The sequence below is a fragment of the Cavia porcellus genome, unplaced genomic scaffold, assembly GCF_034190915.1.
Source record: "Cavia porcellus strain 051 isolate PalLab524CR breed Dunkin Hartley unplaced genomic scaffold, mCavPor4.1 scaffold_15, whole genome shotgun sequence".
NCBI lineage: Eukaryota > Metazoa > Chordata > Mammalia > Rodentia > Caviidae > Cavia > Cavia porcellus.
Window position 1 is genome coordinate 12,201,567 of NW_026947498.1, and position 144,179 is coordinate 12,345,745.

General features: G+C 36.2%; 2 long non-coding RNA genes across 3 annotated transcripts; both read left to right on the top strand.

The window, feature by feature from the left end:
- The first annotated feature begins 15,167 nt into the window (after positions 1-15,167).
- On the top strand, positions 15,168-96,678 carry LOC134470551 (uncharacterized). 2 transcript variants are annotated; one of them, XR_010039496.1, is made up of 7 exons: positions 15,168-15,301; positions 16,323-16,496; positions 17,081-17,139; positions 49,746-49,848; positions 54,744-54,842; positions 95,967-96,035; positions 96,218-96,678. It is a non-coding gene; the product is annotated as an uncharacterized LOC134470551 (long non-coding RNA). The 2 variants fall into 2 exon arrangements; XR_010039495.1 differs by lacking the exon at positions 15,168-15,301 and adding an exon at positions 15,363-15,464 and having other exon boundaries at positions 96,218-96,674.
- A 707-nt stretch (positions 96,679-97,385) lies between these two features.
- On the top strand, positions 97,386-108,068 carry LOC134470552 (uncharacterized). Its single transcript, XR_010039497.1, has 3 exons — positions 97,386-97,502; positions 103,125-103,232; positions 107,988-108,068. It is a non-coding gene; the product is annotated as an uncharacterized LOC134470552 (long non-coding RNA).
- Positions 108,069-144,179: the final 36,111 nt, after the last annotated feature.

Here is a 144,179-nt window from a genome sequence, read left to right on the forward strand (position 1 = left end):
TCTATTCTTCTGAAGCTCAGAAAAATATAATTTTTATAGACATAAGAGCTACCTTGTATCATTTTGCCCCATCTTTGTCAAACAGAAATACACTTTAATCCTTTTATGTTTTAAACATTTGTGATATGCTACTCAACAGTGACATCTCTAAGTATATTTTGAATTACTTTTAAAACCAGGCTATCACAACTGAAACTTTTTGCAAACAGTGTGCAGATAAAATTGTGTTACAAATCAGCTTACCATCTTTTAGGATGAATTCCTAGTGATAACATACAGTGTTTATTATGGTTTCACATAATAAAGTTGATGTAGTCTATGTAGGCCATTACGTTTAAGATTTTTAATATTAACTAATTGAACATAAATTGGGGTGTAAAGAAGTGAAAGCAAATGTAAGTATCTTTTTTGGCCTTAAACAGAAAATAATTTTTTTCCATTCAAAAGCACATGACTATTCAGGAGATCAATTATTGTGATATTTTCACTTGTGGATTATCATATTTTCTTTATGATAAGTCGTTTTGGAAATCCCCCTCCTTGCCAGTAACTAGATTTATTTTTGTAATTTAATGAAGTGAAACCTAGTAGCATTAATTATAAGGAAATTTAGAAAGCTAAAAAAATGCTTAAAACTTAAGAGTTAAATGATGGTCAAGATAAACTATGGCATTTGTGTTTTAAAGTACTGTGTGTTGCCATAGAAAATAAAGTGAAAGCAGCCCAAGTACAAATCACTCCATATGGCGAGGATTTAATAGAGCAAAGAACTATCTCGGAGCGCATGGAAGTTTAATTTGCTTCAATATGATAAAAATAAACACATATTATAAACTAGACTACAATATTTAAAGCACATATTCAAGATTTATTAAATTGTATTCCTAAATACTCTATATTCAATATGATTTTTAAAAGCAAGAGCTTTGCATTTGAATTAGAATTTATATTCATCTTCCTTAGGATCTACTATTATTTTTGGGAAAAAAGATTTCCATACATAGTTTCAATTCTGAGTTTCTTGGGGGGGTTACTTTCTAAGATTTTAAATAATGTCTTAGTGCAGAATCATAGCCTAACTTAATTTCAAACTCTTGCTAACTTTTTTTGTATTTAATTTTGATGATAAAATATTCAGTACATTTTTTGAAAGTAAGGAGCAAAGTAGATTTGAAGTTAGAGTAAAATTTACAAATGCCTAATAATTTAAAGTATTTGCCAATTTAATTACATAATTTTTGAGCCAATTTTTAAGAAGCGTGTTGAAAAAGAAAAATAATTATGTAACTTTAGCTCTATTTTTAGATTAACTTTTACAAATTAATATAGCAATCAGTACATTAAACTAGTACTAAAATACTGTTTATTGTTAAATAATATTTAGATAAAACCATTTGAGCTAATGAAATAATCAGAACAACTATAATGAGAAATTGCCTAATTAAAATTGTTGATTATTGGCACTGAAAGAAAAATGATACTTTTGTGATCTTATATGTTTATTTGAATCAATCAAGATAAGAAATTAAAAGTTAAATTTGTAATATGTTTATACAAAATTTCCTTCTAAATAGTTGAAATAGATGAACATTTATTGCATTCTTATTTTATTTGAATGATTGGAATAGCTATTTTGAGGTGCAAAGATAAAGAACACAGGGTATTGTCATCAGAAATTACATTATCCTAATTTGCTCATATCTAAGAGGTTTTTTTTTTTCAGCTAAAAAGAAAAATGTCTATTACCAGTAATTTTTACTTCAATCCTTTTACTGGTTATTTATTTATCAGAAGCTCTCACCTCATAAGCCGACAATCTTCTTCCTGGCATTGTATTTACTCTTTATTACTTTCTGTGCAACGTGAAGGATTCTAAATCACTCTGGTACATTGTTCCCATCGTGTACTGCACTTTGATTCAGTTTGCTGTGGGACATTCACAGAGGATTAACTGGGATCAGTAGAGAGGTTCAAAAGGACCAGAGATGAAAGTGCCAATGGGTGAGGACAGGTATGTTGCAAAGAAGTTGTTATGAGCTCAGAACAAGAATCATAAGATGAACATAAAAGATTAGGGGACTGCCAGACAATGAGATAGAGAGGAGTTACAAAGAGCTGTGAGCAGTGGCGAAGGTCCAGAGGTGAATACAGAAGTTCCCAGGCTGTGCAAGGTGCCTATCTGTTAGGTAGTAATAAGTCATTTTCTAAGTCACCAGTGTTTCTTAAAAGAGCAAACTTAAAATATGATAGTTGTTCGCAATAACTCACTGTCGACCAGTCTGTCTCTCTGCCCCTTCATTCCTGACTTGGGCTCATTTCTTAGTCACTCTGCGTTCCAACTTTACAACACACTCTTAGGTTCTCTTACTTCAGAGGATACCGGATCCCCGTCCATTTCGAGAGGCACACAGAGTGGCTTTGTTTTGTGGTTTTTGCCACCTTCAGCTGCCACAAACACTACAAATCTCCAGTTCCAGACATCCAGCCCTTTTCTATTTTACTCATCCTTAGAGACGCGGGCAGAATCAAGAGGAGATAAGGGAGGGTCACATGACCAATACAGAGGAATGCATTGTGTGTAAATTTTCCTACAAGGGGTAATGAAGAGGTATGCTGGCAGTATATCTGGAAATAGGACTTAAATTTTTCATTTTTATGCCATCTTTGTCAAACAGAAATACACCTTAAACCTTTTATGTTTTTAAAGACTTGCAATATGCTATTTGATAGTGACATCTCTAAGTATATTTTAAACTATTTTTGAAACCAGACTATCACAGTTGAAAACTTTCACCAATAATTGCGGATAAGACTGTGTTACAAATCAGCTACTGTCTTTTAAGATGGGTTCCTAGTGGTGACACACAGAGGTTATTATGACAATCTAGAACATGCCTCAATAGCACTGCCCAGTGGTGACTCTTCTTTCCTTTATTAATTTTTTTCCCATTTTGAGTTATTATCCTGCACTCACTTGTGAGAAGAATCCTTAGTGAAGACAAGATGACAATTTTAATACAGTCTGGAACTTGTGCTGTGAAAGAAATTGGTGGAATCAGAAGCTCCCCTTTTCCAGTGGGGTCTGAGGAGGAAAGAATCCAGTCTTTTCCTCATGCGGTTACTCTTGGGAAGGAAAAGTTACACTGTGAAATAAGTGTGTGCATTCCTGTCACAGAAAAGACTGCTTGGTAACCGACAGGGAGGCGATGAGTCTCGGTCCCTCATCCCCTGCCCTTCATTGCACCCATTATCCCGTCACAGTAGATACGCGGTGGTGTTTTTTTTTTTTTTTTTTTTTTTTTTTTTTTAATCATGGAGGCTGCAAAATCTTCTGTATGGTGAATGCTGAACAGTCATTACTGTGACTTTGACAAGTTTTCTAAGGCATTTGACACTGGTTTTGACAAATGGTCATGATGAAGCTGATTCAAATGGATGACAAACAACTGTAATGCAGTTCCACAGATTGATTTTTTTGTCATGGAATGATTCAAAAAGGCTAAGGAAAGTGTTAATCCGCTTTGACAGCAGGAGATCCATTTGCACTGGGAATTGTGGATGACTGTTAAAGGACTAAAAAGAGTCAGTATCAGCTAAGGCTGCTGGAGAAAATGATATAATTCCCATTGTTGGCTTCCTACATAGCAAAATAGCTATCTGCAAGCCCTAGACTTCATGTTAGTGTTTAAAACTGTAAGTTATTATAGAAAAATATGGACAAATTTTGTATCATCTTGTTCATTATGTGAAATGAATTAGCTGTGCCATTAAAGTTTATGTAACTAAGATGTTAAAGTACAAAGCCTTAGTAAATTTTGGTGATGTTTCAGATAGAGAAAACAAAGATAATGAGAAATACCTTCACAAATGTATCACTTCTGACATAGCTTTGTTTTCAGAGATGAAGTTTTTAAAATTTCTCTCCATTTTTTGTAGCTGCTGAAGAAGTTGTGGCATAAAATACAGACTGTTGAATTTAGAAAATCTATGTTTAAGTCCTACTTTTCCGAGTTTACACAATTCAATTAATACTGCATTTTCAAACTCTTCTCATTCCTGTTTCTAGGAAGCCCTTTTAAATATTTTCCTCAATCACACTGAAATTTTAGTTTTACAGATATATTCTTTATCTGCTTCTGGACAGTAATCTAGCCATAATTACGTTATATAGACTGTATGTAATTTTTTCAGCCTTTCCCCAAAGAGCTGATTTTGGCGGTAATATCATTCTCAAGGAAAATGCACAATTTAATTCCTTATTGAGTAATGTAAGAATTATTTATTAAATACCTTCTCTATATCAGTCATCTTTACATGTATTGAGATGGAAAAAGTCTCATATGGCCTTTGTCTAAGAGAGATTCATTATCAGGAGGGATGTTTTCAACATTAGGAGGATGTTGAAAGGGAGTTGCTATGTTGCAAAAGCTCTAAAAAATGTGTACATATAGAAGATGGGAGAAATTAACTCTGCAAGGGTCTTAGTTAAGAGTGCTATAATCACCCCCCCCAGTACCATAGACTATGGCTGATAAGTAATAGAAATATATTTCTCATGAGTGGAAGCAAAAGTTCAAAACCAAGATGGCAGCATGGTTGGGGTCTGGTGAGGGCTATTGTCTGAGCTATGTACTATTCACCTCTTACTATACTCTCACATGGAAGAGGGCAAGGACACAAGTTTCTTGGGTCTCTGATAAGGTCATTAGTCTCATTTATGCAGACTCTGTCATCATCATGACATCAGCTCATTTTGATCACAGACCTCTTAATTTATCATATTGGCATAGGATTTGAGTGTCTGCGGTTTGGGGGTGACACAGACATTTAGTTGTTAGCAGTGTAATTAGGGATAAACTGCAAGTGAAATGGAGTAAACTGGTTTTGGATGCACAAGGAAGAATCTAGTGGGTATAAACCTTTCAGTGAGTACAGATGTCCACAAAAGAACCTTCAGCCTCCTGATACATATTCGCGTATTACCGTGAGCTCCAGACTTTTAACTGGATGTTTCAGATCCCCAGGGCTCAGATACACCTTTTGCACTCTTCCACACCTGATGGTGGTTGGCCAATCTGGTAACTTCTTACGTATCAGTGCTGGAGGCTGAAGAGTCTGCGCTGATAGCCAAGAGGTGACCTCCAAAGCAGAGGTGAGGGCTGGAGCTCCTCTGCAGAAGCAGCAGCAGGCCTTTTTTCTTTGTTTCCCTTTTCTACCATTCTGATGACAAGACTTCCTAGGGTGGGCCTTCCACAGCCAGATTTATCCTCAGACACTTTAGTTGGGTGCTTCTTATTCAAGGTGACACAATGAATCAACCATCACAAGGTGATTGCCTCACTATAAGCAAATGAGCAGAAGAATAAAGAATAGAGCCCAAGACACAGATTCTACTCCTTTTGTAACTGCATCTCTGAAGTGACAACCCTTTATTTTTGTCATATCTTACTCTTAGAAAGTTATTATTCTACCCACATTACACAAGGAAATGCATAAATATCAGGAAGCACAAATTGCTGGAGATCATTTTTGAGATTGCTTACCACATGATGTATTAATTCATTTTTCAATACAGTTGAGTTGGTTATAAGGCAAATAATATTTTTAACTATCTTAAGGAAACATTTAGTTGTAAAGTATAATTGACATATGATTATTAAACACTGGTTATTGATATCTAGTGGCATATATCTGGCTAGTAATGTAAATAGTTTCCTTCCTGCTACAATTGTATAGAAATCTCTTTGTTTTTAATTTCTCTAAACAGCATTAGATGATTGAGTCTATTAATGCATATGAGTCTATTAATTGAGTCTATTAGTGCATATGTTCACATTTATAGTTTTTAAATGTCTTTATTTTCTCATATAAACTTTAGTTCACTTTGCAAACAATTAAAATTATTTAAAATTGATCCGTTCTGTATCTAAGTAAAATACATAAATGTATGTATGTGTACATAAATAATTTTATTTTACTTTTATGTACAAACATAAGGTTGTGAGTTTATGTATATGCGTACTGTGTGGGTATTTCTTTTGTGTGTAAGCTAAGTTTTTAAAAGTGAAAACACATTTTTTTTTAAAACATTGTTCTTTTAAATTAGTATAATGATGTCTTGAGAACTGTAAAATGCTAACTATGTTCCATGGAGCTTAATTCTTTTTTAATAAATACTTTATGACAAATATATTTTTAATTATTTTTAAAAGTTCTTTGACTGATCTCTAGATACTAGAAAATCAAATGATACTGAATATCTCTGCAGCAGTACATGGCCTCCATTTCTTTTCTCAGAAATCTCAAGATCACGCCGTCGTATACTGTAATGTGCTTTTTGAAAGCACATTTATAAGAAGATGTGTGAGACTCTAGGTCAAAATACAGATGGCATGAGGTAGGAGCTGGAAAGAGATTGAATGAAAGATAATTGAGTTAAATTTCCTTTCTTCGCAGGGATTATTTTAAAGTAAAATATTCGCAGACACTGAGAATAGAACAAATCAAATACCCACAATTTCACCTTTGTCCTGTGTATTCCAGGTGAGCAAAAGAAATGTCAGGTTCTAGGGTCACACAGCATGCTGACAATGAAGGGTTACTGAACACAAATAAGTAGGCACTATGTTGCTAAAATAGCATTTTTGGTATTGCAGGGTCCCTAGAACCACAAAGGTAAGAACAATACCATAATGTGCAGGCACTCATTTATCATAAAGACCAGAAAGCTTGCCCAGAACATGGTAAGAAATGGTAAAACTGTTTGCCACCTAGTGAGTCTTTCAAAAAGGAATTCTTTGTAGAATGTTGAGATGCCGTGTCTCCTCTCCTTGTTGCTGTTTCTCTCCTCCCTGACAACATGGACAAGAGAGGTAACTAATGTCAGCTGAGGGAGAGATGAGGAAAAGTTGAAGGAGAGTTGTGTGTTCGGCATCATATAGCTTTGGGGGACCTGAGGACTGCAGGGCAATGCGTGTCCACATGCGCCAGAGGCAGAGGGATGAGCAGCAGACAGTGAGGCCCTGAGGGTGGTCTCTACTCATGATGATGCGCATGTCTATTTTTTCCTCACTCCTACAAAGAGATGGTCCCGGAGAACTACACAGAGCTGAGGCAGAAGCAGAAAACAGCTGACGTGGGGACAGCGCAGTTCCTGGACACTGCTGCTGGAGTTTCCCAGTGGACAAATGAGAAGTTACCCAGCATTTGAGAAAGAATCATCCAACATGTCTGCAAACACAGCGGTTTACTCCCATGAAGCTTCAAGGCATCAGTCCCCTAGTGGTACCCAGTCTCGGTCCTTTCCTTTCTTGGCTTGATCCTTGATGGGTCAGACTTCAAAGTGGCCAAGATGGGAAGAGAAAAATAAATTAGGAAAAGAAGAGTTTCAACTGCCTCTATTCACACAGGATCTTTTGAGCTAGAAGAAATCTCAAACCTGAAGTCTGATAAACTGAATTAAAATGGCCAGTATGCGACTAGGTTCTCTCTTTTGAAAGTATGTTGTAGTTATGCTACTTATCGAATGACAATTGGTGAAGAATATTATACATAAGCAAAGAAAAGTGATTGGGAAAATAAAACAACAGAGAGGGAGATGAAGGTCCGGGCTCCAGCATCAGAGTCAGGTTTGTGGGAATCCAGCGGATCCTGCACTCAGCTCTCCTACACATTCCTGGACAGGTAGTCTGTTAAAGACAAAGTTTCTTTATACATGAAATGGGAACAATAATAACAGACTTACCTCACAAAGCTGGAGTATGGTTCTAATTTTAAACCAGCTGTAACTGTACTTCCAAAATGTTTTAAAATCTAGAATTATTAAGGCAGGTATGGTGGTGCATGCCTATAATCCTAGCATTCGGGAGGCTGAGGCAAGAGGATCATTTCAAGTTTGAGACCAGCCTGGGCTACAAAGCGAGCCTGGGGCAAGCCTGAACTGTATAGGAAGATCCTGTCTCTAAAACCAAAAAACAGAACAAACAAATAAATGGGAAGTATTTTGCTTGGAGCAGATACAGTGTAGTTTGCTGCTTTTTCCTCTTTATAATATGAAAATTTTTGTTTGTAACATAAGTGAACTAATTTATTTCCCAGTAGTGTAGTGATTTTATCTTTTCCTTTTACATATTGACTTTTATGCTTAGAGTTTTAACTAATCTGACTCTTGTAGATAAATTTAGCATGCACTGCTCTCATTTTCATTTATGTAATTATTGTTGACACTAATTGTATCACTGTGATTTGTTTTAACTTACATTTCTCACTTTCTGTCAGTGTTTTTGCCCGTTTCTAAGTAGACGTTTTAGATGTTTCTTGTGAATTTTGTGAATTTTTTTGTAGGATAAAACAATTGATTACTGGTTAACTTTTAAATGTAATTCTTTTCTCAAAAGTAATTTCTGGTATTTTAAGAATAAGAACTTTCTAAAATATTTATAATTGAAAGCTATTTGAACTAATATATTCAGTATTGTGGATATTATTTTTTCTTTTAGCCTCACTTCTCAGAAATGATCAGTTAGATCATCTGCAGCGAGGCCTGTGATTTTTCTACAATTCTCAATTCTTAATTTTTGTTATTTTAAATTGTGATATTTTAAAATTTAGAACATCATTTTTGAGATTTTTTTTTCCAGGTGAACCTTACACAGGGCATAGTGACATGGAGTTGCTGGGCTAGACAGTTTCTGTCTACTTTTAAAATTCTTATGACATTTCAAGTCCATTTTTAACTTAAAGAAAATGAGAAATTTCCAGAACTTCAAATTCACAGTGTGCCTGAGGCAGAGATGGTACTGAATTCAGTTGGAACTGTTATTCATGGGAGACAAAGTCGAAAATCGCAGTTGTATTCTTCAAGTCGTGTATTATGTGTCTTGAAGAAAAAAGTTCATTTTATTGGGGAAAGAATTTTTCTGTTTTAGATTTTCCACTAAAGTGATTATAAAATGCAAATTATTTTTTTCAGGTTTTGAGGGAAATTTCATGTTTTATCTTTTTAAAAAGCATAAGTATCAATAGTAAAATCCATTCTGTAAACTTCCCTAGTTTTAACTTAAAATGGTATAGCACTATTTTGAAATTTTTCTAGGATAAGTGAATTTCTTAAATGTGGATTTAAATTAACTGATACGGTCAATCAAGTAGGAAACTTAAACTTTTCATTGTAAATCCAAAGCCTTAAATCTTTTGAATCATCAGGAAAAAAATAGCTTACAACTTAAAAGTTGGGTAAGTCTACAAAGAGCTGTTTACAAGAGACTGTAGCACACTGATCAGTTTATGTATTTATTTATTTTGTGCCGGGGATCGAAGATCAGTTTATTTATATCCTTCCCCAATTTCCTCCCTCTCCAACAGCGAGGCAAAGATACAGCACGTTACAGAGGGTTAACCTGTCTCTGTGGTATGGTGGTGAGCTTCCTGTCACAGAGCTGGGCTTCTAGTCCTGCAGGCTGCCAAATCCCTGCCTTCACTCTCTGTCCTACTACACATTACTCAGCAGCTGAAGTGTGCATGGCCTGGTTCACAAATACACAGTTTGTTTTGCAGGCTGGCTCTTAAGCCATGTCTTCTTTATTAGGACCACTGGTTTATTTATCAGTGAGTTCTTAGGACTCTGCCACACTTAACTTCTGTTTCTTACTGAAATCCCTTTTCTTCCCCATGAAGCTGAGTTTAATTGAGCACAGTTGACCTGGAGGTATAAAATCTTGAATCCTATCAGCAATCTTTCTTTGCCATGTAATCCACATGCAGTAGGATTTAAACCTCTGCATAAGTTTGTTCCAGTTAAGTACATTATCCCCTAGAGAGTTCACTTTTTAATGAAAGAAGTTATCTTTTGCCCTTCAGTTTCATGTTTGTAGATAAGATGTGCTTTATTTTCCTGGGCTGGTATTATATCTCTTTTGGAGAGACTGCTTTCACAATTGATTCACTCTGTACATAAGCCTGTGAAATATTATGGTATGGCTCACAAAAAGATACATGCTGCTGGAGTAAAATTCTCCAATGTCAACACTTACACGTGTATCTGTAAGAGAGAGATATTTTCATTGCAATTATTAATTAATTTAATTTATTAATTTCCACCCTCATCAAATTTTATTGAATCTGTATCAAACAATGTGCATATCAATGGACATGCAAAGATAATGAATGGATAGATACTTGTAAGAAGATTCCAAACATATTGGTATTATTGATACCTGTTCATTTCTTCAGCATTTTATTTATTTGTAAAGTAGTCAGATTAGATGAATCATAATGTTTTCTATCATTATACACTATGTAATATTTACCAAAGGATTAAAAAGTTAGGAATTGATCCATTTTATTCATTCATTCACTTATTTGTTTAATAGATAATTTCTGAGTGCCTACTAGGTGCTAGTGGAGAAGACATACAAAATTTTATTACCTGCATACCCAAACCTAGAAAACGTAGCAAGTCTAGTTAGGTGCCAGTCAGAGGTCCCTTAAAGAGGAGCATTGCTGTGTGAAGTGCAGTCAGACTACAGCTAACTTAATGCTGCCTTCAAAATCTGTATTAGCTTGGGAACAAAACAGAGGGCTCCAAGCCTGACTGGCCAGGCCTGGCCAGGACACAGTCTTCATGTCTGCCCAGCGTGAGACTCCCCTAATAGGCCGTCATTGCTCTGGAGCCGTCGTGAGAATATACACTGCAATATGAAGCTTGCACTCAAACCTTCATTTCCCTTCTCTTCCCATAAGTGTCTTACTCATATTATGGCCTGAAGGCCTTACTAAGGTGTTCTTGTTCTCTTCCTCATTAGCATTTATGGGTAAGACCCCGTCATTAAGTTCTTGTGTTTCTAATGTTGCGTTAGAGCCCTTCTTCCAAGAATTCCCGATTTGACATACACAATGATAAGCAGAATATATACTAATACTAACACTAATATTGATACTAATACTAATACGAATACTAATGCTAATGCTATTGCTAAGGCTAATGCTAATACTAAGGCTAATGCTAATGGAAAAGACAGCATGGGGAAAAGACTTTTGCACTAGGGAAAGGGAAGACAATGATATCCAGGCATAGTAAGTCTCTTAGAATTTGCCTTTTTTCCTCTGGCATACTTCACTCACTATCTGTTTATTTATTTTTTTTTGTACAAGTTACCTTTAACAAAATCTTTAAGTAAAAGGTGAGCTTATGCAAATATAGAGAGAACTGTGAGGGAAAGGGCTGTTGTATGAGACAGAGTTGTATCTGTGTCATCTCACAAAATAAGGTCAGGTCACCCTGCACAGATCTGCGAGGTTCACATTCAGTTCTAGAGTAATGGAGTAGGGCTACAAGCTCTTGCCATTAAAAACCATAATGGAGGAAGGATGGTTTCATGCAATGCTGAGGAGCCCGTAGTTCTCAAAATATGGAGTCAGGGATGAGATTCTCTCTCCTCTGCAGAGCATTAATGAAGTCATGGTTGTAGGAAAGAAAAAAGACAGAGCAAATGATTTTCCATGTATTTTTTTTTTTTTACAAGATGAATGATTGTTTTTAGGAGGAGTGAAAGTTTTTATTTATACAAATAGAAAACAAAACCTCCACATTACTTTGTGGCTCAATTATTAATATTCCCTCTTGCAATTATTCTCAAATCTTTGGAAAATAATTAAAATGGACTCCGACAACAAGCTAAAATTCATGCTTTCTTCTAGTTTTTCATATAAAATAATATGATGTGGAGAAAATATATCAAAGGAAAATGGGAAAATTTGGTAAAATAATGATTTTACATAGTTTCCAATGATTAGGTTTCCAATCTATTTAGATACTTGTGGAAAAATATTGGGCCAAGAATTTTAAGCCAACAAATGGAGAACAGTAGCAGAGTACAGAAGAGGCCAGTATACACATACAAGAGGTAGCGTAGATGGTACATGTATTTTAAAGTGAGGTGAGTATAAAATAATTAATATGTCATAATTCTGCAAAATCTGAATCCCTGTAAATGATGTTGAACTGCAAAATTAAAGCTGAATGTCTAATAAACCTTGGGCTCAATGATCTAAAATAAACCACCATGCATGTATTGTCATCAAGCTTTTCATTTCTGAAACTTCATCTTGAAGGAGGAGCCCATCAGAATGGGTTCCAGAACCCATACACCGTATCTCCTCCAATATCTGTTTCACTGAGATGATATTAATTTTACTCTCTGAAATCCAGTCCCTATCAGCGCCTTTCCCTTTCACAGAATATTTTTCAGAGACTCTAGGAATAAAACATAAGAGCAATGGATTCGTACCAGATGGAGGTATTGCCAAACTCCCAAAGCTTTGCTTGAGTCAGTGCGAAGAGGGGGAGAGAGAGGAACAGATGCCAGAAACAATCAGCTTTCAGGACAAGAAAAATAAACATTGAAGGAGAACTGTATCTTGCCAAAACAGATGATCAGGAAATTAAAGCACCTGATGATAAAATGCTATGTCCAGATGGCATTTATCTCTGGCTTCCCAAAGGAAGAAAAAATGATGGCTAGAAGCAAAATGCAGTTCCCAGATGTAACTAATTCCCCATGAAAACTTGCAATAGACAGAAGACATGGATTTTTTTTTAAAATTTAAAGAAGTGTACTAGTATAGATATATTTACTAATTGTTGCAATTGGATTAGTGTTGAAAATTTTAATGACTGGTATTTTTTAACTAGTTAGAAACCAATTATTGTTGTGGCTATTTAGTGTCTTTTCTAAAAATTTCTTCTGATATCTCCGAAAATTAGGAATGGCCATGTGAATTACTTTGGTTATTGAAATAAGTATAGAGAGATGAGTGTTGGCCACATGTGGAAGAGTTCACATCTGAGACTGATTGTATTCATACCTTTTTGAAGTCTTGGCAGTTGGGAAAGCACTGAGATGCCATGTAGGATCCTAAATATGGAATCCTAGAGGATGAATTAGAGCAAATCTACGTATGGCAAAACTGTTATAATTCTAAGTCTTTGGGTTTGGTATTGTTTAAGACCAAACACAACCTAATATTTCTTAATGGATGCAGATATTTAGTAATAAAACCAGGGAGTTTATAAGATACTGAATGGTTTCTCCATTCCTAGGTTTTGATAACATAGTCAACAGTTGTGTAGAAATCACATATTTTACATAAAGACTACATTATTTATTAAAGATGGATAATGTGATATTTCCCCTAACATATTAACATGTAGATATGATCCTTTTTGAGGGCCAAGTGGCTCTCAGGACTTGGATATCACATGCACTAGCTTAGATTCAAAGTACAATCAGGCTGGAAAATGTGGACAGAACCCGGGATTTAGCTCAGCAGAATAAGCACCTGCCTTGCAAGCACGAGGTTGTGAGTTCAATCCCTGGTGCCAAAAAAGAAAAAATGTGAAGAGAGGAGAAATTTAGATGTGAGAATCCGATATTAAACCTGTAGTATAAGAAATATTTGGAACTGATCCAAGAAAATTGATCCAGATATGAGATGAATCAAGGGGCAGAGGCAGAGGACAGTTATAAGGTAAGTCATAATTTTCAGAATTAATGAAGACAGAAAAGGTAATCTTAAACAGAATAAATGTTAAAACTAGACAAGTATCTACAAGAATGAAAACAACCACCTACACTTAGACCCATCGTGCTTAAAAAGACATAGAGAAAACAAAGACATAAAGAAAATCTTGATGACATCCTAGGTGGGTGGTTGAACATTTACACATGGAGAAAGAAATTAGGGGTGCATTAGGCATCAAAAGTTATACAAAGCAAGACTGGGGATACAGCTCAGGGGCACAGCACCTGCCTAGCAAATGTAAGATCATGTGTTTGATCCCTGGTACTGGGGAAAAAATTAAATTACCCAAGACAGGCTAGGTGTGGTGGTGTATTCCTTTAATCCCTGCAACTAGCAAGATATATATTTTTAAACATGACATTTGTTTCCCTTGCCTGAGAAACCCAAAGGGTAAATATGGACCACAATAGCAGAAATTGGGAAGTGGGAAGAAAATATTCAAATGGGAAGAGGAAGAAGGGCATGGAGAGAGGAAGGGAGGGAAGGAAGGAAACAGATAGAAAAATGAATGGAAGAAACAATAGAAACAAAGTTTCTTATTTTTATTGCTATGATAATTTAAAGTCATTAAAATTTGATTGATGAAGGTCTTTTACTTATCAGCAGACTTAACAAGAAAACAGGCACCATCATCTCTATATGCAGAAGATATGTTATAAAATATATGCATTAATGATAAAAGCTCCCAACTAAATAAGAATAGAAGGAAACTTCCTGCTTTGGCTTAGTTTTAGAATGCCCCTCCCCCAAAGGCTCATATTGTTAGAGTTGAGGCTGGCTTTGGATGGCAGTTAGAAGATGGGTGTCATCAGTGGTTTAATACATTCATGGGTTTATAAAGGCTGAATGTATTATTGGGGGGCAGGGCTTGGTTGGAGGTGAGTCAGTGTGGGCATGACCTGCAAGGTATATAATGTTTCCATCTCATCCTTTGTCTTTTATTTTTTTTTCTTTTCTTTCTTTCTTTCTTTCTTTCTTTCTTTCTTTCTTTCTTTCTTTCTTTCTTTCTTTCTTTCTTTCTTTCTTTCTGTCTGTCTTTTATGAGACAGGGCCTCACTATGTAGTTGGCTGGTCTTGAATTCACTGTGTGCCCAGGCTGGCCATGAACTCACTGCAGTCCTTCTGCCTCAGCCTCCTGAGGGCTGGGATTGCAGGCAGGAGCCACCATGCCAGGCTCTTCCTTCATTTACTTAACCAAATGTCAAGCTTTCTTGAATATTACTGTAATTATTCTGGCTTAAATCCTAATCATTCTTTCTGTTTGTCTTCTTTACTCTTTTTATTCTAAAAGCAAAAGGTAGAACTGATCCAGAATTTTTTTAAAAGTAGTAAATTAGCACTAGTTAATATATTGCATATTTTATTACTCTTAAAAGTAATATTTAACTCTTTTTAACAAACTGCAGAATTTTAAAAATTTATATCATGCAAAACCCATAATAACCTTAAAAAAAAAAACTATAGTGCAGAGCAGGGGTTAATCAAAATACACAGTGAGTTCTTGAAACATGTATTACAGTCAACAACACAGTGTCAGTAACGCCCTCTGAAGTTGTGCCCCTCACTTGGAGCACATCGCTCCCTTTACTTTAGCCACTTCTGGGAGCAGTTCTAGCAGTCCTCCTATCTGAGTGTGTTTGCAAGATGAAACCAACACAAAACAAATGTTGCTGCCGAATGCCACCCAACAGAAACCCCAGCGGCTGGCAAGAAGATGATGGTGAGTCCTCAGCCCTCTTATCAGTAGGTCCTGCCATTGCTACTTTTGGTCCCTCCCTAAAGTGAAAATGACCCTGAAAGGTAAACGCTGTGAAATGATCCAGAACACTGAGACTGCCATGACAGAGCCCCTAAAGACGCTTAGAAAAGAGGACTGAGAAATGGTGAGAACAGAGGGATCAGAATGTCTGAATCAAGCAGTAATGTTTTGAGAAATATTGATGACAATGCATCTGCCTCTCCAGTAAAAAGTTTTTACTGTAAATATTCAATGTAGTTTTTTGATCATGCCTCATGTTATTGGCCCTCTATATATTTGTTGAATGGATAAATGAACAATGACTAAATTCTAAATTATCGTAGAATAAAGCACAGTACTAATGAATCTTTTATTTGTTTTGTTTTGTTTTTGTGGGAGCAGAGAGTTGGGCGTTACTGGGGATTGAACCCAGTGTCTTTTTATTGGGTTACTGTTGTACCCCAAGCCCCATGATGTTATCTGTTGTCAAGAAGCAGGGCAAGATGTCTTTTAAAAGGAAGCGCTTTATTTAGCTGGCAGCCAGCCACACGGGGAGCAGTGGAGACTGACAACCTCTACTTGCCGACATAGGTGGGGGCACAGCTTTTATTGGCAAAAACCACAATACAGGATGGAGGTTCCCAAGACAAGGTGGGAGTCCGGGGAGTTTTACAAGGGACATTTGGGGCACAGTGATCTCAGAAAACGGGGTGTTGGGCTCCTTGGGCTGAGGGTTAGGTGCAGAATGTTTCTAGGATAAAATGGGTGGGGGAGGTACAAGGCTGGTGGTTAACTTATCTATGAGTCCAGCTAAGGAGGAACAGGGAACAGGGAGGGGGTGGGTGATACATGCAGAACAGGAACACGGCGTGGAGTGATCTGTGGAAAATTACCAGTTATAACAGTTACATCTCCACTCATGTTTTACTTTTTATTTTTGAGACGGGTTTTGCTGCGAACTTGTTGCTTGCTTGAGCTTGAACTTGTGATCTTTTCTTCTCAGCCTACCAAAGTGCCGGGGTCACCTACGGAACTGCAGAACTCCTGAATGTTAAGTTTCTGTCCTCTGGAGACTGTTATGTGGAAGAGAGTGTGCCTTTGTTCTGGGGAAAAAAAAAAAAACTAAAACACTGACAGTCTTATGGGTTTTTAAGTTACAGACCTTGGGCTGGAACTGGTAAGATTTAAATTCTTCTTTATAAGCATAAACAAAAAAGAGAAAAGGAGTTCGGCAGAGATAGTTTAGTGTTGGAACCACACAAAAGTGACTATGCTGTATGTCCTATGTCTTTCCTGCTCGGTTATTAAAGTTTATCAATAAATAGAAAACTTTAAAAGAGGGCATTTCTTTTTCCAGAGTTGTGAATTTCCTTCTTTGCTGGAAATCCCTGTGGGCAATGGAGAGCTTATAGGGTCAGGCAACAAAGAATTTAACTCTGTTCTGCACTGTAGTCAGTGAGCTAGATTTGTTTTCTAAGAATTGGCTTTTTCATATGATTTCTCTCCTTTGGAGACAGAGACAACTACATTTGCTGAAGTGACTTAAAGCGTCCTGTGCATGTCATCTTTAGGGTGTTGCTTATCACATAAAGCTTCTTGGCTTAAATTTTGCTGCAGTGAGAGCTGTGCTTGTGCACAGTGATGCCAGGTATTGTGTGAAGAGCCGCTGGTGTAGGGGTGCAGGCACAACTAGGTCAATTTTCTTTAGCTTGCCCCTTTTTTTTAAGTAAACCATATTCATGTTTCTTTTTGTTCTTTCAGGCGGTATTTCAAGCTGTTCTTATGATAAACATATTTAGCAACCCCTTGTGCTTTAAAAGGTATGAGCAAAGCATTATTTGAAATAATACTCCTTGCAGGGAAATCCTTAGAGTATAAGTTAATCTTGCTAAATATATACTTGGTGTTATACAAACATTGTACTGCTTAAGTACTTCATTTGAATGATAAAGATAATTTCTGTTTTTCTTCCCACTCAGAAAAAAAGCTGTGTGTGTGTGAGTGTGTCTATTTTTCTTCTATTGTGATACTTGTTACTATATGAATGTTATTTAGCACCCACTCAATGAAAAAGATGACATTATCTCAAACAACTTTTATTTATTTTGTTCTTTTAGGTAAAGAGTTTTGCAGGAATGAAACAAACTTTGCCTTTTCCATTTTCTGATTAGTGCATTTTCAGAGTGAGTTTCTATAGGAGAGTATTTAAATTATATTAATGAAAAGCAGAAAACTTGTTTATTACAACTCTCTGAGGAAACACTATACAGTTCTCTTTATCTCTAATTTACTATCCTGTGCATTAGCTTTCTCAATACTTGGACATAATTATTGATGTCCACAATTAAAAGATTTAAAGGAGAGATTTAATGTAACTTATGGTTTCAGGGGATTCAGTTCGTAGCTTGTTAGCTTCAAGGCAGAAATTTCAGGGTAGAACTGCATGTTGGAGAAAAACTACTTTGGTCTTGAAGGCAGGAAAAGAGAGCAGGGGTGCAGAGTCCTAGAGGAGTGGGTAAGGGGCCAAATATGGGCCCCAGGGCCACACTTCTATGAGTGTTACTGTTTGTTCATAAAATGATTCATGTGTTTAAAAGGTGACTGGATGTTATACGCATCAGTGCATTCATCTACTGATGAGTGCAGTAGCTAAATGTACTGTAGGGAAGTGAAGCCTTGTTGAAAGTGGGACCCTGGCAGCCTGACTTGGACAGTGTACACTTATCTCCAGCTCTTCCTTTCTTTCTCTGTTTTCTGGCTACCATGTAGTGAATAGCTTTCTTCCACCATGTGACTCTGCCATGTACTACCTGTGCTGGAGCTGGATGATGATGAATTGAACCCACTGAAACTGTAAACCAAAATCAATCTATCTTCTTTTAAATAATGAGTGTTGAGTATTTTGTCCAAGTGATGCAAAAGTGACTAATTCAATTACTGATTCATACACACCAAGAAAGATGCTTTACTAATTCTTTGGGTGTCTCTAAGCCAATAAAGTTGACAACTCACCTTCCCTGTCATACTATTTTTTAAGCATAGGTAATTTCCAGTAACCCTGCAATACTTTAAACATTTATTTTTTCATCCACTTTTTATAAAACTGTATGTATGGTGGAATTCTCTGGCTCTGTGAAATAAGGTATTGAGTGGTAGAATTTCTATACTTGGACTAAATCCCCAAGAGTTGGAAATGATTATAATTCATATGTTGCTCTCTCCTCTATATACTCTGTCTCTCCTATATAATTTGAAATTTATGCTATTCTCACAAAATATTTACTATAGTATTCTTTCTGCTAAGCAAGGAAAAATGTTCATTAAGTTCCGGAGATGAATCACCCGCAAATTGACTAATTTTTTGAGCACTTCTTTAATATTGGTTGAACAAAGTCACTACATATAAGACTTTTGCTTGAGTCACTTTGAATAACCATGAAATATTGAGCTTCATGAGAGTATAATGAATGTTTAATGCAGGGCAAATACGAAAAAGAAACTTGATACTTGATTTAAGACACTGGAATGAAATGCAATTTAAATATATAAATCAAAGTGTATTGTTTCAAGAAGTGTAGATTTTATGTGAATAAGGATGAATAAGGATGTTCTGTATTTTTTTCAACAGAATTAAAAGAACAAGGGATTAATTTTGGGATATATTTTTAGTCTGATGACATTTTGTGTGTCTCACCTGTCATTTATTGCAGTGATAGCTGATTGCAGTAAAATGAACATGTACTTTATAATAGTAGTATGGGAGTCTCATCGTATCAAACTTCTGTATAGGAAACTCTTAGCAAGGGACACACTACCGAGTATGAAATGAAAGTGCTACACTGCGGTTTCCACGTGAAGAGTGAGATGATACAAAGAGTGTGTGCAAGTTACCATTCCTTCTGCTCTTTGCGATTTCTCCTCGCAGTAATATTCTTCACCTTCGGACAGTGCTGAGTTCTAAACATTTGCTTTCACGCATATCATTTTGAAAAACTTCAAAGTGGTTGCCTTATCAGAAAGATGACCCCTTCCTCTATCTGCCCTGTCTTCAAATTGTATTCTAAGAGCTTTAAAGATGTGTATAATAGCGCGGATGGAAAAACACTGACTTAAAATTTTCCTTTAATTAGAAGAAAGTCATTGTTTTTCCATTAAATCACTGTCAATGTTATCTTCTGTATGTATGTATCGTGTTTAAATGCGGTAAGGCCACAGGCGAGAACTAGGGTGTGTTTGTCAGTAATTCAGTCAATCAGTCTGTCTGTCTGCCTCTCTGTGTATAGGTTTTAAGGTTCTCACTTACTGTCAAAACATTTAAAATTAACTATAGTGTCTCACTAGAGAAAATAAAAACTCCTAAGCAAAATAGCAAAAAACAACTTTTTTTAATTGAAAATGTGTTTTATCCATTTAAATGAGAGCACAGTAACACTGCTTGTCAAAAGTAGAAAGAACTGGTGGGGGAGATTTAAAGAGTAGCATATACTTAGATCATAACAATAAAAGTCAAAGATCCTTTTAAGGACTTGACTTAGTAGAAACATTTCATGCCTTTTGAGAGAACAATTGTAAAAGATCAAATTATCTTTATTTGTTCAAAAGGAAGAATTTTTTCCAAGGCATTGCTAGCCAATCACAAGACCTCTTTCATATTGGTCTGTGTTTTTCACGGATGCCGAGTACCTTTTGCTCAAGTGAAAGGAAATTTCTGAGATTCAGTTTTCTGTTAAATAAGTATCTCAGACGCTTTAAGCACAGTGTGAGGTTTCATGCAGTATGTGTGAAAATCTCAGTTGTATTGTGTTCAAAATACATCAGTTCCCTTATTCTGTCATTTGAACTGAAGAACCACAAGCTGCACTCTTGTCCCTTAGCGTATTATTTTAAATGTGTTTTGAATTAAAGATCTTCCAAACCTGGAAAAGACAGCTGCAGCTGCAAATGTTCTACAAGTGATGAAGGATCACTTTTTCTTACAGCCCAGAACAAGACAATCCTGCTCAGCACTCCTATAGTGCATTGAGCTAAATGTTCTAGGTTGGACAGTGGGTATATGTTGGGGAAAAGAAAGCTAGCATCAGAAAACAAATAAAATAATCCCCCCTTTCAGATAACATGATTTTGTACCCAGAAAATTCTTTTTTTGGACCGAGAATTGAACTTATAATCTTGTGCTTATCAAGCAGGCATTGTGCCGCTGAGCTAAATCCCCAGTCCCCTGTACACAGAAAATTCTGAAGAATTCATTAAGACTTACTAGAAAATAAACATATTTAGCAAGTTGCAGACTATTTTGTCAGGATGCAAAAATGATTATATTTCTATGTATTTGCAATGAACATTTTAAATGAAGGTAAGAAAATCTGTTGTATTTATAGCATTATCATAAAGGTTAGGAGACACATAATTTTAACAAATAAAATAGCACACGTATATCTGATAGCGAAATAGTATCATTGAAAGAAAATAAGAAAACCAAAATATGTGGAAAAGTGTTATGATCATCGATTGGAAATAATATTGTTGAGATGGTAATATTCTAAAATTGATCTCCAGAGTCACTGTAATTCTTGCAAAATCACATCTAACTCCTCTGCAAAAACAAATAACAAGCTAATTCCAGAATTTATATAGAGATGGAAAGGAACCAGTATCTTTAAAATAAGAAATAAATTTGAGAAATTTCTATTGAGATTTCTAATATATGATTAAAATTGGATTACTTGGGACATTTTCTATTGAAATGCTATAAATTCCTTTTAAATTATTGATATAATTCCTTTGTTGGATAGTTTGCAAATATTTTCTCCTATTCTTAATGTATCTCTTAGCTTTACTTTCTGTTTTCTTTACATAAAGAAAGAAAGCTCATGTAGATTTTTGCTCTCGTTGACAGGACTTTTGGTGGCATATACAAAATACTCTTGCCAAGGATAGTAGAAAAGATCAAAATTGGATGAATCATACTTTCAGACTTCAAAACTAACAGTAGCTAAGGTGGTACATAACAGTGTTGTAGATCTTAAAGTATAAATTAATACAATAGAATTGGAAATCCAGAAATGAACCTTTATATTTATGAATAAATGAGTTTTGCAATGATGTTAAACTTATTCTATGGGAGAGGGAAGAGTGTTTTTAACAAATGAATTTTAATATTTCAGATTTGATGTTTCCTATTACCTTAAAAATAGTTTGGTATATTTTAATATACTATAATGACATATAGAGGAAAAGTGAAACAATCTCTGTCTACACACGCACACACACACACACACACACACACACATTTACATCAGACAGTGGATGAATTGATGTCATTCAGTTTCTCAACCCTGTCTCTTTTACTCACACTTATATCTTCAAACAGTATAATAAACCAATCAGGACAGTGAACACAGGCGTATCTAACGAGTGCTTCTAAAATGGCACAATCCATCTTGTACTTCAGCATTTCTTCTCCTCAGGGTGAGCTGGGTTTGTGCTACTGAAAAAATGTTAAAATATTGTTTGCTCCCTCTAAAGACAATAACACCTGAGAGGAAACATAACCATTTGTATTCACAGACACATGCATGTGAGAAATTCATTTTTCCTGCTGTTATAATACAAAAATTTGACTGGATAATAAAAGATGTTAATAAAGAAAGAGTTTAAAGCTAACTGCTTGCCAATATAAAAATTAACAAGTGCCCATTGTAGGTAATTGATTTGAAAATTAGCCCCAGGTAGAGTCACTGCTAGGTAGCTAAGAGCTCAACTGTAGGCCTGGGTAAGCATTCAACTCAGCCTGTTTCCAACTGACAGGAGCACTTCCTGTGCTGGGATGGAAATGCAGGTGTTCACAGGAAACACATGGTCTGAGCAATGCCTTGGGTTAGGTTTAAATGCTCAGGTCTGAAGTTATTCCACACTGGGTTGTTTCTGATTTTTCTCACCATATCTGAGTACAGAATAGTGATATAAATATATCTCAACATAAGTATATTTCAAGTATAACTCATACAGCCTGAAAATTCACTGTGTTCTCTGTGTGTCACTAAAGCGTGACCTGTATTAGGCATACAATGCAAAATGGCAAAAGATGGCTGTTAGGTCTGAGAGAAGAGAGAGGAGGATGGGAAGAGGAAGAGGTAGAGGTCGAGGTCCGTGGAAAGAGTGGAGTGGACAGCCGTGAAAGTAGTGGGCGGTGGTGGCTTTATTTCGGGAATGCGGGGAGAGGCCCCCCCGCCGGCCCCGGGCGCAGCCTCTCCACTGCACCCGGCCTTGGTTATTCCGGGAACACGGGGAGAGTAGACTGGCGCACTGGCCGCTGGAATCTGGCGATCTCTCTCTCGGACACGTGGCATGGGGGAATATAAATAGCCTAAGCTTAGGGCAGTGCCCTAAGGCCATTAGAGATGCACTGGTATTTCATTGGCGCCAGAGTTACAGGGATGGGGGTATAGGGCTACAGGCAAGTCTATAGGGGGTGGGGGAGGCAGGAGTCTCCTAACTTGGCTGCAGCTTTTTCCTGGTTAAAGTGTCCGGTCTGGGCCAGCAACTCTTTCAATGGCTAAATCTGTTTTGCTTTTAAAGTTGCACTGATACTTTATTTTGAAAATCAAAAAAATATTTATTTTAGTTCATTTGGAGTTGTCTTTAACTCAGATAAGAATTTCTGAGCCTGTTGTCATTTTGTGTATGGCCAGAACCAAATACAGTACTTTTTTTAAAATTTTATTTTGAAAGTATACAACAAACAAGTCAGAATAAAGCCAACTAAGATCGAACAGTGAAATTGGTACAGAACTTCACAGCAGGGTACCGGGATAACAGTAGTAGGTATCACGGTATGTTTTGTTATCTTTATAATAGTTGTTCTTTTAATCATGTATATCAAAATGAGATGAAATATAGAACACTATAGAACTTACCAAAACAGAATATTGAATAGAGCAGTACCATGAATCAGAAAAGAGCAAAACAGTAATAAAAATATTTGCCTTCAAAGAAATGGTAGAAGGTAGTCCCCCTTATTTGCTATGGTCAACCTCTCAGGAGATGCTCAGATTTCTGGTTCCCATTTGCTAATGGGCAGGGAGGGGGGAGAAGGAGGATAGGGGAAGTGGGATACTTGACTCTAGGCCATGTGGCAGTAGGTTCACTATTGCTTAGCAGGGAGGCAGGATGGTCATTTGTTTTCACAGCATCCTCAGTTCCAACATGGCGTGGATTTCAGGAGACACTGCTAGTTCTCCCCCTGGAAGGGCTGCAGTCTGCCACACTGTCTCCTCTTACCAGGGAGGGGAGGTGCTGGCTTGGCTTCCCAGAGTCCTAAGTTCCAACATGGCATGGATCTTAGGAGCTGCTGCTGGTTCTCATATACAGTACTTTACTTTCTCCTCTGATTCAGTGAAACTATTCAATGATTTTAAGGAAATGATGACCTTTTGTTGTTATTTACCTGAGATCTCCTATTTTTGTTATTTACCTGAGATCCCTATTTTTCAAGAATCACTGTATCTCTCATTCCATTTAGTCTGGAAGAGGTTTTACTCTCATCTCTAAGATTTGCCAAGGTGATCTAAACCAAAGTCATTCTGTTTGGGGGTGACCACAAACTCTAACCTAAGTTTTAAGAAGGAATTTGACCTATCTTATCTATTCTATGGAAATGAGTTGGCCATCATCTTGCAAAGGAATCATTTATCTGATATTGATGAGCAAGGTAAAGGTGATCTGAGACAATGTACAAAGACAACTTTTTATGTTATTTGTATTCAACCATTAATACAAAAAAAAAACTCAAAAAAACAAAGTGGAAAATCTTTTTTTCTAGATAATTTTAGGCATTTTTTTAGATACCTTTTGCTTAAAAGAGTTTAGGAGTACTTATGTGACGTAAATCGGCTCTTTTTTTTTTTTTTTTTTTTTTGTCTTTTCGAGACAGGGTCTTGCCATGCAGTTCAGGCTGGCCTTGAGCTCATTTTGCAGCCCAGGCTGGTCTCAAACTCATCGATCCTCCTGCCTCAGCCTCCCAAGTGCTGGGAGATGCAATGTACAGGCATGAGCCACCACACCTGGCTTGGCTCATTGTTTAAAAATATCCTATTTGAATTATAGCTGAAGAATTTTCATCTTAATAGTTGCCATTTTTTCTCCCAGAAACGTTTTTCATTTTTCCCAATACAAAAGTGTTCACATATGTTTAGCAAAGCTTTGCAAATGATAGGTCAGTAGGAATAATATATGATGTTTTTGAAAATAAGGATATTGTTGCAGTTTGTGTTCTTACCATTGATATATATGTCTACAGAAAAGCAAGGCATTGAATAATGTTGATCTTTAGGGATCAATAAACTCAAAGAATGAATAGAGGCATTACAGAATTCTAGCCTTGTATGTCAGCTTATGGATGATATAGTCTTAATCAGGTCCTTACTTCAAAGTGGTAGATACAGGCTTCATCTGGGAGAGCTGCACAGGAAGAACAGGGGGAGAAAAGGAAGGAGCAGCAATGGTGACAAATGTAGCCATTTGGTCCTGTTGGTTCGGCAGCAAAGGAAGTTGGAAAGAAATGTGGTGTGAGTTGTGGAGGGAGCTGTTGCAGTCAGGGGTTGCAAGAAGAACAATTACAGGACACAGGATTTATAATATTATTTTATGATGGTCACCCAGAGTTAAATACAAGCAAGTGCAGGAAACCTGTCAACAATGTTAAAGACCTAGCAAATCCAGCCCAGGACCTGGATCCCACAGCAATGTCCTGCATGAGTCCAGCTGAAGGCCTAGAGCCCATGACAGTTCCTCACACAAGTCCAACTGGATGCCTAGGCTCATGACAATCTGTTTTAGGGATCTGCACTAGGAAGATCCAAAGGTCAGTGGTAGAGTCTCGTACCAGTGGGCTGAAGGATCTGTGCCAGTAGTTTGAGGGTTCAGCTGTGGAGCCAAGATGCAATGTTCAGAATAAGAACATTGCTCCCCTGCAAAGTACCACAATCATCCTCATTGACAATGAGCTCCTAAACTATGAGAATGGTCAAGTACATATCACAAATCCAGCCTGACAAACCTTCTGGAAATTAAACTGCACACATCTTTCCCTCAGAGTCAGAAAGGGATGTTCAAGGTAAGGGCCAGGACTCCTCCAATGTGAACCGCAGTCACTCTCAATGACAAGGTCCCGAGTGCCACCAATAATGATAGCCAGGTTCATATCAGAGGAGCCAGGATGACAAGCTCCTCCAGGAGAAGCAATGGCTCCAAGCAACAGCAGCAACTCTTAGGAAAACCCACAATGCCATGCTTTCTTTCCATGTCCCCTTTTATGCTGGCAACTTTCCTCAGGTGGAACATCAACACTCAGCAAATGCTGATTTAATTTATCTGGTGTTAAATTGGCCACCAGTTTTTATTCCATAACAGGAACCAAGGTCCCAAGCACAAATCAACAAAAATAACAGCAAGATGAGGCAATATACCTTACTGTATTCAGTAAACTGAGGAGAACTGAGGCGCTGGCTACCATATTCTTACTCAGAGGAACATTAATAATCTCGTACCTTATTTTTCTGTGTTCCTTTAATTTTGCTTTAGTCTATTTTTTTGAAAACAGTGACTCTGCTTTGCTTATCTAGATATTTAATATAAATTCAAGACATTTGAATCAACTTAGAAGATATAAGTAATGAACTATGAACAAGAAGCAAATGTCCAAATTAGCTGTTTTATAGAAATTGGCTAATATAATTTTAAGCCACTTCCTAAACAGAAGATGGTTCTATAAGTCACAAGAAGAATACAATTAGATAAGAAATGAATTATTTTGCAATAACTTTTATTTGGTAGATTTCAACCTTTTAAAGTTGGACAATGATTCTTGTCTTTCGATAGTACTACAATTGATGCAGATGAATGGGCAATATTGGAAGATGAGACAATGTTATTTATTAATTGTGACAGGAGAACCATACTCAACTTGTTTGCTCAGGAATATCAACTTCACTTTTCATGTGAAGAATTGATTGAATGCATTAAACATTTTAATTTGAAATTAAGACGAGAATTTCTTTGCATTAGTCATCTTTTTCAGTAGGAAAACTGCATGTCAAGTGTAGAAGAAGAGTTTCAGAAAAAGGAGTGAGTTGGCTTTTCCCCTACTTATAAGTTGCTTCTGCAGTTGGAAGAACTTCAGGGCATATACTGTGTAGTAAGTCATGGGTTACTAAAGTTCACTAAAGCCTTTGTTGATTCATCTGTGTATAAAATACAAAGTGTTATTCTGCTGAGACTGTTAATGTTCCAAAGCACTGCAAATTTGCCTAGTAAAGGAGAGAGTGCATTAATTTACCACTAACTTGTTAAGTATCAGTGCAATATTTTGATTTTTATACACTTTGCCAACTGAAATAGAATCTGCAAGAATTTTATGCAAAGGAGAAATGTGAAGTAGATTTGGCCTATTGACTAACATCACAGAAAGCAAGAAAGCCATAGTTTGCAGGTTAGTGAAAGCTTATTCACTGAAGATAGAGCCAGAATTCCAGACAGCAAACAAAGCACTTTCCAGTCAATATTTATTTGTGCCTGCTGTAAAGATGGTGCCCTAGAAAGCAAACAGTACAATGCCCTATTGAATAGCACCTAACATTTGTACATTTGTGCTGTCTTTTTAATAACTGAAAAAATCTGAAAAATCATTTAAACATAATAGAAATAAGAATATTAGTTGCTCTACAATTATGTTTAAAATTTCAATTGGTTTGTGCTGAAAATATTAAGAAAGTGTTTTGACAGTAAGTATAGAAATATTAGAATGATAAGAATGTTAAGGGTTGTATAAAAAACATTTCTAGAAAATATTTTAAATGAATATTACTCAAACACCAATCTGTGAAAATGTCTCTACACTTCATATTTAAAAATAAGTGAAAGTATTTCATAACTGAATTCTATGAAATTTGAACTTTCATCTCCCTTTAATGTCTGAAGATCTTGAAAATTTTGATATATTATTAAAAATCCAAGTATTTTGAAACATGCTGTCAATAAATGCCTGGTTATTGTTGGATTAAACTAGCCAATATAAAGGGGCAATTTTGCATATTAAAAGTAGGATACACTGAAAACGTTATTCATTCTTTACTTCTTGAAAGTACTCTATCTACTCCCTTTTATTAAACACACTGCTTCATTGCACAGAACTCTTTATGGAAGAGATTCCTGTAGCACTTTACTCATGTTGCATCTATACCTACTTTTATTGAAGTATGTTATTTATACAGAATAACGAGTATCATTTTTGCATATAACATACTTCAATAATTTCCGTGCACCTATTACCTACCTGCTCTTTTCCTCCCACCTTTGTTAACCATCTTTTTCTCTAATGGTTTTAATGCAGTTTATGTCTGTCTCTGTTTTTTCTCTTTTAGATTTCCACATATAAAATAAAACATGCGATATTTATCTTTCTTATTGATGCATGTTTAAAATACACAGTAATTATATTTATCCTGGAAAATGGGCTCACATGCACATCACATTTTAGTAACTTTTATCTTCCCTTCTCCTTCCAGATCTCCTCTCTCCCCTCCTCCCTATCCACTTCCACAAAGTCTACTTTCCTGTTTCTCACCATGTCTTTTATTTTGTCCTTTATTTGAGATTTTCATCTTAGAGAAATATACGCAATATTTAACCTTCTGCATCTCATTTATCCCACGTAGCATTATGGTTATCTGTTCGAGTTGGGTTTATTTCGCTAAACCTAACATTTGATTAAGACCACACTGTACAAATGTGCACAGGTGTAGATTTTACGTGACCTCATTTTTCTCCTTGTTGTTGGTCATCTCCCACACCAGCTGGCCACATCCTGAAGGGTTGCCTTCCTCCCAGAGAAAATTGTTTTATTTTGAATTTTAAAGTCTGATCCTGATGGTTAGTTCTGTCCTTCACATTGCAGTTTTGTCAGAATATGTTAAGGTTTTATTTAGTATTTTAGGTAAAGATGCAGATTTGTTATTTCACAGACTCTCAAACAACCAGAGGTGGAACTGGGAATGGCTTGCAAAATTTATTCCTTCTGTAATCTGAGCGGGGCTGAACTTCAGGAAAAACAAATCCTCCAGTGCCAAGAGCATTGTTTCTGTTGTAAATAAGCCAACTGGGGAAAGATAAAAGAGGAATGTGATTGTCTGTGATAGTGCTGCCTTATACTATTCTTTTATTTGAAAAAAACTCTAAAATGGAAAAGTGTTTATAATACTGTTTTAATATTTATAATTATTGCATATGGAACACATTCAACCACCTTAAAGAAAAATTTACTTAATCTACTTTCTTCAGGTTCCCCCAGGATAAACACTGGGGTAGAGAGAGATTTTTTCAATCCACTTAGATACCTTTTTAAACAAGTAGTTCTCTCTTTTACCTTCTATTTATCCCTCTTTTAGCATCCAGGTCGAGTGGGTATTTTCCATGAATCTTCTGTTATTTATAACTCTTTGGTATCATTAATCAGATTGTATCTCTGTAACAGCTAGGTACCACTTCACAGTGACAGGGAATAATTCTCAAAGACATAAGGGAGCATCTAGTGAACGCTAATCTTACACAAACTCCAGTTTGCTTTTGGTACTCAGGGTCAGATGAATGCCGGTGACGTCTGGTCTGAGCATGACTGTTGCTAATGAGACAAACGTCCAGGAAGCCAGCGTGCCTGGATTTGATGATGAGGTGTCCAGCTGCCTTAAAGAAACAAACATCTGCTATTGATCTTCATCATTCTGCTCAGTGCTTACTGAAACACCTCCATTCCTCTGTGAATGGCGTTAGTCACATATGAAAAACAGAACACAAACACACACACACACACACACACACACACACACATACACAGACACACACACAGACACTCACTGAACTTTGTGTTTTTAAAGTGGCCCTCTAAAATGTTATGGAAATTAGATAGAAAGATAGAAAGATATTTGGAAGTGAAGAAGTAGAAACAAGATGGGCAGACTAAACTTCAAGAAATGTGATGGCACAAAATTAGTTAAAAGATTTGAGGGAACTTTCAGGGTTGTTTTCAGGGTGGGCAGATCAGTGGTTTAGTGATCTGTGAGAAGAAAATGATTTGTAGGAAGACGGAGGGTGAGAAATGGGTGCAAAGGTATCATTTGAGAAAGTTGGAAAATAGCAGAACATTGAAGGAAACATGGAAGACAAAGCTTAATGGATTTATGATCACATAGCAGTTGTGGCATTGTGAATGGGGAAATTATGGAGAATGAGTTGTATGGAATAGGATTGTTAATGCATATGATGGAGTCATATAAAGAATTTGGCAAAAAAATATCAAGAAAGGAATATATGTTTATTTAGATAGAATTGTCTTCCCATGTTGGAAAATCAGGATAATGAAGTACAAGGCTGAAAAATACAGGGCACAATCAATGAGCCAGCGGAATGATGTTCTTAAGGTTTGTGGTCTTTAACATGTTCCAAGTTTGGTGCTACAAGATAGGGTCCAGTCGCTAAACGGTGGGGCAGACTGCCACAGCCAACGGCTGCTGGAAGGCCAGCATTAACATTAACACAAGCTTTCTTGAGCTTTGTTAAGCAGTAAGCACGCTTCTAAGCACACTGCACTGTTAATGTCTTATCTACTCATGTATGATAGGTGCTACTAATCTTTTGATGTTTCAGATTCACAGAGAGCTTAGGCAACTTACTCAGGATTTCAATGTTTGTAAATGGTGAAGTCAGGCACAGAACCACGCAAACTTCTGGCTCTACTCATGCTTTCAAGTACATCATTACTTTGTCTCCCATAATAACGCGTTAAATGATCTGCCAAGAGACAGAAGTTTGCTTTTTTGGGGGAGTTAATTTTTATTTTGTGCAATTCTGACTCAACTACAATGATTGCCTAAATTTATTGGGTAGAGTAAAATGTGGTTTTTCTTCTTTTGTCTTTTTCTGAGATAGTCTCCCTGTGTAGTTCAGGCTGGCCTTGAACTCAAAGCAATCCTCCTGCCTCAGCCTCCAGAGAGCTGGAATTATAGGTGTGTGCACTGTGCCAGGTTAAAATGTGACTTTTGATACATTGTCTGCATATCTAATGATCAAATTAGTCTAACTAAGAAATGCATCACTTCATATACTTGATTTCTTTGTAGTGAGAAGATTAAAAAATGATCTTTTAAATGCCAAGTGTGGTGATTTATGCCTGAAATCCCAGGACTTGGGAGGCTGAGGGAGGTTGATCGCTGTGAGTTTGGTGCCAGCATAAAATACATAGTGAGACCTTGGCATTAAAAAAACAAAGAAGAAGAAGAAGCAAGAAAAGGAAAACATATACTCTTAACAATTTTAAAATATATATTTTTGAATTTTGCTTATTTCTCAATTAGTTGATAAATAATTGATGTAGTACCAGTTACCAACAAGTAAAAACTTGTTACCTTCATTAGTTTACTTAATTTTAAATTTTTATTTATTTCCCAGTTAGATAACGGGGGAATTTTCAGGCCATTAAGAGAGGATCTTACTCTACAGGATTCGATAAACTTGACCAAGCCCTTCTCCTCCGTTTCACTCATCGAAGTTTTTAAAATTTCCGTTGTGCAGGTCTATCACTGCCTTGGTTAAATTAATTCCATGATATTTTCTTTTGTTTTTCAAATGTAATGAATACTGGTTTTAAGATTTGATTCTTAGTGTGCAGAAATGCTACTTATTTTTGTATACTGCAAGTTTTTTTGATTATTGATTCTAGTAGTTGTCTTTTTGGGGTGTCTTTAGTTTTTTTTTTTTTTTCTATATAATGACACTATTGCCAAACAGGGATAATGTTTTCCTTCTTCCTTATTTATATGCCTTTTATTTTCTTTTCTTGTTTAATAGTTCTGACTAAAACTTCCAGTACTAAATTGAGTAAAATTATTGAGAGTAAGGATCCCTCTTCCAGATTGTGTCTCCATTCCGAAGTTTGGTTCTGAGTTAAACATTATTAAAATTTGAACTGAATTTTTTAGGGCTAGATATATTTTGTTTTCTACATTAGTCATCTTTTAAAAATTTATATAGTCACCACCTCTAATTTCTATTCCCCCTACCTTATCTAGTTTAGAAATCCTGACTGAGTTACTATGATACAAATTATCCCTCACAAATCCTAGGTGCAATGTACTTTAGACCTTACGTAGACATATATGGACAGGTATCCATGGATCTTATTGGTTAATTAAAAACAAAGAATTTCTTATACCAAAGAACACTGGTAATGTGACACAATCCTGTGAGAGATGATGAATCTTAAAAATTTGCGTGTGAGTGCAGACAAGCACTTTATACTCAGGCTTTGGGGGCTGCTTTAGGAAAGTGACATAAAAGAATCAGACTCCTAGTAAAAGCACATTTATTTTTTGTTTTGAGAATTTGTGTGAAGTGGGAAGAAAAGGAGTCAACTAAACTGGTACGATTTTACTTCGTCTTATTTCTTCCTTGATGAGTAATTGTTCTTCAGTGACTTGGGAATCATTTAAAGCTCTCCAATTTCTATAGGTAACACATTTCCTCAGAAATTTTAAAAAGACAAAATAAATACAGTTATTGTCACCTTATCTCTCTCTCCTATGTTTGGCTGTTTGTAAACATTTAGAAAGAATTCCTTTCCAGAAAGTTCGCTGATTGGTTGACCCAATTTTGAATAACGTGGGGCATCTGTTTTACAGATAGCTTCATCTTCTCCTTGAGGCAATCTTAGTCTTGAAGCCTCGTTATTCCTAGAGTTGAAATAACATAGCTGACTTCCTTTAAGAGCCCTGACTTGAGAAGCTTTTTAGTGTGTGTTTTGATTAATTCCCTTGATGATTGATTGATGATCCTCTTATCTCGTGGTTGAAATGATTGTGAAGATGTCTGCAATCAAAGGACTTCACAGTGTATTTTGTGAATGGATTCAGCTGTCAGTCTTTTTATGTCTTTTATAAGGACTGAATAAGCAGGCAGTGCTGCTTCAAGGCTGGTTCAGCTTCCTTTAATGATATGGTATATCTAATTGGATCATAACATTTTGGAGCCTGGAAAATACATGACATCATATTCAACTATAGAATCACATTTTATTGAATAATTAATACTGAATGTTTTAACTATTTCTATAATTATCTGAAAATAATCATTCTTCCATTCTGACTTACTCAAAATCCCTTTTATAAAAATGGAATGATGTACCATTTGTGACCCTCTTTGTAATTTGCAAAGTTATTCTAAGTTTTCCAACAAAATTTTCCCTGAATCCTGAAACTAGTTTTCAGAAGTCAAGTCTTGACTATATAGTTCATTGCTGAATGATCTTGAGCAAATTTATGTATTTGAGTGGTTCTCCATTTTTTCTTCACTATATTTGAAATTATTCTATCTGTTCTATATATTATAATGCTTACATGAGTTAGACAGTTGTATTATTCTATTTTCTGTAGCTACAACAAAATGTTTGAGGCTGGGTACTTTATAAAGAAAAGTTTTATTTATCCCACAGTTTTGGAGGCTAAAAATAGGTGGCCCCAACTGTTTAGCCTCTTGTTTGCATCAGAACAAGACAGACAATCAGCAATGGGAATGACCACTTACAGAAGGCCCAAGAGCATGGTGTGGCTTACATTTATAATAATCTGATCTTATCAGAAGTGACTCACTGTACCAGACCAAGGACTGACCATGAAGTCCAACCTCTTACAAGTGCTGCCACCTTTCAACATTGTCACACTGGAACCAAAGCTTCCACCTCATGAATCCTTATGAGACACACACGCACCATATGCAAACCAAAGCTCTAACCTAAAACACATTTCTGTTATGGGATTTTATTGTACTTAGTGATGCAGGCCAAGAGTGGTCTCTAGGAGGTCATACACTTTCCCCAGTCTTACCCAAGAAACAGGCCTATTGGTTAATGGCAAGAAATTTTAAGTTGAATTACAAAAATAGGCACCTGATCTAACCAATGAATGGGAAGTTGTAGAATAAGTTGTATTGAGAGTCATAGAAATCAGAACCAGTGGGAGACATTTCTAGTAAAAGTTAATTGTAAAATTCCCTGATTTTGAACAATTCTACTTAGTTTTACATGTTTCACTTTCATGAGATGTATGAACATTCATAATGATCAGAATAAAATTGGAGGAAGCTTTGAAGAAAAATACACATATTAAAATAAGAGAGACACTTAGAAAACATTTGGATTCACATTTGGTGCATGGTAGTTCCTTTTCCAGGTTTTTTCTGATTGACATGACTGCATCAGCAGAGGGAAGCTGTGATTTACCAGGGAGAGGTCCATGTCCAGGTAGACAATGATGAGGGTGCAGGGTGATGTGTGAAGGGTGATGTGTGAAGGGATGATGGGTCTTAACCTATGAGTTTAGGTGTGAAAGCTTGGTGAGATAATCCACTTGTAATTGCTAAAGAAACGTTGGTTTGATGTTTGGTAGTAACATGTATAGAACACTTTGCAAGTTGCTTAGTTTTCTGGTTTATCTCCTTAAGCCATTGAAGTGAGTGTATCTAACAGCAGACCCACCAACTTCGAAAAGTATCATGTGATCTTCCACTTCAGATTAACACTCTCTGCTTTCTAGAATTCTTTCCCATTGTAATGTAGATCCATTCAGGATCTACTATCCTTCCTTCCTTTGTAACTCAATGCTTAGTATAAAGTTTGTCTCTTAGAAATCATTCAATCAATGCTGATTGCTGAGTTGAAGTCAATTTTGATAATCTCAGAATGTTTTAGAAGATAATAAATGCAATTACATAGAGAAAAGATAATCTCTAGTCAACATAATGCAGAAGTTTTTTTAATAAATGTTTTTTCTATTTGAGTTAATAGCAATAGACATTAGATATTTTCCTGAATAATCACTTGCTTAGTGATATTTTTTTTTTTCTGGCAGAATCCCATGGTTGATATGTATTTTTTTTAAAAATTTTATTTAAAAGGAAAAAGAGAAAAAACAAAACAAAACAAAACAAAGTGATGTAAAGGTACAAGTAATACAGAACTACCAAAAAAAAAAAAAACAAAAAACAAACAAACAAAAAAAAAACCAGTAAGAAATCACCAGTTAATAGATTACACACTATCGTCCTAGAGATAGTTGCTCAAGTCACAGTATCAAAGCATACAAAGTGAACATTCAAGCAGAGAGACTGCAAACAGTTGTGTTCAAAGATCCAACCAAAAACATTAATATGGTCAGCTATTTAACACTCCTAAACACGCTTGCAGTTGTATCCTTTAGAGCACTTTTTTTCCCCTCTATTTTTTTACAACAAAATTTACACATTTTGGGTTTTATTAACTCCTTAGTTCTTATTACTTTGGGGGGGGGAGAGAATAAAGTCAAATATGGCAAAACAACGTTGTCAGTCAAAACCAAGTATAGACATAGTACATGATGTAAGAACAGAGTACAAGGTTATCAACAATGGTTACCATAATGTCTCTTGTTTCCTTAAAAAGAATTGTCTATCTCATTAGGTATTATAAAGTTGAACAAAACAGTAGAGAACAAGACCAATAAAACTTAAACATTGTAAACATTACAGGACTTCCAAAGGAGATAATAATCAAACCAGAATGGGCATCATAGTGAATCTTATTGCCTTTAAAGTAGTTGCCTATACCCTCAAACTTGATACTATCATACAGAATGGAACAGCATCTAATCAGTCAAAACAAGATAGTGGGAGTATTACAGGACTTCAAAACAAGTTAATAGGAAATCAAAAAAAGTTACTATAATATATCCTGCTAATTTTTAAAATTTTCCCCTTAATTAAAAAAACATAAAAAATAACTAATTTTTAATGAATAAGGGAGAGATTGAGATAAAAGAGGACATAACAACATAACAATACAGGTCACAGCATGACTGTTTCTGCAACCTAGTGCTTCACCACCAAATAACCCGATTTAAGAGTAGTTACAATAGTGTCTGTATTTTTCCTTGAAATAGTTGAATATAACTTCATATAATATAGCTTCAAACATTTCCATATCAATAAGCCTAGAATAAAGCCTTTCCAATTAATAAGTGAAAACTTTATAAGGCTTCAAGGCCACATATTGGGGAATCATGATTACCACATACTTTTATATATTTGAATCATTACTCACATTAGGGAAACTATTCAGTATTCACATATGCGAGATGGATTTATTTCACTTATGAGTATGGTCTCAAGCTGCGCCCATTTATTGATAAATATCTCAATGTGATCCTTCTTTATAGCTGAATAATGCTCCATTGTATAGAAACACAACAACTTTTTTATCCATTCCTCAGTTTATGGACACTTGGGTTGTTTTCAAGATCTGGTGATTACAAATTGTGCTGCTATAAACATAGGTGCACATATATCACTGTGGTATGATGCTTTCAGTTCTTCAGGGAATATGCCTAGAAGTGGAATAGCTGGAATAAATGGGACTTCGAATCCCAGCTTTTTGAGAAATCTACAGACTGACTTCCACAAAGGTTGTACCAGTCTACACTCCCACCAACAGTGTAGGAGAGTTCCTTTTCCCCCACAGCCTCTCCAGCATTTGTTGTTGTTGGTTTTCTTGATCCTGGCCATTCTTTCAGGAGTGAGATGGTATCTCAGTGTGGTTTTAATTTGCATTTCTCTAATGACCAATGATGATGAATATTTTGTCATGTATTTATTTGTCATTTGTATTTCTTCATCTGAGAAGTGTGTATTAATCTCAGATACCCATTATTGGATTAGAACTTTGAATTTTGGGGGTCTGAGTTTTTTTAATTCTTTATATGTTTTAGACAAGAGTCCCTTGTCTGAGAGAGAGTTCACTAAAATCTTTTCCCAGTTTGTAGGTTTTCTTTTCACTATGCTGGAGATTTCTTTTGACATGCAGAAACATTTTAATAAGAAGTGGTCCCAGTTTTTGATTCTGGGAAGTATTTCCTGTGTGGTTTGAGTCCTGTTCATGAATTCTCTACCTACCCGTATGTCTTCAAGGTATCTACCCAATTTGTCTTCCAATAGATTTAGTGTTTCTGTTTTAATATTCAGATCTTTGACCCATTTAGATTTTAATTTAGTACATGGTGATAGACATGGGTCTAGCTTTAGTTTTTGGCAAATGGAGAGCCAGTTTTTCCAGCACCATTTATTAAAGAGACTGTCGTTCTTCCAGTGAACCTGCTTGGCTCCTTTATCAAAGATAAGGTGGTTGAGTGTGTTTGTATTTGTGGTTGTATCTTCTAATCTATTCCATTGATCTTTGGCTCTGTTTTGATTCCAATACCATGTTGATTTTACTACTGTTGCTTTGTAGTATAACTTCAAGTCAGGGATTGTGATGCCTCCTGTCTTGCCTTTGCTGCTTAGAATTGCCTTTGTTATACTAGGTCTCTTCTGGTTCCAGATGAATTTTAGGAGTGATTTCTCTAGATCTATAAGGTATGTTGATGGTATTTTCATTGGGATTGCATTGAATCTGTGTAACAGTTTTGGGAGAATGGCCTTTTTCAAAATGTTTGTTCTTCCTATCCATGAGCAAGGGATGCCTTTCCATTTTCTGAGATCATCTTCAATTTTTTTTTCACTGTATTGTAATTTTCCCTGTATAGGTCTTTCACTTCTTTCATAAGAGTAATTTCTATATATTTCATTTTTTTTTGCTTGCTAATGTGAAGAGTGCAGTTTCTCTTATTTCCCTCTCTGTGATTTTGTTGTTAGTGTATAGGAATGCAATTGATTTCTGAGTATTGATTCTGTATCCAGCTACATTACTGAATTTATTTATTATACCTAAGAGTCTTTCAATGGAGTTTAAGGGGTCTTCTATGTAGAGTATCAGGTCATCTGCGAACAACGATAGTTTAACTTTTTCTTTTCCTAACTTTACCCCTTTTATTTTTCTCTCTTGCCTAATGGCTCTGGCTAGTACTTCTAGTACTATATTAAATAGGAGTGGTGATAAAGGACATCTTTGTCTTGTGCTTGATTTTAAAGTAAAGGCTTTCAATTTTTGGCCATTTAGTATGATGCTGGCTCTTGGTTTGTCATAAATGGCCCTTATTATATTGAGGTAATGACCATCTATTCCAATTTTCTGTAAAGTTCTTATCATGAATGAATGCTGGACCTTATCATAGGCTTTTTCTGCATCTATAGAAATGATCATGTTAATCTTACGTTTGGCTTTATTGATATGGTGGATTACATTTACTGATTTATGTATGTTGAACCACCCTTGCATTCCTGAGATGAATCCCACTGGGTCATGGTGTATAATCTTCTTGATGATTTGTTGCATCCTATTTGCCAATATTTTATTGAGGATCTTTGCATCTGTGTTCATTAGGGACATTGGTCTATAGTTCTCTTTTTTAGTTGGTTATTTCTCAGGTTTTGGTATTAGAGTAATATTTGCTTCCAGGAATGACTTAGGAAGGATTGATTCCCTTTCAATTTCATTGAGTAGTTTGAGGAGTGTTGGCATTAGGTCTTCTTTGTATTTCTTGTAGAATTCTGCAGTGAATCCATCTGGGCCTGGGCTCTTCTTTGTAGGTAAGGACTTAGTTACATTTTCAATTTCATTAACAGAGATTGGGTTATTCAACAGTTTTAAATCCTCTTGATCTAGCTTTGGTACTTTTAAGTACCAAAGCTTTGGTTTCTAAGAATCTGTCTATTTCTTCTGTGTTATCAAACCTTTGAGAGTAGAGGTTTTTGAAATAGGTGTTGATGATCTGCATTTCTGTAGAGTCTGTAGTGATTTCACCTTTTTCATTTCTTATTGCATGAATTTGAGCTTTTTCTTCCCTTTTTTAAATAACGTTGTCTACGGGCTTATCGATTTTATTTATTCTTTCAAAGAACCAACTCTTTGATTCGTTAATTCTTTGCATTGTTTTCTTAGTCTCTACTGCATTGACTTCTGCTCTGATTTTTATAATTTCCTCTCTTCTTTTGGCTTTGGGCTTGACATGCACTTCTTTTCTAGCTGTTTGAGGTGTAGCATCAAGTTATTTATTTGTTCTGTTTTCCTGATGTGGGAACTCAGTGCAATAAATTTTCCTCTGAGGAAGGCTTTCATTGCATCCCACAGATTCCGGTAAGTTGTAGCTGCATTTTCATTTTCTTGTAGGTATTGTTTAATTTCTTCTTTAATTTCTTATGTGACCCACTGATTACTCAAGAGTGTGTTATTCATTTTCCAAGTGTTTGTGGGATTTTTGCAGTATCTTTTATCATTAATTTTTAATTTCAGAGTGCTATGATCTGATAACATGCAAGGGATGATTTCAACTCTTTTGCATTTGTTTAAATATGTTCTGTGAGCTAATATATGGTCTATTTTAGAGAATGATCCATGTACTGCTGAGAAGAATGTTTATTCTGATGTTGTTGGGTGGAACATTCTGTATATGTCTATCAAATCCATTTGTTCACAGGTGTGATTCAGTTCTGTTATTTCTTTGCTCATTTTCTGTCTGGTTGATCTGTCCCTTGGTGTCAATGGCGTATTAAGGTCTCTTGTTACAATTGTGTTACTGATAGTTTGAGTTTTCATTTCTGTTAATAGTTGTTTTATATAACTGGGTGCTCTGGAGTTTGGTGCGTATATATTTAAGATAGTTATCTCTTCCTCTTGGAGTTTTCGCCTAACGAGTATGTAGGGACCTTTTTTTGTCCTTTATGGTCATTGTTGATTTAAAGTTCATGTTGTCTGCAAACAGAATGGCTACTCTTGCTTTTTTTTTTTTTTTGATTCCTGCTGCATGAAGTATTTTTTCCATGCTTTGACTTTCAGCCTGTGAGTATCCTTCTGGGTTAGATGGGTTTCCTGTAAACAGCATATTGTTGGATTTTGTTTCTTGATCCATTCTGCTAGTCTATTTCTTTTGATTGGCGCATTGTAAATACATTAATGGTTATTACTGTTAAATGCTGGTTTATTGTTGACATGTTATCTCTCTGCTGTTGCATCTTTATCTTTCTGTTCTGTTTAATTATCTGCTTTGCTTAGTAGTTTTTTCCTTTGTGTATCTAAACTGTCTTTCAATATTTTTTGCAGGGTTGGTTTGGTGTTCATGAACTTCTTCATCTATTCTTTGTCATGGAAGTATCGTATTTCACCATCAATTTTGAATGATAGTTTTGCAGGATACATCAGTCTAGGTTGGAAATCATTTTGCTTTAGGATCTGGAATACTTCACTCCACACTTTTCTTGACTTTATGGTTTGTGGTGAGAAGTCTGTTGTGATTCTGATAGGTTTTCCTTTATAAGTGATCTGTCTTTTCTCTCTGACAGCTTTTAATAATCTGTTCTTGTGTTGGATTTCTGAGATGGTGATTATTATATGTCTGGATGTAGTTTTATTTTGGTTATGGCTATTTGGAGTTCTATATGCTTCACTGATCCTGATGTCAGTTTCTGATCTCATGCTTGGGAAATTTTCAGCTATTACTTCTCCTAATGTCCTTTTGACATCCTTTATGTTGTCTCCTTCTTTTTCATTAATCCCTATCAATCTTATGTTATTTTTCTTTGCATCATCTTGCAGTTGTTGAATTGTTGTTTCCTGATTCCTTGTTATATTTAAAAGATCTTTCCTTTCCTGTTCACTAGCTGCAATCCTGTCTTCAAGGTCTGAAATTCTATCTTCACTTTCATTGAGGTGGTTTTCACAACTTTCAGTGGAGTTTTTTAATTTCCTGTATATCTCCGTGCATCTGCTTTATGTATTCTGTTTGTTTCTTATATTGCTCATCTAGGGATTTTATCATTTTGTTTAGTTCCTCCAATTTTTAAACTGTGTTTTCTTTAGTGTATTCAGAATCTCTTTCATTTCTTTTATCATTTCTTCTTTTACCTGGGAGATTATTTCGAATTTGAATTCCTGTAAAGCTTCCTGGATTTGCTTGTTAATTTCAGTGGCTATTATGTCTGAGATTTGAGGTGAATGGCATATATTTTCTTGTATATACATCACTCCTAGGGTTTCTTGAGATGGGCTGGAGGTTTGAGGTTGGAATTTGGTCTTTTGTTTTCTCATTTCCCTATATTTCTGTGTTTCAAGTGTTATTTGAAAGCTTCCTCGGGGTCTGTTGGAAATCCCCTTCTATGTTCACAGCTCCTGAGACTCTGGCACCCAGTTACCCCAAGCCACTGGGCCTGTAGAACCAATGGCCCTCTTCTGCCTGTTTATAACTCCGTAGTTCCAGATAAGCTGGGCTTCAGGGACACTGTGCACCCACCTGCTTTTTGGAATCTCCACAGTTCACCAAGCGCAGCCAGAATGGGGAGGCAGATGTAGATGCCTCAAACTCACTTATCCACTTCACTGCACCATTAAGCCTGGAGGGTCTCGAACAGTCTGGGCTTTGGGCAGAGTGCACTGAGCACTTACTGCAGGCTGCAGGGCCTCTGGAACCTGGGATGCTCCCCTGTTTGCTGAGCTATCCACAGTCCTCCAGACACATGGGAAGGCAGATGCATGCGCCCCAGATCTACCCAGCCCTTCCTCTGCACACAGATGGTGAGGTGCAGGAGTCCCTAATAGGCTGGGATCCAGGGATAGTGTGCATCTGCCTACTTGCTGGAAACTCCACAGTTCTCCAAGCGCAGCTGGAATGGGGAGGCGGATGTAGATGCCTGAAACCCACTTATCCACTGGAGGCCTAGAGGGTCCCAAACAGTTTGGGCTTTGGGCAGAGTACATTGAGCACTTACTGCAGGCTGCAGGGCCTCTGGAACCTGCGATGCTCCCCTGCTTGCTGAGATATCCACAGTCCTCCAGACACACGAGGAGGTGGATGCAGGTGCTCCAGATGCCCCCAGCCCTTCTTCTGCACACAGATGGTGAGGTGCAGGAGTCTCAAATAGGCTGGGCTCCGGGGATAGTGTGCGCCTGCCTACTTGCTGGAAACTCCACAGTTCTCCCAGTTGATATGTATTAAATAGAGCACACTGGGAGAAAGAGTTGCATTTAGAAATTATTTTCAGTGAAGTACTTTTAGTACATTAGACTGTTAAATATTGCACAGGTTGTTCTCTTGGTTATGATAAAGCCACGAGGAGGGCTGGCTATCATTCTTCCACTAAACATTAACAAACTACAGAAACTTTTAAAACGAGGCTATAATGTCAACTAACAGGCAAGCTACTAAAATTATAGTTAGTAATTTAAATAATCTTGAAATATGAGTATGCTTTCAGAACTACATGGGCAAAACCTAACAATCTAAATTTGGCTGTCTCCATAAAAATCAAAATTATAAGAAAATTTTTCATTTTTTTTTTACTGGGACACAACACAATGTTGATAAATTCTTCAACTACTGAGAGTTCTTATATCATTTATTTTTCAACTCCTCCTACAATAGAAAAATATTTAACAGGACCCTATAGGGAAAATCATGTTATACTCTGAGGTTACTAACTTCTAAAGCCTGTAAATAATCAGAGGGGACTTTCTATCAGGGCTGACACATTTCACGTCTTTCTTTTCATTGCTTTTATTCTTTGGATTCCTGGGAAAGTACCAATAAAAGTGTTATGATACAATTGATACATGTCTACAATACTACACTCTGAGTCATTTTTTCTTTATTGTTTATTCTAAATATCATTTAATCAAGAGGATATTTTCATTATTGAGAGGAACCTATATTGCTTCTTTTTTCTGACTCTGTAAATGTGATTAAAAAGTAAATTCTAAGAGGAAGAGGTTTAGATGAGCAGTACAAGTGCCTTCCTGGTAAGCATGAGATCATGAGTTTGATCACTGATTCAAAAAAAAAAAAAAAAGTAAATTCTAAATCTTTTGAACTCCTGGAATGGTATTTTCTGGATCTGATGATAGCTTTGTTTTCACAGAACTATAATTTTGAGGAGCTATAGAAACTTATTCACCAGAAAGAGTAGCAATCACAAAGAATAAATAATAATAAGGTAATGTTTCCAGTTTAAGAACTATCATATTCCCTTTCTTCCCATTCAGTGCTTGATATCTCCTCCTATCTGAAATACTTTCTTCCTTTGGCTAGACTCTCCTGGTTTACTTTCCACCTCACTGGAAACTCATGTTTGTTTCTGACCATTAAGGCTTTGAAGGTAGAGCATTTTGGGGTGCAGTGCTTGTCTGTCTTCTCATTCTACCCATGACACCTTCAAATGATTGCATCAAACTTCACGGCTGTGGTTGCACAGTGAGGATCCCCCCTGAGTTTTAGACCCTTATGCTCTCTAGACCAGCTAGCATCAACTGTCAGAAGTTTAACAGGGATGGTCAGCACACTGTGAACAAAATGGAGTTCTTGGTCCTCCTCAAACTAAGTAGCTTGAAATCTTCTCCATTTTGGTAAACATGCAAAGATTATTCCACTGATAACTCCAGAATCTTGGGAGTCTTGTCTATTTTCTCATTGTGACATGTGATTTGTAAACTACCAACCATTCCCTTCTTATTCTAAATGGATGCTTCTCCCAACTTCCCTGGTGTTACCTGAGTTCAGAACTTGATCAAATCTTTCTTTAATAGAAAAATATGACAGATTTACTTACATTTTCCTTTTGTTTTTCTGGCCCCTTTGACCCCAACAAAATGTCCATGAAGACTTTTGCAAAATTTGCGTCAAACCCACTATTCAAAGCCGTCAGAATTAATTGATCTACACTCACCAACTTGCTTTATCATCTTTTCTTTCCTTCTTATGCAGTCATCATTGCTCAAAATGCATTTCATTCTGGGTCATGAAACTTACTGTAAAGCACACGTCGTGTGTTAGTTAGCTTTCATGTCACTGGGGTCAAATGACTGACATACAACTTAAAGCAAGAATGTTTTTTTCCTCATAGTATCAAGGGATTCAGCCCATGGTAGAGTGGGTCCCAGGCAGAAATATCATGGCGGAAATCCTGGTGGAGCAAAGCTGCTGAATTCATTGTGAGCAGGAAGCACAGCAGGGGAGCAGTGCCTGAGAGGAAGGGACCAGCGGTCAGGTGTAGACCCTAAATCACATCTCCGTGCCCACCCAGACAAACCCAGAACCATGCTTCACTCTTCCCCTGGGCAGAGACCAAGCCAATAATATTGAAAATGAAAACCTAGCTTAAGTTTTGCAGGTAGTAAATACTGCAGGGATTTTAAGTCATAGAGTCTTTGCCTCATTGTTTCCATTCTTTATCACATTGTTTTACCTTCACATCTGCTCAACCTGTGTAAGCACATGAGCATGCAATGTTCTAATAAAATTTTATTTATGTAATTGAAATACAGCTTCCTGTAATTTTAGCATCACAAAATACATAGTTTACATTTTTAATCATTAAAGCATAAAAACCAACTTAATTGACAGGTTTTACAAATAGAAAAGTGTTAAGTCCTATTCTTGAAAATCCTTAGACTTTTCTGTGATATGGACTTCTACATACATCTCCAGGAGCAATGCTTAGGTTGCTTCTTCAAATCATCTGTCTCTGCTTCCGTATTTCTTCCTCAGAGAGTATTTTTTTTTGTAAACATTTCTCTCCTCTAAGCACTTATTCTGCTTTATGTACTTCAGGAATGTAATCTTCATTTTGAACTGAAGTATTTACAGTTTTCCTAGCTTAATGATTTGTCTTTCCTATAAGAATGCTGGATCTATATGGGCAAAGATCTTGATTTTTGTATTACTTTTTCCTCATTGTTCCACAGTTTTTGATAGTTGGTATTTTCATATTCATAGAATAGTTAACAGTATAATTAAGGTCATTGTTTTTGCTGACAAGTATATATTGGATGGTAAATAGGCTAAGATTGAAGCTTTATTTCATCAACTTGTCACATTACTGCATCATTTCAGGTATTTTAGGCTAAAGTTTAATAATAATGTTGAGATTGGTTGAAAGGATAAAGCAGAAGATATGTGTAAAGTGCTCAGACTAGCGAATGTTACACATGGTTACCAGACTTAAAAGGTTACACCTTCACTGCCTTCTGAAATTTGAGAGAAGGGACTGAACCTTTTCTAACTCCTCATGTAATCCTGACTCCTAATACATAAATAGCTCAGCAGTTACTGTTGATTTAATGAATGAAATAGAATACCAAACACTGCAAGTGTGATAGGGCTCTGGCAGCATTAATTGAAATAAATGCATCACATTTTGTCAGATATTATAAGAACCTGAGAATCAGCAATAATACTGGTTTATGTCACTGTATTCTAACTACCAGAATCTTAATGCCAACTATAGACCTCTGAAGGATTTTGTGAAACCTGAGATCTTTGGATTTCAGTAGACAATAAGGAAGATTATACTATCCTCTTTTAGGAAACACAAATAGTTGGTTCTGTAGAAAGTTAGGAAACTCATAGTACTTATTAATTTTTTTTAAAGAATAATGAGATAGTTTGGCATGGGGATCAAATTGATCTTCCCAGGTACATAGATGAAGCTTAAATTTTGTCCTCAAAGGAACTTCAGAGTTCTCTTCAAAAGTATAATTGGCAAAGCCGCAGGTTATGGGACTCACTCTCTAAAGAAAAACTCATCTGGGTCGGGTCACATCTGCAAGTTTAAAAGGTTCTGGAACTGTATCCCCGGGATGTTGCATTTAAGAGCCCCTTCTGGAAAATTTGACTCTCTCTAGACTTAGTTAACTTTTATTAATCGGATTACTTGGATCTTGCTCTTGATTGCCAGTAGTTTGTACGGTCCACGATCTATGGGATTGTGATTTTGGATGAAAAATCCAATAATCTCTTTGAAGTTTGCATTTCAGTCTGAAATCACTTTATTTTCTACCTCCTGTAATTTTTGCTAAGAAAGAAATTTTTCAAAAATTATGCTAAGCTATTAGCATATATGTAGTGGAGTCTGGTAAATGTGATTTCAAATGAATCACTGTATAACTTTAGGAAAATTCTGAATTAGATGTACTTTTCTATAGTTGATTTCTTAAGTTGATATATGGAGCTGAATAAAATGTACTCCAGAAAGAAGACAAGTTTCAAACATATACTTAAAAACATTTCAAACATTTACTTAAAAAATTACAGCGTAATACGAGAAAGAAAAGGCCACACAGATTATATAGAAAACGGATAACAGGCACATCAGTGTCGTGAAATATTACAGTTGTGCCAGGTTCCAGGTGAGCTTCACTGCTGCATTTCTAAGTGGCCCACTGAATAACTCACTTCTCTTAAAGGGATTTTGTAGATAAACATATTTTTAATTAGAAAGTAAATTATCTGTGGATAGGTCTGCTACATTTGCTTCCAATATTAGTAAGTTCTACTCCTACTTTGAAGTGGAATCATACAATTTATACTTTGATACAATTTCTTTGAAATTATTATATATCTGCTTGTAAATGTATATGTATGTATATGTATGTATGTATGTAAAAAATATATATATGCATTTATTAACAAGAGTTCTTGAAATGTTGGCTGTAACCTCAGGCTGCCTTGATTTTTGCTTATAATTTTGTTTACTCAGTCCCATCATTTCTTGCTTATCAGGGCCTTGTTCAGGGACAGAAAAAATACTTCTATAAATAAAAATATATTTTTTCCCAAATCAAACAGTTTCTTGGTATGACTTACTTCAAGAGAAAAAAAAAAAAACATCATGTTTGTTTTTAGATAAATTGTCCTTGAAGGTAATGAGATTAGCTTCAGAAGAGCTGAGAACAGGTCACCCTCTGCATGGCTAAGTGTACTAGGGATCACTCATCTACCCTACCCCTGCACCAGCCAGAAAAATGTGGTGGGCTGGTGAGACTTTAATGAACATAAAATGTCATATCTGAAAAGAAATATCAACTTGCTGTTACTTACATGTATAACAGTTGTGGTTCCTTTATATTTGCTTTTAATTCGTTTAATATGAAGTAAACGATGTACAGAGTCTGTAAATGCAAAATTGTATATTTCTTATCTTGATTCTGAAAGAATTAGACTATAAGAATTCTGAAGCAAAAGAAACCAAAGCGGACTCAACACAGATAAAAATGCAGATTTTAAAAATAGTTTACATTATGTGTTTTCTTGCAGTATAAGAAAAGGTGTTATGGGGCTGGAGATTTAGCTCAACGGCATAAGCACCTGCCTTGGAAGCAGGCAGTCGTGAGTTCGATCCCTGGTACCGATAAAAATGAGAAAAAAAAAAAAAGACAAAAAAAAAAAAAAGAAAAGGTGTTATTTCCTTAAAAATACAGCTTGAGGTAGTGATACAAAGTTGGTTAATAAGTCATATTGATAGTTTTCAAACCAGTAATTTATTGCAGGGAGAAATTTGTGAACTAAAACAAATCACTGAGCTTTATGCTTTTACCAAGCCACTAAAAATGAATTTTTATCTTGAGGACTTGGTACACTTTGAAATTGAATACGAGTAGCAACCTACATTCTCAACCAACATACATCTCTCTTTTGCATTGATATACAAGAACATGGTTTGGTACCAACAGCTTATTCCCAGGTTCGTATTACTCCCATACTCTTGATTCGATCATGTTTCCTACAAGTGATAGGGAACAAGGTACTAAAAATATCAAGAAAATAGCATTTGGAAACAGAAGCTAAGCTATCAGGCAGAATCAGAGTAAAGCAGGGAATTAAGGGGGGAAAAAAGCAATAAGAACCACAGAATGGGATGCAATTGTATAAGTGCTAAGATTTCTTTGTTTCTAGCTCATATTTTCTGAATGTCCAATTTCCTTAAATGCATTTTCAAACCAAAAGGTTGTTGATTTTGATACTATCACACAGAGAACTAAAAGAAAGAAAGATGGAAACAAAGAAAGAACACCACAGACAAAAACTCGCAAACAACCCCTTCAAAGTTATAGTCTTCTTTAAAATTTTCCCCCACTTACAGTTTTTCTAATCTAAATAAATTGGCATTTGGGGTTACCATGCTGGTCAGTAAGTAAGCTAATTCATGCAGTAAATAGTCTCTGTAATTTCAGTAAAGCGATACCAGTGACCATGAAATTTATATTTCTAGAAAATCCAGAAAGTGGTAGAAAAGTTCTAGAAGCAAATCACTGCCTGAATTTTACCTTTTCTTTAAAATTCTAATAGGTTCTTCAGTGAAATCTGAACAGGGCCAAATTCTCACCCTTCCCTTTGTAAGATAGCTAACATGTAACATACCCTGAGACCCTTCACACCGATGGAGTAAATCCTTCCCTTTTATGGAGTCCAGCTCTTGGTAATTTGAGTGGTCTGGGGGTCCTCACAAGTCTAACAAATCTACCCTAAGTGGCTTTTTGTCATCGCTTGTGATTTCTGCTTTGAGCAGTATTCTGACCACTTTTTATGCTCTCATAATCTTCTCTCTAGGCTGTCCTCTTCAGAACACTGTCATATTACATTCAATGTCACAAACTGATAATATAAGTAAACAGTTCTCCAAAGCACAAGGGCAAGAAAGCACAATTTTCCATGTATCAGTGAAAAAAAAGCAATCTCAGAGAACAGAATTAAATTGCAATGAGTGATGCTTAACATTATATATCAGCCAGATTGGAGTAAGGAATGCCCAGAGAGCTGGTAAAAGATTATTTTGAGGCGTGTCTTTGTGCTTATTTCTAGAAGAGATGAGCACTAAATCAGTAAACTGAATAAAGATCTGTCTTATCCAACATGGCTAGGTGCCATCCTATCATCTGATGTTCTGCATGAAACAAAGAAAGACAAATTCACTCTATTTCTTTATGAACTGCATTATCTGTCTTTATCTGCCCTCGGATATTGTATTTCCTGATTTGCAGGTTTTGAAATGCTGACTGTAATTTGCACTATTGACTCACCTGGTTCTTGGCTCTTTGCCCTAAACTGAATGACCTCATGAGTTTCCCAGGTTCCCCAGCTGTCACTGTGTGTCTTTGGGGCTTCTCAGTTCTTGTAACAACATGAGCCAGTTCCCATAATTAATCCCTTTTCAGGTATCTATTGACATACTATTGCTTCTTTTTATCTGGAGGACTTTGACAGACAATATAAATGTCAAAAAATACAGGCAGGGAAAAATGCAATGTGAAAAATGTCATTATCTATTGTCACTGCTCCTTTGAATGCATCTCGTACCCTTTACAGCATTCCTTATTCGATATAAGACTCTCAGTCCCTTTTTAAAAAAAAATTTAACCTCTACCAGCTGGTGTCATGATTGTCAGAAGCCCGTTCAATCATTTTATACTCCTTGGAATCCAGGCTTCAACCCTCAGATCCAGACAAAGAAGCAAAAACATCTTACCTGCAAACCAGTCCCATTCCTTTATTATACCCATTGTTACGGATGCAGAAAGCATGTGTCCCTTTAGTCTCTACAAATGCAACCCTACGCGAGACGTTCTGTTGTTTGGGACCTAAACTGGAGAGTCTAAAAGAGTTGATGTTATGTTTATCTAGCACTGAGTTAAAATTATTTGTTTCTCCCAACTATGATATTTAAAGATGCAAATTCACTTTTGAAGGGAGAAAAACTGCAGAAAGTTTTATAACGAGGGTTTTTGTCACTTTACAGGTTGCGGGACACTAATGGTATCTCTCAGCAGACCTGGTATACAGCCTGCTGTAGTGTCACCCTTCTCTACAGTCACATGAACTTCACCCGAGACCTAGTCAGCAACTTTATTCCATTGCTTACTGCTATTCTAATTTATTTTTGAAGTATAATTGCAGAAGAAGTAGCCGATTTTATGATAGAAATATTTCAGTTAATGGAAGTAAGGGGAAGCATGAAAATTTGTAAGATTTTATATATTTTGCAAACTAAAGGTTTTTAAATGGAATCTACTTGGAAAATTTCTTTCTAGATGCCAACTAGTTAGATAACACATATTGCTAGGAGCTCCCCTTTTAGGTTTGGAACTGACTGAGGATCTATCTGTGAGATACAGCCTTTGGTGTCAACACGCGTTCACCGTGCCTCCTGAGCACGTCATAAACTCAATGTGTATTTCTGAAGTTTTAAATGTGTGGGATCTGAAAGAGAAGCTGATTAACATTTTTGAAAATTCAATGACTTAATGATAATCTGTAGCAATTTTTGGTAATAATGGGTATTCTATTTGCTTTCTGTAGTGAGAAAATAAATTACATGTTTTATAAAATAGATTTGAACATTTTGAATACATAGAATTAATCTGATTTAATTAATGCTGTTATACAGGCAACATGTATAATTTAGCGTTTGTTACATTTTAGGAGGATATAAAATCACCCTTGGTTATTTCTTAGTTGAAACAAATATGCCTTTCCTGATAGCATTAATGTACTGAGTCTCTGCAAATGTACTTGTGCCCTGGGTTTGCTGAAGTTTCCCAAAATTCTCCTTTGGCTTGTTCTGCGTGGAGTAATAATTGTTCTCTCACTCTTCATAACAGGGTCTGTCAAAAGGCTTCTGCATCACTACCTGTCCATTTTGGTTGCTCAAGAAAATTTGATAAATGAAAATAATGTGTCAGTCTACTACAGGGCATTGCTCAGGTAAATCTTTCTTTTTAATGGCTGGGAATCATTTTGCCTCAGAGTAACTGTGCACACATCCACAGCACTACACCTGGGGACATGGCTTTCATCAAATAGTTCTAGTGAGACCCTGGAAGATGTTTTGAAAATGTATTCTTAAAAAATTATGGAAATGTGATGGTGAATATATTCATGATCATACCTAAATGAGAAATAATAGAATATTCTATAGGTCTTTTCTACATCCTTTAAAAAAAATTTTGCAAAATGATTTTCAACTGAACTTTGAAAAATGTGGTTTGATCTTTGCAATACTCAATTTTTTAAGAGAGGGCTTTTGGGTTAATAGAACACGAGTGGGAGATTTGACTAGGATTGTTTTAAAGTTGTGGCTTCTTATTGCAAAACATTTTTCTGAACAAATGCTTCATGTCTTTATAAGCAGCATGTACTTTATTGGTATAGAAATTTAAATGCACTTTTTATATTTCAAGTTTTATATTGGAAATTCTAAGAATTGCCATATTTCTTAATTTTTCTAATTACAATAAGGCAAAAACCATAGTCTTAGTGTTTTTTAGTTTTGAAAACAACACAACAACAAAAATAAAAATATAGAATTTTAAAGCAAAATAATAGGAAATTAACACAAGCTAATATATTGCATATTGTTATCTTAAAGGCTTTTGTTTAAATTACAAATTTAGGCATAAAATGATCAAGCAATCAAACAATGAAAGCACAAACTATTCTTTTTGATGAACTAATCTCACATGCATAAGTATCGAATTATCTTCCTAGTGTAAAAAACTGAAAGAGTAAATAAGATGCAAAATGTACCATAGATAGTGTGAAAATGAAAGGGAAAGAAAGTGCTTGAAAGGAAAGAACAACTGGGATGGAGAAAGGGAGAAAAGAAAGAAGGGAGGAGATTATATGTGTCTGTGTGTGTGTATACATGAATATATATGTGAATATAATTATACAACATATATTTAGTTTTAACTTTATCTAAAAACTATAGTGATTTCAGGATATTCTTTTGTAGCCATATTTGAGTTTCCATCATAAATAGACTTAAGAAGAAGATGGACTAAAGCTAAATATGCACTGACTTCCAGATGATTGTAGGATAGTATAAGGTTTATTTAGATAATATGTGCATTTGTGCATCTGTGTGTGTAAGAGAGAATGAAAACTCTCATAAACTGAATAATGTGTGGTACATTGAAGTTCTTAGTTATTGAGGTTTAATTGTACAAAAATGAAGAAGAATCCTTTATAATTTATAAATAAAACAAACCTAAATATTCTGTGCCCAATGAAATCTTGTACTACTGTTTCACAAATGTGATCTGAGAGACACATTACTTAAAATTAAGCCACGTAGATACTAAACACACACCTAAAACATCAAAAATATTAATATGATTAGCAAATGTGTGAATAGTTACCATATTTTGAAAACACTAGTCTTTGAAGTATTTTTATGCATTATGTGCCTTAAGAAAATAAGTAGGATTCTGAGACACAACAAGTCACACAGTTTTAAACACGTTATACGTAGACATAGAATTAAGAAACTCTAGACTTACACATGAGCCATCTAATTTCAGCAGATGCACAGAACATTAGAACTATAAGGGAAGGTAAAAATCAAAATTTCTTTTTTTTAATAGATTACACATTATCATCTTAGACATAGTTGCTCAATTCACAGGATCAAAGCATACAAAGTGGACATTCAAACAGAGAGACTGCAAATAGTTGGGTTCAATGATCCAACCAAAAACATTAATATGGTCAGCTACTTAACACCCCTAAACATACTTGAAGTTATATCTTTTAGAGCACTTTTTCCCCTCTTTTTTACAACAAAAATTACACATTTTGGATTTTATTACTCCCATAGTTCTTATTATTTTTTTTGGAAGAGAATAAAGTAAAATATGACAAAACAAAGCTGTCAGTCAAAACCAAGAATAGACCTAACACATGATGCAAAAACAGAGTACGAGGTTATCAACAATGGTTACCATAATGCCTCTTGCTTCCTTAAAAAGAATTGTCTATCTCATTAGGTATTATAAAGTTGAACAAAATAGTAGAGAACAAGACCAATAAAACAGAAACATTGTAAACATTACAGGACTTCAAAACAAGATAACTGACAAACCCGAATGGGCAGTATAGTGAATCTTATTGCCTTCAAAGTAGTTGCCTATACCTTCAAAATTGATACTATCATACAGAACGGAACAGAGTCTAATCGGTCAAAAAAAGATAGTGGGAGTACTACAGGACTTCAAATCAAGTTAATAGGAAATCAAAAAAGTTACTATAATATATTCTGCTAATTTTTTTGATTTTCCCCTTAATTAAAAAAAACATAACAAATAACTAAATAATTTTTTTAATGAATAAGGGAGAGATTGAGATAAAGAGGACATAACAACATAACAATGCAGGTCAAAGCATGACAGTTTCAGCAACCTAGTGCTTCAACACCAAAAATCCCGACTTAATAATAGTTACCATAGTGTCTTTTTCCTTGAAATATTTTAATATAACTTCATATACTATAGCATCAAACATTTCAAGACAGTGTAAAACCATTCAAAAGGATGAAAACATTGTAGGAAATTTAGAACCAGCTAACAGAAAATGAACAATGGTTTCTATATTACCTCTTTGCCTATAACAATTTTTGTTTATATTATCACATATAGTATAATACAGCAAGATACAACATGATGAAACTAATGGAGACAGAAGAGCCATAGTTTGGTGAGGAAAGTTTCCATTTTTTTTTTTTTTTTTCAATCAGTACCAGGGATCGAACTCACGACCCTGCGCTTGCAAGGTCACTTATGCCACTGAGCTAAATCCCCAGTGTGTGCTGTTAGCAATTTTGTCATCAAGCAAACATTATAGCTTATATTTAAACAAAACTCAGTGGTATACATCAGTCACTTGGTTTAGGCTCTAGATACAATATTGGTAAATATGAGGTGTGTGAGGAGGCCGCCAGCATAACACAACTTATTGTTTTACAATAAAGTTTTTTTAAAGTAGAAAAATGCACTCTCAAATAATGACAAAAAATAATACAATAAATATGTGAGCCAAGAATAATCCTAATTGTCTTCATCGAGCAGCAAAACCAAAAGCTTCTGCATATTGGGTTGTTAGAGGAAATCATGACTTGGATTCACAGTAACAAGTGATGACTTTTTAAAAAGTCACTTTAGGTGGAAATTGTTTTTGTGTGCATCTGCAGTCCACAGGCCCTTGAATGCCAACTCTCTCATCTCCCACCATGCATCAGGGAAGAGATGGAATGCCCTTTGGTTTTTGAATACAGCTTCAGTGGGTACAGTTTACATGGATGTAGTGCTTACCTCTTCATACATTTGTCCAGAATCAACTTTTAAACAGTTTCATTCACTAACAAGAGGATGATATAGAGAAGTTCATCAACAAGTAGTTGATGAGTAATTGCTGATAAAAAAATCAAAATAAATATAGTTAACAGGAAAAATCTTGAATTTAAATTTCTGCATCTTGAAAAAAATTCAGACAGGTAGAATTATATGGATTGAATTCCATCTTGATTAAGGCTTTTCCAAATTCAAAAGCACGGCAGACAATGCAAAATCAAGAAATAAGAAATGACATTGACTTTACTTAAGAACTTCCCTATTTTTTAAGTATATATGACTAATAATTTGATAATTGCATAGTGAGAAAACATAGGGGTTGCACAATATAATATATACATTTCTATAATTTTACTGCTTTTACCTGTTTAGCAGATTTTTTGTCGTGGCTTCAATAATTGTTAATTGATTCCAATTGCTTTTTTAAATCTCAGTTCTTATGAAATCATTCTGAAGGAAATTTTGCAATAATTTAAGAAATCTCTATTTGGGCTTTTAAGAGAACACAAATAATATTGTTTTACTTAGGTTAAGAAAGCAAGTGAAGAGCAATTTCTGTCTAATCAAGTGTTCTGAGGTCTGTTCTTGTTTTGTACCACCTTTGCTACACCTACAGCAACCACATATACAAATGTGAATACAAATACAGTGTATTTGAACTTAACAAATGTATTAGTTCCCTGTGGCTGCTGTGACAAATAACTGATCTGAATGGATCTAAACCACACAGATTTATTCTCTCTCAAACTGGGAAGTCAGCAGTGCAAAATGTCCTTGTTTGGCAGAGCACATTCCTCTGGAGGCTTTAAGGAAGGGTTTGTTTCTTGGCTAAAGGCCATCTGTATGCATTCCTTGGCTCTCCATCCTCTCCATCCTCAAAGCCAGAGGTTTAGCTTTTTCCAATTTCTTTCTCCTACAGTCATCACATCCTGGTTTTAGTTTCACTTCACTGCCTCCTTTTCCATGACCCTTGTGATTAACCTGGCATGTCCAGACAATAATGATTCGCATATCACTATGATGTCCTCATATCAAGATTGTTAGTCATATCTGTAAGGTAACATATTTACAGAATCTGGGTGCTATGGTAGGACCATCATTGTGAGTCATTTTGTAGCCTACACCAGTTAAGGAATTATTTTATGACTAGAAAAAAATTGATATTTGAAAAAGGCCAGTAAAATCAACTTAAAAAATCAGTAAAATTCTGGTCATACCCATTTATTGCTCTAGTACACCAACCCTAAGAGGGGAGATGAGATATGAATATAACCCATAAAAGGCAGTAAACACACAATGCATGAGTGATTGAATATTTGCAGCAAAATCCTTGAATTTTACTTCAAATCAAATGGAAAAAACTTTAAGCAAGTTACATTATCCCTTTGTTCTCAGATATGATAATTGATATGGGTAAAACACAAGAACCAAAGCAAGTGTTTGTAATTTATCTAATTTTATTTTCATCTACAGAATTCCAGCAGTCACTGATGATTGGTTTGCATGAAGACAAAACTTTAGAATCTGTGGCCATCGTGTAGGAGAGTTTAAAACACAATCATAACATTTCAGGTTACAAATTAATTTTATTCATATTTGTAAACTTGCAAGTAATATTAGTAACATCTTCACATTAATCAGTGTAATATATTCTGAGCAAAAGCCTTGATAAGACAACAGGATTATTTGCAAGAAACAGCTGATTTGTAGTACATCTAATGCTGTAGTAATTTCTTCACTTCTTTTTTCTTGGGTTTTAGGTCTCATTAGATAAGATGTTGATATAGCATGGTTCTAGTGTCTGTAACTCTTGACACTTTATTTTAATTAGAGAAATTAACAGAGTTCATGAAGCTTTAAAAGATTCCCAACGCTTTTCCTAGTACTGGAATGAATTCATTTGGCTTGCAATTTAAAACATTGCTTTCACACTTATAAATATTATTCATTGCTTCTGAATTTCTTTTTTCTAAGACTTTTCTCCTACAACCCACAAATATTCATGCGTGCGGTATATCTGCTAATCCTTGATTCAGGATGCATAATCACTTAGATGTACTCTGGCTTGAAAAATGACTGCAACTTCTTTGATTGTTCATCTCTAGATAATCCCAATTTTGCTTTATCTTTCAAATTAGTGCTTCCTCCATATCTAGGAGTCTGTCCTATAATTCTAAGGGTGAGATTTATGCTGGTGCCAAAGGAAATAGACCAGTAGGTTAGTACACATGGAAGATAACACCCCTATGACCGACTAGTTAGATTAATTCTTATCTCTACTAATTTGGGGAAATTGCCAAAGCTTCATTTTTGTGATCAGATAACATTTTACGATGTCCCAAGTGCCACATTTTTTCCTGCCTTGTTCCAACATACCTAACCACTAATAAGTGCGTAATCATGGAGGAATTTTTAAAGCTCGGAAATTGGATGACCTATTAATTCTACTATCATATTTTTAATTTATTTATCTAAGCTTTTGGTTCTTTTATTATTTCTTGCTTAAGTTTTATATATTTATATTCATATTTAACTATTTAGCAAAAAGAATAAGAAGTGATTTAGAATAAAATATCAAAATGAAAATAGAGACATGAACATATGATATATATAACAATATAGCATTTTATATATATTATTCTATTTATTTATGAGAGTCTTATGAAGTAATTGTTTGATCTCCACTTTGTAGATTGGAAAACTGAGTCCTATGGTGTCTCAGGTCATACAGCTGTCATTTGACAGACTCAGTATTTGCACTAACTGTTGCAGATTCTAAAGTCTGTGAACCTAACCACTTCTTATATCCAGACCTTTTGTAGTAAAATAAAATACTAAACATAATTAACATTGTATTTATCTCTGAGTTTCTTGATAACCATGGTGAGAAAACATAGCAAATGCTGTTTATTACATATTAAAAGTAAATATGGCATTTTTCAAAAAAGGGACTATTTATTTTGCTACTAAGTTCTATCAGTATTAATTATGCAGAACTTTATATATGGAAAATAATATTCAGTTATTCCAATTTAACCTATAGTAGTCTTTAAATGCCTTTTATTTCAATTTAAAATACAAACAATAAAATATAATTCAGTGAATTAATGATTAGCTAATGAATGTAATATTCTGGTCATTAAAATTGAGGTAAAAATGATATGGAAAAAATAAATGATTGGATAACAGTACTTGGTTATTTTTAAAATATTTCATTAGTTAAGCTAATAAAATTTTATTTTAATTGTTTTATGGTGGCATTAATTTTGATTAGTAGATTCTCTTTGAATTCTATACCAGAGATACAGTGGATGAGCTCTTTTGGAAACCATGAGCTGACAAGTGCTCTCACTAGGGTGACAGGTCACCCTGTCTTGGCACACAGGACCTGAAGCAAGCCTTCAGTGTTTCTTCAAATAGCTGCACTGCATATGAGCAAATGCTTATTTGAAACATCAGAGTCCTTGGAGAACAAGCTGGGATATGATTATTCCCTCATTAGGTTTAAGGGCAGTTAGTTTTACTCATAAAATACAACCACAGAAAAGCCTTGTATTATTGTTCAGAATGAGTGTGTCAATAGGAGTCTTTTGGTTGCTGAGATCAGATTGTCTGTAGTCGTGGGAGGTTATGTTTAGAAATGAAAATTGCAACAACTTTAGGTTTTGGTCATAGTAAGCTGGTGAGAGTTATGGCACCTTATTGGCTCATTTTTTCTTCATTTTGTCCTTCCCTGCCATTTATTTCTCTATGAACCAATGTAAGGTCCTCTCTCTGACAATTTTTTGTGTTTATATTCAATTTTTCCCAGTTATAAACACTTTGATTATTTGGTATATTTTATTTTCAAATTCACAGAGAAATATATGTTGGGTATTTTGGGTCTCATTATTTTTTGGTCTGTTTTTAATTGATTTTTCAAATAATTTAAGTTAATACAAATACTAACTTTATACTAATTTTCTAGTATGTCTGTATCTAAATTTACTAAACAATTTGTTTCTGTCTTGAAACAACAGAAATTTTTTCCTCACCATTCTGGGGGCCCAAATTCCAAAAATCAAAGTATTAGCAAGGCCATATTGTCTCTTGGAAACTCTAAAGAAGTAACTTCTCTTATTTTATTATCTTCTCATGGCTTCTGCTGTTTCTTGCTTGTGGCTGCATCACTCCAGTCTAGTCTCTGTCTTTGTATGGCTTTTCCCTTTGTGTGAGCATTTACACTTTTGCATCTTCTTGGGACTCTTGTCACAGAATTAAGGGTTCATTTGAATAATTATGAATAGTATTACCCCAAAATTCTAAGTGTAATTATGCAGTAGTCCAGTTTATTTTTTAACCAGGGATCGAATGCATGACCTCACACTTGCCAGGCAGGCATTTATGCCACTGAGTTAAACACCATCCCAGTAGTCCCAACTTTTGCTCATGACTATTTCCCTACAGTTTCAGTCATCCAGAGTCAATTGTGGTTTGAAAATACTAAACCGAAAATTCCAAAAATAAATTATGTGTAAATTTTAAATTGTGTGCCAGTTTGAGACTCTCCATTCAAATAATGTCACATTCATTGGTTCCAGGAATGAGAATACAGGTATAGTTTTGAAAAGTCAACATTTATTTAATCACCACCAATGTTAGAACAAGTGTTCCTCAGTGATTCTTTCACTTACTGGATAGGAAGGTGTCATGGTTTGTGTCAATGGTCCTCAAGCCTCATGAATTATGGACTTGAACAAATCTAGCATTTGTGATTGGTTCCTTGTCTAGCACTGGGATTGGTAGTGTGAGTGCCACACCCGCTCAGGGGTGGAGCCAACATACTATGTAATGGCAGGAAGAAGGTGTGTCTCTCTCTTGCCAGTTTCTGCCTGTATTAAATGACGTTGTTTGCAGCTGCCATGAACTGCGGCCCTGCCATGCCACCCTGACTTGGAGCCAACTGAGTATGGACTGAAAATTCTAAGAACTGTAAGAAATAATCCTTTCCTTCCTTAACTTTAGGGTTCAAGTATTTTGTCTCAGCAACAAGTAAAAAGTAACTAAGAAGGTGTAATATACAGCCCAAGATACCAAAGGAAAATATCACAATTTCTGAAGCAACTTAGGTTAAACACTATCTTCTATGACCTTGGCTGAGAAAATATTTGGTCAATGGTACTTTTCAGGGGGCCTTCCCAAGTCAGTGTGTTATAATAGCTAGCCATTAATGTGTTCTCTACCTAGTAGAAAATTATTTAGTATTGAATATTTGAATTGGAAAATGATCAACCAATAGTCTAGTTTTACCAAATTTATTAGTGCCTTATTTAACTAGATAAGTTAACGTTCTACTCAGAAAGATAAATTAGAAAATTCCTTTATGAAAGTGTTTTTTCTAATAGCACAGTCACATAATTAACATGAAGGAAAGTATATACTGCTACCTGCTACAGTGTGAGACTAACATTTTCACTTATCAAACATTTGCAACAACTTGTTTAGATATTGTGGTAATCAAGATGAAGTGTCAACTTGATTGATTCTGGAATCTGACCTTGGGATTGGTGGAGAACATATCTGGGTGCATCTGAATGAATCATAGAGACATAGTCTTGGAGTGTACTTTTGGTCCCTTATCATTTCTTCTTTGGAATTCTTGTCATGCCCTACTTCCTGGCTGACATGAACAAACTATTTTTGGTCCCCATCCTACCCTTCAGCAATTTCTTTTCTGCCTTGAAGCCAGCTGACTATTGACTGAATATTTCAAAACTGTGAACCAAATTTCACTGCTCTTTTAAGGAATGTATGTTGGGTATTGTGTTTTGTGATGGGAAAACTAATGCAGATAATTAGTAGGAGAAAATTTGTGTCATAGCTGTGACTGTAGTTGATCATGTAGTTTAAAAGTCATTAGAACTAGTTTGTGAGACGAGTTTGGAAAGCTTTGAATATGCAGGCTAGAAAAGAACTACAATTCTGAAAGCAGGCTGATGAGTGGTTTTGGTCAGAATTTAGAGTATCAGAATGCTGATAGGAATGAAGATAGTAAAGGCCAGGCTCAGAAGCCTTCATTTGGGACAGGGACTCCATTAGAAGCTGGAATAAAGTCCATCTGCATTTCACTATGGCAAAAATTTTTATACCCTTTGTTCATATACCCTTTGTTTTGATACCCTTTGTTGAGATTTTGCAGTAGGCTGATATTAAGAGTGGTGAATTGACTAAGCTAGAGAAAGAAATTTCCAAGAGTCCAGATTTCAAGCTGAAGCATGAATACTGACAATTGTTTCTCATGTGAACTGGCGGCAAAAACAAAAGAGAAAAATTTGGAAAACTTAGATTTTGACCCATTAGAACACAGGTACCATTAAGGCCACAGAAAATATGGATTTTTAAGAGACTTGTTCAATTAATAAGGAATATAAAGTAGGATGAACAGACACAAGAATTGCATCTTATGAAGCAGGCAGACCTCACCTATGTCATTTTAAAAGGTGTCTGTCTTCCATTTGAGAAGTATGTTACTGGGACACATTCTCAAGAAGAAAATCCTAGGACATTTGTTCCCTGGAATTCATTCCACTCAGATTAGCCATTCAGGCACTCAGAGGTCTCTGCAACTGTGGTCCAAAGGAACCTGGTTACTGTTACCATTAACAGAAGAATTTGATGGTACCCATGTGATACTAGTTTTACTGGGATTAGAAAGTGAGAGTTGTGAGATCAGGGAGACACACATGCAGATTACAAAGAAAGGCCTGCGAGAACAGACCCGGAGCTCATCAGAAGGCTGTGTGTGAAACTTGGTAAATGAAACTAGAGATACAGCTGAGACCCCTGGAATTTGAAATGTTAGGAGCATAGAATATCTGCCAAGGAAAGTTGTAGGTTTTGAGTTGATCCAGTACAAGAGACATGCTGTGTGTGCTGAAAATTTCACTAACATAGGAGTGGTGCTGCTCAAACCCTCTGGAGCACATAATTTGTTGCCATGTTCCCTCAGTGTTAGAAATGGAGTTGTAGGGCTTAATGCTTGCTCTCCTCAATTTCATTATATTTGGGGCACAACTCTTTTCTTTTCTCCGTATTAGTTCCTTTGGAATAAGAATGTTTAGCCTGTGCCATTATAATTGGGATTGTGTAACTAGATTTTATTTTCATGGTGGTTCACAGGTAAGATTTTGCCTTGAGTCTCAGAATAGATTTGAACTTTTTGAAAATGCTGTAATTATAGACTTTAGGAAAATGCTTGCTTCAATTATTGCTGTGTGAGGATATGTATAATATCAAATGAAATTATGAACTTGTCCTTATCAGGAGATTAAGTATCATTTAAGGAGACTTATCTGGGTATAATTATGACAATGAATGAGATATAGAAGGTGAGGTAAGTCACCAATTTGATTGGCTGTGGTAAATCATCCAGGGAATTGGTGGGGCATACTTCTGGATGTATCTGGGTGGATACTGTAGTAAGGGTCAAGATTTAATATAGCACACATAATTTATAGGATTATTTTATAATATTTTATAATATTCACCTGGAGTCACATACTAGAGACCCAGAAAATCAGATGAGCACTTAAGTTCCATAGCAATGTTTTGTGTGAGTCCAGCTAAAGACCTAGAGCCCATACCAATGTCCTCCATGAGTCCAACTGGAGCCTAGAAATCCTGACAATGTCTTATACAAATCTGTATTGAGGATCTGTACTGGGACAACCCAATGTTCAGTGGTGGATGCTAGAAATTCTTACCAGTAGGATGAAGAATCTGTGCCAGCAGGCTGAGGGATCTGCACTGGAGCAAAGAGGTGACATTCAAGGTAAGAACCAGGGCTCCCCTGATGAGAAATGTCGTGATCCACAGCCACAGCAAGGGCCTGAGCTCCTCCAAAAATGAGAACAGCTGAGTTCATATCCAGAAAACCAGTGTGACAGTTTTTTTCCAGGAGACCCAACTGCACACTATCTTCCGCTCCAGTTCTCTCTTTACACTGTTGGCAAGCCTCAGGTGGGTCATCCATATTCGGCACCATACCTATTTAGCTTAGCTGCGTGTTAGGAGTTGCTCATTATTTAACTCACCAGAGTGGGTCATGGAAGCTGTGTCTTGAGGTTAACATCTGGTCTCTCACTCTTCCTCTTTGGCACTCTTTCTATGGTCTGCTTCTTGACCATTGGGCACTGAGCATCTTGGCTCTGTCATGCTCTTCTGCCATTATGGTTCTACCATTGAGCCAGCTGCCTACAAACTGAATTCCCTAAAACTAATAGCCAAGTCAAACCTCTACTCTTTTAAATTGTGAATACCAAGTACTGTATTCAGAGATGGGAAATATGGCTAATATCATAACTTAAAGTTAAATGGAGACTGAAACAATCTGCTTATATGCTACTTAAGAAAAATCACAGTCGATTTGTGCTTGGCTTCCTTTTCTGATCTAATGAAAGTCCCTTTCACTATTCAGTGGTTCTCAGTCTTATTATTGATTTTACAATTCTGTGAGGGAAAGAAATTCAGATTGGGGTAAAAACTTGTTAACAAATCGAAGAACAGTTAATTGCCATCAAGTCAAAATTATTTTCATCTTTCCTTCAAAAAGTGTTATTGAATTCCAAAAACGATGACCTAAAAAGTCAACTTTTGAGACTATGAGATGCAGATCAGATCTTGCTTAAAGGCTCTGACCGTGACTATCAAGGTTTCTGGGGACAAAGTTGCAGAATTATGAAAAACTAACTCTAGGGTAAATGAGAGCCTTACCGAGTAACCTGCTGCATAATATCCAGCAACAAACAGGATAATGATGATTGAACTTGAACTGTGTGAACAATTTTATATGTGAAAAGTTACTTGTGGGACACAACCCTGGGAGTTCTAGAAAAGGAACATGAATATAGTGCTTTAATTCTATGTAGAATCATAGCTTGCGGTTAAAAAATTTTAAAAGGACAGTTGTCTTTTAAGAGAAAATGACTGAATCAGCTACCCATATGTTCTGGAAGAGCCAAGTAGGGTGCAGTTCTGGTAGGATTCCAGTCTTCACAGAGAATTATGTATAAGTACAATGGGATTTGAAGCAGAAGAAAAGCAGAAATTAAATTATATAGCCAGGATCAACAAAATAGATATTACCATTTTTGAAACTTAGAGGTTCCCTTCACCGTGAGAAATGATCATCAAATCTATGGTAGAAGGATTAATTTAAGACCATCATGGTTGTCTCAGATGGATGGTCTAAATCAACTTTGATATGTGTGTTTGCCTTTTCTCTTGCTGAGACAAAACACCCGACATTCACAAGTTAGAAGAGAAAAGGCTTATTAGCCCAGAGGTTTGTAGAGGTTTCAGTTCATAATTAGGAGGCTCCAAGGCAGATGGGCAACAGTTTATGGCAACAGAAAACAACAAAAGCAGCAAGGGAGAGGTAAGGGTCTTTCTGTCCCTTATTCTCTATGCAAATTACCTGCCCTAGGGTGGGTGTAGCACTCATACCTTTAATCCCAGCATTGGACCATGAATCCTGAACTCTAGAGTCAACCACATATGAAAAGCTGTCTCCTCCATGACTGCATTAAGCTTTGGGGAAACATCCAGACAGAATCTGTAACAGTGTCTTAAAATAAACAAGCTGGTATAGCCTGTCTTTCCCACGTGCTCTGGAGTTGATTGAACTGCAAATGATGTTACCTGGAAGCTTTAAGTTGAGTGAAAAAGAACAGGTGCAAAACTTGGAAACAAACCCAGACTTTAGTGCTTATTAATACATTGAATATGGAATGGAAAGGAGGTGAAGGTTTCAGTCTTGTGTTATGGTTTAGATCAAGAATGTTCCGAAATCCTCATATGCTCAAGGACAAGGCTTTTTAAGGTAGTTGGATCATAGGTGTGCTTCACTTGCCAGAAGATTCATCCCCTTCTGAGTTCCCTGGCTGAGTGTGTTGTGGCAAGGTGGGTAAGTGGGGCCTGCTGGAAAACGTAAATCACTAAAGGACGACTCACAATGGTGTATCTTCCTTTGTGACTCTGCTTTGCTCTCTGCTGCATGGTTGCTTTGATAAGAGAAGACTTTCCTCCACCATGCTCCTTTGTCAAGCTCTTTCTGCCTTAGTGTCAACCAACCATAGACTCAAAATGTGGCCAAAATAAGCCTCTCGCCCTTTCAGTTGTGGGTGTTGGATATGGTGTCTCAGACATGCAAGAAAGAGACTGACTCCTTGACAGCCTTCCACTAGAGAGGGGTTTATCGCTGTGCACTCCGCAGTTCTTAGCCACATGCCTGCTCCTTTACTTCACATCATCGTATTGCATATATAATTATTCATTCAGAAAACAGTTATTGCTATGTGCTAATTTCATCACAGCACTGCTGGATTATGTGGAAAATGAAAATGAGGAGAGAACATAGACCTAATGTCCTGCTTGTTTTTTCTTTGTTTTGGTAATGGAGCAAATATTGGTTAAACATGTTTATCTGAAGATCACTGATAAAAACAAAAATGCATGTTAACATGATTAAAATGTATTCAGTCTTTACAACATTAGAGATTAGCAAAACAGGAAGGAAAAAATCCTAGTAGAAGCCTACTTCAATCTGTTTCCGGGCATGAAATGAATTTTAGAAGTTTTTCATTAAATTGAACTAATTAAATTCTTCTATTTATTATGCAGTTGTCTTTTGTAATTCTTGTTTGTTTGCAAAGTGACTGTCTAACCACTCATAAAATACTGGGCAATTTGAAATAAACTTCTGATTGTGCATTAAAGGATTATTTCATTTAGTAACCAGAAGGATGATTTAGATTTTCTTGGTGGGAAAAAAAGAATAGTAATAATTGCAGCTTAAATGCAGAGTTAGGTAGAAATTTCATAGCAATTATATAAATAAACATCAACAAAATGTTTCATATTAATATACTATTTTTATATTTCTGCTGAAAAATAAATACTAAATTTAAGTCACAATTTCTGTGCAACCATGTATTAAGTTCATATGCAAAAGTCTCTTTTATTTTATTTTTTAAATTTTATTTAAGAGGAAAAAGAGAAAAAACAAAACAAAACAAAGCGGTGTAAGGGTACAAGTAATACAGAACTACAAAACAAACAAACAAACAAACAAACAAAAAAACACAGTAAGAAATCACCAGTTAATAGATTACACATTATCATCTTAGAGATAGTTGCTCAAGTCACAGTATCAAAGCATACAAAGTGGACATTAAAACAGCAAGACCGCAAAAAGTCTGTTTTAGCAATTCAGTTTGTTTTTTGTACCCATCTAGTCTCAGAATTTATATTTCTGGGGTTATCTCTGTAACATCTGAGAAAAGACAAGAAACATTTTCTGGATGAATGAAACGAGAAAACACCTCTATTGTTTGAAACACCTCACTCTTTATCCCCATCCTGTCTCTTGTTCCTCTGAGGACTTTTCATTCAGCTCTGCCCATTGGAGGTTAATGCCCTGTTAATGTCTTTGAGAGTCACATGGACCATATTCTTGAGTCTGCTAAAATAGGATGTTCTTTCAATGGACATACACAGAACTTTGGTTAATAAGATTTGTTACTTTGGGGCACAAAAACCTTATTTGGATCTTATTTTAGATTTTGTATAAATTGTTTCCCCCATTACAGATGAGCTAATTCAGTGTAGACTAAGGTCATTTTAGAGTTCTTTTTATGTTCATTTTTATTCTAAAGCACAATAAACTATTTTCATTTGTTTATGTATGTTTTTTAAATTACATTAGAACTTCAATAACTGTGTGTCTTAACCTATGATTCAACCAACTTTAGACTGAAAATATTTGAAAAAGTACATCTGTACTGAACACACAGGGATCTTTTTATGACATTATTCCTTAAGCAATAAAATATGGCATTCATTGTTACATCTAATTGATATTATATCATTTGATTTAAAGCATATGGGAAGACTGTAGATTCTATGCAAATACTATAGCATTTTGTATTAAAGAATTGTATATACATGGGTTTTATTACCAATCCTCTGGGAAACAATCCCTTGGGGGATCTGAGGGACAGTTAGAAATTATTATCACACCCTTACCAGGCTCTGTGAAGTAGGTTGATATGTTGCTATATTTGTAAAGTACAAATATAGATAAGATTTTAAATTTCAAATAGCAGAACTAGTGCAGGAACTAAAATGAAAAGCCAAACTTCTGCTTTTTCTTTTTTTTTTTTTATATTTCTCAAGTTCATTTGGTAGTAATTGAGGAAATGCATTTGCTTTGCCCTGAACATATAATCTATTTGTATCTGTATCTGTATCTGTATCTGTATCTGTATCTGTATCTGTATCTGTATCTGTATCCTCATCCCTATCTCTATCTCTCTGTCATCTCTGTCTCTAATCTGTATCTCCATCTCTACCATCTCTCTCTCTGTCCCTGCCTCTGTCTCTGTCCCTGTCTGCGTAATCTTCAAACTGACATGGCTTTGTTTCAATGAAAAATCATTTTCTTTTCTACAGCATATTCGTATTAAAAGCCATGTGAAAATAAATTAATTCGTCCAGATGAAACTTCATCTCAGTGAATGTTTGCTGCTTTTTTCTCTTTAAGAAATAAAGATTGTACTTTAATTAGTGGGTAATTACAACCAAACTTCAAAGCATTTAAGTAAATGACCAGTTTCTTAGATAAGTGATAAGAGATTGTGAAAAGATAATAATTGCTCTAAAACTGGTACATTTGAAAATTAGGTATAGTACCTTAAATTTCCTTGCAGGCACCTCAAAGCTTAGTACATCGTTGCATTTGTCAGTGTATCTTGGACATAAAGTTTCCCACTGTGAATTATGATATATTTGTCCTCTGATGATACTAAAAATATAAGAAAATAATGTACAAGGACAACTTATTGGCATGAAAAATCCATGCTTCATTTATAAATTCTGAGAAAAAATTCTAATAGGTAGTTTGCTGTGCATGTAGGATTTATGTATTTGATTTTATATTTATTTATAATGAGTCAGAAAAGTTGACTTAATTATAGTTCATTATTTTGTTACTGAGCGCTATGACTTAGCTTGCTGTTCTGTGATCTACAGGGGTTACTCTCTGCCTCCTTTTTTTCTACTGTTCTGCTTTAGATTTGACATTAAATTTACAAGGGCTCTAGGGAATGAGTGGGATAGTTTTTCAATCATCCTCCACTTTAAAGAAACCCCGAGGAGGTTTGGTTAAATTCATGAGTAAGCTGGCTTACATCTTTTAACAGAAGTTAGTTGGTGATACCATATTTTTTCAGTAAGGATTTAATTTAGGGTTCATTTTTCATTACACCGTCTTCTTTTTGACCAACACATTACTTTTACCTTCACTTTTACTTGAGGTCAGCAGAGAACTTTCTTCTGTCAAAAATCTTTTAATTGACTTTTAAATTCTTGCTCTTTTGTACTTAATTCTTAAGTGCAATGTGCACTTACATTCTTGCTTAGCTTGACTATCTTTTTGAATCAATGAGTATGTTTTTCTGTGTGTTACTGCACTAAGCATCTCCTCCTGTTCTCCTTTCTTTTTTATTTTGCAGTTCAATTACATTATTTTACAATTTAGTTTTGATGCATTCATCTTATTTATTTATGTTTCTAAAATTCCTTTTTTTAAAAAAAAAAATAAAACAAACTGTTCTAGGTCTAACTTTATCACTTACTTTGGTTGACAGGTTGCACCCTAATAACTTTGCCTCTGTTTGCACTAGGCATTTAAAAATTATTGTAATTGGTCCTGGACTCAGCAAATCCGAGCTGAATATTAAAGCGCAGCCCAGAGAGGTTTTGAATGAATGACTCGGGCAGCACAGCAGATGTGTGGGGCCACCTGCGCCTTTTCACTTTCCAGTCTATCCTTGTTTTCTATACTCCTTCACATTTCATGTATCACTTTCATTCTAAAAAATCTTTAAAAACGGGAAAACAAACGTGATTCTTTTTATTTTTATTTATTTATTTTGAGACAGGGACTCAATATGGAGTTGAGGCTGGCTTTGAACCTCACCATGGAGCCTACATTGGCCTTGAACTCATGGAAATCCTCCTGCCTCAGCCTCTTGAGTGGGAATTACAAGCCTGCACCACCATTTGTGGCTCAGAAATGATTCTGAAATCTGATTGAGTTTAAATGACAAAAGAGATACAGACTGATCTTGAAGCAGATTTGGGCTGTGATTTGAGCAAACAATTAAAAATAATTTCCACATGTGAGTCCCCTGGGTTGTGCATTTTGTTCTCCTGTTTATCAACTGACTCTCAAACTCCCTAGCTGACTGTGCAATGCTATTGAGGTCATTGGTTTTGAGTAATTATCTGAAAGTTTCATTAAAATCAACATTCTAGTTTTCTTTTCACCTGTCTATCTAAATGGATGAGGGAAGCAGAAGAGACGGAAGAGTAAAAAGAAAGAGAAAGAGAGGGAAGAGGAATAAAATAGAGAGGAAAAGAAGGAGGAGAAGGCAGAAGTGTGGAAGAGGGAGAGAGACCGACAGAGACAGAGACAGACAGAGAGACAGAGACAGAGACAGAGGTGGGGGCGTGAAATAATAGAGAAGGATGACATCATCACAGTGCGTCCTATGTACATCAGCCACTCATCCTGTCATGTATAGAGGCTGGATCTGTATTAGTGAACCTGGATTTCCTGTGGATCTCAAAGTCTCAGCTGAAAAATCCCTTTACAAGTGGCAAATGCAATGAACTTTGTAATAATGTGTTCATTTGCTTCTTGGGTTCTAAGTTTTTTGTTTGTTTGTTTGTTTGGCTCTCTTCCAGTCTCAGTCCCATTTGCAGTGAGAAAGCTAAAAGATTCAGAATTAATTAATTCTTTTTTTGTGGTACTGGGGATCGAGCCTCCAACCTTGTGCTTGCCAGACTGCTATTGAGCTAAATCCACAGCCCAAAATTCATTAATTTTTAAAGAAATACTAGAGGTCTATACCATAGGGCTGGCCCTAGGTAGTTGTATTATTTTTCAGGACTGGGGAATACAGGGAGGGACAATAGATTATAAAAATCTCAGATCCATTTAACTGTATCAGTGATTCCATTTAAGCTACATTATGAGTGTTGTGAAAATGGAAGGTTATGATGCTTCCTCTATAAATAGGAAGTGTAACTTTTTTATAGCTCTTTAGGCACAGATTATTAATGCTATGATGACACTAAGGAGTATTAAATGCAAATTTGCAAGCTCTGGGGGATGTTAGTAGGGTAAACTGTGTTTTATTGAGTCAACGCAGTTACTATTTTAATGAAAGTCGGAAAATATATCTCAGTGGGAGCAGGCAGAGATGCATCATATATTCTGGGAAATAAGCAGCTGAACTTGGTGGGTCAGTGAGGGAGAGAACTGGAAGGTGTAGAGGAAGACTAAGAAATTTTGTGCTTTTAATTTCTATTTCAGAATGGTTTACCCCAAATTACTTACTATATCTGATTAAGATACATTTCCCTGTTTTTGGATATCAAATTGAGTTCTCTACCATTTGTTCATAAAGTTGAGAGGTATCCTCAGCGTTTGGTAGATAAAGACAACACATTTATAGCTTAAAAGTCAACAGGGAAAGGAAAAAAATAATGAAGAGGAAAAAGGAAGGAAGAGAAATGAGTAGAGAAATTAACTTTTAATGACCATAATACTGACAGGTTAAGACACAAACTATCAGTATTAGTCTTGGAATCTTCGCTGCATGAAAAATAGTCTCTTTAGTAAATGGTGCTGGGAACACTGATTCCCCTCATGGTGAAGATTAAACCTAGACCTGTATCTCTCACCATGAACTAAACTAAAATCAAAGTGGAGCCAAGATCTAAATACTAAAATAGGAACACTTACCCTGCTAGAAGATAAAATACAGAAAACTCTTGAAGACAGAGGCAGAGGCAAAGACTTAATGAAAAAAAATCTGAATGCATAGAAAATATTAAAAAGATTCAACAATTTGGGCTCATATCAAATCAAAAAACTAAAACTTGAGAGTTCATTTGACCTTGTGAATCTCCTGACACTTATTTTTCTTTTGAAACACAGTTTAACTAAGTTGGTGAGATGATCAGGCTGGGTTAAAACTTGTGACTCTCTCTTGTTTCAGCTTCCTAAGAGTTCTGGGATCAGGTGTGTAATACCCAGCTTACAGTAGGTTTACTGTGGAATTAAACACATGATATTCTTCTTCATAATTTCACTTTCCATCGTTTGAGTTGCTAAGGATCAATTGTAGTCTGACAATATTAAGTGGAAGATTTCAGAAATGATTCATAATTATATGCCATTTTGAAAAATACACTCAAATCTTAAGAACAATTCAAAGTGCATGTCCTACTGAGAGTTGTGATCATGGTCCTTCTTCATCCTGCCTGGGATGCGAATCTTTTCTTTGTTTAATGCATTCATCTATATTCTCCTATTAGTAGTCATCTTGGTTATCAAACTGGCCCTCATGAGACTTCAGTACTTGTGTTCAGATCTCTTTTCTTCTTTAATAATGGTCTCAACACACTTGAATTGTGATTTTGACAATTTACATATCCTACATACAAGCTATAACTTCCAAATTTAAGACAGAAGTTCCCAATTTAATAAGGACAGAAAAAAAGTATGATGAAATGGATAAGTCTAAGTAAGAACAAAGTTTTGAAATATGAAGAATGAGAACAATTATGCTAGCTTTTGTGGTTGCAGTTTTAACTGCAAAAGCTACTAGCTAGTTAAAATAGAAAAAGCATTATATTTGTGCATTTACATACAGATAAAAGTATAATTTTATGGGATTTGGTACCATCTCATTGTAGGTATCTGCTGAGGTGATTGGATAGTAACTCATATACATAAGAGGGATTACTCTACCTAGAAATAATATAAAATGATGTTGTGAAAATAAAAAAGGTATTATGAAATTGATATTGGGGTAAGGGTACAGCAAAGCTGGTTGGGAAAATATGCTTATCAGTAACAAAATCCCAGGACAGAACAAAATAATCTCAGGACCCCATATGTACAACTTCTTGTGGGCTTCCATGAAATGTGAATGGCATAAAAAAGATGAGATGCCACCATGACTCCTCGTAGTAGTCTCTGGTTCTTCTAGATGTAAATTGTATTTTTATTTTTATTTATTTTTTTACTTAGAGAAAAAAAGCAGAACATAAAAAAGGGTACAACATGGTACAGAATTTAAAAAAATCGTAAATCACTAGTTGATAAATTATGTATTGTTATCTTAGAAGTAGTTGCTCAAGTCACAAAATCAAAGCATATATTTTTATTTTTGTCCTTTCCTCTCTTTGTCTGGCTCAAGTGTGCTCTTCAAAACATTTGTTTTCCCTATTCCTTTACCTCTCACTTTTCAAAACTTTTGCCACCATTTTTTGCTTTTCTCATTCCATTCTTTGTTCAAGGAAAAGGACGTAGAACACCTTTGGTGAGCCATTTCTAAAGAAACTACCCAACAACAATATGATGAGCTGTATAAATAATATTCTGACCAGAAATAAGACTATTGAGCTTCCCCCACACAACTTCCCTGCATGGTTCTTTGGATTTCTCATTCTGTCCCAAAGATGGCCCCTAACATGACTTTTATATCAGTAATTGTTTTAATTTTTCTTTTATTAGAAAGAAGTAAGTGTTTGTTTTATTAGAAAGAAGTAAGTTTACAGTTTCCTGTAAAACTTTTGATAAAGGAGTTGGATAAATTAAAAATTAGTCTCCCTAAATTCTAAACTTTATCCCTTTGTAGAAACTATAGTTAAAATTGCTTATATTAATTGTGTTTATAAATATAATCATTTATTTGCAAAATTGAGATCATGGAGTACATTTTATTCTGTAGTTTTCTAAGTGGAATTAACACATGTCATGCAAAAGAGTCTATTCAATGAATGTAAACATTATACATCATGACTGTCAGCTGAGAATAACAATGAGAATGAAAATGAGGATGAGGATTTAGAGGTGCAGTGACGTGGGTGGGAAGAGGAAGGGAACTAAAAAGTGAAGCCAGCTGTGTTGTGTGCATGTCCCCACTCTCTAAAATGAATGTAAACATGTGCTGCAGACACGTATTAATGACAGGAAAAGATGTTAGATACGTATATTATTGATATATGCGTTTGCTTCCACATACATAAACAATCACTTCTATGGATGCTCTTAAATTTGTAAGAACACTGGTTTTTGCTCCCATGTCAGGGGTGGGTACTTGTGAGTGTTAGATGGCAGTGCCGTGAGGGAGGCGAAGCTGCAGTAGGTGTGAGTTCTGGTTTTTCTGAAGCCTCTTGCTGTTTATATGCATATTAAAAACTTTTTACTGGCTGAGAGGTTCAAGGTGAAGTGGAAGCATTGAACGATTTGGAACAAGTTGAAAGTTCTAACTCTGTTATTCCATCACTTCTGGAAACTTAGGTCTACTGTGTAAAATGAAGAGTACAATGTTTGTTGGGGTATAATTAAGATAGTAAAACACTCATAATTTGCATAATATGTATAATATCAATATCTTAGTTGAATACTATTTTAATTGGACTCTACATACATAAATTTTATGTTTCACTAACATTTACTGAGAGAACATAGGATATAATTTCATGAGTCATCCAACGATTTGATGTAAGTAGTTTGGGTTGCACATAATTCTCAATAAAATTTGGTGCTTTAGATAATATACTCCAGACATACTCTGAATTGTTAAGAGGTTATATGAACTAAGTTTTACTTTGTGTTGATATTTTAGTTCTAGCTGATTCATTAGGAAGGTTTGCTGAGCTGGTGAATAGATTTCTGTGGGTATAGAATAAGACATCTTCAAATTGGGTCATTAATCTAAACCAAGATGTTTCAAGAAAGTTACTAAATGCAGAGGAAGTTACTATTTTCCATGGTATTTGCAATGACAGTGATGTAAATCCCAAAGATGGACCATGATTTCTGTTGCAGTTAACGTAAATTCAGATGCTAATTGCTATAATTTGTCAGAGCCAGCACAGCTCTTGAACGTCCCCGGGGGAAGATAGTGGAAGATGACAAAAAGAGTTCACACCCAAATGCTGAGGTCGGATGGAGTCTCTATCCTGGTGAAAGAAAGAAAAACTGCCCAACAGCTGCACTGCGTTCATTCATAGGCTTGGCAGGTTGGTGTCACGGGACCTCTCTGCCTAGCAGCGTGTTCACATGCCAGGTGCCTCTTGTTCCTGGGGCTGATTTTGCCCCAGCCCTGCACGGAGAAGTTGCTGATCTATAGATTCACCCACTTGGCACAATAATTCAAATGCTTGGGTGTGGGAGATTTTCTGAAAATAAAATCCAATATTTGTAATTCCAAAATATGAAAGCTTCTCTCCAGGAGATGATCTCCTCTAAGGGGAAATTTTTTCAGTGTGATGGTGCTGAAAATATGTAAGTTGCAGTTATTTCCCCAGAAGATTTAAATTTGGAAATGACTTTGGATTTTATATCTTGCCTGAGATAAAGTGATGGCCTACAGGCAGGGGATCCCATTGCCTCTATCATCGGTCAGTTTGAATTTACCTCTCTATCATGTACGTTTCTGTCTTTCATTTGTTCTTGCTTTATCAGTGACAGGCATCATCTTATGTACTTTGCAGCTTCTTATATGGATGGATAGAAAAGGGAACTGAATCTTAGAAAAGCAGTTTATGCAAAGTGACACAGATCCATGACACCAGAATTACATTCTAGACATCACTCAAGAGTTATGGTTTTAAACCACTTGTGATGATTCCTGTTTTGTGTCCAATTATATTCAAAGGAGTCTTTCTTCTCAATTGGTTGGTGAGCTTCTCCACATTTAGTCATCTTAGTGTCTTCTCAGCATCTAGTAAGTGTTTAAATGTGTATTGAATCCAGTTTGCCTTAGTTAGAAATCCCACAGCTTCACTTAGGGTTACGCAGTTTTCCAAAAATTCGTAACTATTTAACTTAGAGAGTTCTTAAAGGAAATTTTGAAATCATCACACTTGAAGGTTAATTCCTTCACATAGCTGGAGTCTATTCATTTATGTATCAAACAGGAGGAGGTCTCTTTATATTCTTTATATATTTCAGTGAGCTTGTTTACTTATAAAGGGAAGTGAATGGTGACAAATGTTATTAATTTTGCTAAGACTTATGCAAACATAAGGTTTTCTATTTGGTTAACTGTGTGTATAACTCATCAGACTTGCCTAAATCTTGATCTCTTTAAAAATGGCTTGAGTATTTACTGTATTTTCCTTTTGAGAACATTTTAAAAAGGCATATATAGACATAAATGCTATACTTTATCAATGATTTATTACCCAAGTATGCTGTATGTAGGTTTAAAGAAGATGCTAACCTCTTGTTTTGAAAGAAATAAGTATTTTGTCAGTTTATAAGTTGTATGCAGAGGAAGTAGCTCTCTGAGGTACCTTCCATTTTTCTGTTTTTCCAATAACCATTGTGGAATTAAACCATCTTTTCTTCAGAGCAGCCAGGGAGCATCCTTTTATGTTGCTTCATCAAAACAATATGTGTTTCAGATCATTTATTTTTAACATTTAGCCATTGCAGAAACATTTTATAATAATGACTAAGTATAGTTTTAAAAAGCTATATTTCCTCAATTAAAATACGTTTAAGTCTGTACAACTTTTTCCATGGCCCACAGATGTTGCTTCAAATGTTTTCCTTACTTACATTTTATATCTTTTTATTTCCTGTCTCATTCTTTTGGATCCTACCTCTGTGTCTTCACTGAAAAAGTGCCAGCCTATGGAAGACAATCCCTACACCTTCCTGAAACTTCATTTGTAGTTGTGTACAAATAAGCTTTAACTTGGGCTGCACAAGTCTAATCCCTTCCCTGGACCTTGGATTCCCCCGTTTTTCCCTTACCTCTTATCGGGTAAGAAAATCCTTAAATCTGTCTTGTACATTTAATTTATCTCTGACTCCTACCACTTTCCTTCACTTGGACATTAATACGTGGTTTAAATTTTTCTCATTTAAAATATAAAAAAAAAAAACAGCTACTAAAAAGAAAAAAAAATAATAAACCTGTCCTCGGATCTGGCACATTTCTGTAAGTTGTGTCTGCATTATTATGCTTCAGCTCCAGAGTGTGTCCTGTATCCCCACAGCGATTCCTCTTCTGTTGCTGCCAACAGCTTTTCATGATCTGCATGTTGCCAAATGTGGCTTGGTACTGTTAAATCCTGCTAAACTCATGGATAAGAAATGAGGTGGTCGTACTGCATTTGGGAATTATTTTCTTCATCATTCTGACAATTTTTTTGGAGGAGTTTTATTCTAAGGAATAATATAGGAATTCAGTGCTTTTACTGACATTTCAGGTGCTGAGCCACCAGCCCTTTCAAGGGAGGTTGTCATTGGTCATAGACACCTTTCAAAGACCAGACAAAAAGTGGAATGGTGAAGAACTCTTCTGGAGTCTACATACTTTAAAAATGTCCTTCTTGATACATGTGCAAGTGTGTGGGAGCTAATTAAAAATAGTTTACTCTTTTGTTTTAGATATGAACTTTTTAAATTTATTTTCACGTGGCTTTCTTATACCCTGAGTTTTCTAAAGTTAAAATTACTGTGGAGATAGAGAAACAGTGTACATTGTGTAATGTAGAAGTTTACTCAAGATGATCTCACTGCTTAGGAAAATTGTACCCCCGTGGCATTTTCCCGTGTGGAATTCAATTTTTAAACCATGGCTGATCAAGTCTGCATTTCTCATTGCTGTTTTCACCACTGTTCTATGTCAAGGATGAACACAGCAGCATGGGTTAACTTTACATTGTTGTGACAAAACACCTGTGTAATCAATCAGTTTAAGAGGAAAAGGTTTATTTTGGCTCATGGTTTTTGAGGTTTCAGCATGGGTGCTTAGTGCTGCTGCTTCAGGCTTCTGGTATCTCAGTACATCATGGCAAGAGCCAATGTCAGAGGAATGTATTCATCCCTTACTGTCTGGAAAGTGAGAAACAGGAGAAGGAGTCCCGATATCTCCCTTGCAGTCATTGCCACCTTGTTGCCTAATTCTTTCTAATAGGTCCCTGAATCCTAGTGTTTCACAAGAGCACTGTGGGCAGGAGACCATGTCTTTAATGTAAAGACCTTTGAGATATATTTGAGACATAAACTATAAAATTCTTCCCCTGGCCTTTAGAAGCTCAAGTCCATCTTAATAATGAAAAATACACTGTCAATATTCAAGAATTTCTAATCTTACCAGTTCCACAATTATTCAAAAATCCCTGTGCAAAACATCCTTCAGGACTCAGGCAAATGCAGCTGTGAAATGCTGTGAAAATCAAAATAACATGTTGTGTGGTTCCAAAATATAGTGTCACAGATGGTGAACATTCCCGTTACAAAAAGTAAGAATGGAAAAATTATAAGGAAAAATTGGATTAAAGAAAGATTGAAAGCTGACAGGTCCATAGCTCCATGTGTGGCCTCATGGTGACATGATGTGAGGTCCCACACTCTCAGGCAGGCCTGACCTATGACCTTGGTGGTTACAATGGCCACTACATGGCCGCCTTCCTGGGCTATTTTCTTGCCACAGCTTCCCTCGGCGGGCATTTCAGGCTCCTGGCATCTCTAACTTTCTGTGGGTCTCACAAAAGCTCCAGTTTCACTCTCACAGCTTTATGTAATCTCTTTAAAATAATTTGATTCTGCAACAAGCTACCTGGTTTCTTGAGTCTTCCTTGGTGGAGACTCCATGACTCCATAATGCTTGCGTTCTGGATGCCAGCAAAATCAGCATCAGGTGGACAAACTCAAAGATGGTCATAATTTTGAGCTGTTCTTGGAACCACTTGAACCATGGCTTTAGTAGCTTCTGATTGCTTTGATAGATGAAGACAGGAAAACAAATCATGGCAAAACAATTTCTAGGCGGTGCTGCTGTGTGAGCATAGTGCCCTGGGGCTCTCTTTACAAATGAGTCTGAAATGAGCTTCCACTTTTCAGCACACCGTGAGCCTGTGCTGGTGGAGTCTTGCCACTTTGTGACTTGCTTTCAAGGCAACTTTCTACTCCCCAGTGCAGACTTCATCTCAGTGGCACTGATCTTGTTAGTGCTGTACTCACCTTGGCAGCACATTGAAAAACTCTCCTTTCATAGCCAAACTGTACATTTTTTCCTAATGTTCCTACACTGCTTTTGGTTTCCAATTCCCACCATTAATCTTCCTGGCAGAAGCCAGCCAGCAGTAAATAATACCCAGGTATCATGGTAATGGACCTGAATGGGATGATATATTCAAATTAAACAAATGCATCACCTTTGAACTCAGCCTCCCACAAAGTTTCATACATGGACGAAAGAAGTCTAATTCTTTACTGGGATGTAATATGGATGGCCATTAGTACTGTGCCTAACAGAGTTCTAGCTGTGACCTGAAACCTCATTAGTATATTCTTTTTATTTTTATAACAAAAAAGAAGAATAAAAACAATGACACAGTATTTCAAAACAAAATAATAGGAAATTAATACTAGTTAATATATTGCATATTGTTATCTTTAAAGCAGTTGTTCAGATTATGAGATTTAGGCATGAAAAATGATAAAACAATCAAAAAATAAAAGCTCAAAGTGCTCTCTTTGATGAACTAAAAGAGATTAGTAATTGAAAGGATTTTGCCCCATTTGGGACACTGTAGCTGGTGAAAAGCTTGGAGGCAAAACCAGAAACCAGGGGGCTCTATCTTGAGCTCTATCTTCCCCTCCCCTAGGAATTTACCTGTGGCGCAAAATGAATACCAGTAGGCTACCTGTGTGTTCCTAATGCCCCTCAGGCACCAGCCAAACCTAAGCTACATGTATGCCCCCAAAGGTACTACCCCAAGGTAATATCTATGCTTGTATAGATATTACCTGTAACTCCACATGTCCGCCGGAGAGAATGCCAGCCCCCAAAGACAATGCCAGACCCCAGAGGGTTGGGGCATCTCTCCCTGCATCCTTAAAATAAAGGTTCATTTATATTTCATACTTCTTATCTTTTCAGCTGCCCCAGAATTCTATCATATAGTTCCCTGACCGGGAATCCAATTCTATCAGTAGTGTAACTATCTATCTTGTATTTTTATAGCATAGGATGTTACTCAGCTCTAAAGAAGGATAAACATCAGGCTTTCATAGATAAATGGATGCAACTCATTACTATAATCTTTACTGTCTACATTTTTATCAGCATTCTAGTCTCCTGATCTATACAAGAGTCACATTATGTTTCAGACACATAATTCTAAGCTTTTTCTAGTCTGTTTCTCAAAATTTTCCATAATTCTTTCCACAAACCAATTCCTAAAGCCTCTGAAGCACATCATCATACATGGTCACAGCCACAACTCTCTTTGTCAGTAGCAATTTTCTGTTAGATTTGCATTTCTGTACCAAAATATCTGAGATAGTCAATGTGAAGAGCGTAGGTTTATTTTGATTTACAGTTTCATAGGTTTCAGATCATAGTTTTTGACTGTGATGTTTTCAGTCTGCGGCAGCACGTAGACCAAGGTATATGGTAGGGGAAGTACATCAACCCAGGGCATTGGGAGGAAAGGAGAGAAGGAAGTGGCCACGGTCCCCAAATCCACTCCAAGGACAGACCACAAATGACTGACTTCTTCCACCTACGGACCACTTCTTAATGGTGCTGCCAACTTTCAATAGCATCATCTTCTTGGACCAAGACTTTAATATCGTGTGCCTTTGGACAACATTCCAGATCGCAACTGTAACACTTTTACTTGTTCTTTAGTTTTAAACTTAATTAATAGCTACTCGAGGGTGTTTTTTTCTTTATGTTTAGATATTTATACTTTTCCATGAGAATTTTTTTACGGTATTTCAATATTTCATTGCTTGTATAGATATTACCTGTAACATACAAAGCAGCAGAGATCACCAGGCTTGTGTAAAGGCAACATGGCGCAAAATTTATTGTGCTGGGTTCAGGCTGAGAGTGAGAGGAACCATTCTGCCCTGGATGAAGAGAAGTGTGTTCTTTTCATAGGGATGGAGAGAAATCAGGGAACACTAGGCGGGAAGATATCAACGGACATCTGTGGTTAAGATTTTCTGGCTATTTTGTATCTCAGTGGTCAGAGTCCTTTGAAGTGCCCAAGGTAAGCTTTTGGGTGCCTCCAGATGTTATAGGACTTGCACAATTGCTTGTCCTGTCCTATATCCTTTCCTGTGTTTGATGATGGCAGCCTCAGGTACTGGCTGACTTCCCTGCAGAGAGCAGTGCTTCTGCTGGCAAGCAGCTGGAGCCTGGGAGAGTCAGGCCAGGTTAGAGGAGACTCACATCACCTTTTTCCTGTGCATTGTGAGCTCAGTAAGACATTCTGCACGTCTTCTAGGAACATTTCCATCTCCAACTATTAGTGCAGTGGGTAGTCAATAAACATTTGGGCAACAAATAAATATGTAACAAATATGTATTTAAAGTGATTAAATACTTAAAAAAGATTTTTATCTTTATGATGTAGACATTACATCCAGCCAAAGTGACGTTAACCAAGCAATAGCTATGTAAACATGTTTTCTTTAAATTTTATTTTATTAAAAATATTCTAGTCATGACCAATAATGGATTACAACCTGTAGCTTCAGAAACACCGTCATGACTAATTAATCTATGATGGGAAAATTGTTCTTAATTAATGATACTTTTAGTAATTGCATTTAATTAAAGATGGTCATGTCCTTTGGATTTTTTTCTTTTTTTAACCAAATGTTAAAACCCTGAGGGAGTTCTGTGATATTTTACCTCCTAAAGACATTGAATTTTTCAATTTTAAATCAGAAAAACAGTCATTTAGAAATTCTTGTGCAATGTGAATATGATTCTGTGTTTCATGTACAGTTTGTACTCAGCTGTAAGTATCAAAGCGTTGATATTCCTAGACATACTTACAGAGAATAACTGGAAGTTTCTCCCTCTCTGAAGTGAAATTGATAAATCTAGTCATTTTTTGACATTTGTGGGCCAGGCCCTGTACTTGGCCCTAAAATACTGAGGGGTGTGTTCATGGCTTGCCTACCAAAGAAGCTTAAAAAATTACTCTTTCTGCTGCTTTATCTTCTGTTTCGTCTCTATTCTTTCCTATCAAAATGTGGTTCTTCCTCCACATTTTAATAGGGGACACATGTATTCACATACCCTAATTCTGATAACACCAGAACGTAGTGCCAGCATCTTTTTCTGGCTGTTCACACCATTTTACCGTATTCACCCAAATCTCTCCAGTGCGGAAGCCTGCACTTTGGCAAAACTATGCCTCCCTTCCTCCTGGTTCTCCCTTATACATCAAGTGTTTGGAACCTGATTTTCAAGCCTCTCTTCACAATATCTCTCTCACCCTAGTCACTGAAGTTTCTCAGGTAGATTATTCTGCTGACCTCTCTTATTCAGTGTGATGACCTACCTCAGTTGTAATTTTATCTTTTCTTTAAAATTTCAGCAAATGAGTGCCTTGTATATCATTTAATTATTTGGGGATTGAATTCTAAATACCATAGAGTCATGTTGTAGTCTGGACTTTAGATGTCTTCCAAAGCCCCATAAGTTAAAGTCTTGGTCCGCGGCTGTGGAGCTACTGAGAGGTGGTAGAGGTTTTAGGAGGTGGGGACCAGATGGAGGTTTTAGGGTGGAAGCCCTCCTTCACAGGGAGTGGGACACTTTGAGTCTACGAGTGCTCTCTGTCTCTCTGTCTCTCTGTCTCTCTGTCACTGTTGCTGTCTCTGTCTCTGTCTCTCTCTCTCTCTCTCTCTCTCTCTCTCTCTCTCTCTCTCTCTCTCTGTGTGTGTGTGTGTGTGTGTCTCATTCTGGACATGAGGTGAATTGGTTTGCTCTGCCACACCACAGGTCTTGCCAGCGTGTGCCCTGCCCCCTGGCTGCAGAGGACTCTCAGCAGGGTGTCCACCAGATTATGCAGAGACTGGAATTGCCAAAACTGTGAGATTAATTGAACATTTTGTTGTTTCACATTGTTTTATCTCTGATATATATTGCATTAATAAAAGATTAAGAAACACACTTCTGTTTTTCAAATCCTTATTATTATACTTTAGCTCACTTAATTCCTTACAAGAAGGCTCCCTTTAAAGTTACCTGCTCTGTTCTTCAGGCTGTCTCCTTTCTGGAGGGTGAGGAATCCTTGGGGCCAAATGCAAGGGCCCACCTGAGATCTCTGACTGCGTACTTCCCTGACTGTGCACTGAGTTGCAGCATAATGGGATCCCCTTGCAGATGCACCTGATCCTGCTTTGACTACTGGGGCAAGGCTGCTGTCCAGTCAGTCTCCTGAGGGTGAACCACTTTAGGTGGCTGCATCTAGTGGTTCAAAATTTACCCAAGTGGCAGCTGTTTTTAGGGAAAGGAATAGAGTATGAATGCATGAGATTTGGGGCTGAAATACTTACTTCTGGGCCACATGTTTTGAAGTGAAATAAATTCCGTATAGAAGATAAGACAGCAGCCCCGGGAATAGGTGTGGGTCTTCTTGTGATCACCATTTTTGGGTGGCACTGCAGCTGTGTCAGTTAGTGGCACAGATATGTTAGTCAAGTGGTGAGTGGTTGTATTTTACTATGTTAGTTTGTTTGTAATTTGTAACTGTGTAGCTATGTGATATGTGTGTATTTATTTGTAAATCTTATAAATGTTAACACATGGTCTGCCTTTAGTCACATAGATTAGCTACATTGTGATCTTTAGACCCTGGAATTTTTACATTTCACTGACATCTGTCAGTTTTTCTTGATTCTAATAATTTCAACCACTTATTGTATGAATTCAATTCTTCACTTCATCTTTGATTTGAACTTCCTGCTATACAAAATCTGAACGAGAAAGTGACTTCAGCATCAGTCTTTTGGGTATCTGTATGCTGTCTTCAGAATGACACTGGATGACAATTGACCTTGTTCTTACTGCACTTCCCATTGATGTGAACTCCACATGAGGCACTAAGTCCAATTTGTATAAGCATAAAATCAGACCATTTGGGTCTATGTAAGCAGAATAGCAATGTTTCATTTAGATAGTGTACCAGATGATCAAAATATTTAGAAGATTTTAGTTATTTTTAACTAGATAACTGTGGTACATTTCTTGCAAAAAATGGTGTTTGTTTTCTACTTTTTTGCTCGTTAAAAGAGACATAAAACATGACTATATAAACTTTTCTGTTGATAGACGTCATTAACTTGTCCATCTGGTCAGTGTCCCACTGCTGTAACAAATACCTTAGATAATTAATTTAAAAAGAAGGAAAGTTTATTTTGGTTTATGCTTTCAGAGATTTCAATCAGTGATCATTTTGGGTCCGGCAAGGGGGAACATTTTGGTGAGATCAGATGTGTCGAAGCAGCTCATCTCATGGGAAATATAAAATGAAGCCATAGAAGAGTCTTGAATCTCACAGCCTCCCTTAAGTGTGTAATTCAATGACATAGTTTCTGGTAGACTCCATATTTCAAATGCTCTGTCATCTCCCTATAATACCACAGAATAGGAATCAAAGTTTTAACAGATGAACCTTTGGAAGAAACACATTCAAACCACACCATTCTACTGTCATCTCTTGAAGGTGTGTATTTATCTCCTACGGCAAAATGCATTTAGTCCATCTGCAAAGATCCTCAAACTTGCTCAAAAATCCAATTCCACAGTCTTCTCTTAGCTATGAGATCTGTAAAAATCATAAGAACAAGTTACACACTTCCAAGTTACAACGGTGCAGGGTAAACATTTCTGTTACAAAAAGCATGAATATGGGTGTAGAAAGAACAGACTAGACAAAAGCAAAATTTAAAATCAGCAGAGTAAACACTAACTCTTCATGTCCAGCATTGTATAATCTAGCTCATAATGTAGGCTTCTAAGAGTCTGTTCTAAGGGAGAATTCTAAGGGAGACTTCTAAGGGACCTACATAGCTACTATTTTGCCAGGTACTTTTGCTGACTACAACTTTGTACTGCAAACATCCCATATTCCTTGCATTTTTACCTTTCTGAGTTCTCTGTTGTACCTTTGGTTTCCTGCTCACAGTTTTATCTATCATGCTGTCAGGGATTTTTGTTTTGTTTTGTTTTGTTTTAGGACCTCTGAATTCATCACATATAGTCTGGCCTCCCAGATTTTCCTTTGAAATCTTGAGGAAAACTGCAGGATCCCATGGCTCTTGAATTTTGGAGGTCTGCTACACCAGCTTTATGCAGAGAGGGTCAAGGTATTCTGCTTATTTGAGCTGAATCTAAAACACATTGCAGTGTTGCCCCTGTGGCCTCTACATGCTTGTGTGGTTGAGCCCAGGAGAAGTTTCTAAGGCTTCTCTAAGAAAAAATGTATATGTAAGATTTTCTTTGTTTCTTTTTTAAGAAGATCTTTTAAATAATTTTGCACTTTTACTCCTTTGATCTGAGTTTGGTAGTGTTCTTCTAATTGTTGAATAGCCCTCAAGCCATCTTTCCTATTGCTCTGTGGAAAGCACTAGACTTCTTTTCTATAGTAGTATGATAGAGTTTTTATTAAAACTTTTAGATGTTTGCATGAAAGGCATCAAGTTAGAATTTTCTTTGTTTACTAAATTTTTGATCTTTATATTATTATGAGTTGAATCTTTTGACAGTCAAATGCTTATTTCTTAACCTCATTTCTTCTTTTCTTATCAATTAGAATTATATAACATCTCAGTGAACATGCTTAGAGTTTGAATGTAGGGTCTATGTGCAAAACATAAATGTCATCTATGAAATGCATATACAATAAGTGTTTAATAAGAGTTTCACAAATTTACTTTCATGTTTATTTCATCTGTCAACAGCACATATCTTGGTAACAGCTTGAGATACATAGGAAATACATATTTGAAAACTTGAGATTTTAGTTTGAGGTAAGTATGTGTCTTAATCTGAAAAGTCAAGTATCATTTATACTGACATTATACAATATTATTAAAAGCATGCCCAAGAAGATGCAATAAAAAAGAGAAATAAAATGACATTTGAATATTTGAAAGTAAAAATATGGTCATTATTTGAACTTTAAAAAGAAATTAGTACATTGGTTCATCATACTGAAAATAGTTCAAGAGTGTGTTGAAAAAAATTTGATATATAATGACTTTGAAAGAGATAAAGTAAAACAATAACAGCTGTAAGTGTGAAAAGAAAAAATATGAAATGGAAAGAATTGGGAAAAGTTAAATTTCATGAGCTTGATTAATTTTGTGACCATGGGGGAGACTGAAGATCAAAAACCTCTGTGTTCAATAAGACAAGGAAAACAGGTTACAAAGCAAAAGATAGAAGTGTTGAATCATGAAAGTAGCTTTAATAAATGCCATAATTAGAAAAATGAGTTTTAGAATTTTTACTTGGTGACAAAAGATCAATATTTGCTTTGATCAATAACTTTGATCAGGAAATGTTCATAAAGGAAAAAAAATGAAGTCCTGTAATGAGAGTTATACTCTCATGCGATAGAAAGACAGGTGCAAAATGATTCGCATACCACTGTTTGAACATTTGTGTACAGTCAGGAGATTAAATTGACTTCACTTGTCTGTAATATAATCACCTGGAAGTTTTCATAAATTTAATTTTTGGAGCTTTCTAATAAGCTGTAAAACTGGATTTGTTGATTTAAAAATTCTGAAAGAGCATTCAAAAATATGATGGTAAGTAAGAAAATGTGTCATGGAATAAAGCAACTAAGTGATATTCCTCATCAACAACAAAGTTTTGGGCTCCTGATTAATTTTCTCTGGATGTTTATAAAATTTATGAGAGAAGAAAGATTTAAAAACTTTTTCATAATGAAATTTAAAGGAAGGAAAATAGAAATTAGGAAATGAAGCTTATGAAGATATGGGTGGAAATAAAAGCAGGTCTCCAAGAAGTGAAAGCTAGTAAGAAAGAGAAAATTAAAGTAGTGTTTAGTTATAAGATCATATAAGAAAAAATTATGATCATTATTTTCTAATTAATAAAACAAAGTAAAACATGGTCAAATGTTCTTCCCATCAGAAGATATTTGAGATACTGATGAACTCATATTTTCTTTAATAGGTGGTTACATGATGAAGTAAAAATTGCAAATAAAATTTGGGTAAGAGACATCAGAGAAGGACCTGCCCAAATTTTTGGAGCTCACGTCTTACCATAACTTTCCCTGGGAGCTGGACATGGAACTGTAGGATATGATGTTAGCCCTGGTGGATTTCAGTCTTGATTTGTTCTGATTTCATACTATTCTCCTGTTTTGTTTTTCTCTTTTGGCCTGGAGTTGTTTACCTTGTACCATTGTATATTAGAAATATGCAACTCTCATTTTGATTTTTACAGAGACACACAAGTAAGCATTTACGCTGAGGCTCCGAGGAGACTTTAGAGCTGATCTTTTCAGCAGTGGTGGAACTGTTAAGATTTTGTATACTTTCAGAGATGGACCAGAAACATTTCCACAATGAGATAGACATGAATCTTTTGGGGACCAAGGGAAGAATGTTACAGTTGAGTCTAAAATGTCCTCCCAAGGTCTAATGTCTCTGAAAGGTGATTAGATCTTGGGGGCACTATACTTACTCATGAATTCATCTTTGCTAAATGTGCTGATAGGAGATAAGGGCTGCCTGGATGTGGGTCACCACATCCTAGCATGACCTAGAAGGGCATATTGTTATTCATGGCTTCTCTTCTAGCTTTGTTCCTGGTTGTCTTGAGATGAACAACTGTTCTATGCCAGATTCTTCAACAAAGATATTTCTTTCTTTTATCCAGCAAAAACTGGAATAAACCCATTGAAAACTATGAGCCAAATCTCTATGCCTTTACATTGAGGGTGTTGAATATTTCGTTCTAGCATAGGAAACTCTTATACAAGGCATAATTCTTACCGTTGGTCACACTGTGAAGTAGCACTCTAGAACATCTTGTTCCTAAATTCTAACTTTGTGTTCATTAAGCAACGTTTTAGCTCTGTTATTTAAATGTAACTTAGAATTCCTTGATCAGCTTCTTATCTCTTCTCCCTCCCCATCCTCTTTCTCCATTCTATTCTCAGTTTCTCTGTTAGGTTCACTAGAGAAAAATTTTTATTTCACAAATAAATGAGAACATTTGGTGCTTGACTTTTTATTCCTGACTTATTTCAGTTAACAAAATGATCTCCAGTTCCATCCAGGCTGCTGCAAGTGACAGGATCTTTAAATTTTTATGGATTAATAGTATTATCTATTCATTATTTGATAAACTATTTCTGCCTCTTGGTTTGTGCCACAATAAATATGGAAGTACAGATGTATCGTTGGTACACTACCATAGTTTCCTTTGAATATGCTCAGTAAGGAGTTACTGGATCATATGATAGTTCTATTTAAAATTTTAAAGAACTTCTGTATTTTTTCAGATCCTATAGTAATTTATATTCCCACCAAAAATTATGCAAGGTTTTCTCTGTATGCTTATCAGGCCTTGTTATCTTTGTATTTTTATGTTTAAGCCATTCTTTCTGGATTGACATGACATACTACTGTGCTTTAGATTTGTATTTACATGCTGGTTAGTGATGCTGACCATTTTCTGGCCACTCATGCTTTCATTTGAAAAGAGCCTATCTAAGTGTATTGCTTGTTTCTTAATCATGCTCTTACTCTGCCTTTGAGTTTTGGAATTACTTGTGTATTCTTCATAATAACCCCCATCAGAGTCATAGGTTGAAAATATTTTCTCTCATTCTACAGGTAGTCTTCCCTTTGATGACTGATTACTTTGCTGTATAGAAATGTTTTATTTGGACGTAATCCCCTTTCTTTATTTTTGCCTTAAATGTTTGTGCTTTGAAAAGTCTTAGCTCAAAATTATCTATGCTACCTTTAATGCCTGGGAGTTTTCGTCTATCTTTCTTTTCTTTTTTTCTACTTTTTTGGTACCGGGGATCAAACTCACAACCTTGTGCTTACCAGACAGACTCTTGGCTACTGCACTGAATCCCCTTCTTGTATGTTTCTTACAATAGTTTTTTGTTTGAAGTCATTTTGATCAATTTGGATGCCTCTTATGATTGGAAGAATCTTTCAACACAGGCAAATCAATAAACAATATATTGCATCAACAGGATGAATTACAAAGATAATTGTTCTTTTTCAAGTGATGTTAATTGGTAATTTGTTGAGAGTTTTTAAAATTAACTTTATTAGTACAATTTCGATAGGCACAATAATCACACTCATCATAGGGAATTTGTACCTGTACATGATATAACTTGATTCCTATTTTACTCATTCCCATCCCCTCCTTTCCAAAACTTCCCCTCCTTATTTACAAAAACTTTGTTTCAATTTTATCCTTCAATTCTCATTTTTTCTTTTCACTCCCTTTCTTTCTCCATCTCCCCTCCCCAGTTCCCTTTCCCACTTGAATCATTTCTTCCTTATTTCACAATATTTTGGCTATTAATTACGCTTTCAGTTTTTCACACTAATGAGACAATGTGATATTTACACATGTGTACTTGATTTATTTCATTTAAGAGTATGGTCTCAAAGTACATGTATTTACCTAAAAATATCTCAAGTTTATCATATTTATGGCCTAGTAGTATTCTACTGTGTTTTAAAATCCACATCCTCTTTATCCAGTCATTGGTTGACGGGTATTTGGGCTCTTACCAAGGTTTTGCATTTGTATTCATTCAAAATATAGGTGCAATTGTTTTCTTTTGTGTCTTCATATTCTTTTGATTTTACAATTCTCACTTTGTAAAATATCCATGGAAGAATTATTTCCTTTTTTGAATGTTAATTATGGAATGTCTTTGATAGGAAACTTTTTAATACTGGTTTATCCTTGTTACTTGTTATTGCTCAGCCCAAACTTTTTGATTTCAGTATGATTCTATTTTAGTAAGGTGTACGTGTCTAGCTGTTGGTTCATTTCTTCCAGGTTACCAAATTTGTTGGCATGTATTTGTTCACAGTAATTTCTTTTGATCCTTTGTACTTGTAGTTTCATTTGCCCTGTGTGCCATTCTGTGTCTTACTTCATTGAGCTGAGTCTTCTTTCTCTTTTTCAGAGTTAATCAGGCAAAATTTGTCAGGTTTGTTAATTTTCTTTAAAAACCAGCTATTTGGTTCTTAATTCATCCTTTCATAATTTTTATATAATAACTTTCAGTTTCTCTTTTCAAGCTTTTATGTAAGGTGTATTTTATGTAAATGTAAGTACAGTTACTCTGGTTCCTTTAGATTATCAAACATATATCAGAATATCATATTTCATGCTTCACTTTAAGTCTGTGCATGTCCTTAAAAGTTGAAGTTTATTTCTTACATGCAACATCTAGTTTGGTATCGTTTTTTGTGACCCATTTAGTTACCTGAGATCTTTTCATTGGATAATTTGTCATTTACACAAAGGAAATTATTAAGGAAGGCCTTCGTGGAGTCATTTTATACTTTTTTTCCCTAGTTTTGCTGTAGTTCTATTTTTATTCTTCTCTCGCAGACTTCCTTTGTGACTCTGTGATCTACTCTGGTAGGATATTTGATTCTCATTACTTTTTCTATTATAATTTTTGTATTATTACTGTAAGGTTTATAGTGTTCTCTTCTTAAGCTATTTTGAAATTGTAGCAAGTTTATTAAATGGTAAATAAAAGAACTGAAACAAAAAATAAAGAATGTAGATTAATAAAAATATTTTTTACAGTTTGTTTTTCCTCACAGTTGGAATTTTTGGTATCCCATTTTAAATCAATTAATATTCTAATGCAATGGTTATTTTTAATAGGTTTGGCTTTTTGACTTCATGTTAAGATATAACTAGTTAAATCACCATATTAAGTAATTCTGAATTTTTCTGTATTTTATGCTAGTAGTAAGTTTTATGAGTTTGCTATGTTCTTGTAATTTATTCACATGTTTTCCAGTTTGAAATTTTCTGTTAGCATTTCTAACAGAATAGGCTTGGTGGTGGAGTATTATATTAGTTTTTTTTTTTTTGTCTGAGAATATCTTTATCTACATTTCATTTACAAAAATTATCTTTACTGGTACAATATTCTTGACAGCTCTGTATTCTTTGAATATTGTAGAATTTCAAGCTATACTTTTTAATTTATAAGGTTTCTGCTGACAAGTCTCTATCAGGTAAATTGGGACAATCTTCTGTGTAATTTATATCTTTTGTTTTGAGGCCTTGCAAATCTTGTCTTTATTTTTAATGAGATTATAAGATGTCTTGGAGTACGGTTGTTGGAGTTAAATCTTACTGGTGGCTTTTGATCTTCTGTTCCTTGAAATTTACTTTCTTCTCTAAATTTAGAGAGCTTTCTCTTACCTCTTCAAATAAACTTTCTGTGCTCTTTTAAAATTTTGAAGTTTCTTTGGAGCTCTAAGGGCCTGAATATTTACTCATTAAATAATGCCCCAAAGTCTCTGTAATCTGTTTTCTTTATTAAAAATATTTTAAAGGTTTCATTAGTACAGTAAATGTGTGCAATCTTTAATGATTACATTCACTGTAGAGAACTGGTACACGCACACAATACTTTTCAGCTTTTCCACCTTTCTTCCCCCCACTTTCCCCCCAGCATTAGATTAATTTATTTACAAAATCTTAAAAAGTTGATAATCATATATGTACTATATAGGATATATATATATATATGTATATATCATATATAATATCAGACTAGTAAGCCAATGAACTTATAAAACAGTAATGCAGTTATATTAAGTCATAGTACACTTTTAGATACATGATCTATGCTGGGTTACAATATTTTTTCCCTCTTCTCCTATTATCTGTCTTGTTGCATATTTTATCTGTATATTAAATTTTTCATATAAGAAATTCCATGTGATGTATAAGCTTGTGTGTCTGAGTGACTTCAGTTAACATTATGGGTGCAAGATCTTGTTGTCTGTTTTCATTCCTCTTCATTCTTTTTTCTTTTTTTTTCTCAAATCGTCTTCTCAAATACCTGTGTTTGTGCCTGCAAATCCTTTATTTTTGATACACTTTGCACTTAAATTCTCATGTCATATTTTTGATTTTGTTTAATGTATTCCTTAGCTCAAGGATTTGCAATTGATTTTTTAAAATTACCTCCATCTTTCTGTTAAGTTCTGTTAAGTTCATCTGAATATTAAATCATTCTCCCATGACTTTTTATTTTTTTAAGATCACTGAGTTTCCTTAAATTAGCTGTTTTAAGATCTCTTTAAGAGACCATCCACACTGTTTATGACTGAGACAGTTATTGGTATATTCTTTTGACTGCTAAGTAAGGTCATGATTTTTTCAAAGCTCTTGGTACTTGCTGTGTAATATCATCTGAGCATGGATTCTTATTTTTACAATCTGGCTCATTTTGGTGCCTATTCTTCCAGTAATTCTAATTATTCTACTTATTTTGTCTAAGACTGAAGCCATTTGCACTATTTCAACAGTGATTGTTCCCAAATCTGAATTTACTGGTACGTTGCTGTTGGTGTGTTTTCATCGTTTTAACACTATGGCTTGACACAAGCCTGTGATTATTCTAAATGAATAGTTGCTTTCTTGTTCAGCACAAACCTGGAGAATCTAGCAAGGGAAGTCCTTCCCTCCAGTTTTCTCCCTGGGGCTGGGGTAGCCTAGACCTCTCACTCAGTCACTGAACTGTGTTTGGTCATTGTGGGATTCTCCACAATTCATCACATTAAGAACAGTCCCAGGCTTCAACCCATTTCCATAGCCATTAGTAACACCGTGTTGTATCACTTCCTGCTCCTTGCCAAGATTGGCATAGAATTTGGTTCCCTGCCTAAAGTTGAGGTATGGTTAGAGATGGAAGTTTTTAGTAAGCCTGATGTTATTGAGAATCATGCTTTGAGTCTCATACCCACAAGGACCTATCATATCACAGGAGTGTACTCAGGGCCATGCTGCAGCTGGTGGTCTCATAGTACAAAACACAATTCCATCCCACCCAGTTGTAGGTCTCTAGAGATGCTGCAAGCAGTGGCTTGGAGACAGCTGTGCTACCTAAGGTCAGGTCATGGGTGGGAGAGTCAGCGCCTTGACCACAGAGGCCAATGCCAAGTTGTGCTGCTCCTGAGTCTCACAGCCACACAATCTGCAGGGATCTGCACAATCTGGGGTGGGAGAGGCACTCTCAGGCATAGTTCTGGTATGTTAACAGTGAAGACCAAGATTCAGGTATGTCCCAGTGGTATACCTGCATTCTGCCAGATGCTGAAGAGGATTTAGAGTTAGAGACTCTGTCTTTGAATTTTGGTCTAAGAATATAGATATTGTTTTCTGGATATTGTTTAGTTGCATTGTGATGAGTCAAGGAATGAACTCCAAAATAACTTCTGTTCTAGAATTTGTGCTCTGCTCTCCAGCAGTAGAATCAAGGTTTCAGGGAACATGGAAGAGGAAGGGCTCCATCTGGGCATTTCCAGCAGTTTAGTCTGGGACTAGTGGCCTAGAGGCAGGGACCATTGGGTTTCAGTTGTGCATCTTCTGCTTTCTTCCATGTCTGTGTCTCCTGAACTTGTTTAGTTTGGGATGGAGGTCAGAGATTACCTTTTGCTCTTTCATCTATTTCCTGGGTTTCCTCTAGACAAGTGGGTAGCGAGGTCCCAGTACTTCCTACATTGGATTCCCATCCACAGTGCAGGGGAATAGGACAGGTACCTTGATCTATCCTAAGCCAGGTACCCTGGGGAGGTGGTGGGATGCAGTTGCAGCTGGCTGGTTCTGCTGGCCCACATAGTGACTATACAGCCCCGAAAGTGATGGTGGTTGCAGGCCTGTAGAAATGAGTCTGGCTGCTACTTTTCCTGGCTTTCAATGGCTACCCATGGGAGAATCCTGATGGAAGCAGGTGTGCATACAGGGGCTGGGCTGGCTTCTCGTTTTTTTTTTTTTTTTAATTATAGGAAAATCAGGCACTCTGATATTTTACATAGTTTTTGTTTAAGCTTTGTATTTTAAAAAGCAGAATTTGTTGAGAGAAGGAAAGCGTCTGGCTAATAGGGAGATGAAAATGGTGCCAAGTGGGTTGCTGAGGAGCATGTCTTTCTAGGGATTTTTATAGAGCAAAACCATGAGATGAGGTAGGCCCATAGTGGAGAAAAATAGGAATTCACAAGGTAGGTGGGCATGACCTGAGACAGAACTATGGTCAACCAATAAGATTATGAGTGTAATTTTGCTGATAAAATTGATAAAATTGGGATTCAATAGGGAAATGTGGACTTGTAGGGGACTTATTGGCTTCTTCTGGTTTCCTCAAGGTGATCAAGGTATTAAGGTGCTACCTATTTAGAATATCAACCCCTGAGGTTTATGCTTAGTGTGTGGCAGCCTTTGTTTTGTCTTTTGTCTTGAAATCTACCCTGCAGCAGAGGTGTCTACCTCCCCAAGGATTGAAAGATATCTGGTCTTCTGTAGTGGTTTCTTCAAGGTCATCGACCTGTCTGACTGCCTATAATATTTCTAATTAACTCAGCTGCCTATAACATTCCCTGCTCTGAAGAAGTAACTCAAACTGCCTAGAGGGAGTAATAGATTATGACTGATATGGCTTCTTCAGATCGAAGTGGGTGGTAGTTGGTGTCTGACAGTAAGAGACACTCTACAGAGGGTCTGTCTCTAAAAGGTCAATAGACACCTTTCACTGGAGGGTCTTGTGCAGTGGCCATCTTGTTCTACTTCTAAGTCTCCAATATAATACTTTAAAAATGCCTATCCATGTCATTCTTTTCAATTTCAATTGTTGTCATATGTCTTGGTTACTTTTTTCTCTTGTTGCTGGGACAAAATACCCAACATCCATAAATGAAGGAAGGAAAGGTTTATTTAGCTCACTGTTGTGGAAGTTTCAGTCCATAATTAGCTGGCTCTAATGCCAGGTGGCTGGCACTGGGGCAACACTTCAAGGCAGCAGCCAGAGCATAAAGGACATCCAGGGCTAAGGGGAGGGAGAGCAAGTCTCTTTTCCTCCCTTATACTGTATGCAGGCCACTCTCTTCCCCCTACAGGGTGTATGTAGCACTCACAAAAACACCTTGCCCTCCTCTTGCACATGATGAGGATATTTACAAAGTAAGAACACGGGCTCCCTGCTGAGTTAAACTTCTAAATTTCTCAAGTTGACATAATGTATCAACCGTAACATCATCAGAGAAATCTTATTTTCTGGTATTCAAATGTCTTTAGGGAATGGTGCCAGAATATTAAAACAAATATAATTTTCCCTGAATAGCTTGATTATGAAATTGATTTTTGGATGTTTTACAGAAAAAAAAATTGGATGTCTGATATGTGTCACTTTTCAAGATGCTAATCCAGATGTGCTTGAAATATTAAGGAGATGATCAAGAAAGGGGCGAGGCTGTGTATCAGTACAGCTGCATTCTTTGCAGAAGGTGTGTGTATCGCACACTTGGTAAGGTTTAGAGTTGTTTTTGATCTTTTTGTATTAAGAGAGAGTGACCTGAAGAGCACCAATAGATGAAGATAATTTAGAGACAAAATACATTATTATTTGAAAATTCACTCCTGACCAGCAGCAGGCATTGCCAACATTTTCCTATATTTAGGAGGTTAAGGAAAAATAAGCAGTGTTGATTTTTCCTTTAGTTTTAAAACCATACTGGACAATAGCTGATACATGTAAATCCGCTTGTTGCACTGGTATGAGAAGTGTTTCACCTCGGCCATACGGCCACTGTATGGAGGGTGTGAAGTGACGAGTCTGCTTTCTTTTTGTTTGATTGCATCGCATCTGGGACATTTTGTTTAGCATGAACATTTAAGGGAGACACTCACAGACTGAAAGGTGTGCAGAGTTGAGAACAGTATCGAGTTATAAAGGGAAGTGAAAGAGCGTCAGGTGAGGCTGCCTTGACCAAACTGTGACACTGAATCTACAGAAGAAAAGACTGTAGGGGGATGTGAGTAAACCAAGTGCTCTCAACTGAAAGGGACATTTCATCTACTCCATATGGACTTTCAAATTAAATCAGAATTCATAACAGGGAGGAACATTCTAGGAGAAGTGCCTTTATTGATGTAAGGAAGAATTTCTACAAGCAGGGCTTCCTAAAGATGCTTTTGGTTTCCTCTAGGTGAGCAAGTCCCTGACATGTAATAATTCCTGCACCAGTAAGAATGTGATGGGACACTGTTTAGGGGATTTCGCTTTGGATGCTCTTAAAGACTCTTCTCCATTCATAGTGTGTCTGTAGAGCCTCTGTTTGGTCATTTGGCCACAGAGCACAGATAAAGCACTCCTCCTCATGCCATATTCCTTCCATGCTCTTAGGCTTAGATATTAAGTTTTATCTTCATAACCTTCATAAAAATAAACTCTTCCTGGAGTTTTATAGAAATGACTTGAATGTTCAATATTTTTACTTGTAACTTGTTAATGTATAAAAAATCCCTGAAAATATAGTAAGATTATATTTTATCTTAATGTAAATTAATTCATTTTGAATGTAACTCAGCCAGATATAAAAATCAAAACTTAATTTGACATTTTAGCCTAATCAAAATTAAGTAATAGGCTTAACACTCAATAATATACTTAGGACTCATGGTGATTTTATGAATTATCACCATTTCAATTTAAACTTTAGAGCCCAGGTTTTCATGCTGGTAGGAAAGTCCATGCAGACTCAGACACCAATTCTCAGTTTTGTTTTTATTTGCTTGATCACCAGATATTGCTGCTTACTGGCAGCAGTGTGCCCTGGCAGACACTGCGCCCCGGGTAACCAGAAGTTGGCATCACGCAGTCCGCCGTTGTTCTCTGTTACCCATAAGAAATTGTAGCTGTTGCTTCCAAACTGTGTGCAGTGTTTACTTTCTTACCTCAGAAAGAACACAATGACCAGGCCCGAGTCTCGACCACTGCCATCAAACCCACCAGCCTTTATCATCTTTGGTAATCTCTCCAGCTGTAATAAAGTCCTGGCTTATTCACTTCATTCTGTTCCTAATGTGTCCTCTTGCTATCATTCTTGCCATGGTCAGTTACAAGGAAATTTTATTGCACGTGTTAATAAAGAGCTTCTCACACCATGGTGGCCACAAAACTGAAAAGGGGAGAAAATGTAGACATAACTTAACTGTTTGCTGACAGAGACTGTGAAAATATTCCAACTGTATAAGGAATATTGAAATCCATGGATTTCAATCCTGGGGAAGTTGGTTTACTACTTTTGAAACATAAACAAATGCTTGTAAAAACATCAGCATTTTCATTTCTTTGTTTTGAATGTGGTTGTTGATAGAACTAGAGCTGATTAATATAGCAAACGTGTACTCCTTAAGTACACAATAAATGATAGTAATTTGTTTTGAGTAAATATGTTACCAGTTAATGGTAACCAAATGACATAACCAAAGAGAATCTCTGCAATACTCATCATAAAAATCATACAATTTCACAAAGGGACCATGGCCCCATCTCTAGGTTTCACAGATTTCCTATTGAAGACTGATTAGAAACAGAAGCAAGAGAAATTCTGGGCATGTGTGCAGGTTAATTTTGGTTGTCTTTTGCCTTTGTGTGAGGATGTCTTTTGCTGCTGCCATCACGTATGGACAAGGAACTCCAGCTTCTTGAGGCTTTCAATGCAGACTCACAACACTCACTACCTTGGGAGTTTCATGACTTCAGCCTTGGATTGGTCTTGCATCCTTGATCCCTCTTGTTCTGAAACTTCCAGCTCATTGGTCTGAGCTGCTCCTTGTCTTCTGCTTCTCTAGTACAGAGAGCCCTGTGGACCATCCTGACTCTGATTGTGTAAGCCTAGTTGATAAATACTCTATTGTATACATATATTTTCAAATGATTTTGTCCCTCTGAAGAATTCTAGCTTATAAAGATTTTGGTACTGAGAATGGTTCTAGGGAAAGTAAACCTGAATAAATGTCCTGGGGTCAGGGATGCAGCTGAGCGGCATAGCATCTTCCTGGCAAGCATGAAGTCATGAGCTTGATTCCTGGCACAAAGAAACATAACAAGCATAAATGTCCTTAATTATTTAACTATTTAAGTGGTTCCTGGCATTGGCTAATATAATGAATAATAATTAAATTATGGGATGTCAAAAGTATCACCCATGCAGTGGACAAGAGTCCTTTGTCACCTTTCTGGGGAGGGAATTTTTGTATGTTTTGGGTGTATTTGTTTTTGTCTTTCTTTGGAAATGTATTACACAGCTAAAGGAAATGCTCTTGAGTGTCAAGTTGACAAAGGATTGAGTGTAATGGTCAGTCTTGATTGTCAGCTTGACTGGATTAAGAAAAATTTAGTAGTATAATCAAACTCACTTCTGGATAGCCCTCTGGGGGTGTTTCCAGAAAGCTACGGGGAAAACCCACACTGATTGTAGGAGGTAACATGAATAGGCTTGCAGGCAGGATGGAATGAAAGAGGAAGAAGGACAGGAAGAAGGAAGAAGTCATCCAGGGTATGGAAAACTCCATTTTGCCTTTGGGGGTGCATCTTTTGCCCTTACCACCACCTGTGGACATGAAACTCCAGCTTCTTTAGCCCATCAGGGAGGATTCACTCCAGGGTCTCTGCAGGGAGCTGCCAGGCTTTGGTCTCAGGTTGGCACTGCATCCTTGGGCCTTTTTGTTCTGCTGCTTCCAGGTGCTTGGGCGGAACAGTTGCAGCATCTTGAAGCACACAGCCACTGTGGACCCTCATGCCTCTTATCCTGTAAGTCTATTGAACAAATCTCCTTTCATATTCCTACTGAAGACCCTAACCAGCATATGATGACACATTCATATGTATTTAAATAGAAGTATGACATTATTAAAAAGTTCTCATTTCTAGCATTACTTAATTTTCTTAAAAAATAATCTTTTTCAATAAAACTTTCTGGTATTTGCTTCAAGGAAGAATGCATAGCTAGAGGCAGAGCAGAGCTCCTTCCCACATTCATTTGGAATGCTGAATGGAACAGTGAAAATGTGGGCTAAGTGCTGTGGAGCCCTGGAAGGGCTAAATCTCCAGAGCAAGACAAACCCTCGAGAGGTGAACTGGATCTGTGCGTCTTTCTATCCCTTTTGTTCTGAAGCTTCAGCTCATTGGTCTGAGTTGCTCCTCATCTTCTGCTTCTCTAGCAGAGAGAGCCCTTGTAGACCATCCTGATTCTGGTGATAGGTAAAGCTTTCATTAGATCTCATGTAAGTAATACAAATGTTTTGAGAAAAATAAACTACAAAAGCAAATTGAAAAGCATCAAAAATGTCAGTGGTGTATACTTCCATTGTTACCATGTGATACATAACTTCCTGGATATTTTAATATGTACATGTTTTAATGTGTACTTGTACATGTTTAATACATACAAATTTTAATATATACAACTAGATATATAAATATTTTTGTTATAAAACAGATTTAGGCTCTAAAAATTGTTAAGTACAATTTCTCTTTCTGTATTGATATAGTTATAAAAGCATCTTTATATGTTTTATGTAATATTCGATGTCAGAGTTAGTATACATAATAACATAATATTTATTATGAACACAATGTATCACTATTATGAAAATAATACTTTTCATTATTATAAGCAACTTCCTAGTGTTGTAAGTATAGATTGTAGATACACACCTTAGCATTTTATTTTCTTTTACAACTGAAAAGTTGTAGGGAGCGGCTTTAAATAGCTGCTGCTGCCCTGCCCCTCCTGCCTGAGGGCATTTTGTGTGTCAGCCTACATTTCCCATGATCCTCCCCTTGCCTGCAATGCACATGACAAGCGAACTTCCTGTTTTAGCCTGCTTACATTACCCATAATCCTCTCCTGCTTACTTCATATAACCGGATGTGACGATGACCTATCAGATTAAGCCTTCTTCCTGCCTTTGGCCCACCTCCACCCTATATAAGTTGTAGCCATTTTAAAAATAAATGAGACTTGAATGGAATCCCACCAAGTCTTGGTCTCTCTTTTCTCTTGCCCTGCCCCCATCCCGATCCCCTCTCCAAGTCAGACCCGTGGATTGATCCACGGGTCGGATCAAGTGGCAACCACGAAGGGACACCACCTGGCATGAGGGATAATGACGGGGGACCGTTCACAGGAGTAAAGCGCTGGCCAGTGTGACTGATTCAAGGACATCGTTCCTGTGATCTGTGCAGACGGCCACCTTACGTCTTGCCTGAATCACGGTAGGTGAAAGGCATTAGCATGGGACAAGCACTCAGTGAGCACGAATTGTTCATGACTGGCCTCAGGGAGGCACTCAAGACTAGAGGGATTAAGGTTAAGACAAAGGAACTAATAAAGTACTTTCGGTTTATACATTCACTGTGTCCATGGTTCCCCCTAGAGGGTACCATTAATTTAAACAGGTGGAATAGAGTAGGAGATACTCTTAAAGACTATTATGAAGTTTTTGGCCCAGAAAAGGTTCCTGTAACTGCTTTTTCATATTGGACTTTAATCTCTGAGCTGCTGGCACAACATCATGCAGATCCCCAGGTCGCGGAGACGCTTGCCCAGGTTGAGGCTGAGTTAGCTGCCTCCTGCAATTGTACTCCACCACCACCGGTCTTATCTAAGGCACCCAGCCCTCCCAGGTCTGTTGTCCTTGAGATCCTGGAGCCTGTTCAAGATGGTGATGTGCCGACACTCCCTTTGTCTGGAGACCTCAAAATGGCGCTGCCATGGCCCCTCCTCCATACTGCCCTATTTACCCTGACCTTTCCAATGGCCAGGAAGTTGATTGGTCACAATTAGCACAAGAGGCAGCCCAATACCATTCCCCCTGGGTTATGGCTCCTGCTGCTGCAGAACTACTCCCCAGTCTTCAGCGACTGCCCGGTCCGTCTTCTGCCCTTCTCTCATTAGAGGAACAATTTCATGATTTACAACAGCAGGTTCAACTGACTAAGGATATACAAAGGCTTTCCTTAGAGCTCCAAACATTACATGCAAACCCCCCTAGAATGACGGCTGTCACCGGCCTGCCACTCCCTAAGATAGCGCCTATCTCAGGGTTGCCAGGTGGTCTGCCCACAATGATGTTCCCGGTAACAGAGACTGCCTGCCCTCACAAAACAGAGGCCTTGAGAGTAACACATCCCTTATTGTTTCCTGTAACAGAAGTTGCCCAACCTGGTGCGAGTGGCAATAACTTACACAATGGTGGGGAGACAACTCGACCCACCCAAGGTGGTGCCAGTCCACAAGAGGGCGACATTAAATCAATTAGGGAAAGGGGGAGACAAAGGAGGCAAACTAGACACGGGACTCAATTCTCAAGTCAGGAACATGAAAGAGATAAAATACAGGCCACTACCACAACAAGAGGAAATAAAAATAGACAGCCACCATGTCTACAGAGACAAGATATAGAAAATGATAATAGTGAGGAAGAAAATGACTCTGACTCGCATAGCAGTGATACAGACACAGACCAACCGGCCCTAGCACTGAGAGACAATAGGGCCCATGCACCATTCCCAGTATCTGCCCTAAAAGAATTTAAAAAAGCAGTATCTCAATATGGTCCCACGGCGGCCTTCACCCTTGCAGTCTTAGATTCCTTAACCCAAGGCTGGGTTACGCCTAATGATTGGAGAGATTTAGCCAGAGCTACACTTTCAGGAGGCAACTATCTGCTCTGGAAGGTAGAATTCCAAGACCAATGTGAACTTTTAGCTAAAGACAATACTAACAGGAAAAATCATTACATCCTTCCCATGCTGATGGGAACAGGCCGATATGCTACACAACAAGCCCAAATACGATATGAGGCAGGTCTTATTGCTCAGATCACCCTGGCAGCAAGCAGAGCAGGGCAAAGGCTCCCCTCTGGTGGAGCTGCTTCTTCCCTGACAAAAATAAAACAAAAACCTGAGGAACACTTCTCTGATTTTGTTGATCGCCTCTTACAGGCAACTGAGTGTCTCTTCGGCACCACCAAAGATAACACTGGCCTTGTTAGGCAACTGGCTTATGAAAATGCTCTTCCTGCCTGCCAGGCTGCTATCAAACCCTATAGAAAAAAAGAGGACCTTTCGGGCTATATTCGCTTGTGTACTGACATAGACCCCGCCTATCATCAAGGTTTAGCTATGGCTACAGCTGTAAAAGAAATCTTCCTCACACACAAGCAAGGAGGGAAAACAAATAATGGCAAATGCTTTAAAGGTGATCAGACAGGCCATTTTGCCAGAGACTGCCCTGTAGCCCAAAAGTCTCAGTACAATAATTCAAGGCCAAAACCCACAAGTCTATGCCCAAAATGCAGAAGGGGATATCATTGGGCTAATGAATGCAGGTCAAAGACAGATGCAGATGGCAATCCCCTCCTCCAGCAGGGAAACAGGATTCGGGGTCAGCCCCAGACCCCCACCCTCAGACAGACCTCCAGGGTGATAAGGTTTGTCCCACAACAAAACAACCAGACACAACACGACCAGACACAAAACAATCCATTTCAAACCTCCCCCACGCCACACCAGGAAGTGCAGGACTGGACCTCTGTTCCACCTCCAATGCAGTATTAGCTCCCGACATGGGAGTACAAGCCATCCCTACTGGGATTTATGGCCCTCTTCCCAAGGACACTTGTGGGTTAGTTCTTGGACGTGGCAGCACAATATTGAAAGGGTTACAAGTTGTTCCAGGAGTCATAGATAAAGACTATACTGGCGAAATTGTTGTCATTGCATCCTCTATCTCTGGCCTAGTTTCCATTAGCCAAGGACAACGTATTGCTCAGTTGGTGCTGCTGCCTTTAGTTCAAACTTCTAATGCAGCTGTGGCTTCCTACAGGGGAAATTCTTCCCTTGGATTCTCAGATTATATATTGGGCTCAATTCATTTCCAAAGATAAACCCCTTATGGCTTTATTGCTTAATGGGAAAAGTTTCTCAGGGCTCATAGATACAGGTGCTGATGTAACAGTCATTAGAAAGGAGGACTGGCCTCCCACATGGCCCTTAGGAACCACTATGATGCATTTACAAGGGATTGGACAATCTAAAAATCCACAACACAGCGCCAGTCTATTACCTGGAAAGATAGTGAGAACAATCAGGGACACATACAGCCCTATATTGTAGAAGGGCTGCCCCTTAACTTGTGGGGCAGAGATTTGCTAACTCAAATGGGAATGATGATGGGCAGTCCCAATGCTGTAGTCACCAAACAAATGCTCACTCAGGGCTTCCTTCCTAATCAAGGTTTAGGCAAACGGGGCTCAGGCATTAAAGTCCCTATTTCCCCAACTCCAAACCCCTCTAAAGCATGCCTAGGCCATTTTCAATAGGGGTCATTGACATTCCTGCGGCCCATGCAAAAGAGATTACTTGGTTGTCAGACAAACCTGTTTGGGTCAATCAGTGGCCCCTTACCTCTGAAAAGCTTGCAGCCACACAGCAGCTGGTGCAGGACCAGTTAGATGCAGGCCACATTGTCCCCAGTGATTCCCCTTGGAACACACCTATCTTTGTTATTCGAAAGAAGTCAGGGAAATGGAGGCTGCTACAAGACCTTAGGGCAATAAATAAGACCATGGTCTTAATGGGACACCTGCAGCCAGGCCTCCCTTCACCCAGTGCCATTCCTCTGGGATTTTTAAAAATTGTCATTGATCTTAAAGAGTGCTTTTTTTCTATTCCCTTATATCCAAATCCAAAATACAATCAGCCCAATACAGATCCTGTTACTGCTGTTCAAATAACCACAGTAAGTCCCTCAACCATAACAGTTTCTCAAGCTCCGCTACACCAGACAGATCATGTACCTGCCCCTCAATATTCACATTCTAACCTATTCAGTTTGATTAAAGGAGCATACATGGCTTTAAATCATACCCAACCTAATCTCACCCAATCATGTTGGTTATGCTTGGCTGCTCCTCCCCCATATTATGAAGGAAAGGCCCTCAATTTAACCTTCATCAGTTCTTCTAGCTCATCTGCCTGTGACTGGGACAATCACCACAAGCTGACTCTCCCTGATGTCTCAGGTAGAGGGACTTGTCTTGGGGACTCCAGCCGTCCACTGGCACTGGCAGCACAACTCTGTGCTCAGCTTCATTCCAAATTCAAGCCAAATAATTACCTCATTCCACCCCCAGAAACGTCCTGGGCCTGCAATTTTGGCCTCTCACCCTGTATAGCAACTGCTATTTTTAACAAGTCTGCAGATTTTTGTGTTCTTGTACAGGTTCTTCCTCGCATAACCTTCCACCCAGGAGACTACTACCTCCAGGCATCGCAGATCAGCTATATATTTAAGAGAGAACCCACGACACTCACCTTAGCTGTGTTACTAGGATTAGGAGTAGCAACGGGAATAGGGACAGGGACCACAGCTCTAGTGTTGGGAAATAAACATCTAGCTCAATTACAGGCAGCAGTGGATCAGGATTTAAAAGAAATAGAAGCATCTGTGACGGCTCTACAGGCATCCCTGACATCTCTATCTGAGGTAGTCCTGCAAAATAGAAGAGGACTAGACTTCCTATTTATGAAGGAGGGTGGCTTATGTGCAGCCCTCAAGGAAGAGTGTTGTTTTTATGCTGACCACTCGGGAGTAGTCAAAGAGTCCATGAGTAAACTGAGAGAGTGCCTCAAAGAGAGAGAAAAGGAGTGCATCGGAGCAGCCACCCTCTCCTCCATATGGGGGTGTCTCTTCCCTTACATAGCCCCCCTCTTGGGACCCCTAGCCACCTTGCTGTTACTGCTTACCGTAGGACCTTGTATTTTCCAAAAGATCATGAAACTCATTAATAACGTTAATAACAAGGTTGACACATTTATGGCAAAGCCCATTCAGGTATATTACCATCAGTTGGAAATGGCAGAACAACAAACTTATTGGGAAAAAACACCCACCAACAGCCCACATGATGCTGTGGCCCAGATGCCTTGAGGCACTGGACAGGCAGCCAGTGACGGGCAACTAGGACACATATGTAATGCCAATCGGCCACCTAAGACAGGTCCAGGACCAACAGCTGTCCTGCAGGCCAATGATGGATAAGGCTCAATTGGGTTCATATGAGGAGTCCTTGACCCAAGACAGGCGCTGTCCTCCCAGGGCATGCCATGTTCCCAAAAAATATAAATAATAATAAGGGAGGAGATGTAGGGAGCAGCTTCAAATAGCTGCTGCTGCCCTGCCCCTCCCACCTGAGGGCATTTTGTGTGTCAGCCTACATTTCCCATGATCCTCCCCTTGCCTGCAATGCACATGACAAGCAAATTTCCTGTTTCGGCCTGTCTACATTACCCATAATCCTCTCCTGCTTACTTCATATAACCGGACGTGATGATGACCTATCGGATTAAGCTTTCTTCCTGCCTTTGGCCCGCCTCCACCCTATATAAGTTGTAGCCATTTTAAAAATAAACGAGACTTGAATGGAATCCCACCAAGTCTCGGTCTCTCTTTTCTCTTGCCCTGCCCCCATCCCCGATCCTCTCTCCAGTGAGACCCGTGGATTGATCTGCGGGCCAGATCAAAAAGTAGCCCTGCTAGTTTCAGATATGTGACATTAAGTTGGTTTCCAGAGAATTATAGTGAGTTCCTCACACTGTGCAAAATAGTCTACTTTACATATATTAATTATTCTCTATATTTTCTAATTGATATGTAATAATTGATAGCAATCACTTTAAATTTTATTGTTAGAATAATAAATCAACCATGCATATTTATCTTCTGGTAAATGTCCTAAATGCATCATTGTTAGATTTTTATGTAACACATCTTGTTTTATTTGTATTACATGTAAGATTAGATGTTAACATTTAACTTTCTTTTCATTGTAGATATTGGAAAGAAACTGTTCAAAAGAAAAGAGAAACTGCAATAGAGGAAAGGGAAAAGAAAGGAAGGGAAAAGAAAAAAAAATATATATGTGTGTACGCCCAAGATAGGTAAGACTGTTACACAGCTAGTTTCACTTAGTCTATTGAAAAGGAAGCTTTGTGCTAATATTATTTGGACTATATTCCATCCCTATATCTTGTACTCTGAGTAACTATTTTGAAGATAGCAATATGCAATGTGTTAATTATTGTTATTCTCGAATAACCTTGTTTTGAAATTCTGTTGTTTTTTTCTCTGTAAAATAAAAAATAAATATGTACAAGGAAGCTTAAAATATTAAGTAAAAATTTCAAATTTTTCAGAAACTTCATCACCAGTTTTTCTTTTACATCTGTCATTTTGATATATAAGTATATGATCCATATGGAACACTTATAATAAGTGGAAGAAAGATGCTATTTTACTTATATTTTTAAGTGATTGGCTATTTACTAAATTTACTGTTTATATAGCAAAATCGAGCACATTTTCATTATTACATTTTCTCTATTAATTAGTTGTGCATTTCCTACTTCTCTTTGTTTCTCTACAGGTTGCAACATGAATCTGCTTAAATTTTTTTTAAACGCAGTTTTTGTTCACCTTCATAACTCAGTCGTGTTTCTGTCATAACCTCATAGTTTCTGTTCATCTTTATAGCTCAGTCTTACTCTGCCCTTCCCTCCACTGGGTTATCAGCTTCCTCGTAGCTGCTATGGGTGATGTCAGACCCAGGTGCTTAACTTCCCACTCACATTGTGTAATCGTTGCTGAGGGCTGCGAGTTGAGCTTGAAATTCTCATTGATAATTTCCAATAAGAGTGCTTGGTTTCCAGTTGTTGTGGGTACATCACCTATTCAGTCTTTCCTTTTCCCTATGCCATATCCATACATGGAGGAAGTGCACACTTGCTAATGAAATTCCAAGTGAAAAGGTTCAGAGCAGAGAAAAACAATGCATTTGTTTTATTTCTTAATTTGAATTTTTTGGCTTTGTTGTTTTAAATTTTTGAGACAAGGCCTTTCTGTGTAGTTCAGAAGGCTTTAAACTTACTATGTAATTGAGGCTGGCCTCAAATTCCTGGCAATCACCTACTCAGATTCCTGAGTGCTGGCATTACAGGTTGCACCACCACAACAAATTTAATTCCTAACTTGAAATCTCATATCAGTTATTAAATGGTCTCTTTCTCCAGGACTGGTAATGATTATAGGTGAGATATCTATCTATCTATCTATATCTATATCTATATCTATCTATCTATCTATATATATATATATTCTCTGCCAAAACTCTCAGATTTCATCTTACATATTTTTGTACTGAAGAGATACTCTTATTTCATGTATTATGCCTTTTAAAATATATTCATTTTTGTGTGCATATTTTAATACTACTTCTAAAATATTTCATATAAAGCCATTTTGAAAATGTAACACTTCTCTCTCTGGTGAGTTAACTCAAGATTTCTTGCAAATGTGTAACTCTCTTGGGCTGCATGTTCTCCCTCATTAATACCTACAAATATATCCAAGTAAGACATGAAGCTTAAAAGGATCAATAAAGTCACAGCGAGGAAAAGGTTCTGCCAGAAAAGCTTTGATAGGTATTTTCTCTCTTGTTGGATAATGATCCATTTTAAAATGGGAGACAGAAATTTCCCTTAAGACAATATTGTTTTGGAATCTTAACCTCATTATGAATCAAGCTATTGTCCTAGAAATTTATAATGACTCCCTTTGAAATGGAAATATATTAGTCTCTGACCAGGTAGACAAAACAAGGTAACCTCAGTGAGAAAAAACTAAAATGTGAGGTACACGTTGCTTTCTTCTATCTCCCAAACATGAATTTACTTAAGAATGAGGTTCAAATGAACAGAATCCTGTGTTCATTTAAAATAATTATAAAGTTTATAGAAGACCCTTTTATATGTTTTTGAAAAGTGGCAGAGGATAGACCAAGGAATATCTCTTGAAGATTTAGTAATTTAAATTTGGGTGAACTCTCAGATGAAAGTGGTAATAAGAGTTATTTATCAGGCTGAATAGATCACAGATCTCACCAGGCTTGATGGTGTACACCTACAATCAATTTGGAAGCTGAGACAGGAGGATGACAGCAAGTTGGAGGCCAACCAGTGCTACATAGTGAGTTTAAGGCCAGCCTGAATGACGTACTAAGACCTCATCTCTAAAAAGAAAAAAATATATATATAATAGATTATAGAATTCTTCCATTGGTCAATGAAATACGAAACAAGAAAAAATACTAATGAAAATCTTTCAGTTACACATTTGCTGTCTCAGTGAAGCAAATCTAAGAGACAGTCATTAATGAAAATATACCACCTTGCCATTATTAGCTGAGTTGCTACAAGAGACAGAATTTCTGAGGTATCCTATTCCTGTAGCTAGACATTAGGACCTTAGAGGCCATAAAGAGAGATCAGTATTAAGAAACACACAGAAAGACATATCTTGTAATATGTCTAGAAATCTGTTTTATCCTAGTATAAGCAAGAAAAGTACAATATACTTCAAGGTGATCACGGCCCCTTAAAAGATCATCTGGCCACAGTATCACATGCATCCTCTTCTGCCAGATGACCTGGGAATCTAGAGGAGCCTACAAAAGCTGCTTCTGACCACCTGCCCATCCTGCCAGACTCTACTACCATGGCCTTTTCTCAGGTCATGAAGAGACTGGAGATTTTGCAGTCAATCAGTGTTAGAAGGTGGAAATTCAACAGAAATGTACTCATTTGAAATGAATGAAATTCCTCTTTTTCTGGCGCTGGAGATCAAACCCAGGTCCTCTCTCCTACTAGGCACAAAAATTGCCAGTGAAGTATACATTTACCCAACAGACTAAAAGCCTCTTTTGGTTGTTTCTAAATCACAATATATATTGCTTCCTACCATGATAAAAAAAATTCTTCTGACATTTATTTGAAGTTCTCCTACAATACTGGGATTGTTCATCTCTGTAAATTTGTAGGGGAAGTTATAACTTGTAATTCAAACAATTAAAATATCTGAACCATGAATCTCTATTGCTTTCATTTATCTGCCTTTCTCAGATATCACTGCAGGGTATACAAGCAAAAGCTAACAAAATAGTTTGCAGTGAGCCACTTAACATGGCTAATTTGGGGCATACTGCGCAAAGACTTCTACTACTGAGCAGTTAGTCACATGGTCAAAATTTTAGGCAAATAGGCTGAATGTCCTGGGAAAATTAATATCACTGTGTGGCATTCATGTGGCCTGTAATCTGTGTAGAGGCAATTTTAGAGCATTCTCCTAGAGGATAATTTTATTATTTTATTGATATAAACCTTTATAATTATATTAGCCTAGGATCCTTATTCTCTTTTGGTCATTTAAAATGGATATTATAGTGCTATAAAAACTTGAAATAGCTTAGGCAATTGCAGTGACTTCAAAAGAAATCAATGCACATGCTAAATTTTACCCAATAGAAAAATCATCTTTTAATACTTCATTGTATACAAAGCACAAATAAAGTAGAAAAAAAAGAACATGAATTGTTCCACATATTTATTTTAACAGAATAAAAAAATAACTTCATTGTGAGGCTTCCAGCTGTCTGAATGGCAAAAAAAAAAAAAAAAAAAGTGCCGTTTGGCCTCCATATAAGATCATTGTTCAGTAACTGTTACAACTTTCATTTGAAATCTTCTTGTCCCCTTTTTCTGGTGCTGGGGATCAAACCCAGGGTGTCTCTCCTACTAGCTACACAGATTATCAGTGAAGTATACATTTACCCAGCAGATTGAAAGTCCCTTTTGGTTGTTTCCAAATCACAAAATACATTGCTTCCTACCATGATAAAAAAATTATTGATCTTTATTAGGATAACTGGAAAAGATGCATAGAAACAATGGTTTTAGACTGCTTGCCTTCCAGTGCATTGTGTTTATATGTCACAAAAGAGCTTCATGGAATTCTAAAATACAGACATAGTAACTTTTGCTTTATAGCCATGTTTACTACGACAACTGATAGCAAGGCTGTTGTGACAAAACTACTACTATTGTTTACTCTTTAAAGTAATGACTTTCTCTAAGACAAACTCACCACAGTCAGCTGGAAAGCTGACCAGTCCCAGAGTTAATCCACAGTTTTTCCTATCTGGCATATGTGCGTTATAAAGTCTCCAAATTTAATCAACATATTAAAAATCAAATATAGAGAATAGTAACAATCTGCCTAGCTTGCTACATAAAATCACTTTGGAAACTGAGTGAAAAGAAAGAAAAGGACACAGTAGGCTAGTCCAGCAGAATTAATGACAAAGAGAAAAACTGAGTGTGAATTCACAGAGAAATAAAAAGGGACATCAGCAAATCAAAGGGCCTATCCATTGTTTCCGGCTTATCCTCATAGTGGGCTGTGCTTCTTTACTTCTAAATTCTACAGAGAAAGACAGCTGTGCGAGGTAATGTACAGACATACCTGGACTTACCAGGATCAGGTAACCCTTGATCATGGTTACGTGAAATTCTATAACCCTGGGAACCTGGTCACCACCCACACAGAGTTCCAGCTCCCAGGGTGAAATCTTCTCTAGTTTGTGCTCCTGTAAGAAAAGGCTCTGGAAACCCAGGACCTAAACTAAAACTCTGCAGGATAATCAAATGTCAACTGCAGTACCAGGAAGCTCTCTCTAAATAAAGTCTAGGCTTCCTGGCTTGGTGAGTCAATTTTATTTATCTATTGAGGAACTGGAGATTGAAGCCAAGGCCTTACTACTGAACTATATCTTCAGGGGTTTTTGTTTTGTTTTTTTGAGACAGGGTCCCACTGCATAGCCCAGACAGGCCTTTAACTCAAAGGGATCCTCCTGCCTCAGCTTCCAGACTGCTATGATTACAGGTATGTGTCACTGCACTCAACCCAGGTGAATATAATGTTTATTCCCAGGATGGAGTGACTGGATCTCTATGAATATCTCTGAATTTATTGGCCTCTCAGGGCATCTTGAGATCTCCAAATCTTTACATTTTTCAGAATCTCTCAGAGCTTCCTGGCCTTCCTACTCTGTTATGGCTTGGTTAAGCCATATGGCTGTCGCCTCCAAGCCTCATGCAGTCATGCAAGCAGCTAACCCAAGCATTTGTGATTGGTTCACTGTCTAGCGCTGGGATTGCTGGTGTGAGTGCTGCCCCCGCCGAGGGCAAGAGGTTATCAGCACACAAGATGAGGGCGGGAAGGAGGTGTGTTTTCCCCCTTTCTTGCCTTTTTGCTCTTGTTACTTGTGGCAGGCATGAGTAGCTACCCCTCAGCCATGCCACCCTGTCATGCAGCCAGATGAATTTGGACTGAACGTATCCTTCCCTAATTTTTGGTGTAAGGTATTTTGTCTCAGTAACAAGAAAAGTAACCAATACATACTCTCTGAGACTTTTTGTTTTGTTTTGTATCTCTGTTTTTGGTTTTTGTTTTATGTTTTTTTGAGACAAGGTCTAGCTATGCAGTTAAGGCTGGCCTTGAGCTACTTTGGAACCCAGCCTGGTTTTGAACTTGCAAAGATCCTCTTGCTTCAGTCTCCCACTCAGCCTCCCAAGTGCTGGGATTACGCGTGCACTATCAAGCCTGGCTTCTGAGTCTCTTTGAATCTCTGGGTCTCTCAATCAGTGGGTTTCCTGTTCTTAGAGTCTTCAGTGCTCTTCAGTCTTGGTGCCCTTGAATGTGTTCAGTATCTCTGATCTTCAGGCTGTACTTCAGGCCATTCTCCATGCTCCCCTAGATCCCCAGGCAGCCCTCCCCATGGGATCTCAGCAGCTGCCTTCTTCCTGTCCATGTGTGCCCAAGAAGCAGGCACTGGTCCCAGTGGGCACTGGAGCCTAAAACCCCAGTGCTCACCAAAGGGCCTGGAGCTGAGGCAGCCCTATGAGGTGGGCATCTTTAGCAACCTCAGGTTACAAAGGAAGAAACCACCTTAGCTGCAGGGTGCAGGGACACACACCTCTAATTTCAGCTACTCGCAAAGCTAAGGTCGGAGAATATAAAGTTCAAGACCAACTTTGGCAAGATGGTAAAACCTTGAAACACATACACATATGTACACACACACCTACATGCATACATCAATTTAAAAATTAAAACTATAGATAATATTTTAAGTTGTATTTATTCCCTTCCCAGTTTTTACCTCTCCTTCCCTAGAAGCAAAATTGTTTTGAAATTGGAATCTATCAATGTATACCACCTTCTTATATTTTAAGACATTATAAAGTGTAGATATGATTATATATATGTATGTGTACATAGCATTTACCCATAAAAAATAATTTACATTACCTTTTCTTTCATATGTATATTGCCTTAGTATGAAAAAATGTTTTTGCTCAGTATTACAATGTAGCTTTGTATCAGTGTTGATGAAAATAGATTTGTTTCAAACTTCACATCATTTCGCCAAACAGGTGCACCCGATTTTATTCACCCATTTCTGGATTGCAGGGTATTTAGTTTCTTTGGTCCTGGTACTATCGTACAACTGTAAACAAGTGCTCAGAGTTTTCCCCATGCTTTGTATGCACTAATAAATTTCTGTGTGCACATCAGCCATTTCGCCAAGTTGCTCTATAAGTGGATCATATCACTGTGCCCACCTGACTGAGTCTTTCAGTTGGTCTTTAAGGATCCAGTTTCAAAAAGATGTGCTGAAAATCAGTAGGTAATTCTCCATCATTGCAGTTCTTCAGACCCATTCTAGAGTCCTAGGTGGCCTCTAACTTGTGTGATATGAGTTAGGCAAGAGTCACACTTCTCTCAGCTCAACACAGAATCAGTAGCCACAGGGATGATATTAAATTCTACAGTGGATGAATCCTCAGGTAGAGTTATTTGAAGACATAAGGCAAAACATTCAGTATCAAGTATTATCCTGTTTGCTTAGGACCCAGATGCTCTCCTGTTTTACTGGGTGAACGAAATCTCCGCTTTCAAGGCTTTGATAGAACCACACCACATAGGAGAATTCTTCACCCATTCTCTGTTTCCCCTGTCAGTACTTCAAATGTTGCTTTTGGTACCTTTAAGCATTGTATCACCATATTGCAATTGTGCACTTACATTTGAGTTTCCTTCAAAACATTATAAAAGTGACAGCTTAGAAAAATAGAAACCAGTGGAGACTTCACATTGGTCTGTCTAGAGTTAATTCCACCTCTGGTTACCTGAATGATCTGGGAAGTTTTTTTTTTTTTTAACTTTCTAAAATTTAAGAGTTTACATTTGTAAAATGCAAAAATTAACTAGTTAGCTAACACATGGCACTGTTCTGGGCATCAATTATTTTGATAGTATCTAGAACATGGTCTCCCCTTATTTGTGTCCACCTACCATAGTTTCTACATTTGGTGGTCAGTTTCTGCTTTCTGCTGTCCAGTTGAAGTCTGGAAATATCAAAAGAATATTTCCAGAAATACACTTTTCATAAATTTTGCATTACACACCATTGTCATAGTGATGAGGTAACCATCTGATATGCTGGGTGTGATATCAATCACTTAGTAGCTGTCTTGGCCATCAGATTGGCGGTCAAAGTATCAGACATAGCTTCTGTGCTAGCATTCAAGGAATCTTTATATAATATCCTAGTGCTACATGCAATGTCTATGTCGCTTACCTCACTTCATTACATAGAACTTGTGTTATCTTATTACAAGAAAGTAATTAGAATACAATAAGACACTTTGAAAAGCATTCATACAACTTGTATTAAACTGTTATAGTTTTTCCACTTTACTATTTTAAGCTTATTTTCTTAAGAACCTAATTATGAGCTACAGTTTATCATAGGTGTATGTGCATAAGAAAAAATCCCTGTATCCATGGAATTTTGTTGTATACACAATATCAGGCATGTATTGGAAATCCTGCAACATATTTCTTGTGGGTAAAAGAAGATATGTATGATTTGGAAGAATTTCTAGCACAATAAAAACACAATAATATTAGATATTTTTACTTTTACATCCTTGAACACAGGGACTATCTTCACCTACAGATCCAAAGAACCTTGCACTGCACTTGGAAAATAAATAGCTGCACGACACGAAGTGTTTAATTCAGTAAATACAGAAGTACTGGACCCATATTCTGAACAAGAATCCCTCTAGCATACTTTTCATTCCAGTTGGCACACGCTCTGTTTTTACATCAGCCTTAGAGATGCCTGTGAGATATTCTTTGTTCTGACAGATTTTTAGCCCAATTTGTCTTCTTCATTCCAAGTATGCCTGATAACTATGAAAGGAAGAGGACAGTGTGGTAACTGTTAGGAGCATCCCATTCACAAGGTATGGGGGACAGAGACATTTGAAATGTTGTCTTACTTACAAGTCTAAGAAATGCATTTATTTATAAATTCCCCTAGAAAGTGCTGTTCTCTCAAGACAATGGATGGACACATCTGGAGAAGATTAGATTGTTTTAATAACTCTGCACAAACTAATAGTGCCAGAGGCATTACATTTCTTTTTTTCTTTTACCGTTTTTTTTTTTTTAATTTAAAGAAAAGGAAACAAAAGAATACATGGAGATAAAAAAAAAGGGTAAAAATAATATAAACTTGCAGAAAAACAAACGGTAAGAAATTGCTGGTTGATAAGTTACACATTGTCATCTTAGAAATAGCTGTTCATGTTATAGAATTAAAATATTTAGAATGACATTCATAAAGTGACACTACAAACCGTTCTGCTCTATGATCGAACAAAAACTCAGTAATATGGTTATCAGTTCTACACATTTGTTTTACATCTCAAAGAGGGTAAGATTAAACATATAAAAACAGAACAAAGCAGTTAAAAAAACAATTTAAAGAAATACAGATTTCGCAGCAAGCCCAATGGGGATCTTCATTGTCTATCTAACTGTCTCTAGTTTCTTACAAATAGTTGTCCCTATCTTCACCCACTTTATATACTTATTGCATATTATAGAACTAATCAAATCATTGGAGGCTTTTTAGGTCCTCAAGTTCCAAATTAGGGAAGACAATAGTAACTACCATCGCATCTCTCATTCTCTTTGTGATAGCTGTCCCCATCTCTACATATGCTGAAATTGGACTCAAGAAACCAGTCCAATGTCATTCTAATCAGTGAACAATAGTATTGCTAGAATTTCTATCATAATGCTACAGAATTAGCCTCGGGTTTCTTAGCGTCTCTTCCTCAGAGTATCTGTTCATTACATCTTGCATTATATAATCTGTTCCCGTAAATAATTAAAAAGAAAAAAAAACATGTGTGAATTTCTACATATATATCTATCCTCTCTGTATTTTATGGAATACCAAGTCATAGCAAGACAGCAAAACAATTTCCTAGAAAAACATGCAATGGATAAGACATATAAGACCACAATATAGATGATCTTCCGTAGTTACTATGTTTTCTCTTGTTATTTTCAATAGATTTGACCACAACACTGGCTTATTTTAGTTAAATATAGTATCACCTATTTTTATAAAAACTTAACTTTGACAGCATTGTAGGATTTGAGAGCTGTTACTAATTAATAGCAGTATGGATATCCTTTACATCTCGTCATCCTCAGAGTAGTTGCCTCTACTTTTAGGGTTGATACTAACAAGCATATCAATTTCAAATAAAATCAGCCAAGGCCAACCCATAGTCTTATGATTCAGATTCAATTAAGATCAGTCATAGTAAGACAATGTAAGTAATACAGTTTAAGTTAATAGGAAAGTAAGGATAGTTGCCCTGGTATAATCTGCTATTTTTGGGTCAAGATGTCTGCGCCCTCAAATCTGACATGAGTGGACAGACCAGTATAAATTAAATTCAAACTAAATATGTCAATAAGACTATTATGTCTTTTAAATCCTTATACACCATTAACAATGACCTCTGCCTTTTTCTTTTTTTTAATATAGTTTCAGAGCTGTCTATACTAAAGCCTATAGCTTACCGTCTCTGCCTCATGTCTGCTACTCCACTTTTCTGCTATAATTGTCCACCTTATTCCCTCATTCCACTGTCTGCCCTGTTCACTGAGGCCTCTTGCCACTGTTGCTGGAATCCTGGTATCTCTTCCTCTCTTTCTCTGTAATGTCCTTCAGCACTCTCTGTAGGGTTGGATTGGTGGCCATGAACTCCCAAAGTTCCTCCTTGTCTTGAAAATATCTTATTTCTCCATTGATTTTGAGAGAGAGTTTTGACGGGTACATGAGCTTCAGTTGCATATTATTTTCTTTCAGGACTTGGAATATTTCTCCCCACTCCCTTCTTGACTTAAGAGTTTGTGTTGATAAGTCTGCTGTTATTTTGATAGTTTTCCCATTGTAGGTAATCTGCATCTTTTCTCTGGATGCTTTTAATATTCTGTTCTTTTGGTGGATTTCTGGAATCTTGATTATTACATGTCTAGGCATAGATCTGTTTTGGTTATAGGTAACTGGTGTTCTGTATGCCTCTTTTATCTATATATCATTTCTTTTTGCTATATATGGGAAATTTTGCTTTAATATATCTGTGAATATTCTTTGTAATTCATTTTTGGTTGCTCCTCCTTCCTCACTCACATTCTTTATTCTTAAGTTATGTATCTTTTTGTCATCTTCTAGTTTTTGAATTGCTTCTTTCTGGTTCCTTGTTATTTTTAAGAGGCTTTTTCTTTCACAATCATATGCCATAAATCTCTCTTCAAGTTTCAGAAGGCTGTCTTTAGTTTCTGTCAAGGCATTTTGCCAGTGTTCAATGGAGGTTTTAGTTTCCTGGTATTCTCTTCGGATCTGTTTCATGCATTCCAGGTTATGTTTAAATTCTTCTTCAGAAGTTTCTCTTTCTTTTCTGATTTCCTCAGTTCTTCCCTCTGTGTTCTCTTGGGCGGGGCTTGTCATTTCTTTAATTAATCTCTTTATATCTTGCCTCACTTGAATCAGGAGTACAGCTTTAAATACTTCTATGAGATCATGAAGGTACTTTTTAATTTCGGCTGATGCTGTGTCAAGCAATGGATGGTTACTGTGCTTGTTCTCTTCAGTGTTTACTTCTCCTGGGCTTATTTTCTCATGTTGGGCAGCTGGAGATTTTTTTTTTGTCTGTTATCATGTTTCTGGTTTCTTTCAGACTGTCCTGGGGTTCTCTGGCCCTCTCCAAATTGCTTAGGGCCTTTCAGAAGTGTGCTGACTTGAGTTTTTGCTGTCCTCCCCAATTTGCAGTTATCTGGGGTAGGCTGGGATGCAGGGGCAGTACAGGCTCCAGCCTCTGCACCAGTCAATCTGTAAATTAGGCTGTAATTTCTTGATGTCACTGAGTTGTGACTATTTTGTATCTGCTTATTGGGCCCCAAGCAGAGGCTTGGTTTAGCTCCAGTAGCTCCTGCCTGTTTTCTTTGTACTAGAAGCAGCTGACTAATGCACAGGGTCCTGCCCAAATCCCAGCTGTTCTCTTCCAGACCTCTCTGTGACAGGAGTACCAAAACAGCAGATCTGCCCAAATCCAAGATGTCTCCCACTAGTTCTCTTATGACGCTGAAGCCAACACGTACTCAGGCTTTGCCCAATTTTAAGATGCCTTCCACCAGCCCTCCCTACAGGGGGACTCAGTGATGCCACTGAGCTGTAGGTTCTGCCCGACTGTAAGATGGCTGCCACCAGACTCTGTGTTATTGATGTCCCCATGGTGGTGGGCACTGCCCAGTTCCAAGATGTTCTCTGGCCAACCCCAGCAGCCACGGGGTCCCCAGTACTCACCAGGGTTCATGCCGCCCACCTTTCCCATGCTGAGGCATTACATTTCAAAAGTGCATATTTTCAAGTTAGATATATTTTAATTACAAATATTTTCTGGTAGGACACAATTACAAAAGAAACATTTTGGATACACATGCAAAAAATAGTTGGCACTAAAAAGTCTCACCTTTGTTTGTCTTCTAATTAATATGACACATTTTAAATGTTGACTGCCAATAAAAGCAACTGCAAGGGTCCTAAGAATCAAAATTCTCCCTGTTTTCTCAGGCATTTGACTTTTAATTAAAATGAGTAGTCATGTGGATGCACAGAATAGATACATGGAACCTTTTATCTACCTAGTGGAGTGAGAGTGGAGTGGTTATTCCCACTTTAAATGCTGTGGTCCCTACATATGGGTATTTTCTAAAAGTCCATCCCAGTGTAGGCAGATTTGATGTGCCTATCAAAGGTAATCCAAATGGAAATTTATAGTTGCAGAAATGAAATTCATACTTAAAATTTACCAGTTGCCTTTATGTTATGCACTAATTACTAGATCAGTGAATTTATAGAAAACATGCTAACTAAAAAGAGAAAAGAGGGAAAACTCAAAGATATTAAAAACATACAACAGTGGGAAACTGGACTAACTGAAAGGCAGGTGAGATCCTTTTAATGCTGTAGTTTCAATTTAGATTTATCCCATTTGTGCTTTCATGAGAGTCCATCCTAAGCTTACAAATTGTGTTTACTAAAGGAAATAATCATTATAATAGTTTATATTCTTATTTACATACAAAAGTCACCACTATAACATGAAAACAGTTGAAATCCACATTTCCCATTTTAAAACCAGACAGTTCGATAGAATGCTGAAATACTTTCAAAGTGGTTTCTGAACTATTTTTCTTCCCTCTGTCACTTCTTTCTCTAATCAGCATATCTTGGTATGGATGAATTTAGTATCTTTTCTAAAGACAGCATGTTTAGGTTGTTTTTTTTTTGAGTTCTTTTTTGTTTGTTTGTTGTTTTGTTTTGAGACAAGTTCTGGTTATGTAGTACAGGCTGGCCTTGAACTCACTCTAGAGTCCGAGGTGGCCTCTAACTTGTGGCAATACTCCCGTCTCGGTCTCTGGAGTGCTGGGATTACAAGTGACCACCAACATGCCTGGCATCATTTTAAACTGTTAAAGACTCTCGTGTGACTTGACTAATACTGTAAGACGATGTTTTAAATTGTGTAACTGCATGAAGCATCACTGAAGCATTCATTGTGTAAACTTGTGTTGTTTTGAAAACTATTGTTTCTATTTATTTAGTTTTTGGAGCTCTGGGATTGAATTTGCTATTCTTTGCTGGATAAGCAATCACACATTGCTCCTTGACCTCTTGGCTAAGATCAAGTGTGGTGAGCAATCACAATACCACCTAGGTACATTCTAGTAATAAAATATTTTAAAATTTGCTTTCTTTGCTTTGAAACATCTTTACTGTACTAACGATTTGAGTATTATCTGAAAAAAGAATATATTAAGCAGCAGTTCAAATTTCATTATGAAAATTGTACAGCAGCCTTGAAAACAAAATATTTTTATTGAAGTCTATTATTATTAAAAGAAGTTTTATGACAACACAATTAAATATTTTAAATTAAGTTAATGTTAGTGGAAGCAAATACATTGTTAATAATTTTAGTTTTGCATGTAACTAAAATCAATATTATTAATAAACTCATTTCACACTAAGTCATGCAACACTTGTACTATGCAAAAATTGTATTACAGTTTAATAGAAGGGTATTTACTAAAATCCGAAAGTCTATTTTCAAAGATTTATAATTTTATCATTTTTAGTGCAACTTGCTATTGAAATTTTATTTTTGTGCTACACATGAACCCAAATTTGAAAATAGTGATACCCAATGTAATAACTATTATTATGGTTTATTTGGTTATTAATTTTTTTCATAAAATAGGAGAGTTAATAAAGAATTGAATGAAGTAGAGTATTAAATATTCAACTTTCACTGAAATGCTTAAGCTATTTTTAGGCACTACTTGCCAGTTATGAATATTAGTAACATTAAAATAAAAAATTTAGAGAAAGTAGTAATATACAAATCTAGGCAATTTTCAAAAATTTTTCTTATGATAATTAGCTTCTCTCAAAACTCACTGAATAAAAATTATTCCTTATTTCAAATAGTGAGAAGAATTTGAAGGGGGGATTGATGATTGACAATAAATATGTCTTTAAGTTTTCAAAAAATTTAGATAAAAGAGTAAAAACCTCAATCCCTTTTCTAATAATCCTATGTGTTGTGACTGCCTTGGTGCTTGTATACTCTTGTTTTAAGGAAAGCCGCGTATTTCCAATATACTTTAATTTAAAATTCCCTAAAATACTCCAAGAAATATGCCACGATTCTGAAAACTAATTAGCAGCTGCAGAGGTCCAACAGTGGTGCACAGCTGAATAAGCACCCCAGCTGCCACCTGCACCCACTGCCCACACAGACATTGCCATGGAGCAGGGCAGAGCTGGCTGCTTTGTCATCAGCATTGCCACTGATGACACGACACTCCTCAGAGTACGTGCTCATGCACCTCAGAATGAGGAGAGTCAGCCAAATCTGGGCCTTTATCCTTCCAGGTGTCCATAATTTTCACCTGGGTCTTCAAGCCACTTTCTCTTAGAGAAAGGACGTGTCATTCTGTGGGTCTTTGCTGTTAAGGACTTGGAGGCCTTTCTTGTCTGGTGTTTAGTGGCAAGGGCAGAGCCAGGGAGAAGAAGAACACAGAGTCCCTCATCACTGGCTTCCTCTTTAGAAACGACATCAAGGCCTGCTTTGTTTCAGACCTCTTTGCCCAGAGGGTGCTATGGACTGGTTTGTTTCAGCCAAGTTCTACCCCAGGGGTCACCTGCCTTCTCTCACCAGACAGCTAGTAAGCTTGTCTCCTCGAGCTGCTCGTCCTCCTTTATTGAAATGAGTGCAACCCCTCAAAAAGTGCTGGGTGCTGAGTGGCTGGCTGAGGATCACAGCTGGTCCTGCCTTGCTTAGCAGTGTGCATGGCAGAGATGCTCCTTTGCAGGCGTCTCTCACCCCCTCGGCACTGCCCTAGTGTGGTGGTGGAGCACACGTTTCTGCTGTCTACTTCTCTTCATAATTCTTGCTTGGGGCAAACTGATGAGACCAGGACCTGTTCAACTTATGGTGCACTGACAGCCACTTACATCTTCTTCTACTGCTGTCGACCTTGTAATGTTACCAGTTTCTGTGTCGTTAAATGAAGCCATGTATCTCTCGATCTTTATGTCTGAGGTCTTATTATTCTGTCTCGGATTGACCTTTTTTAATTTTAATTTTATCCATATGTATTTTCACACGTACTGGTTACAGTCATCACCGAGAGCGGGCACATGCACACATCACGTCTTCATTCTTTCTTCACCCCCTCTTCCTACCCTCCCTTCAGCCTCCCTCAGTCTCTTCAAGGATCTGTCTCTCTGTTTCTATGATGTGCCTTTTATTTTGCTTTTTAATTTATATTTAAGTTTTTCCTATAAGAAAAATCATGCAATATTCAAGCGTGTGTACCTAATTTATTTTGTCTTAGGATGGCTTTGAGGTGTGTCCATCTTTCCTGCAGATGACTCACAGCTGTCCGTTTTTGCAGCAGAGCAGGACTGCAGTGTCGGTGCAGCCTTCCGCGCTGCCGGGCTGTGGCTCCTCCGCAAGGAGTCCTGCTGCGAATGCAGGACCGCCTTTTCCAGGTGCTGCCTCCCCCACTTCCCCCTTCCTTCCCCTGCCCTTCTGCTTCCATCCCGTTTTCTCCAGTCCCCTTTCTCTTCCTTTCCCCTCTAATTTTTCCCTTTTTTAAAATCCCCATTTTTTCACATCCTCAATTTCTTCCTTCTAGGCAAAGTATAAACCTTTAATAATGATGCATGAAGAAGATTACTTTTAGAATGAAACCTTCAGAATATACATGAAAAATGACCTTTCATATTTGTTTACCATGAAGAAACTTCCGGGTATTAGTGCTATATCGTCTATTTTCACCAGCACTGTTTTCATAGAAAAAGAGAAAGAGTATTTCTCTGGTGGAGTTCAGGTTCCAATGCAGTTGACGGAAGCCAAGCAAAAATTGCTAGTAAAGGAAGAGTTGGTAGGGAACTAAGCAGGTGGATTTTGTTCCGCAGTTCCTCTCTGCCTTCTGCATTGAATAGACTTGACTTAGAAGCATAAAGTTCCCCAATTTTAGCTTCAAGACATTGATTTAATCAAGCATATTTACTTTCATACAATTTGCAACAATAACTCAGAATCTCAAATTAATAACACCAGTGCTTTTTGTGATGCTTCATCTTCTTCTATAACATTTCTCCTTCCCTTGTGGGTAAATTCTAATAGTAAGAAATCTCCAAAAATGCAGTTTAATAATATCCACTTGAAAAAATCTATAATGATAAATGGTATAATAAATAAATAAGACATGTAATGATAATGGATTTTAAAAATAGAAATTGAAAGAAAGGAAATAAAGAATATTGATTAACCAGAACTTCTCAAACAAAAAATCTAAAATTCTTGAAATATTTTCAATATTTCTAAAGCAATTATTCACACATATTTATATATACTGCTAAAAGTCCTATTGATTTTGCCTGTTACTAGATTTTTACAAGAAAAATGCAAACTGCAATCTATGTTAGCTTAATATAGTCATTTTTGAGTTTGTTTATTTTTATATTTTATGCCCTTCTAGACTTTATTTTCAAAAGATGACATGCCCACTGCTCACAGCAGCTGCAATCCATTAGCTTAATGGACTGGAATAGCAGGTTGCCTTAAGAACTGCCTGTTGTGTGCCAAAATCAAATGTAAACCCTATTGTGAAAAGTCTCAACATTATTAAATTTGGAAAATACAATGTGTTCAAGAAGATGTTAAGAAAAGAGATGTAGGGCATTTGACTAACCAACTGGAAAGCAATATGAAGTCTATGCCAAAATAGAAACTGCTTATGTTTTCATGTTGCTTTTATTTATCACAGAAATTGTATCCTGTCATTTACCTGCCAATAGTGATTAATTATCCTCTTTTCCTACAAAGTACTGGGCACAGACCATTTGCATGGATGTCTGATTCTTACTCAAAGCTTTGTCATTCATTCAACAAGTACATTGAGTGAATTTCTGCACCACACTGTGTGAAGGTGTGGGCATTATAGACATGGAAAAACCAAAATTACTAACTCAGAAACTTTTTCCTTTTCCCTGTCATACTAGTACATGCTCTGTACTCTTTCTCTCTGTCCCATCACAGAGCACCCTAAGTACTAGGCCAACACATAGTTCTGGGTATTCCCTAGTCAGGGTTGGGTTTAAAGAGGAACTCTGGGATTTGAAATTCTCAAGTAAAGTTTGGATACAGAAAAGAAAGTAAAGAAGGAGAATTCCATCCTCCTCTTAGGAGACTCTTAGTGTCAATATGGGAAGCAGTTGTTCAGGGGGACAGGCCACCTGTTGATGAAGGACAGAACATGGAATTTAAAAAGAGGTCGAGGTACTGTCAAACTTGGAGAGACATATTCATCGTACACACCGATGAAGAGGACGCAGATGCAGTACTGTGAGTCCCTTCTTGAAACCTGAAAAAGTGATAGTGTGCTGAAAAAATCACACGTGACATGTCCTTCCTTTGCACATTACACCAATTTGTCTGAGAATAGTTTCCTGCTACAACAATGTCTAAATCACTTACGTAGAAAATAAAGCAAATATTTCAATAACGTGCTCAGTTGCATAGAGGCTTAACTTTCAGATAATGAAACAAGATGAAACATCAGAGTTTATTAAATGTTACTCTGAAATACACTTTTTGAATAAAGTGAAGGACGTAGGAAATCAAACACAAAGACTATCAATGTTTAAACATTAAATACAAAACCTAACTTTTTAAAACCTAATTTTAAAAATAAGTATCTTAAAAATAGATGCAAGGTTAAATCATAAGATGGTTTTATTTAATCTTTTAGGAGAAAACTTGTCATTTTGAACATTGTATTAATTTTTTTCAAAGTTGGGCAAATAATTTCTCCTGTCTCTGCCTTTCTCACACACACTTGGTCTTTTAGAGACTCACTCACCCATCTACACAGAATCTACGCATTTATTTATCCTAATAATATAGAGTAGTGTTTCCTTTATTTTAAAGGGAAAAAGCTAGAACAAAATTTCAAAATGCAGCACTCACTTAAGTACAGAGGAACGTGCAAACAGCACGGTTGATCCCTACCTTCCAGCCTGTGCATTTAAGAGACAAAATGTTCATCCAATTATGCATCCAGCAACTTTATTTTGTGTCAGTTATGTAGGCATGCATTAGTAAAATAATCATAAACAAAGTGCTAAAATTTAAGTAGTTGAGTTTGAGGAACTGGAGAACAAGGGACTGAAGCAAAAGCTAATTAAATAAACCAGGAAACAAGACTAGGAGTCTAAGGGTTTAATAAATTAGATGAAAACATCAGGGTATATGACAGGAAGGCAGGTGCTCAAGGCCTGCAGTGAGGATGTGGAAATAACTACTTCAGTCTCCTGGTGTGAATACTCAAATAATCAAGGGCAGAGGATGAAAGGAATGACCTGTGACTACTTAGGTGGAAGGACAGGATTTGGAGGGGTATAAAGAGTAGAGGAAGCCAATTCTATGGGCGTGGTAGGTTCACAACCTGTGCATAGGCTTAGAGGTGGGAATGAAAATTGCAAAGGAGAGAAAAGGTATAGACCTGAATAAACTGCAGCACTGGGAACAGGGCTGGAATTTAATGTATTTGCATGTACTAATCTCTACTCCAAAGAAAAAGTTGACAAAATGTTGTTTCTGGGTTTGGTTATTTCACTTCCCCTTTATTATGCAAATAGCAAAGTAAAATTCAAATACATTATTTGTGAAGCTCTTCTTGGCTACCATAATCTATACCTGAAACAATATGTCAAATTTCCTAGGGATCTTTGGGAAGGGAAACTTCAATAATGTATCCTGGGAAAAGTCCTTGTTAAGAGGTGACATTTAAGTAGAGGCCTGAAAGAAGTAGGAGAGAGACAATTTTCAGATAGTAGGAGCAAGAAAAACATCATGTTTCCTCTTTATTCCTACTTTGTTCCTTGTTCTAGTTGTGTATTACTGCTGCATCAAAAAAAATCACCAAATGCACCAAAATGACCCTGCACCAAATATTATCACTGTAGATTGCCATCAATTCAAATAAATGTCTTAGGTGGGTCCTCTATAAAAATATTTTGGCAATTTCATTTCTGGATCACTTTTAATATTCCACTTGTTGATTTGCTTGAAAGAAAACCACTGTTGGAGAGTGCATTGGTATTGCAATTTATACTCTAATATAGACCTATTCACACTTTTAAAACAATGATTTTTTCTTTAGGATGGACAGTGCATTTCCTCTGAATTTAATTTTCTCTTCAATCACTATTAATACACTTTCATCATACTTTTTAAGCATTAATGCTATGCTGTTTTAAATGGCATAATTTTGAATAGTATTCATATATGTTTATTTCTGATTTATTCATCTCATATAAATTGATTTTGAATCAACTTGCTCAGCTTTTTGTTCTAATAATTTTTCAGTAGATCTGTAGTTTTTGGATTTCTTCATGCCAGTGGACACCTGCAACTCTTTCTTTATTCCATTTATCACACTGTTAATGTTTTCTTTCCTGTGATATCGAGCATCTCCTGGTCAGTGTTAAGTAGGGGCAGTGATTATTAGAGTCCTTATTATGCTTTTCATCTCAGAAGGCATACTTTTAACCATTTACCATCATTCCTGAAATTTTAGGATTTTGTATATATTTAACTCAATATGAGATCATTTTCAGGGCCAAAATTGACGTTCTTTCAGGAAAGGAGCATTTGAATGTGAGTCTGCCGGAGCTAGAAGCCTGCTATTATCACTTGGGGACCTGGTTGTCTCCTTTCAGTGATCTTGGCTTTATGCAAGTATCTGAAATTCATTCCTTCACTCTTACCTTCCAAACTTTCCTGATCCTTTGTCTGATTCTTTTTTCCTTGGCAAGTTTCTTGTACTGTTTTCAATCAACTCCTTTGCTGTTGCATCCTTTTGATGTTATTTTTATCAAAGCTTGAAATCTATTGAAAACTGCATTTGCTGTAATTATTCCAAGAATATTAAGCTTCATATAATTGATACACAAGTGGCCAATTAGATCAGTTACATAATGATTCACAGAGCATTTACATTCATTGCATTTTAATCTAATGTATGTACAATATATTAGCTAGGAAATTCCAAAGTAATTATCAACTTCCATTGCACATAAATGACAGAAATGTGAGTTTTTAAACTAAAAGTTGCATGTAATTGTGTTTCTACATCATACAAGTCATATATTTGAAAAACTTGGTTTTACATATGGAACTCCTCACTATATTCCTTTTCATTAGATCTTTGTTCATTTTTTCACAACAAAATCACCGAGTAAGTTTCATTAGAAAAATTCCTTATCTGTGAATTATTATTTATTCTCTATTTTACATAACAAGACAAACTTTTACATGGCTCATCAATCAAATACATCTAATTGATTAAAATTCAGTCACATTTACTAGTCTCATCAGGTCATGAACATTCTAAATACAAATTATTTTGTGCTTCTTGGGCTCTTTCAGGGCATCTCAGTGTTTCATAAATGAGTATTGATATTTAATTATTGCAGCACTTTGCTAATGCATTAGCCAATAATCAGGAAAATGACTATATAAAGAGGAAGAGAGAACAATTTAATTTCACCGAGAAGACTTCCTAGTCTTGTTATAAGCGGTGTATAGTGAAACAGCTATACCTTTGGGCATATGTTACAGCTAACATGTTAAGGAAATGAAGAAATCTTTTGCTAGGATGGTAGAAACGTAAAGGTACGCGTCCTCATTTCTCTACTGAGAGTACTTCAGGTGGATAAAATGTAGTAAGACACATTGGTATCAGCCCCAGAGAAGAAAGAGCAGAGACCATGTGAACAAATATCTGCTTTCTCCTGTAGGCACTGCTCTTTGCACCTAGTTCAGAACTGCTCTGTCATTTTGGTAGGCTGCTATTTATCTATCACCAGGCAAACCTCCAAGGCCTTACTCCACAGGGCGCTCTGTTTCACATAATTCTGATTTGTCTTCATACTACTCTGTTTTGTCTGCAATTCTTATCTTGCAGCTGATGACCACCTGTGGGGCTGAGACCAATTACTGGCCTTGTTAAATTCCCTTTCACATTTTTACCACTGAACTGATCAGAATTCCTCTATGACAAGGAGTATAGAGCATGCTACATTTAGCTCAGGAAATGTACAATACTGAGATCTTAGAGGGCTTTTCAATATGGGAAGATTAAGTTTGATATTGAAGGGAAACCTACGAACATAAATGAGTCGACATGCCAAAGTAAAGGCATACACACGTACAGACATGCACACACATATGTAAATACACGCACACAGTCTTACTTCTTCCAAACATTTACAGCAAATCACCAGACTTCCTGTGAAAAACCCTATTCCCAGCATGAGGTGAGTTCACTTTATTCATGCCTTCTTGACATCATGGCAATATCAAAATAGTCCAATAAAATCACCTAGGAAATTGACATTTAAGAGAGAAGGACTGTTTAGTTGATGGTTAATCCACAGGGTGAACCTAAGCCCATTTGAAAATGGATTTTAATCAGTTCAGAGCTAATGTGCAGTGATAAGACATCATTTGCATTTCTGCCAGAAAGTCTATAGTAAGTAAATCTAAGAAATACACAAACCTTCTTCCCCATCACCTTGGAGCACCATCTATATAAATACTTCCCATTCAAGAGATAGACTTCAAGAGTGCTTTACCACTAACCCATATTTTATTGTTTTTATTGTGAGACAGCGTATTAAGTTACACAGGATGGGCTCGAATTTGTGATTCTCCTGCCTCAGCCTCCCAAGCAGATGGAATTTCAGGGATGTAGTACCATGTCCAACATTGATTAGAATGATTTAATTGCAGATTCAGGAAGACAATTATTTATTTATTGAATATAACTTTAAATCACAAGATATTCCTAGCCTAAAATTAATAGATTTTCTCTCTTTCTTCTCTTTTCAGAAAAGCTTCAAAAGGTATTCTGTTCTAAAAATTGTAGCCAGTTATGATGCTTTAATAAAATCAGCAGTGTTTCCACAATAGTTATATGAAGATTTAACTGGATTTTTATTTTATTTCTCTTCATCAATCTCTAGAATAAAGAAGAAACATACTATAAATTTAAAATACAGTCATACTCTACAGATTAATGATAATATGAATTTTTAAATACAGAGATAATCTTCTGTGATCGGCAATTCTCTGGGTGAAGAAAGTGTGATTCCAGTAATAGATGGATGATTGATAATGCTTTCAAGTGCCTGTAATTGCGTGGAGTTAGTACCAATGAAAGGAATACTGAGTCACTAGAATGTGTCAGAGAGCTGTGATGTGTTAAGTAACTGTGGTTCTCATTTCATCACATTTTGATCAAATTCCAGGGCAGTTTTCAGGGTTAGAATAAAAGGTGCTCACTGTAAAGCCTTGCAATTAATATTCTCCAGCCATTAACCACGTTTTACGTCCTGCTGTTTGCCAGAGGGTTAATACAGAATTAATGAAAATCTGTTGCTTTTACAGCAAAAGTAATTGAAATATATTTTCAGTGCTTGGAGTAGGTGAAGTGTATCTGCATTGACAAGAACCACAGTTTCAAAACAATAATAACAATTAGTTTCTAATTAGAAAAAACACACATTATGGATCATACAGTGCATATCACTTCCTCATGTGCTCTGAAAATAGTTTTCCAAAGATCAGTCATCATAACATGTGTTATATGCTTACAGGGTTTTTATCGCATAAGATTGTATTCAGTAAAGTTTTCTTTCTAAATAAAAATGGTCTGAACATTTTGAATGTTATTTGAGAAACTGGCATGGTCATGATCATTGGTTTATAATTTTTTAACAATAAATTTATAGCAGCCAAGAGTAACTAAATTTTAAGTCACTTAAATCAAAAGGAATGGAAAGATTGGAAATTATCAAAATTGTCGGAACTAATTTAACAAATGAGAAAATTTAACATGAAAACATCTTTCTATTAGTTTGTCCATAGAATCAATGATTCAACAGTCATAATTAAATTTTTCAGTGGTTAAGAAACATTTAGCAAATGGCAGCGACTCTGATCACATCAATAAATTAAATAATGAAGCCGAAATTAGAATGTTTTCCTTTGACTTTAATTCCTAATCTGAATAGTTTTCTTAATAATTTTCTACATTTCACAATAACTGCAGAAGAGGAATTGTAAAAATTCCTTCATAAAAGTTAGAAAGGTTTTAAAATTGAAGACTTTCCATATACTTCTTAGTTATCTGATCCTGAAAAACAAGTTGATCCCAAGTGACTGTTGCTTGAAATTTCATCAGGAATCTGTCAGTTGCAAGCCGAATTCAAAATATCTGTAGCATATTTTCTATTAAAAGACAGAAAATGTATTGTTATTTTTGAAACATATCTAATGTACATTATATATGTATTCTCAGTTCAACAGTAGATCTCAATTTAACAAAAAAATTATTGCCTTTTCTGGTGGTTAGTTTATAGACTCTTTATCATGTTTGCCAAAACAATAAAAAATCTGCTTTATATAATCAACAAAAATAACAAGCATTTACATTGTTGAACAAACTGGGAGATGGTTATTTGTAATATACTTCACAGTTACATATAAGAATCTAAAAAGACAGATAAAATATGCATCATATGTAAACTGGATCATGAAACTTGCAAAAGTGTATGATTTTCCCATGAAAGATCAGAAATCCATCATGAAAGAAGGAGACAGTACAGACTTAAAATGAAGAATAAAAAAATGAAAGTTAATAATAAAGCAAAGTACATCTTATAATTTATACACTGGAGATAAAATTCAACTCTATTATATGGCAAATTATACACACAACAGAAATGTCAAACTAAATCTCATAAGCTAAAATGAAAGTTTAATTCCTTAGGGTTGAAAAAGTTTATGTAAAATTTTTATGAAGTCAATTCTTGCACTATAATATAAAAAATAGCTAAAATAGTTTCCTAAATTTTTATATAAAGATATTGAATCATGACAATACAATTTAGAATGTGCCAGAGGACTCAGTTTCACCGATGTGATTATTTACTTTATTTCTCATTCTGTACATCTGTGTCTTATTTACTTTTCTTTCTTTGTTAAGACAAAATACCCAGCACCCATAGAAGGGAGGTTTTGTAGAGTTTTCAGTTCGTAATTGTCTGACTCCAAGGCAGGATGGCTTGTCAGAGAGGGATGGCAGAGTTGAACCAGTTTATGGGAAGCAGAAGGCAGTAAACACAAGTAATCAAGAGACTACCCTGATCTTTCCTCCCCTTTATTTTATCCAGGATACTCAGAGTAGGTAGAACTCACGGTATTAATCCTGGTGCCCTTGAGCACTGCACCATGAATTAATCTCAACCTCACATACTCTAGATCCAGTCACCTCTGAGAAAGCTCTACTTGTGACTGCCATAGGCTTTGGGGAGGATAGCTATACACAAACCATATCGTTCTGCTCCTAGCTCCTACAAAGATTCATAAACATACCTTTAAGCTAAAGATATTTGGTTTAGTATGTCTCCAAGAGTTATAAAAGTCCTTATAGCATTAACATTCCTGAAAAGTCCAAGTACTAAGACTTCTCTGAGATTTAAAGCAAACTATTATCTTCAAGCCCCTGTACAAATGGAAAGAAATTTAAACACTTCCAATGTACAATGACGTGGGTTTTCCATTCCAAAGTTATAAATGGAGTTAGCAAAGAATGGGAACAAAAAAAGACCAAAGTGCAGCAGAACAAAAATTAAATCCCACAATTTCATTTCCAGCATCCTTAAGAATCTGTTGCAAGTCGTGAACTCCAAAGAGTTGGGCTGGTTCCACCTCTATGGAACTTCTGGTTATGCTCACATGGCTTCTCTCTTTAGCAGGCTCTTCTTCCCCTTTGCAGTTTTTCTCCCTATTCTTGACTTCTCCAAACTCCTGAGGTTGCCACTGTGTTTTTGGCTTCACACTTAGCTTCACACATTGCCCTCTTGGATGCACAATGCCTGGCCTCCCAAGCCGTCTTCTGAATTATAGGTGGAAGCCTTTCTGATCCCACAACTCTGGCATTCTCCATGTGACTGAAACTAGCACCATTGTCTGCTTCCACTCAGAGCAGCTTCCTTCTCTTTTGGCTGTATGTTTCCAGTGCTCAAGAACCAAATCCAAGGTACAACTTCCCTATGCCACTGCCATTCTGGAACAAGGTGTTCTGGGGCTCTCTTCTTAAAGCAGTCTTCCATGTTTGCAATTTTGAGACTGCAAAGGATGGAGTCTTTCTGCTTCTGTGATGCTGTCATGTGATCTTTTCCTATTCTCCTACTCATTCTCAACAATCAAGACCTTCTCTGTTTTGCCTTTCCAGTTTATAGCTGTATTGGAGCTTCCTTTATGTCCACAATATTTTGAATCCTTCCACTGGGCTCTTTGACCTTGATTTTTAAAATAGGTATAAATAAAAGCCGACAACATCAGACAGGCCACTATTTCAACATTAGACAGCCTTGAAATTTTGTCTACAATATATTAACTAGCCCATTGCCCTTAATCTTAGTCTCAGGAAAAGACTCTGCACATGAACAAAATGTAGATAAACTTTCTGCCAAGTCATAGCCCACATTGTCTGCAGTCCATGAACCATATGAAGTCCTTCTTCCCAGCAGAAACCTTTTGAGCATGGTCTTAACTTTTAGGGTTTTTATCACATTTCTGGTTCCTTGACCTCTGACCAGAATCTCCCATTAAGTATGGCCTGAGATGTTCCAACTTTACTTTTTCTTCCCATATCTCTGAACCTTTCCAAACTCTTCTCACCAGGTAGTCCCTAAGGCTTCTGAATCACATGGTCATACCAGTCACAGCAGTAACTCCACTTCTTTGTTACCAAAGTCTTAGTTATTTTTCTTTTTTGTTGTTGAAGCAAAATACCCAACATACAAAGTTAAAGGGAAAAAGGTTTACTTAACTTACACTTTATAGAAGTTTCAATGCATACTTGATAGACTCCAAGGGAGGATGGGTTGGAAGAGGGGCATCTGAGAGTAGATGCAGTTCATGGCAAGCAGGGACCGTAAAGACAAGCAAGCAAGAGATGACCACAGATCTTTCTGCCCCTTTTACCTTATCCAGGATACTTAGGGCTGGAAGCAATCATACTCTTAATCCTAGTGTCCTTAAACCTAGCATTGCATCATGAATTATTCCCAGAATCACATATTACAGATTCATCCATCTCTGGAACAGCCCCAGCTATGAGTGTATGAAGTGTGAGGCTACATCTAGACACAAATCATAACAGTCTATGTGATTCCTCGAGGTTATATGCTTACCACTTTTATTTTGTTCTTTACATTTTTCTCCTGGTAAAGTATTAAGCTAACAATATGTAATAGTTTGTCTTATAAAGGGAGTGTATCTTTAGAAATCCCTACAGTAGTTGATTAGTTCATGCTAATCTAAAAAAGAGAATGCTGTTGCTCATTTTGAATTTTAAATTAGAAATAAATGCAAATGATGTCACTGAAGTAGCTCTCATGAAATGAATATGGTAGAGTTAAAATAAATAAAAGCAACTACGGTCCTTCATTTCACATTTCTACTTCCCAAGTCAAACACTTGGATATGAGCAGCTACACATGTGAGCAAAACTTTGAAACTGCTTAGTTTTCTTCCAAGGTCTATGTCAACCTGCTTAAAATTCAAATGATTTTAGGATTCCATTTTGAATGAAGCATTTAGAACCTTCTTGGAAGCACTGTTCTGTCCCTGCTAGAGAATTGATAACACTGATGGTCTCTCTAATGTGTGATTGGTTTGTGGAGAAATTGCCATTTCATTTTGAGTTTGATAAGGTAGACTTTAACTGCTAAGAAATCCATTTCTCTTCATGCCTGATCCTGCTTTTATTTAACAACTGAATATAATGTCACAGTGTAATTGTTTTTACACTATGTTTATAGCACAGAGAAACTTACGAAGAGTCTTTGACATAGTCATCACTTGAAGATTTCAGTTATTCTGTGTTGTTTTCCATGTGATCTATTATAGATGAAAGGAACTGAGTGAGCCACTAAGTCAGTGTACTATCCAGGCTGGTTGTCTTTTCTCCATTACATAAGAGAGTCAATACTTTTCTATTTAAAAATGGCACTCATATGGGAGGCTATGCATGAAAAGGTTATCAAGGAATAAAATAAGAATTAAAACATCTGGTTGTTGTAACCCTTCAGTGCCTCCTCACTGACTAGAGTCTGTCTGGGAAGGGTAGGGACGTGGATCAGAAGCTGGGACAGATAGGTGCTCACATCTGTGAGCAACAAGGTAACTGCACTAGTTATAGTTAACTATAGAATTTCTCCTTGAGGAAGAGTCAAAAAGCCCATTTACAAATATCCACAATGCAAGTAAACATTACAAGTCATAAACATGAACTCATATTAATAATAGCAATAATAATGAAAATGAGCAGAGAGAAGATGGAGGAAAGAAAGTAGGTGGGAAGGAGAAACGGATCAATAAGGAATAAAGCTGTGTCAAGCACATGCACCTGCTTTTCAAAGTGGATGTAAACTTCATACACTACAAATGTACTAATAAAAAAGCCCACTATAGAACTGGAGAAGATTTTTAAACTTTTCATATTTTATTATTTCTGTTTTTCATAAACCTAGTTACAAGGTTGAAATAATGGAATTATCATTGAAAATATAATTTATATTGTTGGTCATTCACATTGAAATGAATAAAAAATATTCACCCCAAATTAAGTCTGGTTCCTAAATGGCATCAGTTTTATGTCAAAAGTCATTTATAATGAGAGAAAAATTAACCGGAAATGGTGCCACATGCTTGTACTCCTATCTTTCTGGGAAGCTGAGGCAGAAGGATTGCAATTTGAAAACCAGCTTGGGTAATCTAACAGTTTTGAGAAGTGCTATCTAAAAATTAAAAATAAAAAAGGGGTTAGGGATACAACTCATTGCAAAGGCCCTGGGTTCTATCCCCAGTACTGAAAACAAAATAAAGCAAAACAAAACAAAACAAAATAATTACTTAACATTGGTAAAAAATTTATTGTTGTCCAAAATGGAAGTTGTTTGTATCATTATTTATGTTTTGTGTAATAATAAAAGTAGGTACATATTCTTACTTAATAATTGAAGCCAAAGAGGAAGAGAGACGTAGCCTGCTACAAGGCACTCACTTAGGCCGCCGAACCAAGTACTAATCCTTTGTTTAGTCATCCCCAAAGCTGCATGGTGCTTCTTAGCACTGGGTCATCCTTCAGTGCTGATTACACTTAAATTATGGGTCTATTTCTAGAAGGCATTTTAAACTTTCTCTTCTTTCACAGATGTCTAGAATTAAAAAGGAACTAAAGAAATTGTATATTTATGGTTTTTATAGGGATGATTATAAATTTTAAAAATCAGTATATATGTATCATCAGGAAACAGAATATTCCAACAGAATAGTTGCTGGCAACAACTAGCTATGGTTGAATATTCTAGACAGTTAGGGTCCAACATGGCCATCTCCAGCCTGATCCTTTCATAAGATTCAGCCTGATCCTTTCATTTAGACTCAGTAGTGAATTCTCTCCAGAATCTGAAGAAAACTAGATCAGAGACTGGCAGTGTCTAAAAGCTGTTCATACAGCATCACTTCTCTGGCTTATCAAAGACTCCAAATGCTAAATCATAATGCTGAGGTTTGGATCTGTGCCCCAAATTCACAGAGCTGGATACTCAAAGACTACAGTAGAGATGGGCTTTGAGGGGAGTTACGAGACTCTGCCCTCCTGAATAGATGAGTAATAGGTACTATTAAAGGAATTTTGACCCTGATTTCTTCTGCCCCCACCTGTTATGCTCTTTGCAGACACAATGTTTCCTCTGTTTAAAGAACACAGTGTTTGTGTTGCCATTTTAGAAGCAGAACATTCAGGTATAAATCTTTTGGAGCCTTGTTCTTAGATTCCCGAGATTCAGCAATATGAGAGTAAATTTCTATTCTTTATAAGTAATCAAGTGTCAAGTATTCTGTTACAGCAGCACAAAACAGAATAAGACCCATAACAACCACAATAAAATTTTTCTATATATTCCCCAGTAAACTAGGGTCAAGACATCAGATATCTGTGTGTATATGCATGCATATGTGTTTGTTTATAGATCTAGGTAAAATAAAATGTTATTTATTCTGAATTATATTATAATGATTGTTTTCTTTTAGAAATATAAAGGTCACTGAATCATTCAGGAAAGTATAGAGAATGTCAGGCACTGTATTACAGCTGGACTGAATTCAAGTCTTTTGACATTACATCAACTTTAGATTGACCTTTTACTTGCCTATGAAAAGGAGTTGAAACTAAAACGTAGACGTCCTTGAGGATGTGGTGACACACCATGGTAAAATGGTCTCTTCACATGTGATTACCATTCCTTTTCTTCTCTTTGAGCTTACTGAGGTACCTAACAAAAACAGATAACCAAGTCTACCAAAAAAAAAAAAAAAAAAAACAGATAACAAATTCCATAACAAATTCTATAGAATTGTAGCAAGGAGGGTTAGGCGAATTACAAGTGAAAATTTGGAACAACTGTGCCTTGTATTTTCCAAATGCTATGCAAAGATAAATAATCATTCCCTTTTATAAAATGAACACTACACATGTTCTATGTAAATAAATATAAATAACGATTACGGTGCTTTATGGTTTTCTGAAATTTTTGTTTATGGATTGCTAAACGGTGCAAATAATAGGCTACTATATCTACCTTACATATGTAGAATTTAAACACTACAATTAAAAAAAAACCTTTGGAAAAAATCACAGCATTACAAGAGTCCTTAGTTTCCATTAAGAATTTCCCCATGTATTTTGTCTACTGTCTGCTATCACTGTTTTTAAGAAATAAATTTTCCTTATAAATATTAATATTTCTCATGAATTACCCCAAACAATATACTGTACTGTATGGTTATACTGTGAATTGATTCTTTTTAAAAAAACAACTTGTTAATTTTTGTTCATTGTTCTTATTTTTTTTTACCCACTGAAAAGGACGGTTTTACTTCTCTCTAGCACACAAAATCCTATCAACAATAGTGGAAACTTTGATTCCACTATTGTTCTTTCATGAATGATCGCTGTCTGAGGTTAAAGAGTGAATCACAGCCAGTGAATTATCTTTCTCTACAACCAAATGCTTGTCTTAGTTCTGCATGTAGACCTTAGGCAATTATTAATCTTCACTAGAAGAAACACCCAAACCCAATCTTTTTATATTACCTCATTATTCCTGTCCATAAATGAAAAGTTAATTTCTGTTATGGTGCTTAGAGCAGTCAACTGTTATATTATTAATTATAGAAGTGCTACTAATGTCTAGGAATGATATTTTAATAAACTTCAATCTCTTTTCCACATTCTAGTGTCTTTTATAATTACGTCTCTGATTTTCTCCTCGCATTTATTTTATTTGCAAACAAATCCAGCAACACAAGCCATAATTTCAAGTTGGCTGGTGTGTCTGAGGTGGGCATATCACTCATAATCCAGGCTCTGTGAATTTGTTTTTAAAAAAGAAGGCAAAAAAAAAAAAAAAAAAAGAGGCAGTTTTATTACCAATGCTAACAACCATCTTGAAGTACATCTCGGGATTGCTTTAAAATATAGTTTTTTCACAATTTCCGTGGAGAACTTCATGTTTTGGTAATAATTCTTGAAGAATTTCTGCTAGAAAATTGTTTCTGTATTACAAAAACATAATTTTTAAATTTTAATTTATACCTCAAGGCAATAGGGGATTGTGCAGAAAGGGTTTCTCTGACATGTGGTGAAGTATATAGGACAGAAAGAGGATGAGATTGAGCTATTTCATCATAGGCAATTGATATGCAATGTGAAAGAAGCTGTAAATCATCACTATGAGAGTAGTGTTGTTATCCCTGATTAAGTACAAGGACTGAGGTCCAAATTGTTCTGATTAGTGTTTTTTTTTCCTCTGTATGATTAATAATGCAAATTATTTAATTCTTTGTGTTACCCATGGCGATCTTTGATTTTCTCTTTTGTTTTTTAGGTATTTTAACTTCCTTTAGTAAGACGTTAAAACACATTAGTTGCTGGGTTTATCTGGTAAACTCATGAGAGATACCAATAGTAATATCTACAGTTGCAACGTGTTGGGAAGCTCAGCTAATTAGGACATTTTTAATTGCATTACAGTGCATGACACTGGTGAGAACCCATGGCAGGAAGAAAAAAATCAACTTTAAGAGGGTGATTAAGGGTGAAAATCAGAAATACATTTTCATTATTCCACAAATTTCCACTCCATATATTCTGGATACAGATCAGGTAGTAGAAATTAATTAAGTGGGAAAATCCTTAAAAGAAAGGCCTCAGAATCATTTTTTTTTTTGGTAATGTATGCAGGGTAATGAGAGAAGAATGTAAGGTATTAGCTAACCCGGGATTGTTCTGGTGTTAAGAGGTGAAGGAGATGAGGGGTCTTTTTGCTGTCACGGCTGCCTTGATGTCTTCACTCAATTCGGACCTTTATGTTTCATGGTCATTTTAGGGAAAAGTCAAAAGTTATACCATGCTAGAGTCTGTGAATGAAGTTGATGAAGACACTCCACAGTGATTGCATGAGTCTTCAATTGCATTAGATGGCATCGAGCAGAGGTATTTACTGTATATATTTATCATACCTCATAAAAACACTCATGCAAGAAGACTTCCACAATAACTTCTGAAAGTGGCAAGAAAAATGGGATTCGTGTGTTCAAAGCAAGGGGGAGTTTTCTGAGAAGAGGTAATCATAATTTGTCTCTTGCTATAATTTCTTCTTTCTTTTTATAGTGAAACTAGGGTTTCACTATGTAGTTCAGCCTGATCTTCAACTCACGTCTTAGCCTTGAATTCACTGCAGTTCTCCAGGGCTGAGATTTTACCATCATGCCTGGCTTATAATAAAGTTTTAAAGTTCAAACATTTATCACATAATTTGAGCACTCCTTACACATATAAATATGAGTATTTCAAAATTAGGAAATTGATTAATGAAGTTTTGGAGCTCTCCAAAATAATAGATACAGAGAGAATGAAAATAATCTATTAGGAGAGGTGTCAGGTGTTCAGGAGCTGGCAGACTCAGACCCAAAAGAAAAGCAAATCGTGATACAGGTAATGATTGATAGCACAATCTCTTAGAAGAAAAGCAAGTTCAGTGAGGACAGATGTATTGTCTCTGTATGTGACAGCGTCTCAAGACAGGTTGGGCAAACTTTTCCATTAGTACTCATCAAATAGTAAATATTTTTGATTTTTCAGGATGTATGTATGGTCTACACTGCACTTATGGGTCACTGCAGGCACAGGAAGTTAGAGAGTACAGAGATGAGCGTGGTTGTGGTCCCCTGGAACTTTGTGCACACTAATGAGTGCTGTCTTGACTATGGGCTGTGGGCCATAGCTGCTAAGAATGTGAGAAAACTGAAGCTAGCGATTAAACTTTTTTGTTTGAGACTAGAGAGCTAACAAGTTGCAGAAGCAAACTTATACATGTTCTCAGCCTCTGTGCTGTTTCTATTCTATTTCATGCTGCCCCTAAAATAGTGAAGCTGGTGAAACTAATTTGAATGCTGCTTTCTCACTGAGTGCTGCATTTGGTCATACAGGAGCTCATTCAGTTTTATGTGGACTTGCTTACATTAGTCTCACAGCCAGCCTGCACACTGGTGGGGACAGTACTTTTTTGAGGTTTATTTTGTAGGTCGTCTGTCCTCTGCAATGTTGTGTTCTACAATCTGACAGTCTTCCATTGAGAAATCTCTTTAAAATATGTACATTTCACTAAGGAAAATAAATTATCATTAATAACTAAATTTATATAAGTATCTGATAGTTTTCAAACAATGCTAGAAACTGTGGTGACAGTGGGCCTCTGAGGGAACTAGATTTCAAGGGAAGGAGTATTGGAGAAAAATTTCTTCATCTTACCATACATGCAGAGCTATCCAGAGAAATTCAAAGTGAAAATCGCAGCACCATTACAAATGCATGTTAAGATGTGCTAATTATACTGTCATTTTTTAAATTAAGTTAATATGTAATATGAGATGAAATGATGCAGGCTAAAGATTGTATTATTATCAGATATTGAAAATATTGAAAGCAAGTTTGTAAACTGCATTTCAATGTAACAAGCTGTACGGGCCTTTAATTTATATGTTATTTTAAACTCTATTCTAATTTTGCATTTATTTATTTTTAAACTTTAGTATGATTTGGTTCACTCATATTAGCTGAAATCACATTTTTGAGGTGTCAAAAATTTATAGTTTCATGAAAAATTTAAAAATAAATTATTTTAACATCTTAGTAGATAAAATATATGATAAATGTGTTTATGCTTGTACATATGCAGAATATCAGAAGGAGCAAATAAATGAATGAATGAATTCCTTTATCTCAACCTTCACAAGGTTTTAGAGCACGCTTTCATTACTCCATGAAAATATCACCCGGAGACAACAATCATAGTTCCTATATGGGGGCAGAAGCAGATAAGACTGATTGTTAGGAGCAACATTTTGGCGGTGCTGACGGAATACTGCAGACCCCGGGCAAGTCTCACCCCACAGCATCTTCCGGATTGAAGGCGGCAGGGGAATCTTATTCCACATCATTTCCCAAACCATTTTTCTTTTTGACAGGTACGACTATTAACTGTGAAGGAAAATTGAAGTCACAATCAACTGGAAAAAAAGATGAGCTAAAAAGGAGGAGGCTATGACACGAAAGCTCATGGAAATAAGTAGACCATGGTAATTTTAAAATAATGAAAGGATCCTGGAAGGTTTATTAAACATGTTCTTTCATTGACAGTGAAGTTTTTAAATTACCTAGGATATTTCCGAATTTCATTCAATATTTTAATGTGGATAAGTGATGTTTTTATGTCTTTTCTAATATGAAAGAAACACATTGTTATAATTTTATATAAGCTATAACATAAACCTCTCGCTAGATTTTAAGAAAAGAAGGTTTTTTGGTGATTACTGTTTACGTACAGTGTTAACGAAAGTATTCTGATTCCTTGCAGTGTTCCGCTTGTCTGCAAGTAATTCTCATCGGAGTGCAGAGGTCTTATTATATAAGAGATAGAACCAAACATTTCCTTTGAATGCATGTGGTTTATCGATGCGCTACCTCTTCCTCCTGTTGTTCATAAGAACAGGGATGAAAAATTGAATTGACTTAAAGCATTAACAAAATCGTAACTGCTGAGTGCAGAAGCGAAGGGAAAGAGATGGCCGGGTAAGCAAACTTGCACCCATCATTCAGAAAGAATCCTGCACACTAAGCCTCCTTCAAATGAATGCTATTTTGTACACACAGGAAATGAATAAAATCCACAGAACAAAGAGGAGAAGTGACTTTTGAGCGATCTAATTAAAGTCACTGCGGAGCCCACACTATTTTTGAAGCTCTGAGTGAAAATAATATGGGAGCACTGATATGGAAATAAATTCTTGAAAGTAGAAGAACTAATAACCGCCCGTGTACCTCTGATGAAAACCTGGATTGGTGACTAGATTTTTCTTTAAAGTTTTTAAAAAGTGGTTAGAGAAACTTCAAGCATCAAATTTATTGGTTGTCTTGATGCCAGTGTTTAACAGATTAGATCAAACCTTCCCAAATCCACTTCGTTGTTAGAGAACTGATTGATAATCAGGTAACACGCAGGGAGGTCATGGGCCCTTGCCTGCCCTGAGGTGAAGACTTGATAAATGCAAACAAATGCATTTTCATTATTATTAATAAGTAACTTCCAAGCATAATCTCTATATAAAGTGGCTGAATATTGAAGGAGGAAGACATAGAAACTATGTTTCATTATGCTTCATTCATAGACACAAAGTTTCCTCAGTCATTTTAACAAATATTAAAAGATTATTCCACTGCGCCTTCACTAGAAAATAAGCTAAGAGCAAATGGGGAAAATACGGAAAAGTGACATATCAGAAATTTAAAAGTTGTTAGCTAATTAGAACTTTAAAGATCCTGTCAAAAAAGTATTTTACATGATTTAAGATAAAACCTTTTAAAAGGATAGTATCAGATAAATTATCCTATCAACTGCTATACATAATCCTGTTATTTCAGGCAAGATAATTTCATGATAAACAGTATGAGCTATTCATTAGTTGTAGTTATTCTAGCTGATTCTTTCTCACATGGGCAGATTTAATTTAGTGACAAGAAAAATACTGCGGAGCAACTCTTATATAAACTAAGTAAATACAAGTATAAGTAAGTAGGAAATAATTCATGCACACATGAAAATACCCTATGTTTAAAGAATAAATTTCTCAAATTGGCTTGTCATGATGCTACACTAGTTACAGACATCTGCAAGTAGTAACATTAATAGTGAATACAGTATTTTAGGAAATTCTATTGGTAGATATCAATATTTCAGATGTTATAATCAATCACTAGGCAGTTAAGTAAATAGTCTGTGTTCGTTATCAACAGTATTTTTGTGTGTGATAAACTATATTTTCTTGCTCTTTGGCTTAGATTCATTGTTTATGAGAAACTATATTATCAAGTGCCACATGAATATAAAAACTTTATTATTTTTACACTAATGTAGACTTAACTGAAATTTCACAAAACCTGTTTAAGTCAAAAGATATATAATATAGTTAATGGAAATAGTAGACTTTCTTCTTCTCTCAAGTAGTTACATTGAGGCCTTTTTAGTCACCTGGATAATTATCAATTTTGTTTTTACTCTGAGAGCTTAAACTTCAGTTTTACAAATAACTATTTTCTTAATGTTGTTTTTCTTAAATATTTCTGAGGTGATAATTATGGAAAATTTAAATATCACAGTAAAAACTGAGTCATCCATATTGTAAAACTAACTAACAATGAAAACTGTATTGGGAGTATCACTTTAAATTTTGTCATTTTTAAGTTCATATAAGTTCGACCATTTTCTAAAAAAATACTGTTAGTGAACATGAGACATGAGAAGTCAATCAGATAATACTGGTTATTTTGATATCATTGCAGGGAAACTTCCTTAAGTAATTTCATTGTGTACTTGGAGAAGAAAATTATGAATAACTTGGGGAAGGAAAATACAATGATGTATATGATATATATTGTAGTTTAGTATTGTAGAATCTTCATATAGAAAATAAATTTCAATTTTCTCTTTTGGTCCTGTGAGTAGGGTATCTAATTTAAAAAGGAAAAAATTATCTTTGTTTCATATCTTTTAAAGTATAAATTCAGATTTTGTTCTTATGCTAAAATAATATATACTGAATGCAAGAAATAAAAAAAAAGATTGAAAAGCACAACATATTTTTTCTTCATAGATATTATTAATATTTAAACAGGTGGAGATATAAGCAATGTGACTTTCTGTTTCTTATGATGTTTTGTAAGATGGATATGATCTACCTATTAGATATGCCTTTCATTTTTATCTTTTAATAGATGTGTATATAATTAGTACCATTACAGATGTAAAAATGTCCTGCACAAGAAATTTTGAGCCACATGTTTTCATTTGTATGTCCACATATCAGGTAACACAAAGGTGAAGCTATTTTGATGGTGGTTGAATAGAATAATCTTTGAGACTCTTTTGAATACTAAGATTATGTGTAAGAATAGAGGTACAATGAAATCTTCCTAAACTGAATATACACATAAGTTATGAGGTAAACAAGTCCTAGATATTCTTTTTTTTTATTATTATTTAAAAGGCAAAAGAGGAAAAAACAAAGCAAAACAGTGTAAGGGTACAAGTAATACAGAACTGCAAAAAAAAAAGTAAGAAATCACCAGTTAATAAATTAAACATTATCATTTTAGAGATAGTTGCTCAAGTCACAGGATTAAAGCATACAAAGTGGACATTCAAGCAGTGAGACTGCAAACAGTTGTGTTCAATGATCCAACCAAAAACATTAATATGGTCATCTATTTAACCCCTAAATACACTTGCAGTTGTATCCTTCAGAGCACTTTTTTTTTCCTTTCTTTTTTACAACAAAATTTACACATTTTGGGTTTTATTACTCCCATAGTTCTCATTACTTTTTTTTTTTTGGAAGAGAATAAAGTCAAATATGACAAAACAAAGCTGTCAGTCAAAACCAAGGATAGACATAGCACATGATATAAAAACAGAGTACAAGGTTATCAACAATGGTTACCGTAATGCCTCTTGCTTCCTTAAAAAGAATTGTCTATCTCATTAGGTATTATAAAGTTGAACAAAACAAAGAGAACAAGACCAATAAAACCTAAACATTGTAAACATTACAGGATTTCAAAAGAAGATAAGAGTCAAACCAGAATGGGCATCACAGTGAATCTTATTGCCTTCAAAGTAGTTGCCTATACCCTCAAACTTGATACTATCATACAGAACGGAACAGAGTCTAATCAATCAAAACAAGATAGTGGGAGTATTATAGGACTTCAAATCAAGTTAATAGGATATCAAAAAAGTTACTATAATGTATCCTGCTTTTTTATTTTTCCCTTAATTAAAAAAATCATAAAAATAACTAAATAATTTTTAATGAATAAGGGAAAGATTGAGATAAAAGAGGACATAACACCATAACAATGCAGGTCAAAGCATGACAGTTTCAGCAACCTAGTTTGCTTCAACACCAAATAACCCGACTTAAAAGTAGATACCATAGTGTCTTTTTCCTTGAAATACTTGAATATAACTTCGTATACTATAGCATCAAACATATCAAGACAGTGTAAAACCATTCAAGTGGATGAGTGCATTGTAGGGTATTTAGAACCAGCTAACAGAAAACGAGCAATGGTTTCTAAAGTCCTAGTTATTCTTTAGCTTATTCTTGGTTTATTGATCCTCAAAACAAGTTGGTTAGTCCTGCAACTTCCCAAATCTTCTAAGTCAATGGTAAGATCTCAGGACACCCCCCAACTAATGTAATGGAAGTACTTCCTACTCAAGTCATAGTCTGATGGAGATCAAGGAGGTCATAGGTTTTCTATCGCAATGAAGAGACTTAAGAATTCAGAACATTTTTTTTCATAGAAAACAGAAAAGAGGAGACAGTGGTAAATCATGAGAGACTCTTTAGGGATGGAAATGATGTTTATTACATTTGCCCGTGGTCTATAAATACTTGATTAAACATACAGCACCAAGGCAACAGAGACACACAGAAGTGGAAATTTCCCCTATTTCAGGAAACAGAAATGGAGACTACTCAATCTAAACTATATAAACAGAATCCACTTATGTTTAAATGTGAATGAAAACATTTATTTCACTGTATTTATTAAGTACAGTCAGGTGCCATAAAACAATGTTTTAGTAAAATATTGTGAATGTGTATGTAGCAGGAATCCTGTAAGGTTTTAAAGGAGCTAAAACATTTCTACTGTGCAGTAATGTTATAGGCATCCTAATGTCACAGCTCAATGAAATGGGCATGTGTTTTTGGTAGTTTGTGTAAACATACTGCACAGCCAGTCATATAAAGATAGTCTTCATATTGTTATTTTAAAGTGTTCTACTTGAAAGAAAAAAGTGCATTGAGTTGAACTTATACAATCACTATAGAAACCAATGAGGAATTTCCTAAAATATTAAAAATATAAATCCTATTTGACCCAGATACCGCTCTTCTAGGAATCACCCAAAAAAGTTAAAATCATCTTATATATGTATGTATGTATACACATGCATATTTACAAATAAGGGGCAACATTGTAGATAAATACAAAAAATGGAGTAAAAATAATTTCCCAAAGTATCTATTTTGCTATTTCAAAAGTATTTCAATATATATGCTATTTTGTTTCATTTAAAGTGCTTACTTTTCTTAGTTCACCCCAAAGTAAGTTTTGTGCTATTAACTGTTGGTTTCTTCTTTGTAGTAATCTGCTTTATCTATGTCTTGTACTCTGAGTAACTATTTTGAAGGTAATAATACACAGTGTATTAACTGTTGTTATTCCCTTCTTATTTTATTATGAAATTCCTTTTTATCTATCCATAAAACAAAAAATATTACATGTGTTATGACATTTTCATTTTTTCTGGAAAAATACCGAGGAGAGGAATAGCTGGACTGAATGGAACTTCCAATCTTTGTCTTCTGAGAGTTCCCCAAACTAATTTCCATAGTGATTGCACCAGTCTACACTCCCATCAACAGTGGAGCAGTGTTCCTTTGTCCCCACAACCTCGCCAGCATTTGTTATCAGTTGATTTTTTGATTGCAATCATTCTTTCCTGAGTGAGATGAAATCTCAATGTTGTTTTAATTTGTATTTCTTGAATGATCAGTGATGGTGAACATTTCTTCATGTATTTATTTGCCATTTATATATCTTCATCTGAGAACTGTGTGTTCATCTCAGATGCCCATTGTTGGAGAGCGTCTTTGAATTTGTTGGGCTTGATATTTTTCAATTCTTTATATGTTCTTGATATAAGTCCTTTTACTGAGGAGTTTCTGACTAAAAATTTTTCCCATTATGTGGGTATTCTTTTCACTCTGTTGGTGATTTCTTTTGAAGTGCAGAAACTTTTCAATAGTATGTGATCCCAGTGGTTGATTCTTTGTAGTGTTTTCCACGCAGTTTGCGTTTTGTTCATGAATTCTCTGCCTACCCCTGTGTCTCCAAGATTTCTGCCTACCATGTCTTCCAGTAGATTTAGTGTTTCTGTTTTAATATTTAGGTCTTCGATCCATTTAGACTTTAGTTTTGTGCATGGTGAGAGGGCTGGATCTAGTCTCAGTCTTCAGCATGTGGAGAGCCAATTTTTACAAGACCATTTATTAAAGAGGCTATCCTTCTCCCAGTGAACATGTTTAGCCTCTTTGTCAAATATCAGGTGACTGAATGTCCTTGTAGTTGTGCTTGCATCTTCCAATCTGTTACATTGATCTTCAGGTCTATTTCTTTGCCAGAACCATGCTGATTTTATCACTGTGGCATTGTAGTATAGTTTCAAGTCAGGAATGGAGATGCCTCCTGCCTTGCCTTTGTTGCCCAGAATTGTCTTTGCAATTCTAGGTTTCTTCTGTTTCCAAATGAATTTTTGGAGTGTTTTATATAGATCTGTGAGATATGTTAATGGTATTTTGATGGGGATTGTGTTAATCCTGTATAAGATTTTTGGGAGTATGGCCATTTTCACAATGTTGGTTCTTCCTAGCTAAGAGCAAGGAATATCCTTCCATTTCCTAATATCCTCTTCAATCTTCTTTTTTTTTTAACACAGCATCATTTTAAGCATATAGATCTTTTACAATCTCATTTTTTAGATACTACTGTGAAAGGTGACATTTTCATAATTTCTCTCTTGGTGAGTTTTTGTTTGTGTACAGGAATGCTATTGATTTTTGAGCATTGACTTTGTATCCAGCTATACTGCTGAATTTATTACCTCTAGTAGTCTTTTAATGGAGTTCTTTTTTTTATTTATTACCTCTAGTAGTCTTTTAATGGAGTTCTTTTTTTTTTGTCTTCTATGTAGAGTATTGGCATCTGCACATAGTAATAATTTGACTTCTTCCTTTCCTATCTTTATTCCTTTTGTTTCTCTCTCCTGTCTGATTGCCCTGGCTAGTGTTTCCAGAACTATATTAAATAGGAGTGGTGATAATGGACATCCTTTTCTTGTTCCTGATTTTAAAGTGAAAGTTTTCAGTTTTTGTCCACTAAATATAATGTTGGCTGTTGGTTTGTCCTAGATGGCCTTTATAAGATTGAGATAGGCACAGTGTATTCCAAGTTTCTGAAGGTTTTTTTTTTCCCCCCCGGAATGTATTTTGGACTTTATCCAAAGCTTTTTCTGCATCTATTGAGATGACCATGTAGATTTTGTTTTTGGCTCTGTTGATGTGGTGAATTACATTTATTATTTGGTGTATATTAAACCATACCTGAGTTCCTGGAATGAATCCCACTTGGTCATGATGTATAATCTTTTT